The 110,000-nt window shown below is 63.0% G+C and overlaps 15 protein-coding genes and 1 long non-coding RNA gene across 32 annotated transcripts; 7 read left to right on the plus strand and 9 right to left on the minus strand.

Annotated features, from left to right (window-relative positions):
* Positions 1 to 513: 513 nt before the first annotated feature.
* Positions 514 to 6,252, minus strand: LOC141919022 (uncharacterized). Its single transcript, XM_074814016.1, has 10 exons — positions 6,216 to 6,252; positions 6,105 to 6,137; positions 5,853 to 5,964; positions 5,594 to 5,764; positions 4,562 to 4,839; positions 4,104 to 4,270; positions 3,224 to 3,447; positions 2,165 to 3,009; positions 1,582 to 1,730; positions 514 to 1,039 (listed from the first exon to the last, which is right to left on the minus strand). The coding sequence occupies exons 1-10, from the start codon at positions 6,250 to 6,252 to the stop codon at positions 1,019 to 1,021; spliced, it is 2,037 nt and encodes a 678-aa protein (XP_074670117.1). The 3' UTR covers positions 514 to 1,018.
* A 1,090-nt stretch (positions 6,253 to 7,342) lies between these two features.
* Positions 7,343 to 8,826, plus strand: LOC141919019 (vitamin K epoxide reductase complex subunit 1-like). Its single transcript, XM_074814015.1, is given in 4 exon segments — positions 7,343 to 7,538; positions 7,868 to 7,882; positions 7,885 to 7,980; positions 8,525 to 8,826. Coding segments are annotated over 4 exon segments (501 nt in total). The 5' UTR covers positions 7,343 to 7,354; the 3' UTR covers positions 8,731 to 8,826.
* Positions 8,827 to 8,853: 27 nt separating this feature from the next.
* Positions 8,854 to 9,582, minus strand: LOC141919021 (uncharacterized). Its single transcript, XR_012621865.1, has 3 exons — positions 9,283 to 9,582; positions 9,054 to 9,180; positions 8,854 to 8,972 (listed from the first exon to the last, which is right to left on the minus strand). It is a non-coding gene; the product is annotated as an uncharacterized LOC141919021 (long non-coding RNA).
* Positions 9,583 to 10,060: 478 nt separating this feature from the next.
* BCKDK (branched chain keto acid dehydrogenase kinase) lies at positions 10,061 to 14,337 on the plus strand. Its single transcript, XM_074814013.1, has 12 exons — positions 10,061 to 10,415; positions 10,512 to 10,580; positions 10,882 to 10,992; positions 11,090 to 11,137; positions 11,361 to 11,480; positions 11,592 to 11,690; positions 11,789 to 11,863; positions 12,609 to 12,737; positions 13,179 to 13,268; positions 13,475 to 13,636; positions 13,724 to 13,956; positions 14,008 to 14,337. Exons 1-12 carry the CDS (start codon positions 10,254 to 10,256, stop codon positions 14,045 to 14,047), a joined length of 1,338 nt encoding a protein of 445 aa, XP_074670114.1. The 5' UTR covers positions 10,061 to 10,253; the 3' UTR covers positions 14,048 to 14,337.
* On the minus strand, positions 14,332 to 16,304 carry LOC141919018 (uncharacterized). The gene is made up of 2 exons (XM_074814014.1): positions 15,223 to 16,304; positions 14,332 to 15,092 (listed from the first exon to the last, which is right to left on the minus strand). The coding sequence occupies exons 1-2, from the start codon at positions 15,636 to 15,638 to the stop codon at positions 14,771 to 14,773; spliced, it is 738 nt and encodes a 245-aa protein (XP_074670115.1). The 5' UTR covers positions 15,639 to 16,304; the 3' UTR covers positions 14,332 to 14,770.
* A 127-nt stretch (positions 16,305 to 16,431) lies between these two features.
* On the plus strand, positions 16,432 to 24,021 carry FUS (FUS RNA binding protein). Its single transcript, XM_074814012.1, is given in 16 exon segments — positions 16,432 to 16,562; positions 17,969 to 17,993; positions 18,114 to 18,268; positions 18,352 to 18,493; positions 18,568 to 18,737; positions 18,825 to 18,996; positions 20,259 to 20,293; positions 21,335 to 21,367; positions 21,597 to 21,703; positions 22,363 to 22,492; positions 22,576 to 22,646; positions 22,648 to 22,678; positions 22,777 to 22,897; positions 22,995 to 23,122; positions 23,209 to 23,368; positions 23,840 to 24,021. Coding segments are annotated over 16 exon segments (1,533 nt in total). The 5' UTR covers positions 16,432 to 16,549; the 3' UTR covers positions 23,880 to 24,021.
* A 575-nt stretch (positions 24,022 to 24,596) lies between these two features.
* On the plus strand, positions 24,597 to 28,180 carry LOC141919013 (serine protease 33-like). Of its 2 annotated transcripts, XM_074814005.1 has the most exons (6): positions 24,597 to 24,696; positions 25,273 to 25,305; positions 25,613 to 25,775; positions 26,140 to 26,432; positions 26,585 to 26,751; positions 27,459 to 28,180. In XM_074814005.1, the coding sequence occupies exons 1-6, from the start codon at positions 24,630 to 24,632 to the stop codon at positions 27,807 to 27,809; spliced, it is 1,074 nt and encodes a 357-aa protein (XP_074670106.1). In that variant the 5' UTR covers positions 24,597 to 24,629; the 3' UTR covers positions 27,810 to 28,180. The 2 variants fall into 2 exon arrangements, with proteins under 2 accessions (XP_074670106.1, XP_074670105.1); XM_074814004.1 differs by lacking the exon at positions 24,597 to 24,696 and having other exon boundaries at positions 24,820 to 25,305.
* KAT8 (lysine acetyltransferase 8) lies at positions 28,177 to 32,108 on the minus strand. Its single transcript, XM_074814017.1, has 11 exons — positions 31,868 to 32,108; positions 31,304 to 31,378; positions 31,051 to 31,226; positions 30,361 to 30,414; positions 30,079 to 30,243; positions 29,776 to 29,865; positions 29,554 to 29,694; positions 29,373 to 29,466; positions 29,121 to 29,271; positions 28,443 to 28,597; positions 28,177 to 28,362 (listed from the first exon to the last, which is right to left on the minus strand). Exons 1-11 carry the CDS (start codon positions 32,106 to 32,108, stop codon positions 28,298 to 28,300), a joined length of 1,407 nt encoding a protein of 468 aa, XP_074670118.1. The 3' UTR covers positions 28,177 to 28,297.
* Positions 32,109 to 32,789: 681 nt separating this feature from the next.
* Positions 32,790 to 40,183, minus strand: LOC141919014 (uncharacterized). Of its 4 annotated transcripts, XM_074814010.1 has the most exons (5): positions 39,943 to 40,183; positions 39,731 to 39,813; positions 39,380 to 39,429; positions 37,699 to 39,299; positions 32,790 to 34,360 (listed from the first exon to the last, which is right to left on the minus strand). In XM_074814010.1, exons 1-5 carry the CDS (start codon positions 39,946 to 39,948, stop codon positions 33,566 to 33,568), a joined length of 2,535 nt encoding a protein of 844 aa, XP_074670111.1. In that variant the 5' UTR covers positions 39,949 to 40,183; the 3' UTR covers positions 32,790 to 33,565. The 4 variants fall into 4 exon arrangements, with proteins under 4 accessions (XP_074670111.1, XP_074670108.1, XP_074670107.1 ...); XM_074814007.1 differs by lacking the exons at positions 37,699 to 39,299; positions 39,380 to 39,429 and adding an exon at positions 34,929 to 35,009 and having other exon boundaries at positions 32,790 to 34,428; positions 39,943 to 39,951; XM_074814006.1 differs by lacking the exons at positions 37,699 to 39,299; positions 39,380 to 39,429; positions 39,731 to 39,813; positions 39,943 to 40,183 and adding exons at positions 34,929 to 35,009; positions 35,823 to 35,936 and having other exon boundaries at positions 32,790 to 34,428.
* A 103-nt stretch (positions 40,184 to 40,286) lies between these two features.
* On the plus strand, positions 40,287 to 42,335 carry LOC141919011 (transforming growth factor beta regulator 1-like). Its single transcript, XM_074814001.1, has 2 exons — positions 40,287 to 40,305; positions 40,911 to 42,335. The coding sequence occupies exon 2, from the start codon at positions 40,916 to 40,918 to the stop codon at positions 42,296 to 42,298; it is 1,383 nt and encodes a 460-aa protein (XP_074670102.1). The 5' UTR covers positions 40,287 to 40,305; positions 40,911 to 40,915; the 3' UTR covers positions 42,299 to 42,335.
* Positions 42,336 to 42,517: 182 nt separating this feature from the next.
* Positions 42,518 to 46,817, minus strand: TACO1 (translational activator of cytochrome c oxidase I). 2 transcript variants are annotated; one of them, XM_074814002.1, is made up of 7 exons: positions 46,531 to 46,817; positions 45,509 to 45,705; positions 44,445 to 44,644; positions 43,776 to 43,882; positions 43,552 to 43,685; positions 43,290 to 43,473; positions 42,518 to 42,845 (listed from the first exon to the last, which is right to left on the minus strand). In XM_074814002.1, exons 1-7 carry the CDS (start codon positions 46,783 to 46,785, stop codon positions 42,645 to 42,647), a joined length of 1,278 nt encoding a protein of 425 aa, XP_074670103.1. In that variant the 5' UTR covers positions 46,786 to 46,817; the 3' UTR covers positions 42,518 to 42,644. The 2 variants fall into 2 exon arrangements, with proteins under 2 accessions (XP_074670103.1, XP_074670104.1); XM_074814003.1 differs by lacking the exon at positions 46,531 to 46,817 and having other exon boundaries at positions 45,529 to 45,570.
* LOC141919009 (integrin alpha-X-like) lies at positions 46,758 to 54,724 on the plus strand. 3 transcript variants are annotated; one of them, XM_074813991.1, is made up of 30 exons: positions 46,758 to 46,845; positions 46,972 to 47,089; positions 47,174 to 47,277; positions 47,366 to 47,430; positions 47,774 to 47,888; positions 47,974 to 48,104; positions 48,334 to 48,479; positions 48,571 to 48,724; positions 49,107 to 49,257; positions 49,339 to 49,412; positions 49,525 to 49,654; positions 49,959 to 50,107; positions 50,192 to 50,332; positions 50,409 to 50,615; positions 50,824 to 50,954; positions 51,041 to 51,198; positions 51,485 to 51,639; positions 51,735 to 51,866; positions 52,093 to 52,166; positions 52,255 to 52,396; positions 52,632 to 52,739; positions 52,846 to 52,925; positions 52,994 to 53,071; positions 53,279 to 53,360; positions 53,446 to 53,553; positions 53,691 to 53,774; positions 53,854 to 53,967; positions 54,048 to 54,140; positions 54,274 to 54,384; positions 54,490 to 54,724. In XM_074813991.1, the coding sequence occupies exons 1-30, from the start codon at positions 46,809 to 46,811 to the stop codon at positions 54,571 to 54,573; spliced, it is 3,456 nt and encodes a 1,151-aa protein (XP_074670092.1). In that variant the 5' UTR covers positions 46,758 to 46,808; the 3' UTR covers positions 54,574 to 54,724. The 3 variants fall into 3 exon arrangements, with proteins under 3 accessions (XP_074670092.1, XP_074670093.1, XP_074670094.1); XM_074813992.1 differs by having other exon boundaries at positions 53,694 to 53,774; XM_074813993.1 differs by lacking the exons at positions 53,279 to 53,360; positions 53,691 to 53,774; positions 53,854 to 53,967; ... (1 more) ...; positions 54,274 to 54,384; positions 54,490 to 54,724.
* A 194-nt stretch (positions 54,725 to 54,918) lies between these two features.
* Positions 54,919 to 56,275, plus strand: COX6A2 (cytochrome c oxidase subunit 6A2). The gene is made up of 3 exons (XM_074814011.1): positions 54,919 to 55,068; positions 55,870 to 56,012; positions 56,150 to 56,275. The coding sequence occupies exons 1-3, from the start codon at positions 54,996 to 54,998 to the stop codon at positions 56,228 to 56,230; spliced, it is 297 nt and encodes a 98-aa protein (XP_074670112.1). The 5' UTR covers positions 54,919 to 54,995; the 3' UTR covers positions 56,231 to 56,275.
* A 76-nt stretch (positions 56,276 to 56,351) lies between these two features.
* Positions 56,352 to 64,333, minus strand: LOC141919007 (integrin alpha-M-like). 5 transcript variants are annotated; one of them, XM_074813988.1, is made up of 30 exons: positions 64,289 to 64,333; positions 63,954 to 64,056; positions 63,760 to 63,863; positions 63,580 to 63,644; positions 63,067 to 63,169; positions 62,803 to 62,933; positions 62,557 to 62,708; positions 62,306 to 62,459; positions 61,792 to 61,942; positions 61,637 to 61,710; positions 61,395 to 61,524; positions 60,942 to 61,090; positions 60,717 to 60,857; positions 60,434 to 60,640; positions 60,095 to 60,225; positions 59,851 to 60,008; positions 59,410 to 59,564; positions 59,183 to 59,314; positions 58,883 to 58,956; positions 58,653 to 58,794; positions 58,310 to 58,417; positions 58,124 to 58,203; positions 57,978 to 58,055; positions 57,689 to 57,770; positions 57,496 to 57,603; positions 57,275 to 57,358; positions 57,082 to 57,195; positions 56,909 to 57,001; positions 56,664 to 56,774; positions 56,352 to 56,558 (listed from the first exon to the last, which is right to left on the minus strand). In XM_074813988.1, exons 1-30 carry the CDS (start codon positions 64,323 to 64,325, stop codon positions 56,475 to 56,477), a joined length of 3,435 nt encoding a protein of 1,144 aa, XP_074670089.1. In that variant the 5' UTR covers positions 64,326 to 64,333; the 3' UTR covers positions 56,352 to 56,474. The 5 variants fall into 5 exon arrangements, with proteins under 5 accessions (XP_074670089.1, XP_074670088.1, XP_074670087.1 ...); XM_074813987.1 differs by having other exon boundaries at positions 57,275 to 57,355; positions 63,067 to 63,205; XM_074813986.1 differs by having other exon boundaries at positions 63,067 to 63,205.
* A 1,579-nt stretch (positions 64,334 to 65,912) lies between these two features.
* On the minus strand, positions 65,913 to 71,211 carry TGFB1I1 (transforming growth factor beta 1 induced transcript 1). Of its 6 annotated transcripts, none has more exons than XM_074813998.1 (11): positions 71,190 to 71,211; positions 70,472 to 70,623; positions 69,650 to 69,681; positions 69,357 to 69,463; positions 69,005 to 69,101; positions 68,742 to 68,904; positions 68,516 to 68,656; positions 68,103 to 68,276; positions 67,529 to 67,610; positions 67,051 to 67,199; positions 65,913 to 66,935 (listed from the first exon to the last, which is right to left on the minus strand). In XM_074813998.1, the coding sequence occupies exons 1-11, from the start codon at positions 71,200 to 71,202 to the stop codon at positions 66,669 to 66,671; spliced, it is 1,377 nt and encodes a 458-aa protein (XP_074670099.1). In that variant the 5' UTR covers positions 71,203 to 71,211; the 3' UTR covers positions 65,913 to 66,668. The 6 variants fall into 6 exon arrangements, with proteins under 6 accessions (XP_074670099.1, XP_074670098.1, XP_074670096.1 ...); XM_074813997.1 differs by lacking the exon at positions 71,190 to 71,211 and adding an exon at positions 70,841 to 71,100 and having other exon boundaries at positions 70,472 to 70,760; XM_074813995.1 differs by lacking the exon at positions 71,190 to 71,211 and having other exon boundaries at positions 70,472 to 71,098.
* Positions 71,212 to 71,504: 293 nt separating this feature from the next.
* Positions 71,505 to 80,174, minus strand: ARMC5 (armadillo repeat containing 5). Its single transcript, XM_074813985.1, has 7 exons — positions 79,869 to 80,174; positions 79,234 to 79,341; positions 77,918 to 78,740; positions 77,063 to 77,544; positions 76,286 to 76,418; positions 74,855 to 75,089; positions 71,505 to 74,564 (listed from the first exon to the last, which is right to left on the minus strand). The coding sequence occupies exons 1-7, from the start codon at positions 80,143 to 80,145 to the stop codon at positions 72,654 to 72,656; spliced, it is 3,969 nt and encodes a 1,322-aa protein (XP_074670086.1). The 5' UTR covers positions 80,146 to 80,174; the 3' UTR covers positions 71,505 to 72,653.
* Between the last annotated feature and the right edge of the window lie 29,826 nt (positions 80,175 to 110,000).

Consider the following 110,000-nt stretch of genomic DNA (forward strand, 5'->3'; position numbering starts at 1 on the left):
TAAACGGGGTGTGAGTCCTCTTCAGCCTCCCCCCACGCTGGACACCCGGAGGTGACGGTGTTGGAGTCCTCCCCGGCGCCGCCGTCCCGCGCTCCCCCGAGCACCCGCCGGACGGTCCCCAAGTCCTCCCCGGCGCGGTGTCACCCCGCACAGGCAGTGGGGGGGCAGCGCCGGTGGTCCCAGTCCCCCCGGCACCGACCCGCCGCCCCCCGACACCGCTCCCCCGGGGGTGCTGAGGCCGATGGGTGACGGGGTTGTCCTGGGGGGGGGGGGGGGGGGGCGGGGGGAGTCTGGACCCTGTTTCCCTCCCCGTGATTAAATTTGGGTTGTTTTGGAGTGGTTTTGGGTGGATTTTGGTTTTCTGTGGGGCGTGACCCCAAAATGGGCTGGGGACCCCCCAAGTGTGCCACGAATGGGGGCGAGACCCCCAGAAAGAGACAGGGACACTGCAGACCACCACCACTTTATTGCTCTCCCCCCCACCCCCCCCGCCCCTCCCACCCCAAAGTGGGGCTCGGGCCTTGCCTGACCCCTCCCAGACATCTGGGTCCTCCCAGGATTTGGGGTGCCCCCAGGCATCGGGGTCCCCGGGGACCTGGCCTTGCCTTCAGAGCTCCCCGCTGACACCGGGGTCCTCCACGGGCTCGGGGTTGCCCCGGAACTCGGGGGTTTCGGTGGTTTCGGGGCGCTCCCGGGCACCGGGGTGCTCCGTGGCATTGGGGCGCCCCCGGATCTCGGGGTTCACGGTGGTTTCGGGGCGCTCCCGGGCACCGGGGTGCTCCGTGGCATTGGGGTGCCCCTGGATCTCGGGGTTCTCGGTGGTTTTGGGGTCCTCCGTGGACGACTCCTCCTCCTCGCGGGGGTCCGGGGGGGTCTCGGCGAAATAGGCCTCGCGGGTGATGCGGCGACCCAGCGTTCGTAGTGGGAGGTGGCGGGTGAAGAGGGGGGGCCCCCCCTGGGCGCAAGCCCCCCACGCTGGCCGTCCCCAACAGGAACCAGACCCCCCGCTCCTCGCAGGCTAGGGGGGACCCCCGTCCGGCTGTGGGGTGTCACCGTCAGCCCGGCACTGGGGGACACCCCAAAACCACCCCCCAGAAGGGACCCACCAAAACCCCACTGGAAGAAACCTCTGGGACCCAAAAAAAAACCTTCAAAACCCCAAAAGGGACCCCAGACACCCCCAAAAAGGATCCCCAAGCCCTTGAAAAGGACCCCAGACACCCAAAGGGACCTTGGATACGCCAAAAAGGACCTGAGATGCCCCAAAAAGGGGCCCACAGACCCCAGAGGGACATGGGGATGCCAAGGAACCCCCAAAAGTGACCCAGCAACCCCCATGGGACCCAAAAAGGGATGTGGGGACCCCAACAGGGACACAGGGACCCCCCAGGGGACCCCAGGAGGGACATGGGGACCCCAGGAGGGACTCAGGGACCCCAAGGGACCCCAAAGGGGACACAGAGGACCCCAGGAGGGATGTGGGGACCCCGAGGGACCCCAAAGGGAACCCAGAGGACCCAGAAGGGACGTGGGAACCCTGGGAGGGACGTGAGGACATGGGGTCCCCCCGTCCCCGCTGACCTGGCAGGGCGCTGGTGCCCTCAGGGATGGTGATGCAGAAGCTGTCGCGGGGGGGTGGGACCCCACGTCCCCCCTGATGTCCCCCCGTGTCCCGCAGGACTCAGAGGGTGTCACCTCGACGCTGAGCAGCTCCTCGGGGATGGATGAGCCTGGGGGGGGGGGGGGAGGACATGGGGAGCGGGGTTGGGGACAGTGCAGATGGGGACGTGGGGGAGGATGGGGACACTGGGATGGTGGGGACGTGGTGGGACAGCAGGGATGGGGACAGCAGGGACAATGGGGACACCAGGGATGGAGATAACAGGGATGGTGGGGACAGCAGGGATGATGGGGACACAAGGACAAGGGGGACACAGGGATGGGGACACCAGAGATGGGGACACTAAGGACAGCGGGGACACCAGGATGGGGCCAGCAGGGATGGGGACACTAAGGACAGTGGGGACACCAGGGACAATGGGGACACTAAGGACAAGGAGGACAGCAGGATGAGGACACCAGGGATGAGGACACCAGGGATGGGGACACTAAGGACAGTGGGGCCAGCAGTCTGGGGCCAGCAGGGCCGCCCTGCGGCGCTCACCGTTGGGGGCCAGCAGTGCCCAGCAGCGGGTGCCGGTGGGGCCGCTGGTGCTGGCCGTAGGGCAAGCAGAGGGGCCGCAGCCCCGGGCCCAGGGCCAGGGGGGGCTCCAGCTGCAGCAGCGCCAGGTCCCGGCCGCCCCCCGGCTCCACGTAGGCCCCGTGCAGGTGCAGGCGGGCGCCCCGACGCCGCGTGTCCCCCGATTGCCACCACCTCCCAGGCCGCGGGGGTCCTGCTGCCTGTGGCCGCACGCCTGGGTCCTGGGGCAGGCGGCCCCCAGGGACCCCCCCCCTGCACTCCCGGCTGGGATGGGGAACAGCCCCCCCCCCGGGATGGGTCTGGGGGTGCTGTGGGGCACGGGGGGGGGAGATGAGGGTCCCGGGGGGTGCTGTGTGGGCACGGGGGGGGAGATAGGGGGCACAGGGGGTGCTGTGGGGCTTGGGGGGGGGAAGATGGGGGTCCCAGGGGGTGCTGTGGGGCACAGGGGGGGTATTTGGGGGTCCCAGGGGGTGCTGTGGGGCACAGGGGGGGTATCTGGAGGTCCTGGGGGGTGCTGTGGGGCACAGGGGGAGGGAGATGGGGGTCCCGGGGGGGGTGCTGTGGGGCACAGGGGGGTATTTGGGGGTCCCGGGGGGGTATTTGGGGCAGGGGGAGGTGTTTGGGGGTCCACGGGGGCAGTTGGGGGTCCCCCGCTCACCCGATGAAGCAGTGCGCGGCCGTCAGCACCCAGCTCTCGGCCACCAGCGCCCCCCCGCAGCGGTGCTGCCCCCCCAGCCGCAGGCTGACGGCCCAGGGCCAGGAGGGGCCGGGGGGGGGCTCCAGGCGAGGCCCCCCCTGCATCCCGCAGCCTGGGGGGGGGAAAGGGGGGGGTCAGACTGGGTGTCGGGGTGCCCCGAGGGGTATCAGTGAGTTATGGGACCCCCCCACCCATATGTCGGTGTCCCCGGGGGTCATGGGGTGCCCCCAGGGGGTTATTGGGTGCCCCCACCCATATATTGGGGTCCCCAGGGATTATGAGGTGCCCCGGTGCCCCCCCCCCCCCCCCGGTCCCCCATGGCTCACCAGGCACTTGCCGTCCTCCAGGCCAGGGGGAGGGGGGGGGCCCCGGGGGGGCGAAGGCAGTGGGGGGCAGGCGTCGGCCCTAGCAGCCAGCCCGCGTGGGCCACCAGCCCCGTGGCCAGCACCGGCCCGTTGGGGCGGGCGCAGCCCACGGCGAAGCTCAGCACCCCCGCCTGCACCCACTGCCCCCCCGGGCCCCCGCAGGCCAGCGGGCCCCCCGAGTCCGCCTGGGGGGGTGGCAGGGGGTCAGTGCGGAGCCCAGGGGCCCTACGCACCCCTATAGGCTTCCCCAGCCCCCTATAGCCCCCTATATTCCCCTATAGCACCCCTGACCCTCCAACGGCCCCTATAGCCCCATAGATCGCCTATAGCCCCCCTACAGCCCCATATCTGCCCCCTATAGCCCCATAGATCACCTATAGCCCCCCTACAGCCCCATATCTGCCCCCTATAGCCCCATAGATCGCCTACAGATCCCCTACAGCCCCATATCTGCCCCCTCTAGCCCCATATCTGCCCCCTGTAAGCCCCACAGACCCTTAACAGGCCCCTACAGACACTTATAGGTCTCCCTATGGCCCCTCCACAGACTTCATAGGCCTCCACAGCCCCTTTATTGCCCCCTTACACCCCATATCTGCCCCCTATAGCCCCCAAGACCCCCTACAGCCCCATATCTGCCCACCTATAGCCCCCCAAGACCCCCTACAGCCCCATATCTGCCCCCTATAGCCCCACAGACCCTTAACAGGCCCCTACAGACACCTATAGGTCCCCCTATGGCCCCTCCACAGACTTCACAGGCCTCCACAGCCCCTCTATTGCCCCCTCACACCCTCTATAGCCCCTATAGCCCCTATAGGCGCCCCAGGGTGCCCCGTACCTGGCAGGCGCCGCGGCCGCCCTCCTGCCCGCCGGCGCAGACCATGGTGGGCCGTGCTGGCCGCGCCAACTCCCGGCGCCGCAGGTTGGAGTAGAGGCAGTTGCAGGTCTCGGGGCTCAGCAGGTCCAGGGCCACCTTCTGGAGAGGGGACCCCGCCGGCAGGGACACTGCCAGCCCGGGGGGACATCGTCACGGGGAGCCACCACCGTGGGGACACCGCACGTGACCACGGGGAGCACACAGCATAGGGACACGTGACCATGGGGAGCCACCACCATGGGGACCCCAGTGACCAAGAACCACCCCGTGAAGATCCACCAACATGGGGACCCCACCACCATGAAGACCCCAATGACCAAGAACCACCCCACAGAGACCCACCCCATGGGGACCCACCACCATGGGGACCCACCTCCACAGCCCCCCAGCCCCGGGGGACCCCGGCATCTGGGCCTCACCGTTCTCAGCCACGTGGCCCCACCCGGTGATCCAGCACGGGGTGCCGAAGGCAAAGGGGTGCTGAGCCTGGGGCAGGCAGATGGTCCCCACGCGGGGCCCGAGGGTGACAGGAGACTCCAGGCGGGCCAGTGCCAGGTCGTGGCCCCCCTCCACCCGCCGGTAGCCCTCGTGGACCACCACTTCCACCACCGTCCTCTCCTGGCCCCCCGTCTCCTGCAGCCGCAGCCGGCCCACCACTGCCCGCCAGGCCGTGGGCTTCCGCCCGGCTCCCGTTGGGCATGGGGGGTGCCACCGCTGTCACCCTGTCCCCTCTGGGTGCCCCGAGTCCGCCCTCGGGTGCCCCAACCCGGGTCGAGGTGGTCCAACCAGGTTCTAGGTGCCCCAAGCCCAGTCATGGGTGTCCCAGCTGTGATCTAGGTGCCCCAAGCAGGTTCTAGGTGCCCCAAGGGGTCATGGGTGCCCCCACCCCAGCCACGGGGGCTCCAGCCAGGTTCTGGTGCCCCAGAGAACATCTAGGTGGTACAGTGGAAATCTAGCTTGCCCAATGGGGATCTAGCTGGCCCAAAAGGCTTCTGGGAGGGCCAATGGGTTTCTAGGTGGCTCAGTGAGGATCAAGGCGGCCCAGTAGGGTTCCAGGTGGTCTAATGAGGAGTTAGGTGGCCCAAAAGGGTTCTGGGAGCCCCGGTGAGGATCTGGGTGGCCTAGTGGGGATCTAGGTGGCCCAACAGATTCAAGGGGTCCAAAGGGGATCTGGGGTGGCCCAGTGGGGGTCTAGGTGGCCCAAGGGAATTCAAGGGGTCCCACAGGGGATCTGGGTGGCCCAGTGGGGGTCTAGGTAGCCCAATGGGGGTCTAAGGGTCCCAAAGGAGCTCTGAGCAGCCCAGTGGATTTCCGGATGCCCCAAAGGGATTGCGGGGGGGTGTGTCCCCAAGGAAGGTCCACTCCAGAACCACCCTCCTCCTGGGGCTCAGCCCCCCCCCCCTGCCCCCTGGGACAACGCCCCCCCCCCCCCCCCCCTCCCCCAGGACTCACCCCTGGAAGCAGTGGGCGGCCGACAGCACCCATTGCGGGGTGACTGAGGGGTGCCCCCGCAGAAGTGCTCCCCCCGCAGCTGGAGGCTCACTTGCCAGGGCCACTCTCCGGGGCGGGCGGCCGTGCCCCCACCACGCGGCCCAGCTCCCGCTGACGCCCGCACTCGGGCTCTGCGCCCGGCACCCGTCAGTGTGTGTCCCCCCCCACCTCCGCTGCGGTCGCGGGGGACACCCGAGTGTCCTCTGTGCCTCCCCCCACCCCCACTCGGATTTCAGCCGCCCCAGGGGTGGTTGCGACAGCCTGCGGGAAGGGGTTGCGCCAGCGCTGGCGGGGGGAAGTGGGGACAGTGGGTGCCCGGCTCCCCTGGGTGCTGGGGGCGAGAGGGTGCCCCAAAGGCCTGGGTCCCCCCCGAAAGAAGTGTGTGGGGGCTCTTCCAGGTGGGGAGGGTAGAGCCAAGGGGGGTGGAGGGGTTTTCATGAATATTCAGAGCCTCATTTGCATATATCTTACCTGCAGCTGTCTCCCCAGCTGAAATTTCAGCATCTGTGGGAGAAAGGGGGGGGGGTCAGGGCTCGGGGTCCCCTCACCCCGAGGGATCCAGGTGGCCCCCCCCAGCCCCACCCCCCGCCTCCGGGGGGACCCAGGCGTCCGGGTTCATTTTCGGGGGTTGTGACCTCGGCCTTTCCGGTACGACCAGTCCAGTGGGTGCCCCGCCCGGACGCCTGGGTCCCCCCGGGGCAGGGGACGCCTGGGTCCCTTCCGCTGCCGGACACCTGGGTCCCCCTCCCCGGGTCCCCCCAATATGTCCCGTGTCCATTCTCCCCCCTGCCCCCCAACTCACGGGCCAGGAGCAGGAGCAGGAGGGCGGCGGCGTGTTGAGGTGTGTGTCGAGGCGTGTCAAGGCGTGTCGGGCCATGGCGGACACACCGGGGAGGCCCGGGGGGGGTCCCGGGGGGTCCGCGGAGGGTCTGTGGGGGATCCCTGGGGGTCCGTGGGTGTCTGGGGGTGGTTTCTGGTGGGTCTGTGGGGGTCAGTGGAGGGTTCCTGTGGGTCTATGGGTCTGTGGGGGTCAGTGGGGGGTTTCTGTGAATCTGTGGGGGGTCTGTGGGGGTCAGTGGGGGGTTCCTGTGGGCCTGGGGGGGTCAGTGGGGGGTTTCTGTGAGTCTGGGGGGGTCTGGGGGGGTCAGTGGGGGTTCCTGTGGGCTGGGGGGGTCTGGGGAGGGGTTCCTGTGAGTCTGGGGAGCTGTGGATCTGTGGGGGCCAGTGGGGGGTCCCTGTGGGGTCCGTGTGGGTGTCGGGGGGGGTCTGTGGGTCTCTGGGGGGGTCAGTGGGGGGTCCCTGTGGGGATCCGTGGAGGTACCTGTGGGTCCCTGGGGTTCTGTGGGGGGTCCCGTGGTGTGCTGTGTGTGTGGGTCCGTGTGTCCGCCGCCGCCCTCTGCCCCGCCCCGGCCCGCAGCCGGTTTTAACCCCCGCCCGCCCCGCCCGGGTCCCCTTTATTTTGGGGGGGGGGGGGGGGGGGGGAGGGGGCCCCCCGGGCAGTCCCCGCCCCCCGCGGACCACATCCCCCAGCAGCCCCCACGGCCGCTTCCGGGGAAGGGGCGGGAGCGGTGGTGGGCGGGGCGCTGCCGCCGCCGCCCAATCAGAGCGCGGGCTGCCTGAGGAGCGGCCGTCCAATGACGGCGGAGGCACCGGGGCGTGGCAGGCGCGCCGCCCAATCCGAGCGGTGGAGGGGGGGGTGGGACGAGGCGGAGCCTCGGCCAATGGAGTGTGGCGGGAGGCGGTGGAGGGGCGGGGCAGCGATGGCGGCGCGCGCGGCGCTGTGCCTGGCGGGCGCGGCGCTGTCGCTGTACGCACTGCACGTGGAGCACGCGATCGCCCGCGACCCCGCCTACCGCGCCGCCTGCGACCTGGGGCCCGCCGTGTCCTGCACACGCGTCTTCGCGATTCCCGGTACCGGAGGGGGGGGGGGGGTACCGGGAACCGGGGCGGGGGTTCGGTTGCGCCACGTTGGGTGACGTTGGGTTGCGTTGTGTCGGGTTAGGTTGCACCGCGGCGGCGTTGCACAACCCGCCGCGTGGGTAAACAGCGCCACGTGGCGGGGGCGGGGCTCGCGGCGGCCAATGGCGTGCCGGGGGTGGGGAGGGGCGGGGTTACGAGGGGAGCGTGGCTACGAGGGGGGCGTGGCTCAGAGGCCAAGCGGCGCCCTATATGGGCACGGTGGGCGTGTCTCCCCGCTGGAGGGGGCGTGTCCAAGCTTTGCCCCCTTCCCCTCGGCAGGTGGGGCCGGGGCCTGGGCTGGTGGAGGGGCTGCTGGGCCGCGACAGCGTCGCCAACGTCCCCAACGGGGCCATCGGTCTGCTCTTCTACCTGCTGCAGGGGCTGCTGGGTAGGCGGGGGGGACACTGGGACGTGGTGGGGGCATGTTGGGCACACTGGGGACACATTGGGGACACTGGGGATGCGGTGGGGACACACTGGGGACAATGGGAGTGCAATGGGGACATGGTGGGGACAGTGGGACGGGGTGGGGGCACACTGGGGACATTGGGAACACTTTGGGGACACTGGGGACACCGGGGACAGGGTAGAGGCACATTGGGAACACTTTGGGGACACCAGGGATGTGGTGGGGACACTGGGGATGTGGTGGGGACACATTGGGGACACTGGGGATGCACTGGGGATGGGGTAGGGGCACACTGGGGACACTTTGGGGACACTGGGGATGTGGTGGAGATGCTGGGGATGTGGTGGGGACACATTGGGGACACCGGGGATGCACTGGGGATGGGGTAGGGGCACATTGGGGACACTTTGGGGACACTGCAGATGTGGTGGGGACACGCTGGGGACACCGGGTGGATGTGGCGGAGGGACCCTGGGGACACATTAGGGACCCGCTGCCCCCCCCCCCTGACGGCCCCCCACAGGGGCAGTGCCGGGGCAGGGGGCGGCAGCGGCGCTGCTGGGGACGTCAGTGGCCTCGGCGGTGGCCTCGCTGTGGCTGGCGGGGGTGCTGGCCTTCGGCCTGCAGGACTTCTGCCTCGTCTGCGTCACCACCTACCTCCTCAATGCCGCCCTCCTCGCCCTCAACTGGCGCCACTGGCGGCGGCTCCGCCACCTCAAAACAGCCTGAAACGCACCCAAAAGTGTCAGGCGAGGGGAGGGGGACACCCCCACGGCTGGGGGTGACCCCTCCTCCCCCCCCAACATGGCAGCTGTGAGCGAGGGACCCCGGCGTCTGCGTGTGGTGTCGTTGTCGTGTCCTCCCCTTGCGTTCCCCCCAGGTTATGGGGGGACCCAGGACTCTGGGACCCCCCAGGAGGGACCCAGGCACTGGGGACCCCCTGACACCCCCCCAATAAGGGACCCAGGCACCTGGGGACCCCCTGACACCCCCCCCAACAAGGGACCAGGCACTGGGGACCCCCTGACACCCCCCAGGAGGGACCCAGGCACCTGGGGACCCCCTGACACCCCCCCAACAAGGGACCCAGGTACTGGGGACACCCTGACACCCCCCCAGGAGGGACCCAGGCCTCTTCCCTCAGGGATGCCTCCCACCCCCCTAACAAGGGACCCAGACCTCTGGGACCCCCCCCAAAAGAGACACAGATCTCTGGGACCCCCTCACGAGGGACCCAGGTACTGGGGGACCCCCTGACACCCCCCCAGGAGGGACCCAGACCTCTGGGACCCCCTCACGAGAGACCCAGCCCCCTGTGTCGGTCCCCCCCCGAACCCACCGTGGGAGCCGGGGCCGAGCGTCCCATCCCCTCCAGGGACTCCATTTCCCATCGCGCCTCCACAAAATGGCGCCGTTCCCGCCCCTCGCGCACGCACCGTTCCCGCCCCCGGCGCCGCGCATGCGCTGTGCACCGCCCCCCGCCCCGGGCCGAACCATTCTGAGGGAAGCGGGGGGGGAGCGGACGGGGCCACTCTGAGGGAAGCCCGGGGGGGGGCGTCTCGGCCGCCTGGGTCCGCTGGCTGGTGAGTGGGGGGGGCCCGGCCCCCTGGGTCCCCTCTGAGGGGGGGCCGTCCCGGATCTCGGTCCCTTGAGGGGGGGACACAGGGGACAAGCGGGTCCCGAACGCCTGGGTTCGCTCTGGGGGACGGGACAAGGCGGGGCCGGACAGCTGGGACCCGTGTGTAGGGGGGGGACTGAGGGGAAAAAGGGGGGCACCGAGCGCTTGGGTCGGCTCTTGGGGGGCGGGAAAGGGGTCCTGGGCTGCTGGGTGCCCTCTTTAGGGGGGACACTGAGGAGAAAGGGGAGTCCGGGACGCCTGGGGAGGGGTGTGGGGCCCGGACGCCCGGGTCCCCTCTGGGGGAGGTGGGAAAGGGGGTCCCGGGCTCCTGGGTCGCTCGGGGGGTGGGTCCATGGGGGGGGGGGCCCGGACGCCCGGGTCCCTCTGAGGGGGGGTCCCTGGGGGTTATGTGGGGCCCTGGCAGCCCTCTGGGGCCGTGAGGGGGTGTAGAGGGGTGTGTGGGGCCCGGACCCCTGAGTCCCTTGGGGGGGTTGTGCGGATTCTTGGAGGGGCTGTGGGTGTCCCTGGGAGGGCTGTGGGGGTCCCTGTGCCCCCCCTCTCCTCCCCCATACCCGGGGGGACACCCAGGCATCTGGGGCCCCCCGCCCTGGCTCCCCCCCCCCCTCCCCAGGAGATGCTGCGTCGGGTTTTGGGGGGCCGGCGAGGGGGGGCTCTGCCCCCCCGTCCCCCCGCCCGGGCAGCCGCCGACCAGACCCCGCCTGACCTGGCCCGGGAGCGCTCCAAGGCCGTCACCTCCTTCTACCACCAGCCCGCCATCGACGTCGCCGCCGAGAAGGTGGGACCCCGGCGTTCGGGTGGGGTGGGGGGACCCCCAGAGTCTGGGAGGGACCCCGGCGTCTGGGTGGCATCACCCTCCCTGTCCCCCCAACAGCCCTCGGTGCGCTTGACCCCCACCACCATGTTGTACTCGGGGCGCTCGCAGGACGGCAGCCACATCCTGGTGAGTGGGGGGGACCCCGGTGTCCTGGGGGGGGGCCCAGCGCTTGGGGGGGGCCCCAGCGCTTGGGGGGGGCCCCAGCGCTTAGGGGGGAACCCAGGCGTTCTGAGGGGGGACCCAGGCGTTCGGGGGAGACGCAGGCGTTCAGGGGGGACGCAGGTGTCCAGGTTGGGGGGGATCCGGGTGCCTTGGGGGGCTCATGTCTGGGTAGAGGGGACTCGGGTGGCTTTGGGGGTCCGTGTGGGAGGGGACCCAGGGATCCGGGGGGGACCCAGGCGTCCGGCTGCCCCTCTTCCCCCCGCAGAAGAGCGCCCGCTACCTCCAGCAAGAGCTGCCGGTGCGCATCGCCCACCGCATCAAGGGCTTCCGCAGCCTCCCCTTCATCATCGGCTGCAACCCCACCATCCTCCACGTGGTGCGTCCTTGGGGGGAACCCTGGCGTCCCTGGGGGGACACCCAGGTGTCCAGGGAGGGGACCCAGGTCTCCGGGCGCTGATGCTGTCCCCCCCCAGCACGAGCTGTACATCCGCGCCTTCCAGAAGCTCAGCGAGTTCCCGCCTGTGAGTGTTGTCACCCGCGTCCCCGCGTCACCCTGACCTGTGTCACCCACCTCTGCTCATCACCCTGACTCCGTGTCACCCGTGTCCCCGCCTCACCCTGTCCTCACGTCACCCCTGTCCTCGTGTCACCCGCTGGCATCACCCGTCCGCCTGTGTGCGGGTGACGGGGCGCACAACCGCTCCGTTGTGTCCCCCCCCCGTCACGGTGTCCCCGTGTCCCCAGATCCAGGCGCGGGGTGACGAGGCGCGGTACTGCGCGCTGTTGCGGCAGCTGCTGGAGGACCACAAGGACGTGGTGACGCTGTTGGCCGAGGGGCTGCGCGAGTGTCGGCGGCACATCCAGGTACCGGGTGCCTGGGTCGTTGGGGGGGGCGGGGAGCCCCCCACGGGTGTGTGGGTCCTTTTTGGGGGGCGGGGGGGTGCCTGGGCCCCCCCCGACACCCGGGTCCCTCAGGACGAGCGGCTGCTGCGGCCTTTCCTGGACAAGACGCTGACGTCGCGGCTGGGGATGCGGATGTTGGCCGCCCACCACCTGGCCCTACACGAGGACAAGGTGAGCTGGCGCCTATAGAGGGTGGCAGGGGGCACCTATAGGCCCCATAGGGGCCCCCTTTCGCCCTCTCCCAACACCTCCCCCCCCTCTCCCCATAGCCCGACTTCGTGGGCATCATCTGCACCCGTCTCTCTCCCCAAGAAGCTCATCGAGAAGTGGGTCGACTTTGCCCGGTGAGGCACCTATGGGGCTATAAGGGGCCGGGGGTCCCTATGGGGCCACGCAGTTTCTCCCCGGAGGCTATAGGGGCTCCTGGGGGTGTTTCTGGGGGCTGTAAGCTTTTTTGTGGGGGTCGCTACAGAGCTATAAAGGTGCCGTGAAGCCCTTATAAGGCTATAAAGGTCTCACAAGGGTCTTTATGAGATATAGGGGTTTATATAAGTTCCCCTATGGAGTTACACGAGCTCTATAGGGGTTCCTATGGGGCTATAGGGGCCCTGTGGTGTTCCAAAGGGGTTGTAGGGGGGGTTTATGGGGTTCCTGTAGGGTCTGTAGAGAGCTGTAGGGGTTCTTGTGAGGGTCTCTGTGGGGCTGTAGGAGCCCTGTGGGGTTTATAAGTGCCTATAGAAATTCTTACAGGGGTCTCTATGAGGCTATAGGGGTCCTGAGGGGTTCTTATGGGGTTGTAGGGAGTCCTGGGGGGTTCCTGCAGGGTCTGTATAGGGCTATAGAGGTTCCATAGCGCTTTTATGGGGGTCCCTATGGGGCTATAGAAGCCCTGCAGGGTCTATAGGTGGCTGCGGGGACTCTTATGAGGGTCTTATGGGGCTATAGGGGTTCCCAGGAAGGATTTATGGGTCGTGGGGAATTCCTGGGTGTTTCTCTGAGGGCTCGTACGGGGTTGAGGGGTGACGGGGGGTGACAGGGGCGTGGCAGCGGGTGACGGGGGGTGCTGTCCGGGTGACGCGGGGCCTGCAGGCGGCTGTGCGAGCACCAGTACGGGAACGCGCCGCGGGTGCGCATCAACGGGCACGTGGCGGCGCGGTTCCCCTTCATCCCCCTGCCCCTCGACTACGTCCTGCCCGAGCTGCTCAAGAACGCCATGAGGTACGGGGGCTATAGGGAGCAGGGGGGTATAGGGGGGGTATAGGGCCCAAAGAGGGGGGGATGTGGGGCTTTATGAGGGAGATACAGGGTTTCCTGAGGGGGTAGGGAAGGGTATGGGGCCTTAGGGGGGGCATGTAGGCTCTTATAGGGGTGCATGGGGTCTATAGGGGGTGTACACAGACTTAAAGTGAGCGTACAGGACCTATAGAAGATGTATGGGGGCGACGTGGGGCTTTTAAGGGAGATATGGGGTTTTCAACAGGGGGTAAAGGAGGTTACTGGGCCCTATAGGGGGTGTATATTATCGTATAGGGGTATAGGGAGCTTATAGAGGATGTATCGGGGCACGGGGGGGTGTACGGGGCCATAGGGGGGTATGTGGGGCTCTAGGGGGGTGTATGGGGCCATAAGGGGCTATAGGGACCTTCTGGGGCGGCACAGGGCGACGATGGAGTCCCACCTCGACACCCCCTACAACGTCCCCGACATCGTGGTGACCATCGCCAACAACGACATCGACCTCGTCATCCGGTACGGGGCGTTCCTGGGCTTGGGGGGGGTCTCCAGGGTGTCCCCACATCCGCGGATGTCCCCAAGATGTTCCCATCTACTGGGGGTTCTCCAGGGTGTCCTCATGCCCGTCCCCAGGATGTTTCTCTGGGTCCCCCACCCCCTCCCCTCTGGTGCCCCCCATCTTGGGGTCTCTCCTGAGGGGTCCCCCCGTGTCCCCCCACCAGGATCTCCGACCGGGGCGGTGGGATCCCCCACGACCTCCTGGACAAGGTGACCGAGTACCACTTCAGCACGGCCGAGGCCAGCGCCCAGGACCCCCGTTTGGGGGGTCCCTTCCGCAACCTCCTGGACCTCAGCAACAGCGGCCAGGCTGGCCCCATGCACGGGTACGTCGCGACGGAGGGACACCAAGGGGGTTCCCCCCAGAAAAAATCTCGGGGAACCCCCCTGGTGACCCCCAGCTGCCCCCCCAGGTTTGGTTTCGGGTTGCCCACCTCGCGGGCCTACGCCGAGTACCTGGGGGGGTCGCTCTGCCTGCAGTCGCTGCAGGGGGTGGGCACCGACGTCTACCTGCGCCTGCGCCACATCGACGGCAAAGGGGAGAGCTTCCGGATCTAGGGGGGACGGACGCCTGCGTCCCCCTGCCCCACCACCCCGGACGCTTGGGTCCCAGAGACCCCCATGTTGGGTGTTCGTCATCATGGAGGTCAAGGTGCTTCTGGAGAACCCCCAACATTGGATATTGATCATCATGGAGGTCAAGGTGCTCCTGGAGAACCCCCAACGTTGGACACTGATCATCATGGAGGTCAAGGTGCTCCTGGAGAACCCCCCAATGTTGGACTTTCATCATCATGGAGATCAAGGTGCTCCTGGAGAACCCCCCAACGTTGGATGTTCATCATCATGGAGATCAAGGTGCTCCCGGACACCGAGGTCCCTTGTTTGGACATTGGGGCGCCCACCCCACCCACCCCCCCAGGACATTGGGGTTCCTGACCTCTCCCCCACCCCCTCTGGCTTCGTTAGGGCCCCTCTCGTTACCGGAGCGAGGCGCCGCCCTCATTAAAGCTGCAGCTGGTGCTGAGGGGAGAGGGTTTATTGGGGACCCAGGGGTCCAGGGCAGGGGAGGGGGGGACAGGGAGGAGGAGGGGGGGGAGGAAGGCTGAGAGGGCATCTTGGGGCCCAGCTGTCCCATTCAGCCCGTTTCTTGCCCCAAATCCATCATCGTCATCTTTCTCCTCATCATGTTCCCTCTCAGGGTGTCCATCATCTTCCTCAGGGTGTCCATCACGCTCCTCAGGGTGTCCATCTTCATCACCATCCTCCTCCTCAGCGCCACCTTCTTCCTCAGCCTCTCCATCTACCTCCTCACCATCACCTTCCTTCTCAGGGCCCCCATCTCCACCACCATCTTCCTGCTCAGGGTCTTCATGCTCCTCCTTGGGGTCTCATCTTCCTCCTCACCACCCTTCTCCTCCTCAAGGTCTCCATCTTCCTCCCCCTCAGTGTCCCCTCTCCTACTCAGCGTCGCCTCCATCCTCCTCCTCACCATCTTCCTCCTCAGGGCCTCCATCACCATCTTCTTCCTCACAGCCTCCATCTACCTCCTCACCATCACCTTCCTCCTCCTCCTCGGGGCCTCCAGCTTCACCACCCTCCTCCTCCTCCTCCTCCTCCTCCTCCTCAGGGTCTTCATCCTCCTCTTCAGAGCCTCCATCCTCTTCCTCACCCTCCTCCTCCTCCTCCTGGGGTCTCTGCCCTCCCGGTGCTCCGGCGGGTGACAGCAGGGACAGTCGGAGCGGTGCGACGGCTCGGCGTCGCGCTGGGGGTTGTAGAAATCTGCAGGGGACAGACGGACGCGACACCCAAACCCCTCTAGGGCGTGGTGTCGCCTTAGGGTGTCACCTCTAGGGGCGTCGCCTCGAGGGTGTCGCCTGTAGGGCGCCGTCGGGGGGGACGGGGGACTCACCCAGCGGCCCCGGCTCCTCCAGGCGCGCCAGCAGGCGCAGCAGGACGCAGCAGGTCTCCTCGCCGCGGGCCAGCGCCAGCGCCCGCAGCCGCCGGGCCCAGCCGCGGCCCCCCCGGGGCCCCCAGCGCCGCCTCCTCCGCCGGCCCCAGCGCCCCGGCCCCGCGCAGCCCCTCCAGCAGCGCCCGCCCCGGCACCCGCCGCAGCCGCCGCTCCAGCGCCCGGCCCTGCGCCCGCACCTGTGCCCGCGCCCCCCAGCCATGGCCTGGAGGGAGGGGAGCGGTGGGCACCCGCCCGGGGGGCGCGGGAGCGTGCCCGTAGGTGAGTGCCCACCCTATGGGGGACGCTGGGGAGTGCCCAGCCCCATAGGGGACACTGGAGAGTCCCCAGCCCCGTGGGGGATGGCGGGGAGGCCCCATAGGCGAGTGCCCAGCCCTATACGAGACACTGGAGAGTCCCCAGCCCTATAGGGGACACGGGAGTGTCCCCAGCCCCATAGGGGACAGCGGGGAGGCCCCATAGGCGAGTGCCCAGCCCTATACGAGACACTGGAGAATCCCCGTAGGTGACTGCCTGCCCCTATAGGGGCTCCCCCCACGCATGGAGGCCCAGCCCTATAGGAGCCCCCCTGCTGCCCCACTGCCCCCCCCGCAGCCCATAGGGGCAGGGCCAGACCTATAGAGCCGACCCTACAGCTGCCCACCCCGCTGCCCCCCTACCTGCTGCCGGCCCCTGCGCGGCCCCTATACGGCCCCTATAGGGCCCCCGAGTATTCTTAGCGCTGACCTTTGGGGTGGCCACGCCTCCCTGGGGCCAGCAGGGCCAGCACGGGCCCCATAGGGGCTGCCCCCGGCTGCGGCCCTATAGCGTCCGTGCCGTATAGATCTAGGGAGGGCAGGGGTCTCTGTGGGTGCCCTATAGGTGTCTGTAGGGTCCCTATGGGGGAGCAGAGGCCGGTGGGTGCGCCTGTGGGGTTTCTATAGGGTCCACAACAGGGAGCAGAGGTGGTGGGGGTCGCTATAGGGTTTCTATAGGGTCCCTGTGCAGGGGCAGATGCGGTGGCGATCGCTATATAGTGCCCAGCGGCCGGCGGGCGCTGCTATAGGGGCTCCTATAGGGTCCCGCCGGGGCGCCCGGGAGCTCCGCCCCCCCGCCTGGCCCCGCCCCCACCTTGGCCCCGCCCCTCGCGGACTGTACCACGGGGAGGGGGAGGAGCCCGCCCCCCCGGCGGTGGCACGCGCCGGCGGAGGCTATAAAAGGCGGGCGGGCGGCCGGGGGCGCAGTGCGGGCGCCACGTGGAGGGGGAGCGCCGGAGCAAGGCGGCACCGCCATGGCCTCCAACGGTACCGGGGGGGGGGGGGGCCCGGGAGGGCCCTGCGGACCCCCGCACTCCGGGGGGGGCGGCCTGGGGCGCGGTATTGCAGCCCCCGCAGCACTAAGGGCTGGGGGGGGTCTCGGCACCCCCCCACTCCAACCCAGAGGGGTCCGTGGAGCCCCCCCAGCACCCAGGGGGAGGCTGGGGAGGGTGTGTGGAGCGAGTAGGGCGGGTCCGAGGGGGGTCCTGAGGCCCCCCGCAGCGGGGGGGGCGGCTGCAACCGCGGTGCTGCTTTTATAGTGCTCTTTTTTTAAAGATTTTTGTTTCAAGTAACCGTTTTTCCTGTTGATTTCCACGCTTTAGCGGTTGCAGAGCTCTCTGCGGCCGCTCTTCGGCCGAGCTGTGATTTGCTGCCCACCCATTTCCGCACTGCCTTAGGCTGTGTTTTTTCCTTTAAACTAATTTTCCTTTTTTTATTTGCGGGCCATAGAGGGTTTATCCCCTTTCAGGTTTATCCCCTTTCAACGTAACCCCCTTGTTTGGGGCTTGGGGGTTTTTTTTTAGGGGTAAAAAGTGATTGCGGACGGAGCGGGGGAAAGCGGGAGGGGGAGTGGGGGGGCGGACAAAGCCCCGCGCTGGGACGCGCCGCGGCGGCCGCGGGGAGGAAAGTTAAAATACAAGCCGACAATTTCAGGTAAAAGTGCGGTGGTTTGGATGGGGTCCGGGGGTGTTTGGGGCGTGGCGGCGCTCCCCGCGCGGTGTAACGGGGCCCGGTAACGGACCCCCCCCTCCCCGCGGCCGCCATTTTGTGCGCTGAGGGAGGGGCGCGGCTTTTCCAGCTGCGCCACTGCCGCCATTTTGTGCACGGCGCGGGGGGGCGCATGCGCACTGGCGCTGCCGCAGTCCCACATCCGGGTCTTCGCCTTTAAAATAACCCCCGGAGGAGTAAATACCCCTTGGGGGGCAAAAACGTCCTCGGGGGGGGGCTGCAGCGCTCGGGTAGGCCGAAAAACCTTGGTTTTGGTTGAAATTCTCTTAGTTTTTTTTAAGGCTGCGAGCAGCTTCCCCGCTCCACGGCGGGAGGAGGCTCGTCGCCGCCATCTTGCGGCAGGAGCTCGTGGGGGGGCCCGTCTCTCCTTTTGTTGTGCGCTGTCTGAGGGAAAACTTAAACGTTTGCGTTTGGTTTTACATCTGTACAGTTAAATCCGTTCGTGTGCTTTTGTGACGGGGGACAGTTGCTTTTAAAGTAGATGGATGTGGTTTTTGAGTCGAATGAATGCCGAGACTGCCTCATTTGTGATTTAGCTTAGTTCTTTTTACACTTTAATAAATGACGATGGATAATATTGAGGGTATGAAACACGTATATTTTTATGTGGCTGCGGGTATGTTTATCTGCACAGTTAACGGTCTTTCTGCCTTTTTTCCCCGCAGACTACAGCCAGACGGCGACGCAGAGGTACGGCTCCCTCCGCTTCCCCCATTTTACGTATCGATGCTTAGAAATACGTCGGAAAAAGGGTATTTTTGTGGGGATTTCACATGGCATTTGTTTTTTTTTTTCCACTTTTTGCGGCAGCTACGGGGCGTACCCCACCCCACCGGGGCAGGGCTACTCGCAGCAGAGCAGCCAGCCCTACGGCCAGCAGAGCTACAGCGGCTACAGCCAGTCGACCGACACCTCCGCCTACGGCCAGAACAGCTACAGCTCCTCCTACGGCCAGACCCAGAGCAGTAAGCCGGGCCCTTGACACCTCCCTGTGCTCCCGCTGGGTGGGTTTTTGGGGCGTTTCACCCCGTTTTCCATCTTAACCCAGGCTACAGCACCCAGTCGACCCCCCAAGCCTACGGCAGCACCAGCGGCTACGGCAGCGGGCAAAGCTCGCAGACGTCCTACGGGCAACCCTCCTCCTACCCCAGTTACTCTCAGCCGCCGGCAGCCAGCTCCTCCACTGGCAGGTAGGCAACAGCCGCAACGCCACGATTTGGGTGAAAAGACAGCATTTTGGTGAACGCCGTGTTCTGTTCCGCAGCTATGGGAGCGGCTCGCAGAGCTCCAGCTACGGCCAACCCCCCAGCGGCGGCTATAACCAGCAGTCGAGCTACAGCGGCCAGCAGCAGAGCTACAGCCAGCAGTCCTCCTACAACCCGCCCCAGAGCTACAGTCAGCAGAGCCAGTACAACAGCGGGAGCAGCAGCGGATGTGAGTGCGGTGGGGGGTGGCGGCAGCGCCGTTTCGGGCCTAAACCTTCTGTTTTTGGGGTTTTAACTGTTTGCTTTGCGGTTGTAGCCAACAGTTACGGGCAAGAACAGTCGTCCATGAGCGGCGGCGGCGGTTACCAGGAGCAGAGCAGCTACGGCGGCGGGCAACAGGAGCGGAGCCGTGGCCGCGGTGGCTACGGCAGAGGCGGCTACGACCGCGGGGGCCGTGGGAGCCGGGGCGGCCGCGGAGGCAACCTGGGGTAGGTGTCGGGGGACGGCGGTTTGGGGGGGGTGGGAGGTTGGGGCAGAAAACCCCCCGAAACCGGGGAGGGGAGAAGGGGGAGAGGGGAGGTGAGCGGCCCCCGCTCGAGCGGGTTTTAACCAAAATCGGCGCAAGCGCCCCTAAAAGAACCATAAAAACGAAAAAGGCAAGGGCGCCCAGCGGGGGCGCTTGGAGGCGCCTGAAGTGGTAAGACCCTCCCGGAACGTGGGGGGAAAAAAAGGTGTTTTTTGGGAAAAAAAGAGACAAAACCACTCAGCAAACCTGGTTGCCAAGGTCACTTGTAGCCTCCGGTGCCGGCTCTGGTCACGGTGGGGGCGTGAGCCCCAGGTTTTTAAAAAAAAAAAAAAAAAAAAAGTACGAGGAAAATGGTTCGTTTTGAGGTCACTGCAGAAAACAAAAATGTTGATTTTGGGGAAAAAAACCGCCGGTTTTGGATATTGGGAGATGTTTGACACTGATTGATGGGTGATAACCTGGAGTGGAGTGTCTTTGTGGTGTCCCGGTGCACGAAGGGAGGAGGAAATGCCCCAAAAAAAACGTGATAATGGTGGTTTTAAAGAAAAATATCTGAGGATTTGGGTTTGTGCGCGTGTCGCCCCCACCGCTTTTGGGCCAAAAAAGCCGCTTTTTGGGGCGGCGAGAGGTGAGTATCGGCGGGGGCGAGCCGCGGTTGCTTGTTTGTCTTGCCGCTGCTGTTGTGCCTGTTAACAAACTCTGCGTTTTGTGTGCTGCAGGTGTGAAAGGCAGCGAAACTTTCGCAATTCTCCGCTCTTTTTGGGTTAAAAAAAGGCAGAAAGGGTGAAAAAGGCAAAAAACCAAACCAAACCAAAACCAAAAATACACAGAAAGGGCTCCCTCCCCCTCTCAAAAAACCTACAGGAATGAGGGGGGAAAAGCGACGACGAGTGGTGGGGAGGGGGAGATGCTCCCGCTGGGGGGGCTCGGCTGAAAGCAAGGGGGGGTGCCCCCCCTTTTAAAAAAGGCAAAATTGGGGTTTTTAATGATTTTTGGATCCCCCCGGCGGGGCCGGAGAGCGCCCGGCTGCTGCGTCCGAGATGAAACGTCGCCAGCGGATGGAGACCCCCAGCCCCCCCCACGCACCCCCGGCCCCCCAATCCACAGGGGGGGGCTCAGGAAGGAGGAAACTGCTCAAAAGTGCTGGTTTTGCCCCGAAACTGCCCCCCTCTTTTTAGGCAGGGGATAAAAAAAACCTCATTATCTTCTAATTTATCTCCTCAGCGGTGGTGAGCGTGGTGGCTTCAATAAATTCGGTGGTAAGTCCCAAGAGTTCGGCATTTGAACCCAAAAAAAAAAAAAGTGTCTGTTTTTTAACCCCTTCTCTCCGCAACAGCCTGGTCAGGGGCGTTTTGGGGTGAGAAAGCCCCAAAAAAGAGCTGTGGTGGCTGGCTGGAGGCGACGTCATCGGGCTGCGTCTTGGGGTGTTTAAACAAAAAAAAGGTGGTTTTTTGGGGGCAAACTGGAGAAAAACCAACACGCACACGGTGACCGCGGGCGGAAAAAAGGCCGGAATGGGGAAATTATGACTCTTGGCAAAGTGGTGGTTTTTTTTGGGGGGGGGAGGGTGAAAATGCTGGTTTTTAGCAAAACGGTTGCATGTGGTTTTGAAAAAAAAAAAAAAAACACAACACAGAAAACCTGAGGTTTGGTGCAAAGTTTGGTTCCGGGGGAAAAATAAGAAAAAAAATTACAATTTTGGGGCTTGTGTAAAGTGCCGGTGACCTGAGGTTGGTGAAAAAAAAAAAAAAGCATAAAATGGTCAAATTGCCGTTTTTGCCCCCAAACGGGGAGCGGTGAGGTGGTGAGCGCTGCAGTGTACCGACCGAAAACGGAGTGTCTTGGTTTTACCTATCTTGAGAGTTCTCACACCGTTTTGGAGGGGTTTGCTGAACCGGGGCGTTGCTGGTGGTATTTTGAGGAGCAGAAAAAAAAAACCAGTGTGTTTTGAGACAAAAATACCAAAAACTGCCACCCCGGGGGCGACGAGCAGAGATGGATGGTCCTGGCGCTTCGGTTTTGGGGTGAAAACCCTGGAATTGGTCAATGGTGGCAGCCTCGGGGGGGCCCCCCCTTTTTAGGGGGTGAGCGATAAAACCCTCGAGCGTTCCTAGGTGCCGAAAATAGTGGTTTTTCACCCCAAAAAGGGGCGCAGGCTGAAATGGGTGGGGAAAAGGCGTTTTTTTCCCCCAATTTTTCCCTGTTGTGGTGGGTTTGGGGGGTGGGGGTGGGGTGTGTGCCCTCCCCCTCCCTGCGGGTTAATTAACGCATTGCCTTTTAATTTTTGCATGTGCCGAAAGGACCCCGGGACCAAGGGCCGCGGCACGATCCTGGTGAGGAGGGGAGAGGATAATTAAAAAAGTTAATTAATGGGTTAACGAGGGGAGGAAGGTTAATGGGGGAGAGGGTTAATTGGGGGGTTAATGGGGAAGGGGGTTAACGGTGGGGAAGGGGGTTAACGGTGGGGAAGGGGCTCACGGGGTGGGTTAATGGGGGTGTGCGTGGGAGGGAACTGGCTGATGAGCGCTAACGAGGGCCGGCGCTAACGAGCTCTCCCCGCAGGCGAGCAGGATAACTCGGACAACAACACCATCTTCGTGCAGGGGCTGGGCGAGAACGTCACCATCGAGTCGGTGGCCGACTACTTCAAGCAGATCGGCATCATTAAGGTGAGCCGTGTCGGTAGCGTGTCCTTGGCATGTTCTGGTGTGTCCTTAGCGTGTCAAGTGCGTCGCTGAGTTTGAACCTGGGGGCAAAGGGGATGGGGCAGCTGTGTCATTAATTTGTGCTTGGCGTGCCCTTTGCGTGTTGGAGCGTGCCCTTTGCATGTCCTCGGGTTTTACTTGAGGGTGGGAGCACTCTTGATCACAGCGTGTTCTTAGCATGTTCTGGTGTGTCCTTAGCATGTCAAGCATGTCCTTGAGTTTGAACCTGTGGTGAAAGGGGATGGGGCAGCTGTGTGTCATTAATTTGTGCTTGGCGTGTCCTTCATGTGTGTTTGCGTGTTGGAGTGTCCCCTTTGCATGTTGGAGCATGTTGGAGCATGTCCTTAGCACATCCTTAGGTTTTACTTAAGGGTGGGACCACTGTTGATCACAGCATGTTCTTAGCATGTCCTTAGCATGTCAAGCATGAGTTTGAACCTGTGGCCAAAGGCGTTGGGGCAGCTGTGTGTCATTAATTTGTCCTTGGTGTGTTTAGCGTGTCCTTCGTGTGTGCTTGCGTGTTGGAGCGTGCCCTTTGTACATCCTCAGGTTTCACCTGAGGGTGGGACCACCCTTGAGCACAGCGGGGTCTTAGCGTGTTCTCAGCGTGTTCTCTCCCCCAGACCAACAAGAAGACGGGGCAGCCCATGATCAACCTCTACACGGACCGGGAGACGGGCAAGCTGAAGGGGGAGGCCACAGTCTCCTTCGACGACCCCCCCTCCGCCAAAGCCGCCATCGACTGGTTCGACGGTGAGAGCTTCCCCTCAAATCCTCCCTGCCCCCCTCCCCCGCACCCCTCTGGCAACTTTTGGGCCTCATTCTCGTGTTTTTAGGCAAAGAGTTCTCCGGCAACCCCATCAAGGTGTCCTTCGCCACCCGTCGCGCCGACTTCAACCGCGGGGGCGGGGGGCGGCCGGGGCGGCCGCGGGCGGGGAGGTGAGAGCGAACCCAGCACTGGGGCGGCCCCAAAATCCCCCTTTTTCCCCCCAAAGTCGTCCCTTTTTCACCCCAAACCCCTCCTTTTCCCCGCCCAGGCCCCATGGGGCGCGGCGGCTTCGGCGGTGGCAACAGCGGCTCCGGCGGGGGCAACCGGGGCGGCTTCCCCAGCGGCGGCGGGGGCCAGCAGCGCGCCGGCGACTGGAAGTGCCCCAACCCGTGAGTGGTGGGGACTGGGATGGACTGGGAGGGGACTGGGCGGGGCCGTGACCTCATCAATATTTTCTTTTTTTTTACTTTATTTTTTCCCCTGCAGCGCCTGCGAGAACATGAACTTCTCGTGGCGCAACGAGTGCAACCAGTGCAAGGCCCCCAAGCCCGACGGGCCCGGCGCGCCCCACATGGGTAAATACCCGGGGGGCGGCCGCGGCGGGAACCACATGGGTAAATACCGGGGGCCGGGGTGGGGCGGGGGGGGCCACGCCCGCCCCACGACCTCACCGCCCGCCCCCCGTGTCCCCTCCCCGCAGGTGGTGGCGGCGGCGGCGGGTTCGGCGAGGAACGACGCGGAGGACGCGGAGGCTTCGACCGCGGCGGCTACAGGGGTGGCCGGGGAGGAGACCGGGGCGGCTTCCGCGGGGGGAGAGGCGGCGACCGAGGTGGCTTCGGGCCGGGGAAGATGGATTCCAGGTAAGGTGGCTCATGGGGGGCTGCCTGTGCTGTTTGGGGATCTGTTCACTCTGAAACCTATCGATAACAGCTGCGTGAACCTGTTGCAGCAGCTCTGAAGCCTGTGGGAGGGGAGCGTTAGTAGGTTGCAGAGTTCCCGCTGCACTCTGTGTCCCACGGCGGTTGGGTGGAGGTGCTGGAGGCTGTTAACTCTGGAGCTTACTGAGCACTGTTGACCTTGGGGCCTGTTGGGCATGGTTAACTCTGGTGCCTACTGTTGGGGAGGGGTGTTGAGAGGCTGGTGGTTCCCTCTGTGACCATTTGGTGGTGCTGGTGTGGCCGTTGCTCAGGACCAGAGTGAATTGTGCTTTAGTAGGTGGTTGGGTCAGTGTGTTAACTTGGGGACTTACTGATGGTCGTGGTGAAAAGCTGAGCTCTACTTGCCACAGTTAACTCTGGCCCCTACTGATGCCTCTTGCTTTCTCTCCGCAGGGGTGACCACCGGCAGGACCGCCGCGAGAGGCCCTACTGAGCACCCCCCGGCACCCCCTCTCCCCCCATCCCCTGTTTTTTATTTGGTGCCCTGCTCCTGGGGCTAGCTCTCCCTGCCCCCCGCGGGCTCTCCCGCTTTTAACCCCCCCCCACCCCCCATTAAAGTCTCGGGGGACAACGTGCTCCTGCCTGGTGATCTGGGGAGGGGAGGGAGGGGGTGACTGCTCCTTGCCCTCATTATGCTCCAGAGTGAACGCAGCCCTAATGAGGCGCTTCCGGCTGCCGGGGCTCCTGAAGGTGCTCGTTAACCCCCTCGTTAGGCCCTGACGTGGCCCAGGGCGGGGCCGGCCCCTTCCGGTGCTGCTGACTCAGGCGGGGCTGGGACGGGGGGGGGGGGGACCTATAGGGGAACATATTGGGGGGGGGGGGGTTCTGTAGGCTGGGGGGCCTATAGGGGAGTGTGGCGGGTTCCTATAGGGAGGGGAGGCTGGTGGCACAGCCTGCAGAGGGGAGAGTCCCTCTGAGCCGTGCGGAGCTGGTGTGGCCATAGGGGACGGGCTGGCTATAGGTGCGGGGGGCCTATAGCGCTGCCCGCGGGGTGACCCTGTGGGGAGGATGTTCAGGACCCGGGGTCGCCCACTTAGCGGTGGGCGGGGCCAAGGGTGGGGGCGTGGCGGAGGGCGGGGATTGGTCCGCGCAGGCGGGGGAGTGGCCGGACAGGTGGCGGGGGGCGGGGCCAGGGGCGGGAACGCGGGCGGCAGGTGCCGGCGGCCACAGCGGCCACAGCGCCATGGGGCGGCGGGGGCCGGGGCCGGGGCTGGTCCTGCCGCTGCTGCTGCTGCTGCTGCCGGGCCGGGGTGAGCGCGGGGAGGGGTGAGGGGATCGTGGGGGGACAGGGGGAAGTGTGAGGGGACGTGGGGGACTGGAAGGACCGTGGGGACATGGGAGTCTGAGGGGACCTGAGGTTGTGGGGGGACTTGAAGGAACATGAGGGGCCACGGGGGGACAAGGCGGTGTGAGGGGACAGGAGGGATCATGAGGGGACGTGGGGGTCTGAGGGGACAGGGGGGGACGTGAGGGTCTGAGGGGACAGATTGTGAGGGATCACGACACGAGGGTGTGAGGGGACACGGCGGGGGGGGACGCCGAGGTGTGAGTGGACACGGGGGGGCGTAGCGGGACACGAGGGGCACACGGGGGTGCGGAGGGACGTGAGGGGACACGGAGGGGTGACACGGTGGGGGGTCACACCCCCTGTCCCTGCGGGACACATTCCTCGGGGCAGGTTTTTCCGGCTCGGCCATCGCCCCGGAGCGGGGGGTGGCGGCCCCGGATGCCTGGGTCCCCTCCCGGATGCCTGGGTGTTGTGTGTCCCCCCCTGCCCTGCCAGGGATGTCCCCAACGTGGCTTTGACATTGTCACCTTCCCCACAGGTCACTGGGGGACGGTGGCAGCGGATGAATCAGGTGAAGAGGGGGGACACGAGGGGGAAGGGGGGGGCGGACACACACGTGCCTCACCCAGGTGCCACCCGGACATCCGGGGTGGGGAAGGGGACACCCGGACTCGGGGTCCCCACGGTGCATCCGGGGGTGTCACGTGGTTTGGGGGGGCCCCTGGGTGCTGTTACCCCACGGGGGGGTCCCGTGGTTGTGGAGATGGGGGCCCTTGTTTGGGGGCGGTGGGGGGTGTCCTGGATGTCGGGGTCCTGTGTTGGGGGTGTCTCAGAGACCGGGGTCCCTGATGCTCCCCCCTTTCTCCGTGCCCCCCCAGTGCCGTGCGGGACCCCCGTGCGCAGCCGGGTGGTGGGGGGCGCGGGGGCGCGGGCGGGGGAGTGGCCCTGGCAGGTCAGCATCGCCTTCCGGGGACGGCACGTCTGCGGGGGGTCCCTCATCGCACCCGCCTGGGTCCTCACGGCCGCGCACTGCTTCCCGCCGTGAGTATCCCCCCCCACCAAATCTTTGACAGCACCCCCAACACTTCCCTGCAGACCCCCCAAAAATCCTCTGGGACCCCCAGAACCTTCCCCTGCACCCCCAAACACCCCCCAGGACCCCTAAACATCAGTTTGCACCTCCAAATATTTCTTAGCCCCCCAAAGGATCCCTCCCAGCACCCCCAAACACTTCCCTGCATCCCCAAATACCTTCCACAGACCCAAAATGCCCCGAAAAACCCCTTCTGCACCCCCAAACACCCCCGGGACCCCAACACCCCCCCAAACACCCCCACGGCTGCCCCGGGGTCCCCACTCCCTCTCCTTTGGGGTTCCCGGTGTCTAAGCCCCCCCCGCCCTGCAGGGAGAACCCCGTCTCCGAGTACCTGGTGACACTGGGGGCCCTGCAGCTCCTGTCCCCCCCCGCCGATGCCCAGGTGAGGCGGGTGGCCGCCGTCACCCGTCATCCCGCTTACCACGACGGGGACGTCGTTGAGGGACACGGTGACGTCGCCGGGGACCTGGCGCTGGCTCGGCTGGACCCCCCCGCCACCCCCACCCGCCTGGTGCGACCCATCTGCCTGCCCGGCCCTGCCGTCCGCTTCCCCCCCGGCACCAACTGCACCGTCACCGGCTGGGGGGACATCCGCACCGCCGGTCAGTGTCACCCGGGGACGGGGGTGTCACCGGGTGCTGCCAGCACCCACGGGGGTCGGGGACGCTTGTCACCAGCTGTGGTGGCACGGGGGGCACCCATGGAGGTTGGGGACAGGCTGGGGGCCCCCTTGTCACCAGGGGTGTCCCCGCAGGTCCCCTGCCACCCCCCAAGACGCTGCAGCAGCTGGAGGTGCCGCTCCTCAGCCACCGGCGCTGCCGCTGCCTCTACGCAGGGACGGGGACCCCAGGGGCCCTGGGGACACCGGCCGGGGACACCCTCTGCGCTGGCTTCCCCCAGGGACAGCGCGACGCCTGCCAGGTGGGTGCTGCTGTCCCCTCCCCACGGTGACCAGGGACCCCGGCCCCCGCTACCCCCTCTTCATCCTCCCTGTCCCCAACGTCCCCTTCATCCCCCCCATGTCCTCCCTGTGCCTCTTCATCCTCCCCATGTCCCATCATATCCCCAAGGTCCCTTTGTCCCCCCCGTCTTCTTGTCCCTCCACCACTGTCACCCACACCCATGTCCCTCTCTGTCCCCAATAGCCCCCCACGTCCCTCTTCATCCTCCCTCACATCCTCCTATCATGTCCCCAAGGTCCCTCTTTGTCCCCCCACATCACCCCCATCCCCACCACCACCGTCCTTCCTCATCCTCCCCCCTGTCCCATTGTGTCCCCAAAGGCCCTCTGTGTCCCCTTGTCCCTCCATGTCACCCCCATCCACACCACCGCTGTCCTTCCTCATTCTCCCCCCCCCCATCATGTCCCCAGGGTCCCTCTTTATCCCCCCCATGTCCTTCTTCACCCTCTCCCCGTCCCATCGTGTCATTCTTCATCCTCCCCGTGTCCCATCGTGTCCCCAAGGTCCCTTTGTCCCCCCATGTCTCCTTGTCCCTCCATGCTACCCCCCCTCCACACCACCACTGTCCTTCCTCATCCTCCCCCGTGTCCCTCTTCATCCTCTCCCCATCCCATTGCGTCCCTCTTCCATCTCCCCCCCTCACCCCCTCCATGTCCCCCCCCGCAGGGTGACTCTGGGGGTCCCCTCTCGTGCCGGGTGGGGGACACGTGGCTGCTGGCGGGGGTGGTGAGCTGGGGGGAGGCCTGCGGGCTGCCCGGCCGCCCCGGGGTCTACACCCGCGCCTCCGCCCACGCCGCCTGGATCGCCGCCGCCGTCCCCGAGGCCCCCCTGCGCCACCCCCCCCTCGCGCCCTCCCCCGAGGACCAGGACGACGACGGCCCCTGCGAGGACGGGGACGCCCCGGCCTGGCCCCGGCCTCTGCCCCCCGAGGGTGGCACCGGTGCGGCCCCCCCAGCCGCTGGCCCCGGCCCCCTCCTGCTGCTGCTGGGGATGCTCCTGCCCCTCGGCCTCCGGTGAGCTGCTGGGGGCACCCCCTGTGACTCGGGGAACCCTGAGTGGGATGGCAGCACCCGAGAAGGACTGACGGGACCCCAACGTGGCACCCACGGACACTCGTGGCACCCAAGATGGCTCACGGGACCCCAACTTGGGACCCAAGATGGCTGACAGCACCCAAAATGGCTCACGGGACCCCAACTTGGAACCCAAGATGGCTGTCAGCACCCAAGATGGCTCATGGGACCCCCAACTTCGCACCCAAGATGGCTCACAGGACCCCAACTTGGCACCCAAGATGGCTCACGGGACCCCAACCTGGCACCTGTGATGACTGCAAACCCCCCCAACTCTGCACCCACGTCCCCCCAATAAACCACCCAAGCACTCCACCTCCTCCTTTATCGGTGCCGGGGGGGACACGGGGGGGCCCCCCTGCCCCCCGCCAAGTCCTGGCTGTGCGGGAGGCTGAGCCCGGCCACAACTCGCCGCAGTGATGACGCCCTCACTCACTTCTTGGCCACCTTCGCCTGCTTGTGCTTCGGGGGGGCCCAGCGCAGGCAGATGGAGTCGACTGGGGAGGGGACAGAGGAGAACGTTGTGGGGAGCCCCCCGTGGCGGGGTTCGTTAAGGGCTGGGGGGTTAATTACGCACCAGTGATGGGCGGCTTCTTGTACTGGGCGCTCTTGAGGTGCTCCTCCACCAGCTTGGGGGTGACGCAGATGACGTGCTGCCCCTTCCAGTACTTCACCATGTTGAGGGACTGGAGCGTGCTGATGATGTCGGTCTGGGTGATGCTGGTCATCTGGCTGGGGGGTGGGGGGGTTACTGGGAGCACTGGGAGCGGGGCGGGGGGTTACTGGGAGCACTGGGAAAGGATGGAGAAGGTGCCTGGGAAGTCACGCAGGACCTCTGCCAGCACTGGGATACTGGGGGGGGGGGGGCTTATGGGTGTCACTGGGAGGTTACTGGTCTTACAGGGAGGCTACCAGTGCCCTCCTGAGCTCCCTGAGGGCGAATCTGGCGCAGAAGTCGTGCAGGGTCTCCATCAACACCCCTGACCCCAGATCACTGGGCGGTGTTACTGGTGCTACTGGGCAGTTGGTTACTGGTCTTACTGGGAGGACCCCAGTTACAGGTCTTACTGGGAGGACCCCGGTGCCTCCTGAGGGAGAGGTTGGCCCAGAAGTCCCGTGGGGTCTCCATCAACACCCCGACCCCAAGTTACTGGCATCGCGGGGGCCGGGGCGGGGGTGGGGGGTGTGTTTCATGGTGTTCTTGGGAGTTTCTGGTCTTACTGGGAGGCTACTGGTCTTACTGGGAGGTGCCCACCTGAGGTCCTTGATGGAGAGGGTGCCCCGGAAGTCCCTGAGGATCTCCAGCAGCACCCAGGACCAGTAGCTGCGGTAGCTCAACTTCCCCAGGTCCGACAGCGGCTTCTCAGGGGACCCCACCGTGCTCTCCAGCTTGGACAGCTCGTAGCCTGCGGGGAGCGGGGACACCCGGGTGGACCCGGCTCCCTTTTGGGGACCCTCCACCCCCTTTTAGGGACCCCCCACCCCCTTTTGGGGACCCCCCGCTCACTGAAGGCGATGAGGAACTTGCCGTAGCCCCGGCGCTGGTAGGGCGGCAGCGTCAGGATACAGGCGACGTTGTTGCCGTCAGGCGACTCCTTCTCCTGCGGGGTGACGCGCGGGTGGTTTGGGGGGGGGGGACAGGCGGGTTTTCTGGGGGGAGACAAGTGGGTTTTTGGACATCGGGGTACCTTGGAGAAGTACCCGACGATGTGGGCACCCTGCCGGTCCACCTCGGTCAGCAGGTAGAAGACGAAGGGCTCCACGTCGAAGTAGAGGGTCTTGTGGTCCAGGAAGAGCTTGGCCAGCAGGCAGAGGTTCTGGCAGTAGATCTGGGGGGGTTGCATGACGTCACGTGACGTCACGTGATGTCACGTGACGTCACGTGATGTCACATGTCACCCCCATGTCACCTTGTGGTCTTTGCCGTCAACCTCGTAGACGGAGATGTTGCTCTTGCGGTAGATCTCCCGCCCCGGCGGCTGCCGCCACTGGCACTGGCCCTGGGGGACAGTCACACGCGTGTCACACGCATGTCACACACGTGTCACGTGTCACACGCATGTCCCTCCCACCCACAGAAGTGCTCGGATCTCGTGTCCTCGAGGCAGCACCGGGGCTGCCCCTGGGGCTCAAGGTCTCTGCGTGCCCCCCCGCATGTGTCACCGTCACACGTGTCACACGTGCGTCACGCGTGCGTCACGCGTGTCCCCTACCAGGTGGAGGCGGTAGGTGCGCTCGAACTTCATGTACTTGAGGCAGTACTCGCAGATCCAGAGCTTGGGCTGCTTCCCGTAGTCCTCGGGGAAGGGGGAGAAGTACCAGGCGTCGATCTCGAAGTGCCCGATGTGGATCTTGTCCACGTACTTCACCTTCGTGATCTGGGGGGGGGATGGGGGGGTCACCCCAGGTTTGGGGACCCTCTCGGACCCTTGGGGACACCCCTGGCTCCTCGGGGACCCCCCCGCACCCTTGGGGACCCCCCCATGGGGACTCACGGCCTCGTGCTCCTTCTCCAGCGCCGCCGTGGTGGGGTCCATCTCGGCGTAGGTCTGCGACAGGGCTCCCAGTCACTCCCAGTAATGCCCAGTGCAACTTCTCAGGGGCTCCAGTAAACTCCCCCCCCAGTAAACCCCTCCCAGGGCCCCCCAACATCTTCCCAGCTCCTCCAAACACCATCCCAGTGGCCCCAACAACCTCCCAGCACTCCCTGACACCATCCCAGTGCCTCCCAGTGTACACCAACATGCTCCCAGTGCCTCCCAGCAATCCCTAACACACTCCCAGTGCCCCCAACATGCTCCCAGTGTCCCCCAACATGCTCCCAGTGTCCCCCAACATGCTCCCAGTGTCCCCCAACATGCTCCCAGTGCCCCCAACATCCCCCAACATGCTCCCAGTGCCTCCCAGCATCCCCCAACACACTCCCAGTGCCCCCAACATGCTCCCAGTGTCCCCCAACATCCCCCAACATGCTCCCAGTGCCCCCAACACGCCCCCAGCACCTCCCAGTGCCCCCCAACACGCCCCCAGTGCCTCCCAGTGCCCCCCAACATGCTCCCAGTGCCTCCCAGCATCCCCCAACACACTCCCAGTGCCCCCAACACGCTCCCAGCAACCCCCAACATGCTTCCAGTGCCTCCCAGCGCCCCCCCAACACGCTCCCAGCGCCCCCCAGTGCCCCCCACCTTCTGGACGTGGTTGATCTCATCGTGCTTGCGTTTCTGGTTGCGGGTGATCTTGCGCTCGGGCTGCTCGGTCAGCTCGCTCAGGAACTGCTCCGAGCTCTTCTGCACGGCCTCCTTCAGCGTCTTGGTCAGCGCCAGCCGGTTCTTGTCCACCCACTCGTCCAGCCGACGGTTAACTGGGAGCACTGGGAGCTCAGCAGGGGGGTCCCACCGCCCCCCCCCCCCCCTTCTCCCAGTGCCTCCCAGTACTCACAGCCCACGTAGTGGACGTAATACTCCTCGCGCCCCTCCTGCTCGTTCAGGCGGGACTGGATCACCTCTGCCGAGTCTGCGGGGGGGAACTGGGACCAGTGGCCTGGCGGGACTGGGACTAGGTAGTGGCCCATCAATCCCTCTCCCAGTTTGACCCAGTGTGGAGGGACGGGGGCGCTGCACTGGCGCTGCCCAGGCCCGCTGTGATGGGATTTATACTGGTCCCAGTTCTTCCAGTGCCACTGTAATAGGATCCACACTGGTTCCAGTTCAGCCCAGTTCCCCTATGATAGGATCCATACCGGTCCCAGTTCTCCCACTCTTACTGTAATGGGATCCACTCTAGTCCCAGTTCTCCCACTCCCAGTTTAGCCCAGTCCTGCTGTGATGAGATTTATACTGGTCCCAGTTCAGCCAAGTCTCGCTACGATAGGATTCATCCCAGCCCCAGTTCACCCCAGTCCGGGTCACATACTGGTGCCAAGCCCGCCGTGAGCCCCCCCAGTCCCCAGTTCGCCCCAGTCGCGGCCCCGTACTGGTCCCAGTGCCCCCCGGCCCCGCTCACGCCAGGTGCTGTCGGCCCGGCGGCACAGGTACGTCTCTCCGATCTCCACCGTCACCTCCGCCTCCCGCGGCGGCGGCGGGGGCGGCGGCGAGACCGCGGAGGCCCGTCCGGCCGCCGTCGCCTCGTCGGGGCCTCCCCCGCGGGGCCGCCCGGCCTCGGGGCTGCCGCCCCCGCCCGCCCCCGCCTCCAGGCCCGCTCCGGAGCCGCCGGCCGGGACCGCCCCCGCCGCCGTCTCCGCCATGTTCGCCCGCCCCGGCAGTCGCGCCGGAAATGACGTCAGACGCGCGACGGCGAGCGCGTGACGCGTTGCTGGGAGACGGGGAGAGGCCCCAGGGGGGCGGGGCCGAGCGTTGCTAGGAGACGGCGGAGCGCCAGTGTCCCAGAGTGCCTCGCGGCCCCCCAGGGGCCCCCAGTGCCCTCCCAGTCCCCCCCAGTCCCCCTCCTTGCCCCCTCCAGTGCCTCCCAGGTCCCCTCAGTCCATCCAGTGTCCTCCAATTCCCTCCCAGTATCTCCCAGTGTCCCTCCCACTGCCCCCCAGTGCCTCCCAGGCCATCCAGTGACACCTTAGTGTCCCCCCAGTGCCCTCCAGTCCCTCCCAGTGCCCCCCAGTGTCTCCCAGTCCATCCAGAGTCCTCCCAGTGTCCCCCAGGCCCCTCTGCAGTGCATCCAGTGTCCCCCAGTGCCTTCCAGTCCCTTCAGTGTCTCCCCAGTCCTCCCAGTGCCGCCCAGTACCCTCCAGTCCCTTCCCGTGTCCCCCAGTGTCTCCCAGAGTCCTCCCAGTGTCCCCCAGCCCCCTCCGCAATGCATCCAGTGTCCCCCAGTGCCCCCCAGTGTCCCCCAGAGTCCCCCAGTCCGTTCAGTGTCCTCCCAGTCCTCCCAGTAACGCCCCCCAGCGCCCCTTCAAGGCTGCCCCACCCTGCGGTGACACCTCAGAGCCTTTATTGCCACCCCCGGCACTCACGAGGGTGCCACAGCGAGGGACCACGGCACGGGGAGGCCACCGCCCCCCCCCGACCTGGCAGGTCCCCGGGGTGTCCCCACGGCGGGGTGCAGCGTGGTGGCCGTGGTGCCAAGACATGGGTCACCGGGCGCCTTCGTTAAGCCCTAACAAGGCTGCCACCACGACGGAGGACGCCATGGAGGTGCCACCACCCTGCTCCGTTGAGTCCCCAAAGTGTCCCCAGTCCATCTCCAAGCAGCGCCAGGAGCCACGCGCCAGGTCCAGCCATGGTGGGCGCCGTGCCGCGATGGGCCACGCTTCTTCGTTAGGTGAAAGGAGGACACCCCGCCACGGACCATGCCCTGTCCTGGCCCAGCGAGTCCCCAGAGTGTCCCCAGCGTGGCTCCAAGGTCCACAGTTTGGGTTCAGATGGTGAACGTGGTGCTCACGGTGAGGCGGTGAGGCCATCAAGTGCCACACTCCTTCGTTAGGCCCCAACGAGGCTGCCGTCACGATGGGCCACGGCATGGAGGTGCTGGAGCCCTTCTCGTCCTGCCAAGACCCCAGAATGTCCCCAGCCCGTCCCCAGGCGGGACCAGGAGCCACACGCCAGGTTCAACCACAGCATGGCGGGCACCACGCCGTGCCACCCGCGCCTTCGTTAGGGCCTAACGGAGCCGCCACGGCAACGGGCCCCGCCACGGCGACGCTGGCGCCCATCCCGTCCTGGTGGGCGTCCCTGCCCGTCTCCAAGCGTCCTAGGGGCCACAGGCCGGGTCCCCCTCGGGGTGGGCCTTCAGGTGGCGGGTGAACTGGGGCTTGTAGCGGAAGCGCTTGCCGCAGCGCCCGCAGCCGTAGGGCTTCTCGCCGGTGTGGATGCGCTGGTGCTTGACCAGGTTGGAGCTGACGCAGAAGCTCTTGCCGCAGGCGCCGCAGCGGAAGGGTCGCTCGCCCGTGTGGGTCCTCTGGTGCTCGATGAGCGTGGAGCTCTGCCCGAAGGCCTTCCCGCACTCCCCGCACCGGTAGGGCCGCTCGCCGGTGTGGGTCCGTTGGTGGGACGCCAAGTGGGTCTTCTTCTTGAAGCGCTTCCCGCACTGCCCGCAGGAGAAGGGCTTCTCCCCGGTGTGGGTCCTCTCGTGCTTGACCAGGTTGGAGCTGAGGCTGAAGGTCTTCCCGCAGCGGCCGCAGCCGTAGGGCTTCTCCCCAGTGTGGGTCCGGAGATGTTTGACCAGGTTGGAGGTCCGGCCGAAGGTCTTGCCGCACTCGGGGCAGGCGTAGGGCGTCTCGCCGGTGTGGGTACGGCGGTGCTCGGTCAAGGTGGAGCTGCGGCTGAAGGCGCGGGCGCAGACCGGGCAGGCGTAGGGCTTCTCGCCCGTGTGGGTCCGGAGGTGCTCGGCCAAGGTGGAGCTGCGGCTGAAGCTCTTCTCGCACTGGCCGCAGGTGAAGGGACGCTCGCCCGTGTGGGTCCGCTGGTGCTCGATCAGGTTGGAGCTCTGCCCGAAGGTCTTCCCGCACTCGGTGCAGCGGTAGGGCTTCGGCGGTGTCCTGCCACCCTCCAGGAGACCCAGAAGGTTGATGAAGCCACGTGGGCGACCACCGCTGCAGGCCGGCACTGCGGCACCTGGGAGAGGGGAGAGGAACATCTGTTGGGTCGTTGTTCAACCACGAAGGGATGTTCCCCAAAGCAGAACATCTCCTGGTGGGACATTGTTCAACCACGAAGGGACGTTCCCCAAAGCAGAACATCTCCTGGTGGGACATTGTTCAACCACGGAGGGACATTCCCCAAAGCAGAACATCTCCTGGTGGGACATTGTTCAACCATGGAGGGACGTTCCCCAAAGCAGAACATCTCCTGGTGGGACATTGTTCAACCACGAAGGGACATTCCCCAAAGCAGAACATCTCCTGGTGGGTCACCGTGCGACCACAGAGGGTTATTCCACGCAGGAGAACTTCTCCCAGATGGCATTTGTCCACCGTGGAGGACTATTCCCAGCAGAAGACCACCTCCTGGCCCACATTTTCCTCATTTTCTTGGGTTTTTCCCCCAAAAGACCATCTCCCAGGTGCTCTTTGGGCCACCCACCAGGCTTGTCCCCGTGTCCCCCCCCCCCTCACCTGCACAGGGCTCCGTGGGGACGTCCCCGTCACCCTGGTCCTGGGGGGGACGCGGCTCCTCCCCCGGCTCCATCACGGCAGCTGTGGGCAGCAGGTGGAAATGGGGGGAAAAAGGCAATAAATGAAAAAAACTCATTATCCGCTCAATGCTTTTCACCAAAATGAGGCGGTTTCCCCCCAGAATGAACCCCCCTGCGGTTGGTTAATTTGACAGACCCCCACACCTGGGAGCAATCAGCCCAGTTTCCCTCTTTTTCACCCCAAAATACACCCCCCATTCGGTAATCCTGCGCCTCGATTCCTGGGATCACTCAGCCTGTTTTCACCCTTTTCCACTCCAAATCGTTATGCCCACAATGAGTTAATTTTGCACCCCCACGTCTGAGAACAAACAGCTCATTTTCCCCCTTTTTAACCCGAAAACACAATCCCCACAATGAGTTAATTTTGCACCCTCACAGCTGAGAACAAACAGCTCATTTTCCCCCTTTTTCCCCCCAAAGCACAATCCCCACAATGAGTTAATTTTGCACTCCCGCACCTCTGAGCAACCAGCCCATTTCCCCCCCTTTTCATCCCAAAACACAAGCCACACAATTAGTTAATCCTGCACCCGCGTGCCCGGGAGCAATCAGCCCATTTTCCCCGTTTTTGACCCCAAACCACGCCCCTCCCGGTAGTTAACCCTGCAGTCCAGTTTCCCCCCAAAACACAAGCCCCACAATGAGTTAATTTTGCAAACCTCCCCCCCCACCTGAGAGCAAGGTCCTATTTTTCCTCCTTTTCACCCCAAAGCGCCCCCTCCGCCGCTAGTTAACTCCCCTCCCAGCCCCAGCCTGCTCAATCGACCCGTTTTCCCCCCTTTTCACCCCAAAACCCGGGGGGGACCCTCACCCCAGCCCCGCAAGCGCTACAGCAGCTCCCCGGCGCTGACAGGCCCAATCCGGGTGTTTTTCCACCCAAAACGGCGGCGCTTTGCCCGTTCCGGACAATGGTGGCGGGAGAGCTGCACTTCCTGCCGCAAAGGCTCCCGGGGACACGCCGAGCACACGCGTGGCCCTGGGAACATGCCAAGCACACGCGTGGTCTCAGGAACATGTGAAGGGACATGCGTGGCCCCTGGGAACACATGAAGGGACATCTGTGGCCCTGGGAACATGTAAGGGACATGCGTGGTCTTGGGAACATGTTTGTATGTGTGAGGGGACACACATGGCGCCTGCACACATGCAAAGGCACACACATGTCCTCAGGGCACGTGTAAAGGGACACACATGGCCCCTGGGAACACGTGAAGGGACACATGTGTCCCCTGCACACATGTAAAGGGACACATGTGTCCTCAGGGCACATGTAAAGGGACACGTGTGGCCCCTGCACACATGTAAAGGGACACGTGTGTCCTCAGGGCACATGTAAAGGGACACATGTGGCCCCTGGGAACATGTGAAGGGACACATGTGTTCCCTGTACACATGTAAAGGGACACGTGTGTCCTCAGGGCACGTGTAAAGGGACACATATGGCCCCTGGGAACATGTGAAGGGACACGTGTTCCCTGTACACATGTAAAGGGACACGTGTGTCCTCAGGGCACGTGTAAAGGGACACATATGGCCCCTGGGAACATGTGAAGGGACACGTGTGTTCCCTGCACACATGTAAAGGGACACGTGTGTCCCCTGCACACATGTAAAGGGACACGTGTGTCCTCAGGGCACATGTAAAGGGACACATGTGGCCCCTGGGAACACGTGAAGGCTCCCAGTAACCTCCAAATCCCCTCCCAGTGCTCCCAGTGACACCCAGTGCCATCCCAAATACCCCTATTAACCCCTCAGTGGCCCTCACGGTCCCTTTAGTGGTCCCAGTACACCCAGTGCCCCCCCAATCCCTTCCCAGTGCTCCCAGTGCCCCTCCAAACGCCCCCATTAAACCTCCAGTGCCCCCTGAAATGCCTCCCAGCGCTCCCTGTATGCCCCCAAATCCCTCCCCACTGCTCTCAGTGCCCCCCCAAATCCCCCCCAGTGTTCCCAGTAACCCCAGTCAGGAACCACAACAGCAACGTTCACTACTATTTATTGACATACTGGGGGACGCCACCCCCGCAGCCCTTTCCCCGCCCAGAAGGGACCCGGCTGTCCGCGGCAGCTGGAAGTCACCTGGGTCCCCTCTGCGGGGAGAATTGGGGGGTCAAGGGGAGGTGGGGGGGGACACGGAAGTGGGGTGGGGACACGCCCTGGGCTCAGGCACCGTTTTGGGGCAGGATGAAGGAGCTGGGTGAGGACAAGAGGGTTCTCCAAGATGGAGCCGTGGAGCTGGGGCACAACGATGGATCTCGGGGTGGTCTTCAAGACGAAGCCATGGCCTTGGGGGGCCATGAGGGACCTGGGCGAGGACGAGGATCCCAGGGTGGTCCTCCAAGATGGAGATGTGGTCCTAGGCCACGATGAGGATCGTGGGCTGGTCCCCTGAGATGAAGTCACGGCCTCGGGGCACCATGAGGGACTTGAGTCAAGACAAGGGACCCCAGGATGGTTGTCCAAGACAAAGCCACAGCCTTGGGGCACCATGAGGGACCTGGGTCAAGACGAGGGACCCTGGTACAGTCCTGCAAGATGCAGCCATGGCCTCAGGGCACCATGAGGGACTTGAGTCAAGACAAGGGACCCCAGGATGGTTGTCCAAGACAAAGCCACGGCCTCGGGGCACGCTGACGGACCTGGCCCACGCTGAGGTGCCCCAGCCCGGGCCAGCGGCGGTCTCAGGCGAGGTGGGTGCGCTGGTGCTTGCTGAAGGCCGAGCTCCAGCCGAAGGTCTTGCCGCACTGGGCGCAGCGGTAGGGCCGCTCGCCGGTGTGGGTGTGCCGGTGCTCCAGGAGGTTGGCGCTCTGCCGGAAGCTCTTGCCGCAGTCCCCGCAGCGGTAGGGCCGCTCGCCGGTGTGGGTGCGCCGGTGCTTGGCCAGGTGGGAGTTCTGGCAGAAGCTCTTACCGCAGAGCCCGCAGGTGTAGGGTCGCTCGCCGGTGTGGGTGCGCTGGTGCTGGATGAGGTTGGAGCTCTGCCGGAACGCCTTCCCGCACTCGGTGCAGCGGTAGGGCCGCTCGCCGGTGTGCGTCAGCCGGTGCTTGGCCAGGTAGGAGCCGAGGGCGAAGCCCTTGCCGCAGAGCGGGCAGAAGTGCCGCTCGCCCGCCCCGTGGGTCCGCCGGTGCTCGGCCAGGTTGGAGCTCTGGCTGAAGATCTTGCCGCACTCGGGGCACTTGTAGGGCTTCTCGCCGGTGTGGGTCACCTGGTGCCGCAGCAGCTTGGAGCTCTGCCCGAAGGCTTTGCCGCACTCGGGGCACTTGTAGGGCTTGGCGGGCGGGCGGCAGGCCCGGAGGTGCCGGGCCAAGCGGCAGCTCCAGAGGAAGGCGGCTCCGCAGTGGGGACACCCCAGGGGCTGCTCCGGCTGGTGGTGCCGCAGCCCGGCCGGCTGGGCGTAGGCCTTGCCGCAGGCCTCGCAGCGGTAGGGCTTGGCCGCCGGGCTGTGCCGCCGCCGGCGGTGCCGGGCCAGCTGGGCGCTGCCCTCGAAGCGCTCGGGGCAGAGCGGGCAGGCGAAGGCGCCGGCGTGGGTCTGCCGGTGCAGGAGCAAGGTGCCGCCGTGCCGGAAGGCCTGGCCGCACTCCTCGCAGCGGTGCGGCCGCTCGTCGCCGCGCTCGTCGCGGTCCTCGGCGGCGGCGTCGCCCCGGTCCTTGCCGTCGCCGCCGTGATGCTTCTTCCGGTGCCCGGCCAAGGCCGCCGGCCGGGAGAACTGCTCCCCGCAGTCGCGGCACCGGTGCCCGCCGTGGGCCCCGCGCCGGTGCTTGGCCAGGTCGGAGCTGACGGCGAAGCGGCGGCCGCACTCGGGGCAGCCGTAGGGCCGTTCGCCGGTGTGGGTCCGGCGGTGGGTGGCCAGCGTGGACTTGCGGCCGAAGGCCCGCCCGCACTCGGGGCAGCCGTAGGGCCGCTCGCCGGTGTGGGTGCGGCGGTGGTGGACCAGCGTGGAGCTCTGGCTGAAGCGGGCGCCACACTGCCCGCAGCGGAAGGGCTTCTCGCCGGTGTGGGTGCGCTGGTGCTCCAGGAGGGTGGACCCGCGGCTGAAGGCTTTGCCGCACTCGCCGCAGGCGTGGGGCTTGGCGCCGGCGTGGCCCTTGCGGTGCTCCAGCAGCGACGAGCTCCAGCCGAAGGCCTTGCCGCAGTCCCCGCAGCGGTAGGGCCGCTCGCCCGTGTGCACCCGCCGGTGCTTCAGCAGGTTGGAGCTCTGCGCGAAGGCTTTGCCGCACTCGCCGCAGCGGTAGGGCCGCGGGGCGGCCTCCCCGCCGCCGTCTTCAGCCTCCTCCTCCTCCTCCTCCTCACCTGCAAGGGAGGGCGACACGGGGGTCACCCGCGTCCCGCTCTCCCCAGCCCGCGCCCCCGACGCGACGGCGAGGACTCACCCGGCGGCAGCGCGGCGGCGGCGGCGGGTCCCGGCGGCGGCCGTGGGGAGCTGCGGCGGAAAACGGGGTCGGCCAGTGGCAGCGCCCGCGGGGACGCGACCCCGGGGTGGGGGGAAGCGCCGCGGACGTCGGTGTTTGGGGTGAAGGATGGCGGTTTTGGGGCGAGGAGGGAGATGCTGGGAGGCGGAGGCGTCGCCTTGGGGACGCCGGTCTGGGGGTGAAGGGAGCCCTGGGGGGTGGGACATCACCCTGGGGACAACGGGGATGTCCCCCGTGGCCGGGGTCGCCCCAGGGCACGAGGCCCCGTGTCCCCGTCTCCCCCCGCCCGTGTCCCCACGTCCCCGTCCCCACCTGGCGGCCGCGGGGTCCTCCAGCGGGAAGGGGCCGTTGCTGTCACCGTCCTCCAGGAAGTCGGGGACCGAGGGGGGCTCGTCCTGGGGGGTTATTCGAGGTGAGGGGGGGACAGGGGGTGCGTGTGCCCCTGGGGGGGGGTAGGGGGGGCAGATCTCCCCCCCCAGCCCCCGCGGGGGGCAGGTCCGTCCCGTCCCCGTCCCTCTCCTCACCTCCATTGTCCTCGGCCGCGGCGTGGGGACCCCCCCCTCGGGGTCAGAGGTCAGAGGTCAGGGGTCGGGGGGGGAAGGGGGTGGGATCGGGGGGGCCCGGGAGAGCGGTGGGGGTGGGGCCCCTCGGCGGCGCCGGCCCCGGGGCTGCTGGGCGGCCGCCCCCCCCCCTCCCCCGGGTCATCGGCCGCGTCACCGCACGCGTCACACGGGGGGGGTCTGGGTCCCCCCCGGACACCGGGGTCCACACTGTCCCCCTCCCCCCAGCCCTCCCCCCAAATTCCGGCGGGGTTTCCTCCCTCCCCCCTCCTCTTCCTCTTCCTGTCCTGCCCCTCCACTTCCTCTTCCTCCTTCCCGGACGCCTGGGTGAGTCCCTGCACCGGCGCCCCTCAAATTGCCGGATTTCACCCCAATTCGACCGGCTGGGGGGTGGGGGAGGCGGGCAGCGAAGCAGCCGGGCAATTAGCGTCGCAATTAATGGCTGCGGCTGGTGCCGTCGCAGGGGTTCGCGATTAAAACCAGCGGCGATCAGCTTAATAATAACCGCGGTTGTGTTAATGGCAATGGCGGCGCTAATTGCAGTCCGGCTCGTTAATTGCCGTTTATCGCAAGAATGACAATTCCTGGCGTTAATTGCAGCCCACCGCGATAATTGCAGTTCATTGCAATCGGTGCTGCGTCCACCCATCTCATTAATTGCAACCCGTCGCATTAATCGGCGTCCGTCGCGAGTCTGAAGCTGCAGTAACTGGAATTTGCTGCATCGATCCGTTGCGTTAATTGCAACCCGTTGAATTAATTGCAATTAATTCAAGGCATCCGTTGCAATTCTTAAACCCGTCGCAATAATTGCAATCAGCGCGGCAGCGGAGGAGGGCAGCGGTTAATTACTCGCCGGCCGAACCCGCTGCGAGACCCGAGTGTGGCTGACTAATTAATGAATTAATTAATCGTTGGGGTTAATTGGGCAGGCAGGATGCCGAAGGGGCCGCGGCAGCGCCCGGCAGAGCGGTACCGCCTGAAGTACAGCCGGCTGCGGCGGGCGGCGCGGGCGCTGGTCTTCGAGAACGGGGCCCTCTGCGACGAGGTGGCCCGGCTGGAGGCCAAGTGCCTACAGGCACGAGACGAGCGCCGCTTCCTCCTCACCCGGCTCCTCCAACTCCGGGCCATGGCCGGCCCCGAGGAGGTCCCCGGTGAGGTCGCTGGCCGCCGGCCTCGCCGCGGTGGGTCCCGGGCTGACGGGTCAAGAGATGGAGGGAAAGATGGCGTGCGGTCAGCTGGAGCAAGAGATGGGTCGAGGCCAACTGGGTCAAGAGATGGACTAAGGGATGGAGCGCGGTCAACTGGAGCGAGAGATGGGCCAAGAGATGAGTCGAGGCCAGCTGGGCCAAGAGATGGACCAAGAGACGAGTCAAGACCAACTGGCTCAAGGGATGGGTCAAGGCCAGTTGGGTCAAGAGACGAGTCAAGGCCAGCTGGCTCAAGGCCGGTTGGGTCAAGAGATGGGGTGAGGCCAACTGGCTCAAGAGATGGACCAAGAGACGGTCCAGGAGACGGGTCAAGGTCCAACGGGCCGAGAGATGGGCCAAGAGACAGTTCAAGGACAGCGGGGCCAAGAGACGGCCCAAGGGATGAGTCAAGAGATGGGTTGAGGCCAGCGGGGCTGCGGGATGGCTCAAGAGATGATTTGAGGCCCAATGGGCCAAGAGGTGGCTCCAAGCTGGACATGCTGCCGGCGGCCATCTTGAGACCACCTGAGGACACCTCCAGCCCAGCTGGGCCACCGGCAGCCATCTTGAGGCCACCCCCCCGCCGGCGCAGTGGGGCGTTGACCCTGCCCTTGGCTTTGGGGCCTCTGACAGTGCACAGCCTGGGTGTCGGCAGCATGGGGCCGGGGGCCATCTTGCCCCTGGGCTTCCATAGCACCCGCCTCTTCGCCAGCACCCGCCGGCCGGCCCGCCGCTGCCTGTACACTTGCCGGATCGTGGCCGGTCCCCGCTGCGAGATCGTGTGCGAGGACGATCCCGGGAGGGTGCTGGTGGGCCCCACGCCCGACGTCTGCCATGGCCGGCTCCTCCAGGCCCTGGGGGAGGCGGGGGGGCGGCCCCGGGCGATGCCACCGGCCCCTGGTGCCGGCGCTGACTTCTTTGGCCTCACCCACCCCACTGTCCGCCGGCTGCTCCAGGGCGAGGCCGGGGCCTTCCTCCACCCTGAGGAGGAGGAGGAAGACGAGGAGGAGGAGGAAGATGATGACGACGATGATGAGGATGATGAAGAGGAGGAGGAGGAGGAAGGGGCCACCCCAGCCTTCACCTACGCTGACATCTTCCTCGGCAGCCCGGCCGGCTCCGATGAGTGACCCCCCACCCCGTACCCCAATAAACGACCCCACCTTCTGCTGCTGCCATGTTTGTTGGGGGGGGGCGCACCACCTGGATATGGGGCTGGGACCTCCCCCCAGTCACCTGGGCTCTCCCAGCCCTCCCCTTGGCCACGCCCCTCTGCCTGGAGGGGGTGGGGCCAGAGAAGGGGTGGGCAGGGCCATGCTAATGAAGCTCATGGGGGTGGTGGTCACCTGTGGAGGTGGGACCATGGTCAACACATGGTCAAAGCACGTTTTATTGTCATCACGGGGATGGGGACAAGATACGGGGAGGGGGACGCGACCCCCAATTGTTGGGGTCACGCTCCCCTCCCCCCGTCTCCTATTGGATGTTGTGGTAGAGGTGGATGACGTCAGGGCAGTCGCTGAGGGCCTGGAGGAGCCGTTCCACTTGCTCCCGTGTCCCCTCCGGCAGCGCCACCCGGTCCCGGGGCAAGTACTCGATGGCGGCTGAGAGCGGGCGCAGCCCCGAAGCCTCCAGACGCTCCTGCACGGTCCGCAGGGCGGAGGTCTCGCAGATGAACTGTGGGGAGTGGTCAACAGCGGTTGGGGATGGTCAAGGAACGGCCAAGGGCGGTCGGGGACAGTCCGTGGCCAGCCAGTGGCGGTTTGGGATGGTCAAGGAACAGCCACGGGAGGTGGGGGACGGTCAAGGAATGGCCATGGGCGGTCAACAGCATCCAAGGGCAGTCAGGGATGGCCAAGGGGCGGTTGGGGACAGTCAAAAGTGCTGGGGACAACCAGTGGTGGTCAGGGATGGTCCTCAGTGGGGAAGGAATGGCCAGGAGCTGTCAGGAAGCAACCGAGAGCGGTTGGGGACAACCAGCGGTGATCCAGGATGGTCCTGGATGGTCAGAAATGGCCAACAGTGGCCAGGGAACGGCCAAGGGCAGTCAGGGCACCAAGAGGACCACCCCGTCTGCTCTGACAACAGCCAAACCCCGCACGCGCTGCCCTCCTCACCCACCTTCAGTGTCGGCTCCTCTTCCTCCTCCTCGTCCTCATCCAGACAGACGTCCTGGGCCCCGGCCTCCAGCGCTGCCTCCAGCGCCGCCTCCAGAGAGACGGGGTGGCCCTGAAGGTCCCGTGGCCCCACGCGCACCACCCCCTTCTGCTCGAAGCTGTGTCGTGCCCCCTCGGCCATCGTTCCCCTGCGGGCACCCGCAGCCGGCTCAGCCCCGGACGCCTGAGTCGCCGGCCCCAGGCGCCTGGGTCCCGCTCAGACTGACCCGTGGCGGGTGAGGATGAGCCGGACATCGTGCTGGCTCCGCCGGGGGTTGTCGGTGAGGACCTCCAGGAGAAGAGCTGAGCCACCGGGGCCACGGGCTTCGTAGAGCAGCCGGGACGCTGCTGCTGATCTCTCCTGGGGCAGGGGAGGGCTCAGGGATCCCCCTCAACTTGGAGGGCTCGATCCTCACGTGTCACCCACCCCCCAGAATCTCCCGGGACCTACCGCGCCGTGGATGGCCGCCTCGATGGAGGCCTTGGGCATGTTCTTTGCCCGGCACTGCTCCACCACGTTGGCCAACTGGGCATTGAGCGCTGGGTCCGGGCCCCCCTCTGTGGGGAGAGGGGGTGGGCTGGTATTGGCGGGGGGGTGGCTGGGGAGACCCTCCCCAAATCCCCCAGGATCTGAGGGGGGGGTGTCTGTGGGACAGGGAGATCCTGGGGGAGCTGGGAGGGTGTGTGGGGTGGAAGGACATTTAGGATCCTGGAGGACCCCAAGAGAACCTGGGGGGATCTGTGGGGTAGAGAGATCCTGGGGGAGATCTGTGGGGGCTGAGGGACCTCTAGGATCCTGGGGGAGGGGATCTGCAGGAGCATCAGGGATGAGACACCCCCCCCAAGGATCCAGAGTGGGGGAGATCTGAGAAGACCTGCTGGGATCCCAGCAGACGCGGAGGACCTGATGGGGTCCCACCAGCCCCAGAGGACGCTACGGGGTCCCCCCAGCCCTAGAGGATCTGATGGGGTCCCCCCAGCCCCAGAGGACCCGACGGGACCCCCCAGCCCCAGAGACCCGACGGGACCCCCCAGCCCCAGAGAGGACCCGACGGGGTCCCCCCACCCTCGGGCCCGCCGAGGGGGATCTGGGTGGGGAGGGGCGCCGGGGGGTCCCTACCGCGGGCAGCGGTTCGCAGCATCATGCCGAGGCGCTGGAAGAGGCGGCTGCGGGCGGCGTCGCGCGGGCCCTTGACGTTCTTCACCTTGGACCAGCGGTTGTGGCCGGCCCAGGACCGCGGCCCAACGTGCAGGGGGCGGCCGGCGGCCACCAACCGGGGCCAGCGGGCCAGCGCCAGGGCCCCCAGCGCTGCCATGGTGCTGGGGGGGGGCGGGGGGAGGTGGGACCCAGGCGGCCGGGGACACCCGTGCCCTCCCCGTCCGCCGCAAGAGCCGCTGGGTAACAGCGACACCCCCCCGCGGGGGGACGGGGTGACGTCGGGCTTTGGTTTGCATAATCCCAGCCCCTTCCCTCGGGGCGGGGCGGGGAGGGAGGCGTGACCGGTGGGAGGGTACTGGGAGGCACTGGAGGGGACTGGGCGTGGCCAGAGGGCCCTATAGCGCTTGTAGGGCGGCCCTATAGACCCTCTGGGGGCGTGGAGGGGCTGCACAGACCCTATAGCGCTTGTAGGGCGGCCCTATAGACCCTCTGGGGGCGTGGAGGGGCTGCACAGACCCTATAGCGCTTGTAGGGCGGCCCTATAGACCCTCTGGGGGCGTGGAGGGGCTGCACAGACCCTATAGCGCTTGTAGGGCGGCCCTATAGACCCTCTGGGGGCGTGGAGGGGCTGCACAGACCCTATAGCGCTTGTAGGGCGGCCCTATAGACCCTCTGGGGGCGTGGAGGGGCTGCACAGACCCTATAGCGCTTGTAGGGCGGCCCTATAGACCCTCTGGGGGCGTGGAGGGGCTGCACAGACCCTATAGCGCTTGTAGGGCGGCCCTATAGACCATATAACCATCATCATGGTGGCACCCTCGGACACGGTGATGTCCCCGTGGTGCTGAACGGTTGGTGGCCACCGTTGTGGTGTCACCCTGGGATGTGGCCACGTCCCTGTGGTGCCAGATGGCTCATGGCCACCATCCCACACTGACCCTTGCAGATGTGGCCATGTCCTGCCCCCCTTCCCCTCTCCAGTGCTTGACCCAACCCCATCACGCAAATGCTGTCCCCAAACTCACCCCATGACACCCCGTGTCACCTCAAGGGATTCATCTTGCCACGGTCCCCAGCACCTCCATGTCTTCTTCAGGAAGCCTCCTCTCCACCACGTGTGGGTCACCCATGAAGGACCCAGATGGGGCCAACGGAGGAAGACCCAGAAAAGCCCCAAAAGGTGGGGCAGCCATGGCACAGCTGATTGGTTACTCAGCGCTGACTGAAGGGTGGGGAGGGATGTTGGCCACCGGCTATGGGTCACCAGGGGGTTTTGGGTGGGTGTCAAGGCAGAGGGTTGAGAAACGCCTGTGGGAAGACGGAGTGAGCGGTTGTCTGGTGGCTGTGAGTCACCAAGCGGTGGTTCCTCCAAAGCAGCATCTGGTGACAGCCTGCCCTGTGCCTTGTCCCCACCCACCGGTGACCCTTGGTGGACCAGAGGGCTGGAGGTGCCCCATGGGGGGGACTGCTGGCTGCGGTCTGTGAGGAGGGGGAGAAAGGGATGGATGAAGGGAGGGAGATGTGGAGATGTTTTGGGGTGAGTGGATGGGCATATAGATGGAGATGGTGTGGGTGGGTGGATGGAGACGTTTGGTGATGGATGGATGGATGGATGGATGGATGGATGGATGGACGGATGGATGGACGGATGGACGGATGGATGGATGGATGGAGATGTTTGAGCACCAACAGATGCACAGGCAGAGAAGTTTGGAGGTGGACGGATGGACAGACGGACATCCCTGCCTGACTCATCCCACCCTGCCCCCCTGCCCACCCCCACAGTCCAGGGAAGCGCTGTCACCACAGGAAGGTGGTTGTGGGGCCCAGATGGCGTCTCCTTCCGGGGTGGGGGACAGACTGGTGTCCCTGTCGGGGACAGGGATGGGAAGTTGACGTCACGTTGTAGCCACCACCATTGTGCAAGGGGCCAGTGGCAGCTGGTAGGGTTGTGAAAGCAGGTGGGGGCGGGAACAACATGCCAAAATGGGGGTGACCCTCAGCCAGCCCACCCCAGCACCAGGTGACCCCCACCCTGTGGCTGTACCCTGTCCAGCTGTGCACCGTCCGGCTGTACCCCGTCCAGCTGTGCGCTGTGCGGCTGTGCCCCACCTATCTTTCCTCTCCCATCCTTTCTCCTCCTTTGCCCTTTCCTCTCCCATTTCACGATCTCTCCCTTTCTCCTCCCATTTTTTATCTTTTTCCTCCCAAATTCCTGTCGCGCTCCCCCACTCCCCCCACCCGCTTCCTTCCCCTCCCGCCCCACACCCCCAACTTCTGCTTTGGCCCCCGCTCCCGTCATCCCCTCCCGGCTCCTGACGCGACATGGAGACCTGGGCTCTGCTCGTCTGCCTGGGGGCAGGTGGGTACCCGGACACCTGGGCCCCCCCCGGGGGGGTGTGGGGTGGCACCCAGATGCCCGGGTCCCCCCCCCGGGGGGGTGTGGGGTGGCACCCGGCTGCCTGGGTCCACTCTGCCCCTCCCGCAGCGCTGACCTCCACCTGCGCGTCTCGGGTGGACGTAGAGACCGTGATGGTCTTTCACGGTGACGCCAGGGGGGCTTTCGGGCAGACCGTGGCCCAATTCGGCACCATCGACGACGGCGGGTAAGGTGGGGAGGGGCACACCCCAGGGTTGGGGAGGGGGACCCCCCAAAACCTCCCCCCACTCCCTTTCCCCCACGCGGACAGGGTCCTTGTGGGTGCCCCTTTGCAACACGGCGCCGTCAACAAGATGGGGATGATTTACCTGTGCCGGCACCGCTCGGGGAAGTGCCAGGAGGTCCCCGTCACCGGTAAGCTCCCCCCCTGCCCCGCCCCCGCCCAAACCAACCCCCTGGGTCCCTGAGGAGGAGGAGGATGGTCTCGCCTATCTCTCCCTAGAACCCCCGGGGGCCGTCAACACATCCCTGGGGTTAGCGCTGGCTGTTGGGGGCACCAGGGCCCTGGTGAGTATGGTGGGGGGCTTGGGTGAGGGTTGGGGGGGTGGTGGGGTTTGCCCTGAAATTGGGCTGATCTAGGCAATGGGGGGGATTGCACCTTGAAATCGGCTGGTCCGGGGTGAAATCATGGAGATTGTGCCCAAATTTGAGCATTCTGGGGGGACGTCAAGGAGGTTGCTCCCCAAAATTGGCTCGTCTGGGTGATATCAAGGAAATGGCACCCAAAATTGGTCTTTCTGGGGTGAGATCAAGGGGATTGCCCCCCCAAAATGTGGCCACCCCTGGTGGTTTCCTGGGTATGGCCTTCCATCCTGGGCTCTGCTGATTTTGGGGTCCACCCCCAACCCAGGCGTGTGGCCCCACGGTGCCCCAAACCTGCGGGGAGAACGTCCACCTCAAAGGCTTCTGCGTCCTCCTCGACACCGACCTCCAGCAGCTCCAGCGCCTCCCAGTTGTCCAACAAGGTATGGGGGTCACCAGCGGAGGGGTGTGCTGGGGACATCCTGGCCCAGTCGACCGTGAGGACATCTCCGCGCCCCCGCCCCCCAGAGTGTCCCAAGAGGTCCTCGGATGTGCTGCTCCTCATCGACGGCTCAGGCAGCATCGAGCGCCAGGACTTCTTGACGATGAAGACCTTCATCGCGGAGGTGATGAAGCGCTTCAAGGGCACTGACACGCAGGTACCACCAGCCCAGGCACCAGCAGTGACCCCCCCAATGGCTGTTGGCGGAGGGGTGTCGTTTCAGGGGGTTGTCTCTGTTGACTTTGCATGTGGCTTCTTGCAATGGGTGATGTTTTGGGCTGCTCTTCCCTCTTGGCAGCAGGGTGGCATTTTGGGTGGCTGCTGCTGCAGCAGTTGTGTCCCCACATTGTCCCACCCCTGCCACCACCCCCCCCCCCCCCCCCCAGTTTGCTCTCACCCAGTTCTCCGATGTCGTCTTGAACCACTTTGACTTCAACACCTTCCGGAGGTCCCGTAACCCCATCGCGCTGCTGAATCAGGTGCAGCAGATCCGGCGCTCCACCCACACTGCCACCGCCATCTGGAAAGTCTTGTGAGTCCCATCTCCAGCCACCTCAACCACCTGTGACCCCCCTCCAGCCTGCCACGGGGTTAAGAGCGACCCTCATGCTTCCCCGACGCAGGACGGAGATGTTCGTCCCCAGCAAAGGGGCTCGAGAAGATGTCAACAAGATCCTCATTGTGATCACGGATGGGAGGAAGTACGACGACAAACTGGAGTACTCACAAGTCATCCCTTTGGCCATCAAAATGGGGGTCACCCGCTACGCCATTGGGGTGAGGGACCTGCATGTCCAGAGCCATCCACCCCCAAGCAACTATCCATCCCAAACTCATCTGTCCATCCGGCCGGCCGTCTGCAAATGCCTCCATCCATTCAACTATTCCTTTTTAAACGTGGCCGTCCATCTCCTAACATCCCCAGACATCCATCCATCTACAAGCACCTCTGTCCATCTCCAGACATCTCCAGATGTGGCCACCCATCCACCCATGCCCAGACATCTCCATCCATCCACCCATGCATCCAGCTCCAACCATCTCCATCCATTCTATTCATCTCCGTTCACCCCTCCCTCTCCAAACACCCATCCTCCATCCTTCCTTCCCTCCCCAAACCTCTCTGTCCCTCCATCTGTCCCTCCTGCTCCAACCACAGGTGGGCAGCGCCTTTGTGGACCCAGATGCTGAAGAAGAGCTCCGCACCATCGCCTCCAAACCCAGCAAGGACCACGTCTTCCAGGTGGACAACTTTGACGCCTTGCAGGGCATCCAGAACCAGCTGCAGGAGAAGATCTTTGCCATCGAGGGTACCGAGGACCTGGGGAGCGGCTGGAGGGCGGCCAAGGGGGGGCAGTTGATGGCCCCCGCTCACCCCTGCCTTCCCCCAGGCACCCAGTCTGCCCACAGCAGCTCCTTCCAGCTGGAGATGGCCCAGGAGGGCTTCAGTGCCCTGCTCACCCCGGTAAGTGTCCCCTGGCCACCCCAGACCATCCCCATGCCCATGGGGTGTCCCTGTGGCAGGACTGACTCCTCCCCCCCCACCACTGTTCCCCTCCCTGGCTTTACTGGCGCAGGAGGGGCCCGTACTGGGAGCAGTGGGTGCCTATGACTGGTCTGGAGGGGTCTTTGTCTACGACAGAGATGGGGAGACCACCTTCGTCAACGTGTCCCGAGACGCCGGGGACATGAATGACGCCTACTTGGGTAAGGGCTGCCCGGGACGGGGATGGACGGGTCCCCGCCAGGGTCCCGGGGATGGTGGTGTCCCCCGTGAGGGACCTGGGGATGGTGGTGTCCTCTGGAGAGGGACACGTCAGCACCCTCAGAGGGGTCGTGGGGAGGTCCTGGGGACATCAGCGTCCCCACAAGCTTCCTGGGGACGTTGGTGCTGGACGAGGTCCTGGAGATGCTGGTGCCCCCAAGAGGTCCTGGGGACATCAACATCCCCGCACGGCTCTGGGGCTGCTGGCACCCCCGGGAGGGTCCCCGCTGATCCCGCTGTGACCAGGCTACGCCGCCGAGTCCCTGTCCCTGTCGGGCAGCCGAGCGTTGGCGCTGGGGGCCCCCCGCTACCGCCACGTTGGCCGCCTCCTCCTCTTCCGCCTCCGTGGCCCCCAGGATGCCTGGCAGCTCGTGGCCGATGCCACGGGGCCGCAGGTAAGGGTGGGGCCGTGGGGAGGGACCGAGGGGTGCCAGGGACGGGGATCCCCCAGCCAGCCCCATGGCCGCTTCTCCCCACAGGTGGGCTCCTACTTCGGGGCGTCCCTGTGCGCCCTGGACCTCAACGGGGACGGCTCAGCGGACTTGGTGCTGGTGGGGGCCCCCATGTTCTACGGGGCCGGCAGCGGGGGCCGTGTGGCCGTTTGCACCCTGAGGCCAAAGGTAAGGGCCCCCCAACCCCACCCGTCCTCGGCCCGCGGCAGGCAGAGGGGGGCACCCAGAGCCTCGTCCCCCCCAGGGCGGACAGCTGCCGTGCCAGCAGACACTGCAGGGACAGCCCGGCCACCCCTTGGGGCGCTTTGGGGCCAGCCTGGCGCGCCTGGGGGACATCGACGGGGACCGGTGGCCCGAAGTGGCCGTGGGGGCCCCGCTGGAGGACGAGGAGCGGGGGGCCGTCTACATCTTCCGTGGGAAGCGGGGTGGCATCACCTCCCAGTACAGCCAGGTGAGACCCCCGCCCACCCCTGGTCCTGGGGGCGAGGGTGTCCCGGGTCACGGCTGCTGCTGGGTGACAGGGAGGTCCCTGGTGCTGGGGACACCCTGGCTGCTGGAGATGTCCGGGCTGCTCCAGCCCCTGAAGGCGTCCCAGGTGCTGGGAACATCTTGGGCGCCAGGGATGTCTCACCTGCCCTCGGCGCTCCTGTCTCCCCCAGCGCATCTCGGGTGCCCGGTTCTCCAGCGGGCCACGCTATTTTGGCCAGGCCATCAGCAGTGGCCGGGACCTGACAGGGGACAGGCTGCCGGACGTGGCCGTGGGTGCCCAGGGACAGGTCCTGCTGCTCAGGTGCGCCTTGGGGACCCACCTGGGACCTGCCATGGCTTGGAGGATGCCGTGGCCACTACCAAGCCCTCTCCGGTTGTCACCGCCAGGTCCCAGCCGCTGCTCAAGGTTCGTGTGACGGTGGCTTTCCAGCCCCAGGAGATCCCCGCGGCCGCCTTTGACTGTCAGGAGGAGGAAGTGCCCAAGGGGGAAGTGGCCAGGGCTCAGATCTGCTTCCTCAGCACCAAGAAAACCTCTGATAACTTCGGTGAGACCTCCCGGAAGTCTGTCTGGTCACCCAAAGCCCCTCCAGATGTCTCCCCAGCCCCCCAAATCTCCATCTGGCTTCCCAGACCCGCTCCAGATGTCCCCAAGATCCCCAACCCCCTCCGGATGTCCCCGAATCCCCCAGAAATTGACGTGGCCTCCTAAACCACCTCCCGATGACCTCAAGGCCCTCCCAAGTCCATCTGGCTCTCCATCTCTTCCTTTCCCGCCATCCTGGGGGCTGCTGGAGACCCTGAGCACCCACCTTCCCCTCCCTTTCCTCACAGGCACCCAACTCTCCACCACCCTCCGGTACCAGGCGGCCCTGGACCCCGGGCGGACAGTGGTCCGGGCTGTCTTTGGCGGCAGCGCCGCCGTCCGCAACGGGACCCTCCAACTGGGTGTTGGAAAGAGGTGCGAGGACTTCGCCATCACCTTCACGGTGGGTGTTGGGAAAGGCCCCGGCGGGGTGGTCTGGGGGTGGCCCACCCCACAGCACCAGCCTGGGGCACACGGTCGTCTCTCTGTGCTGGGCAGGAGTGCCCGCAGGACACGCTGACCCCCCTGTTGCTGCGCCTCACCTACGACGCCACGGGGAACCCCATCCAGGTGGCCGGGGGCCTGCGGCCAGCCCTGAGTGAGGACTCGGAGATGGTGGCCGTGGGCACGGTAGGGGCTGAGGAGTGGTGGAGGGCTGGAGGGAGGGGTGGGATGGACGGAAGGAGGGATGGGAGGGAGCGAGGAGAGAGGGATGGAGAGATGGAAGGACAGACACATGGACAGAAGGGAGGAAGGACAGAAGGACGGAGGGACAAGTGGATAGAGGGGTGCGAGGCAGGAAGGACACAAGGACGGATGAAGGACAGACGGTTGGACAGACAAAGTGTCTCCTCAGCTACCTTTTGAGAAGGACTGTGGCACGGACAACATCTGCATCGATGACCTCCAGATGTCCTTCAACTTCTCGGGGTAGGTCCTCCCATTCCTCATGTCACGGGGACCCACACGGATGCCGGGGTCACCCCCACCTCCCTCCACCCCACTCTGTGCCCCCCAGGCTGGAAACCATCGTGGTAGGGATGACCAGCGTGGTGGATGTCACCGTCACCCTCCACAACCGCGGGGAGGACTCGTACGGGACCACCGTCCAGCTGCAGCATCCCGAGGCCCTCTCCTACCGCAAAGCCGTCGTGCTCCAGGTACCCCGACCCCCACCACCCCCCGCCAAAATCCTTCAGAGTCTCCAAGACCCCCCAGAAGTCCCAAAGACCATCCAGAAGTCCCAAAGCCTCCTAGACCCCCTCCGAGACGTCCTCAAGCCCACCCAGGGGCATTTCTGGCCTCCGGCCCTCCCCCAGACATCCCCTGACCCCCCCTCCCCGGTTGTCTTGCCCACGCCCATCCCCACCCCTGATGCCCCCGGGCCATTCTCAGTCCTCCAGGAGGTCCATGTCCCTGCGCTGCAACTCGGAGCCGGCGGAGGGAGCGTGGCGCAGGACCCTCTGCCTCGTCAACCACCCCATCTTCCGCCCCGGCACCGAGGTAGGGGGGTCCCTGGTGTCCCTGTGTCCCCCGAGCCCCCTCGGGCTCTTGGGGACGTCGCCATAAGGTGGGCTGGGGGGTGACGCCTGGGCGTCCCGTCCCGCAGGTCGTGTTCACCGTCACCCTGGACGTGCCCCATGACGCGGAGCTGGGGAGCGTGTTGGAGGTGGTGGCCAATGCCAGCAGGTGAGGGGCAGGGGCACGGGGGGGTGCGGGGGGGGGGAGGTGACCCGCGTGACACCCCTCTGCCGCAGTGCCAACGGGGCGCCGGGCAGCCAGGCGCAGCGCGCCGAGATCCCGGTGAAGTACGACGTCTTCCTCGTCCTCACCAGGTAGGGGATGCTGCTCCCCCGGGCCACCCGCCACCCCACCTGCCCCCGTCCCCATGTTCCCAAGGTGCCACCAGCCCCCATCCCTCGTCCCCAGGGTGCCCTCCCGTGCCCACAGTCCCCAAGCTCCCTGGTCCCCGATGTGCCCCTCCACGGGTCCCCAGTGTGTCCCCCCCGCACCCCCACCCCGTCCCCTCTTGTCCCCACCAGCGCTCCGGACTCCACCACCTACGTCAACGTCTCGACCCGCGCGGGGGCCCCCACCAGCGCCCCCGTCACCCACCACTACGAGGTGAGGGGGGTGGGCGCGATCCCAGACGCCTGGGTCCCCCGTCCCGCCGGGGGTCCCGTCCCCACCGTGCCCCTCCCCGTGGCAGGTGAAGAACTTGGGCCAGCGCGGCCTCCCCATCAACGTCACCTTCCTGGTCCCCACGGCCCTGGGGGGGACCCCGCTGTGGGACAAGGTGGAGGTGACCCCCGACCAGGTAGTGCCTCCCCCGCCCCGCTGCCCCCAACGGGGGTAACCCCCGTCACCTGCTCCCCCCCAAGCGGGGGGTGACCCCAGGGCGGGGGCAGCCCGGAAAGGGGCTCCCACAGCCGGGGTCCCCCCGCCTGCCCCCAGCAGGAGCTGGCGCGGTGCCGCGTCGTGGCCGAGCACCCGGGGGTCCCCCACGACCCCCAGCGGCTGCGGGAGCGCCCGCTGCTGGTGAGTGCCGCCCCCCGGGTGTGGGGCAGGGGGTGCCCCCAGCCCCCCGTCACCCCCCGACCCTCTCCCCCCACCCCAGGACTGCGCCGCGGCCGCCTGCCGGGAGCTGCAGTGCCGGGTCCAGGAGCTGGAGCCCCGCCGGGCCCTGGGCTTCAGCCTCGCGGGGAGCCTGGCCCTGGGCTGGCTGGCGCCGGTAAGGGGGCGGCCGGGGAGGGGGGGCCCGCGGCGACCCGCTGTGCCCCACGGCTGCCCCCCATCTCTCCCCCGCCCCAGACCCGGCAGCCCAAGGTGGTGGTGGTGAGCTCGGCCCGGCTCCTCTACGACGGGGGGCGCTACTGGAACACCCGGGGGGTGACCCAGCTCCAGGTGCGCCCGGGCACGGGGGCCGGGGGGGCACTGGGGGGGGGGGGGGGGGCCCGGCACGGAGTGCATTGGGGGGGCGCTGGGGGGGGCCCGGACGCCCGGGTGTCTCCGCCAGCTCCCTCCGCCCCCCCCGCAGGTGCAGACGGAGGTGGAGCGCCTGGAGACCCCCAACCCGCTGCCCCTCATCCTGGGGGGCACCGTGGGGGGGCTCGTCCTGCTGGGCTTGGTGGCTCTGGTGCTCTACAAGGTGAGGGGGGGGCCTGGGGCAGCCCCGCCCACAGGGGTGGGGATGGGCTCTCCTCACCCCCCTCCCCAGGCTCACGCACCCCCCCTTTTGCATCCCCCCCCCCAGGTTGGCTTCTTCAAGCGCCACTACAAGGAGCTCATGGAGAGCGACGGGACCCCCACGGCCCCCCTGGGCGAGCCCCAGGGGTGAGGCGGCCCCCGGACACCTGGGTCCCCCCTGGGGGGAGGTGGGGCTGTGAGGGTGGGAAAACGGGGTGCCCAGACACCTGGGTCCTCACACATTTCAGTGCCAGGTCACTCCGCCATTTTACAGCTCCCAATAAAGCCGCTTGGATGCTGGACCCCCTCCGTCTCGGCCTGAAGTTGGGGGTCCCCCGCTGGATTCCTGGGTCCCCTGGGGAGCTCTGTGACCCTCTCGTCCTTCCCAAGGACCCAGACGTCCAGGGCCCCCCCTTTTTCGTCAACTCGCCCTTCGCCTGGGTCTATATTTAACCCTGGTCTATATTTAACACGTGCACCGAGCTGGGGCCGGGCCTCAGCCCATTGGCCAGGCTGGGGGGGTGCTGTGGGGTCGGGGTGACCACGGAGGGTCAGTCGCCCTTCGCCACCAACATGCTCACTTGGGGGGCTGCCCCACGGCGGGCCCTGGCCTCCTCCGCAGGGACCCACACCGGTGCAGCTGGAGGTCCGGGGGGACGTTTGTACGGGGGGATCACGTGTGGGGCAGTTTTGGGGTGTATCAGGATGGTTTTGGGGTGGCTTTGGCTCTGTGGCAGGTGGGTTTTGGGGTGGTTTTGCACAATATTAGGGTGTATCTGGTGGATTTGGGGTGATTTTGGGTGAAATTGAGGTGTATTGTGTGGTTTTGTGGTGTTTGGGGCAATACCGGGGTGTATCTGGTGGTACTGGGGTTCTTTTGGGTGTTTTTTGAGCTCTATCTGGTGGTTTTGGGTGATATTGGGGTGTACTGAGTGGTTTTGGGGTGTTTCAGGTGGTGTTGGGACTGTGTCAGGTGGTTTTGGGTGTCTGGAAGTTTTAGGGGTATGGGGGGGATGTATTGGCTGATTTTGGGGTGCATGGGGGGACTTTTGGTGTTTTGGGGCCACGTTAAGGTGGAACTGGGCTATACTGGGTGGATATGGGGAGTTTTGGGGCTGTTTTGGACTGTGTCGTGGAGGTTTAGGGTGTATCGGCTATTTTAGGGTGCTGCAGGATGTGTTCAGGGGTTGCAGGCTGTTTTAGGGCTCTACCGGGTGTTTTGGGATCGTTTTGGGGTGATATCGGTGTATTTGGGGGTGTTTGGAGGGGGTGATGGTGCATCGGGGGGTTTTGGGGTGGTTTGGGGTGTTATCAGGTGATGCGGACGCAGGCGTGTCCGGGGTGTTTTGGGGTGCGCTGGGTGACACCTCGGGGTCTACCGGGACCTTTGGGAGGGGGGTGTGGAGAGGGTTTGGGGTGCCCCAGCCCCACGGCACCTGTGGGGCAGGTCGAACGTGGCGGGCGCTGTCGTTCCTGGTGGCGCTGCCGGCGGTGGGGGTCTGCATGCTCAACGTCTGGCTGGAGAAGCGCTGGCACCCCCACGCGCCCCCCGAGTTCGTGCCCTACCACCACCTCCGCATCCGCACCAAGGTACGGGGCGGGTGGCCTGACGCCGAGGTAGATGGGCCCTGGGGGAGGGGGGGGGACGGGACAGGCCTGACGCCGGGGTAGATGGGCCCATGGGCTGATGGCGCTTGACCCCTGTCTCTCTCTCTCTCTCCTCACAGCCGTTCCCATGGGGTGACGGGAACCACACGCTCTTCCACAACCCTCACACCAACCCCCTGCCCACAGGCTACGAGAAATAGGGCCCCCCCCCGGGCCCCCCAACAGCAATAAATGCCCTGAACTGACCCCGTCTGCTTCCTCCAGCCCAGCCCCACGGCAGACCCAGGCGACGGCCCCATAGCAGACACCGAGACACGGGGGTTCCACCACTTGGGGTTTAATTTGGGGGAGCCCCAGAGTGAACCGAGGCGTCCGGGCACCCCGTTTTCCCACCCTCACAGCCCCACCTCCCCCCAGGGGGGACCCAGGTGTCCGGGGGCCGCCTCACCCCTGGGGCTCGCCCAGGGGGGCCGTGGGGGTCCCGTCGCTCTCCATGAGCTCCTTGTAGTGGCGCTTGAAGAAGCCAACCTGGGGGGGGGGATGCAAAAGGGGGGGTGCGTGAGCCTGGGGAGGGGGGTGAGGAGAGCCCATCCCCACCCCTGTGGGCGGGGCTGCCCCAGGCCCCCCCCTCACCTTGTAGAGCACCAGAGCCACCAAGCCCAGCAGGACGAGCCCCCCCACGGTGCCCCCCAGGATGAGGGGCAGCGGGTTGGGGGTCTCCAGGCGCTCCACCTCCGTCTGCACCTGCGGGGGGGGCGGAGGGAGCTGGCGGAGACACCCGGGCGTCCGGGCCCCCCCCAGCGCCCCCCCAATGCACTCCGTGCCGGGCCCCCCCCCCCCCCCCCCAGTGCCCCCCCGGCCCCCGTGCCCGGGCGCACCTGGAGCTGGGTCACCCCCCGGGTGTTCCAGTAGCGCCCCCCGTCGTAGAGGAGCCGGGCCGAGCTCACCACCACCACCTTGGGCTGCCGGGTCTGGGGCGGGGGAGAGATGGGGGGCAGCCGTGGGGCACAGCGGGTCGCCGCGGGCCCCCCCTCCCCGGCCGCCCCCTTACCGGCGCCAGCCAGCCCAGGGCCAGGCTCCCCGCGAGGCTGAAGCCCAGGGCCCGGCGGGGCTCCAGCTCCTGGACCCGGCACTGCAGCTCCCGGCAGGCGGCCGCGGCGCAGTCCTGGGGTGGGGGGAGAGGGTCGGGGGGTGACGGGGGGCTGGGGGCACCCCCTGCCCCACACCCGGGGGGCGGCACTCACCAGCAGCGGGCGCTCCCGCAGCCGCTGGGGGTCGTGGGGGACCCCCGGGTGCTCGGCCACGACGCGGCACCGCGCCAGCTCCTGCTGGGGGCAGGCGGGGGGACCCCGGCTGTGGGAGCCCCTTTCCGGGCTGCCCCCGCCCTGGGGTCACCCCCCGCTTGGGGGGGAGCAGGTGACGGGGGTTACCCCCGTTGGGGGCAGCGGGGCGGGGGAGGCACTACCTGGTCGGGGGTCACCTCCACCTTGTCCCACAGCGGGGTCCCCCCCAGGGCCGTGGGGACCAGGAAGGTGACGTTGATGGGGAGGCCGCGCTGGCCCAAGTTCTTCACCTGCCACGGGGAGGGGCACGGTGGGGACGGGACCCCCGGCGGGACGGGGGACCCAGGCGTCTGGGATCGCGCCCACCCCCCTCACCTCGTAGTGGTGGGTGACGGGGGCGCTGGTGGGGGCCCCCGCGCGGGTCGAGACGTTGACGTAGGTGGTGGAGTCCGGAGCGCTGGTGGGGACAAGAGGGGACGGGGTGGGGGTGCGGGGGGGACACACTGGGGACCCGTGGAGGGGCACATCGGGGACCAGGGAGCTTGGGGACTGTGGGCACGGGAGGGCACCCTGGGGACGAGGGATGGGGGCTGGTGGCACCTTGGGAACATGGGGACGGGGGCAGGTGGGGTGGCGGGTGGCCCGGGGGAGCAGCATCCCCTACCTGGTGAGGACGAGGAAGACGTCGTACTTCACCGGGATCTCGGCGCGCTGCGCCTGGCTGCCCGGCGCCCCGTTGGCACTGCGGCAGAGGGGTGTCACGCGGGTCACCTCCCCCCCCCCGCACCCCCCCGTGCCCCTGCCCCTCACCTGCTGGCATTGGCCACCACCTCCAACACGCTCCCCAGCTCCGCGTCATGGGGCACGTCCAGGGTGACGGTGAACACGACCTGCGGGACGGGACGCCCAGGCGTCACCCCCCAGCCCACCTTATGGCGACGTCCCCAAGAGCCCGAGGGGGCTCGGGGGACACAGGGACACCAGGGACCCCCCTACCTCGGTGCCGGGGCGGAAGATGGGGTGGTTGACGAGGCAGAGGGTCCTGCGCCACGCTCCCTCCGCCGGCTCCGAGTTGCAGCGCAGGGACATGGACCTCCTGGAGGACTGAGAATGGCCCGGGGGCATCAGGGGTGGGGATGGGCGTGGGCAAGACAACCGGGGAGGGGGGGTCAGGGGATGTCTGGGGGAGGGCCGGAGGCCAGAAATGCCTCTGGGTGGGCTTGAGGACGTCTCGGAGGGGGTCTAGGAGGCTTTGGGACTTCTGGATGGTCTTTGGGACTTCTGGGGGGTCTTGGAGACTCTGAAGGATTTTGGCGGGGGGTGGTGGGGGTCGGGGTACCTGGAGCACGACGGCTTTGCGGTAGGAGAGGGCCTCGGGATGCTGCAGCTGGACGGTGGTCCCGTACGAGTCCTCCCCGCGGTTGTGGAGGGTGACGGTGACATCCACCACGCTGGTCATCCCTACCACGATGGTTTCCAGCCTGGGGGGCACAGAGTGGGGTGGAGGGAGGTGGGGGTGACCCCGGCATCCGTGTGGGTCCCCGTGACATGAGGAATGGGAGGACCTACCCCGAGAAGTTGAAGGACATCTGGAGGTCATCGATGCAGATGTTGTCCGTGCCACAGTCCTTCTCAAAAGGTAGCTGAGGAGACACTTTGTCTGTCCAACCGTCTGTCCTTCATCCGTCCTTGTGTCCTTCCTGCCTCGCACCCCTCTATCCACTTGTCCCTCCGTCCTTCTGTCCTTCCTCCCTTCTGTCCATGTGTCTGTCCTTCCATCTCTCCATCCCTCTCTCCTCGCTCCCTCCCATCCCTCCTTCCGTCCATCCCACCCCTCCCTCCAGCCCTCCACCACTCCTCAGCCCCTACCGTGCCCACGGCCACCATCTCCGAGTCCTCACTCAGGGCTGGCCGCAGGCCCCCGGCCACCTGGATGGGGTTCCCCGTGGCGTCGTAGGTGAGGCGCAGCAACAGGGGGGTCAGCGTGTCCTGCGGGCACTCCTGCCCAGCACAGAGAGACGACCGTGTGCCCCAGGCTGGTGCTGTGGGGTGGGCCACCCCCAGACCACCCCGCCGGGGCCTTTCCCAACACCCACCGTGAAGGTGATGGCGAAGTCCTCGCACCTCTTTCCAACACCCAGTTGGAGGGTCCCGTTGCGGACGGCGGCGCTGCCGCCAAAGACAGCCCGGACCACTGTCCGCCCGGGGTCCAGGGCCGCCTGGTACCGGAGGGTGGTGGAGAGTTGGGTGCCTGTGAGGAAAGGGAGGGGAAGGTGGGTGCTCAGGGTCTCCAGCAGCCCCCAGGATGGCGGGAAAGGAAGAGATGGAGAGCCAGATGGACTTGGGAGGGCCTTGAGGTCATCGGGAGGTGGTTTAGGAGGCCACGTCAATTTCTGGGGGATTCGGGGACATCCGGAGGGGGTTGGGGATCTTGGGGACATCTGGAGCGGGTCTGGGAAGCCAGATGGAGATTTGGGGGGCTGGGGAGACATCTGGAGGGGCTTTGGGTGACCAGACAGACTTCCGGGAGGTCTCACCGAAGTTATCAGAGGTTTTCTTGGTGCTGAGGAAGCAGATCTGAGCCCTGGCCACTTCCCCCTTGGGCACTTCCTCCTCCTGACAGTCAAAGGCGGCCGCGGGGATCTCCTGGGGCTGGAAAGCCACCGTCACACGAACCTTGAGCAGCGGCTGGGACCTGGCGGTGACAACCGGAGAGGGCTTGGTAGTGGCCACGGCATCCTCCAAGCCATGGCAGGTCCCAGGTGGGTCCCCAAGGCGCACCTGAGCAGCAGGACCTGTCCCTGGGCACCCACGGCCACGTCCGGCAGCCTGTCCCCTGTCAGGTCCCGGCCACTGCTGATGGCCTGGCCAAAATAGCGTGGCCCGCTGGAGAACCGGGCACCCGAGATGCGCTGGGGGAGACAGGAGCGCCGAGGGCAGGTGAGACATCCCTGGCGCCCAAGATGTTCCCAGCACCTGGGACGCCTTCAGGGGCTGGAGCAGCCCGGACATCTCCAGCAGCCAGGGTGTCCCCAGCACCAGGGACCTCCCTGTCACCCAGCAGCAGCCGTGACCCGGGACACCCTCGCCCCCAGGACCAGGGGTGGGCGGGGGTCTCACCTGGCTGTACTGGGAGGTGATGCCACCCCGCTTCCCACGGAAGATGTAGACGGCCCCCCGCTCCTCGTCCTCCAGCGGGGCCCCCACGGCCACTTCGGGCCACCGGTCCCCGTCGATGTCCCCCAGGCGCGCCAGGCTGGCCCCAAAGCGCCCCAAGGGGTGGCCGGGCTGTCCCTGCAGTGTCTGCTGGCACGGCAGCTGTCCGCCCTGGGGGGGACGAGGCTCTGGGTGCCCCCCTCTGCCTGCCGCGGGCCGAGGACGGGTGGGGTTGGGGGGCCCTTACCTTTGGCCTCAGGGTGCAAACGGCCACACGGCCCCCGCTGCCGGCCCCGTAGAACATGGGGGCCCCCACCAGCACCAAGTCCGCTGAGCCGTCCCCGTTGAGGTCCAGGGCGCACAGGGACGCCCCGAAGTAGGAGCCCACCTGTGGGGAGAAGCGGCCATGGGGCTGGCTGGGGGATCCCCGTCCCTGGCACCCCTCGGTCCCTCCCCACGGCCCCACCCTTACCTGCGGCCCCGTGGCATCGGCCACGAGCTGCCAGGCATCCTGGGGGCCACGGAGGCGGAAGAGGAGGAGGCGGCCAACGTGGCGGTAGCGGGGGGCCCCCAGCGCCAACGCTCGGCTGCCCGACAGGGACAGGGACTCGGCGGCGTAGCCTGGTCACAGCGGGATCAGCGGGGACCCTCCCGGGGGTGCCAGCAGCCCCAGAGCCGTGCGGGGATGTTGATGTCCCCAGGACCTCTTGGGGGCACCAGCATCTCCAGGACCTCGTCCAGCACCAACGTCCCCAGGAAGCTTGTGGGGACGCTGATGTCCCCAGGACCTCCCCACGACCCCTCTGAGGGTGCTGACGTGTCCCTCTCCAGAGGACACCACCATCCCCAGGTCCCTCACGGGGGACACCACCATCCCCGGGACCCTGGCGGGGACCCGTCCATCCCCGTCCCGGGCAGCCCTTACCCAAGTAGGCGTCATTCATGTCCCCGGCGTCTCGGGACACGTTGACGAAGGTGGTCTCCCCATCTCTGTCGTAGACAAAGACCCCTCCAGACCAGTCATAGGCACCCACTGCTCCCAGTACGGGCCCCTCCTGCGCCAGTAAAGCCAGGGAGGGGAACAGTGGTGGGGGGGGAGGAGTCAGTCCTGCCACAGGGACACCCCATGGGCATGGGGATGGTCTGGGGTGGCCAGGGGACACTTACCGGGGTGAGCAGGGCACTGAAGCCCTCCTGGGCCATCTCCAGCTGGAAGGAGCTGCTGTGGGCAGACTGGGTGCCTGGGGGAAGGCAGGGGTGAGCGGGGGCCATCAACTGCCCCCCCTTGGCCGCCCTCCAGCCGCTCCCCAGGTCCTCGGTACCCTCGATGGCAAAGATCTTCTCCTGCAGCTGGTTCTGGATGCCCTGCAAGGCGTCAAAGTTGTCCACCTGGAAGACGTGGTCCTTGCTGGGTTTAGAGGCGATGGTGCGGAGCTCTTCTTCAGCAGCTGGATACTTGAAGGCGCTGCCCACCTGTGGTTGGAGCAGGAGGGACAGATGGAGGGACAGAGAGGTTTGGGGAGGGAAGAAAGGATGGAGGATGGGTGTTTGGAGAGGGAGGGGTGAACGGAGATGAATAGAATGGATGGAGATGGTTGGAGCTGGATGCATGGGTGAATGAATGGATGGGTGGATGGATGGAGATGTTTGGGCATGGATGGATGAAGGGAAGTTTGGACATGTCTCGACATGAACATTTAGTAGATGGCCAGATGTGTTTGAAGATGGACAGATGGATGGAGATGTATGGAGATATGTGGAGGCACGGATGGATGGATGGACGGATGGAGATCTTGGGGATGGATAGATGGATACATTTGGACAGCGCTCACTCACCCCAATGGCATAGCGGATGATCCCCGCGTGCACAGCTTCAGGGATGACATCTTCATAATTCAGCGTGTCCCCAAATTTCTGCCCATCCGTCACCACAATGAGGATCCTGTGGGCACCTTCCCGGGCTCCTTTCCTCAGGGTGAACAGGTCCCTCCTGCCCCAGGGGGTTGGAAGGGATGGCCATCTTGGGATGATGGGGTGGCCCTGAGGTGGGGAGAGGGGGCAGGATGGTTCGGGGCGATGGGACCTACACCACGGTCCGGATAGCACTGGCCGTGCAGGTGGTCTGTCTGCTCTGCGTGATGTGCTGGACCTCCTTCACCCTCTCCGCCGGGGACAATCGGGCAAAGGTGGCAAAGTCAAAATGAAGGGTGGACGTACTGGAGAACTGCATGAGGGCAAACTGGCCGGGGGGCGAAGGGGAGCACATGTGATGGGGCAGGATCAGGCCACCCATGGGTGCCCGGGACCCAGCCCTGGTGGGGGGTGGCACCTACATGGGTGTCAGTGCTCTCAAACCGGCTCATGACCTGGGTGATGAAGGTCTTCATCCTCTCGAAGTCAGAGGCTGCGATGCTGCCTGAACCATCCACGAGGAAGACGATGTCAGAGGCCCCCCTGGGGCAAGCTGGGGAGGAGGGCATAAATGGGGCTTGGCAGAGGGAAAGATGCACAGCTTGACCCTGTGGGCCCCTCTACCCCAGTGTCAGGCTTTCCTTACCCCATAGGGCCCCTCACCCCAGTGTTGGGGCCCCCCATACCTGGCAGGGTGACAGGCAGGTTCTTGCCTGAAGGCAGATGGAAGCAGAGCCCCCGCAGCTCCATGTTCACCCCACAGGCCCTCCATGCTGCAGGGCTGCATGCCTGTGGCCCGAGACAGGGTGACGCCATATTCCCCTCCTCGATAGACCCCAGTATTCTTAAATAGGTCCCAGTAGACCTCAGCAAATCCCAGTAGACCCCAAGAGTCCCCAGGAGCCCCCAGCAGACCCCAGTAGATTTCAGTAGAGCCTAGTAGACCCCAAGAGACCACAGGAGCCCCCAGCAGACCCCAAAAGCCCCCAAGAACCCCCAGGAGAACCCAGTAGATCCCAATAGACCCTAGCAGACACCAGCAGACACCATGAGACCCCAGAAGAGCCCAGGAGACCCCACTGGGCCCCCTCACTGGGGGTGGTGGACCCATGTCCCCAGAGCCCCCCGGTCCCACTGTTGCGTCCCCCACCTGCAACCCTTGCCACCCCACCGACCATCACGACGGGGACGGGACCCACCAGGAACTGGGATCCATGTGCCACCAGGGACAGGCCCAGAGACATGGAGGTCACATCTGGCGGGGCTTTGCGGGGGGAGAGGAACATGATGGGAGACCCAGGCATCTGGTCTTCCCCCTCTCCACCCCAAACCTCTCTGGGGGAACCCAAGCATCTGGAGTGGACACCCCAGCATCCTACCGGTGATGAGGACATCCTGGCAGATCCCAGTCCTGAACCAGCACCGATAGACCCGTCCCGTCTCACCGGCCCCTCCCTGCTCCAGGGGGGCCCCCACCAGCACCCTAGCATGGGGGTACAGGGTGGGGGGTGGTCAGAGGGTGTCCATTGGGGATGAGGGGGCACCGAAGGGTGATTGGGGGGAAGGCACCTACCCGCCATCGACCTGGGCCACACTGTGCCCGAAGGAGCCCCCCGCGCCCCAAAAAACTGTCACTGTCGCCTCATCCAGACTGGAGCTGAGGGTGAGGGGCAGCCCTGCGGGAGGGAGGGGGAGTGGAGGAGGGCACCCAGGCATTGGGGTTCCCCATCATCCCCCCAATCCCCCAACATTTCCTCCCCACAGGGGACCCAGGCATCCGGGGACCCACATCCCCCGTGGGGGCCCCAGGTGTCCGGGGATTCCCATCCCTCCACCCCCAGTCCCCCAGGGAACCCAGGTGTCTGGGGACCCCCCAGGGGACCCAGGCATCCCCCCCCCCACCCTCACCTGTGCAGAGCACCACAAGCAGCATCCATGGGTGCATGGCGGCCGCCTGGGGTGCTGGGAAGGAGAAGTGAGAGAGGCGGGGCTGCGGGGAGGAGGAGGGGGGGGTGGGGATGGATTATAGGGGGGCTGGGGGAGGAAGCACACCTACTATGTGCTGCAGCCAGAAATGGGGATTCTCCCAGCTCAGCTGCTCCCCTAAATGGGGGTTAACCCCAACCAGCTGCACCCTGAAATGGGGGTCACCCCCACTGAAATGCAACCTAAAATGGGGCTATCCCCAACCACCTGCACCCCCAAATGTGGGTGACCCCCAACTCAGCCACCCCCCCTGCCCCAGCAGAGGTCCCTCAGCCCCCCCGCGCTGCACCCGAGCGGCAGGAAGCGGTCGGGGTTATTTACAGCCGGCGCCAAACCCACACGTATGGGGCCCGGACGCCGGGTCCCTGCAGCAGCCCCCCCGGATGTCTGGGTCCGCAGAAGTGCCGGGGCCCTCATGTGAGGTGGGGGCGGCTAGGGGGGGTGTCACACGGGTCAGTCCCGGGGGTTAGGGGTGTCCCATGTGATTGACCCCAAACTGGGGGAAGATTAGCAGAAATTGGGTGAAATTGAACCAAAAGGGAGGAAATTGGCTGAAAAGGAATGAAATTGATCCAAAAAGGGAGGGGAAACAGACCCAAGCCTGCATGAAATATCCCCAAAGTGGGTGAAATTGGCCCCAAAGTGGGTGAACTAGGCCCAAAATTTGGTGATATGACCTCCAGAGTGGGGGGAAAGTAGTCTGTATTTGGTGAAATTGCCCAAAAACTAGGAGAAATTGACATAAAAGGGGGGGAAATTGACCAAAAACTGGGAGAACTGACACCAAAGTGAGTGAAAATAGCCCCAAATTGTATGAAATTGGCCCAAAGTGGGTGAAACTGACCCCAAAAAGAGGCAAAATTGAACCCACATGATTGAAACTGACACAAAAGGGGGTGACATTGGCATGAAAAATGGGAAAAATGGCCCCAGAAGTGTGAAAGTGGCCCAAAACTGTGTGAAATTGACCTAGAGTGGGGGCAAGTGGTGACGCCAAAGGGAGTGAAATTGATGAAGGGGTAAAACTGAGCTGGAAAGGGATGAAACGGACCCAAAAGGGGTGCCTGGAGGCCGGCGTCCCCGGGGAGGTTGGGTTCACCCCACACATTGCGGTTGTGCTGTGGGTGTTTATTGTCCACGTTCAGCCGCGTGCGCCCGGTGCTGCACCCCCCCGAAGTGCCCCATAGATCCTCTCAAACAGCCCCACAGATCATCCCCTACTGCCCCATGGACCCTCCCGACTGCTCCCCAAACAGCCCCACAGCTGCCCCCTGACTTGCCCCAGAGACCTATTTCCGTCCCAACCTGTCCCATAGATCCCTCCGGACCCAAAACCTACCCCACAGACCCAAAATTGCCTCTCAACTGGTCCTACAGACCCTCCCAACCTTCCCCAGAGACACCTCAGTCCCATAAACAGTTGCACTGACCCTCCAACCGCCCCCCAACCTTCCTCAGGGAAGCCCCCCAGACCAATAACCTACCCCAGAGACCCCAATCTGCCCCACTGATCCCCCAACTGCCCCTCATTTCTCCCCCCCCCCAAATACAAAGGCTTTGGCACGTGCAAGCAAAGAGTGCGTGCGACCCACGGGGGCCCCCAGTGCCCCCCAGTTACCCCCAGCATTCCCCCTGGACCATCAGTGCCCCGCCAGTGCTTCCAGTCCTGCACCATGCACAGAGACCACCCCATGCTGTGGAGCAAGTCCTGGGCCAGATCCATGGTCACCCCACGGCATGGAGCAAGTCCATGGCCAGACCTGTGGGTCACACCACGCCATGGAGCACCCATGCGGGGTATTTATGAGGCACCCCGCCCCACGGGGCAGTTCAGGGGTGACAGACCCCCACATGAGGCTCCCAGGCGCCATGGGGGCACCTCCATGGATCACCCCATCTGATGGGGCACCCGTGGGATGGTCATGGGGTGTCCATCCGATCTCTGTGGGGCACGCTACACTATTGCACACCTCAAGGGTCCCATGCCTGAGGCCTCCAAGCACCCCAAGACACCCCCATGACCGCCCCAGCGGTGCACCCCATCCAATGGTGGTGGTCGTGGGGTGTCCATTGGACCTCTACAGGACACCCTGCACCATGGGGCACCTCAAGGGTGCCAGATCCCCATGCAGGAGGCCTCCAAGCACCATGGGCACCTTGGAGACCACTTCAATGGTGCACCCCATCCAATGGTTCATCCATAGAATGTTCTTGCGGTGGTTGCGGGGTGTCCACTGGACCTCTACGGGGTACCCCGCACCATGGGGCACCATCGGTGGGGCTGGGGGGGGCCGTGGTTGCCTCACCCGAAGAGGCGGAGGAAGCATGGCTGGCAGTAGGGCTTGCCCTCCTGCTCCTGGAAGGTACCCTTGGAGAGGGGCCGGAGGCAGAAGGCACAGACGAAGTGCTCGGGGTGGAAGCGTTGGGCCATGGCGGTGACGCACCGGCCAGCGATGGGTTCCCCGCAGCCCCGGCACAGCGAGCCCCGCCTGGCGTGGAAGTGCCGCTCGCAGTAGGGGTGGCCGCCGTCCTCGAAGAAGCTGCCCCCCACGAAGGGCGCGAAGCACTCCTGGGGACAGGGACGTGGGGATGGGAACATCAGGGACCAGGGGAGGTGGGGACGTGGGATGTGGGGACATCAGAGACCAGGGGAGGTGGGGACATGGGAATGGCGGGGGCCTCACCCGGCAGACGAAGCACTCGGGATGCCAGAGCCCCTCGAGGGCGGCGATGTAGCCCTCCAGGATGGGCCGCCCGCAGCCCCGGCACCGGCTGGAGAAGAGCTCGGCAAAGTCCTGGCGGCAGTACTGCTGGCCATCCTTCTCCAGAAAGCCTGGGGGACACCACAGGGATGGGGGGGGCAGTGCAGGGACGGGGAGGTGTGGGGACACGGGAGACATGGACGTAGGGATGGTGAGGACACGAGGGATGCGGCCGTGGTGGTGAGGCCAGGATGGAGAAGGAGAGATCTGGGGACGTGGAGATGGTGGTGGGACCAGCATGGGGACACAGGGACACGTGAGCACAGAATGAGGCCACAGGGACATGGTGGGACAGCGGGACAGGGCAGGGACACAGCGGGCCATGAGGGGACACGAGGTGATCTGGGAGGACAGGAAAGGACACGGGACAGGACACAGAGGGGACACGGAGGCCACCCACCTTCCTCGCCGAAGGGCTGCCCGCACTTGACGCAGCAGAAGTGCTCCGGGTGCCAGTTCTTGTCCAGGGCCGTCACCATTTTCTGCGTCGGGGGGGATGGGGACGTCATTGCCTGCCCACCCCCGGGGATCCCACTGCACCCCAGGGAGTCCCACCGCCCCCAGTACACCCCGCCGCACCCCATGGGATTCCACAGCACCCTACAATGATCCCCCCCTCCACGAGCCTACCACAGCCCCCCAGAAGGTCCCACCACCCCCAGGCGCCCCACAAGGTCCCACTGCACCCACGGGGGTCCCACTGCACCCCACATCACCCCACAATGCCCACCTTCACCCCACAAGCCTTCCATGGCCCCCCACAAGGTCCCACTGCACCCCACAGGGTCCCATGGATCCCCAGAAGGTCCCATGGCCTCCCAGAAAGTCCCACTAACCCCAGAGCTACCCAGAAGGTCCACCACCACCACGGACCCCCAAAATGTCCCACTGCACCCCAGGGGATCCCACTGCTCCACCAAAGGTCCCCTTGCCCCCAGGATCCCCTCTGCCCCTCCGGGGGTCCCCAAACCCACGTCAAGGATGGGCTGGGCACAGCGGGCGCAGCGGGGGGAGAAGAGCCGCCCGTAGTCCCGCGGGCAGTAGGGCACCCCATCCTTCTCGAAGAAGCTGCCGCCTCCCAGCTCCCCCCCGCAGCGAGCGCAGACGAAGTGCTCGGGGTGCCAGGCGCACCCCAAAGCCCTCACCACCTGCAGGGGAGGGGGAGGAAAAAGGAAAAAGGGGGGGTTCCCAACAGATGACACCCCACTTTGGGGTACACCAGAGGACCCCTCCCCCCCATTTTGGGGCAGAGCCACAGGCAGCCCCATTTTGAGATGCCCACAAAGAAGCCCCCACTTTGGGTTGCAACACCAGGCACAACCCTCTTTCTTCCTCCCCCACCAACCTGCCCCCTCCCCTTCACCCCCAGGGGCACCCCAAAACCCACCTTCCCAGCAATGGGCTTCTGGCAGGACCCACAAACGCCCTTTGCCCCCGTGGGGACCCCTTGACGGCTCAGGTCCGACTGCAGCAGCACCAGCATCGAGTCCAAGTTCCCCCCCTCAGGAACCCCCTTTTTGGGGGGGGGCTGGAGGTGGAAAGGGGCAAAAAGAGAGTTATGGGGGTGCAGGGTAAAATGGGGGGGCACACACCCTGAAACCCCCCAGACTCACAGTGCGGTGGAGGTGGAAGTCGGAGAGTGAGGCCATCAGCTTGTCCAGCTCCTGGGTGGCTGAGGTGGCTGAGGCCGGGGGCACCGGGGGGGTCTCCGAACTGCTTCGGGCAGGCAGGGAGAAGGTTAGGGGAGGCTCTGGGCGTGAGGTGCTGATAGGGGGGCTGGTAATTGGAGATGGCCCCATTTTGGGGTGCTGCTGATGGGGGTGACCCCATTTTGGGGTGGTGCTGCCCCCCTCCGGGGAGACAGACACACACTCACCGAGTCGGCGACATCCCGACTTCACCCCCATCTGCCGCATCCTTCCTCTTCACCCCCTCGGGGCTCTTCAGGGGGGGAAACTGGGCCAGGATCTCATCTGGGGTGGGGGTCACAGCCAGTCTTGAGGTCCCCAGGAAGGTTTTGGGGGTTCCCAGGGTGATTTTAGAGGTCCCCAGAATGACTTTGGGTGTCCCCAGGGTGATTTGGGAGAGGGGGCTGAGAGCATTTGTGGTGCCTGAGGTGATTTTTGGGGTGCTTTGGGGGCTTTTGGAGTGCCCGGGGGGGTGTTTGGGGCAGCCAGAGATGATTTTAGGGTCCCTGCTTGGATTTGGGGGTGACAGGGGCGGGGTACCTGCAATGGAGCTGTGGGTGGCGTTGAGGTCGCGGAGGAGCCGGTCAAGCTCCCCCAGGCCTGGGGGGCCTGGGGTGGGCCGGGGAGGGCGGGCCTTCTGCACCGTGCTAGGGGACAGGAACACCGGGGAGTGGCATGTCCCCTCCGTGCCCCCAAGGTCCTCTCTGTGCCCCGCCCTCGGCCCTCCACCTTCCCCTCCCAAATCCTCCTCGCCCCCCCAAGGCCCCTCCCATATCCCCAGTATCCCCCCCGTTGTTCCCCACGCCCCCTCCAGGTCCCCAAGGTCCTCGTACCTGTAGAGCTGCTCGGTGTCCCCCCCTGGCGCCTGGGGACCGGCACATTGGGGGTTAATGAGGACCTGGGATGTCATCACCCCCAGTGTCCCCATCCCTGGGGTTCTCGAGCTCTCCGTGTCCCTCATGTCCCTCCCCGAGTCCCTGTCCTAATCCCCGATGTCCCCATCATCCCCATCCCAGGGGTCCCCAACCCCACTGTCCCCCATTTCCAGGCACCATGTCCCCAAGATCCTCCATGTCCCCAGAGCCCCCAGGGCTCCCCGGTGCTCCCAAGGTCCCCAAGTCCTCCAAAGCCCCCCCATGTCCCCAAGGCCCTCAACATCCCCAAAGCCCCCCCCGACCCCAAGATCCCCAGCACCCCCCGTCGTCCCCAGGGCCCCTCATGGCCACAGTGTCACAAAACCACTCAATCTCCCCAAGGTCCCCAACACGCCCAAGGTCTCCAAAGTATCCAACATCTCCAAGGACCCCCAGTGTCCTCCAATATCCCAAAACCCCTCCTTATGCCCATGACCCCTCAGGTCCCCTGTGTCCCCAAAGCCCCCCATGTCCCCAAGGCGCCCAGCATCCCCCGGTGTCCCCAGTGTCCCAAAGCCACTCAATGTCCCCAAGGTCCCCAACATCTCCAACATCCCTAAAGCCCCCTGTGCCCCCCAGGACCCCCGTGTCCCCAAGGTCCTCCAATATCCCCAATCCCCCCCCTTATGCCCATGGCCCCTAAGGTCCTCTGTGTCCCCAAAGCCTCCCATGTCCCCAAGGTCCCCAGCATCCCTCAATGTCCCCCAGGGCCCCCTGTGTTCCCAAGGTCCCCAAGCTCACTGGGCCATAGGGGGGTGGGGGTGGCCGGGGGGGGTCCTCCCTGGGGGCGGAGGGTGGCTGTGTGGGGGGTGCCCCCCCCGGCGGGTCCGTCAGCAGCACTGGCCGCCGGGCGAGGTGCGACGTCGTCGTCTCCAGGTCGGCCAATAGGGCGTCTTGGGGGTGGGGTGAGGGACCCGGGTGTTCGGGGGATGACCCAGGCACCCATGGACCCAGGTGCCTGGGCACCCATCCATCCCAGCACCCACGGACCTGGGCACCCAAGCACCCATCCATCCCAGCACCCACGGACCTGGGCACCCAGGCACCCATCCATCCCAGCACCCACGGACCTGGGCACCCAGGCACCCATCCATCCCAGCACCCACGGACCTGGGCACCCAGGCACCCATCCATCCCAGCACCCATGGATCCGGGCACCCATCCATCCCAGCACCCATGGATCCGGGCACCCATCCATCCCAGCACCCACGGACCTGGGCACCCATCCCTCCCCTGTTCCAGGGATCCAGGCGCCCGGACACCCATCCATCCCAGCACCCACGGACCTGGACACCCAGGCACCCATCCATCCCAGCACCCACGGACCCCGGCCCCCATCCATCCCCTGCTCCAGGGACCCAGGCGCCCGGGCCGCCAGCACCCGCCCCAGCGGCAGGGATGGCCGGAGGGGCGGCTGGCACCGGGGGCGGACGGACAGAGGGACGCGCGCGGCTCTTACCCAGGTCGTCCATGGCCGGGACTGGGTGCGGCCCCCCGTGACGTCGCCCCGCGCGGGCCCCTCGGTGCCCTTGTATGGAAGCGCCCGGACGCCTGGGCCCGGGCCAGGGAAAGGGCGGGAAGTGGCCGGACGCCTGGGCCCGCGGGATACGGGGGGGGCGGCCCGGCCGCCTGTGTCCGTGGGAGGGAGGAGGAGGAGGAGGGGACTTGGGAGTTGGGAACGGCCCCGGTCCGCGGGATGGGGGCGGCAACTGCCTGGGCCCGCGGGATACGGGCTTGTGGGGGTCCCAGACGCCTGGATCCTCACGCTGCTGGAGCAGTTTCACCTCCTTTATTGTGCGTTGCCTTCGCTACAGTCACGACCCCAAAACCCCGTGAAATCAACCGAACCCGGGTGCCCCTCCCATAGCAGCCCTGCCCTGACACTGGGGGGATGCCCCATAACCTGGGGGGACAGCGTGTGTGCCCTGAAACGGTGACTGCCTCCCCAAATCTGGGCCTCCTCTCACTCTGTGTGCCACCTTTGGGGTCCCCCACCTCATGATCATAAAAAAAAAGCCTCAACATCTAGATGAGGTCCCCAGGGTCCTCAAGCAGGTCCCCAAGGGGCTCCTCCATCTCCCTTGCCTCATCTTCATCATCAAAAAAGGCCATAACATAAAGAGGAGGACCCCAAAGGTCCTCAAGGGGGTTCCTGAGGTCCCCACAGGGGTCCCTCAACCTCCCTGTCCTCATCTTCATCTGAGGGGTCTCCAAAGTCACTATGGTCCTTCAGCACATCCCCAAAATTAACAGGTGTTCTCCAAGTCTTAGAGAGGTCGCTTGACCTCCATGTCCTCCTCATTCCCATCTAAGGGGTCCCCAACACCCACTGAGGGATCCCCAAGACTTAAAAGTCCACAAAGCCCTCCCTAAGGTCCCCATGGAGGTCTCTGAAGGGGTCCTCCATCTCCGCAAGGTCCCTAAAGGTGTCCCCCAGGTCTCAAGAAACCTCTCCTGACCTCTTTGTCCCCCTCATCTCTGTCTAAGGGGTCCCTAGCAGCCATAAAGGGATCCTCCAGGGTGTCCCCAAGGTCTTAGAAAGGTCCCCTGCCTGACCTCCATGTCCTCCTGATTTTAATGTAAGGGGTCCCCAAGACCTGTAAAAAGGGCCCCCAAGGTCTTAGAGAAGTTCTCTGACCTGCATGTCCACACCATCTTCATCTAAGGGGTCCCTAACATCCAGAGGGATCCCTGAAGGTGTCCCCAAGGTCTTAGAGGTCCCTGACCTCCATGTCTTCACCTAAGGGGTCCCCAACATCCATGCAGTGGTCCCCAAGGTCTTGCTGGGGGTCCCCAAGGTCCTAGAGAGGTCCCTGACCTCCATGTCCTCCTTGTCTTCATCTAAGGAGTCCCCAACACCCATGCAGTGGTCCCCAAGATCCCCAAAGGAGTCCCCAAGGTCCTGCTGGGGGTCCCCAAGGTCTTAGAGAGGCCCCTTGACCTCCATGTCCACATCATCTTCACCTAAGGAGTCCCCAAGATCCCTAGAGGGGTCCCTAAAGGAGTCCACCATGTCGCTGAGGTCTCCATGGGTGTCCCCAAGGTCCTCATAAGGGACCCCAAAGTCATCCTCCAGGTCCTCAAGGTCCTCCTGGACATCTCCGAGGCCCCCATCAGTGTCTCTAGGGGGTCGCAGCAGGGGGTCACCTCCACCCCATGGCTCCCCCATATCAAGGTGGGGCTGGGCCCCCCGGGGCGCCACAGCAGCCATCAAGGCCTGGGCCAGGCGAGGGGGACATCGGGCCAGCCGGGCTACCCGAACCAAGCGGGGGGCCACGTTGTGGGGTGGCCCCCCCAGAATAGCCTGGGCAGCCCGGGTGGCCAACGGGGTGCAACCCCACCGCTCGGCCAAGGCCCAGAGGGCACCGGGGGATGCAGTGATGGCAGCGGCCATCACACCCTCAAAGCCGTCCACCAGGTAACGGCGGGCCAAGGTGATGGCAGCACCGGCAGCGCCGGGGGATACGGGGGGGGACAGGAGGGGACACCCGTCCCTGGGGCTGCCCCGGCAGCCATGGACAAAATGGAGGAGGAGGAGGAGGGGGTGGCGGGGGGCACAGCCTAAGGCCACCGCTGCCTGGTGGGCCTCGGCAAAGGCCCCCCCCAACATGGCTCCCAAGACAGGGGACCCCTGGGTCAGGGCTGCCCGGGCCACTGGCACCCCTGGGTGGGCACCGTTGGGGAGGAGGAGGAGGTCGTGGGGGGTCTGGGCATAGGGACACGTTGGGGACACAGGGGGATGGGTGGCTGGGGGGGGTGGTGATGCTCGGGGGGCTGGAGATTGTGGTGGAGATGGGTTTGAGGAACTCGGGGATGCTTGGGGACAGGGGTTGGAGGAACTTGGGGAGGCTTGGGGACGGGGAGATGGTTGGGGACACGGGTTAGAGGACCCTGGGGATGTCCGGAGGCATAAGGATGGTGGTGGAGGTGGGTCGGAGGAGCCTGGGGACACTCGGGGACATGGGGTGGGGGACCTTGGGGGTGTCCGGGGGCACGGGGATAGCGGTGGAGATGGGTTGGAGGAGTTTGGGGAGGCTCGGGGACAGGGGTTGGAGCTTGGGGAGGCTTGGGGACAGGGAGATGGTTGGGGAGATGGGTTGGAGGACACTGGGGACACCCAGGGACACAGGGATGGTTGAGGATGGGGGTTGCAGGGGTTTGGGGGCAACGGGGGACACGGGGACAGTTGAGGACATGGGTTGGAGGACCTCAGAGACACCTGGGGACAGGGGCTGGGGACGTCCGGGGACAGTGGAGGAGGGGATAGTAGGGGACATTTGGGGGGTCTTGGGGCCACTTGGGAATGAAGGTTGGGAGGGTCTGGGGACAGCTGGGGACAAGAGGATGCTCGGGGACGTTTAGCAGCTCTCGGGGACACTTCGGGACAGGAGGGCCCTGGGGAAAGCGGGTCTGGAGATACCGGGGAACGTGGGGATACAGGGGACAGCATGGGTGGGGGGTAAAGGATCACAGGGGACAGGGGCCACGGGGACTCTCCGGATCCCCACGAGTCCTCAGGATCCCCGAGTCCGTCTGCGTGTCCCCACGGGTTCCCGCGTCCATCGGTGCACCCCGGTGCGTCCCCAGTATCACCGTGTCCATCCGCAGGAGAGGTTGCGTGGCCATCCGTGTGTCCCCAGGTGTCTTCAGCGTCCCCAAAGGTGTCTGTGTGTCCCCACGGGTCCTTGAGGTCCTTGTGTCGGTCCAGAGGTCTCTGCAGGTCACCGTTCTCCCCAGGGGCATCGCCACTGTCCCCATGTCTGTCCCTCTGTCCCCACAGGTCCTCGGCACCCCCATGTTCCCACGGGTCCTTCGGGTCCCTGTCTCCATGCACCTGCAGGTCCCCCGTGTCCCCAAGAGCACCTGTGAGTCCGTGGGCATTCCCAGTGTCCCCCCATGGGTCCCCATCTGGGTGTCCCCAAGGGACGCCCGACAGCCCCACGCGTCACTAACAGTTCCAATGTCCCCAGCCAGGTCATCGGTGTCCCCACAGGTTCTCAATGATCCCTCCCGTGCCCAACAACCCCCCCAGCGGCCTCGACGTCCCCACCCACACCTCCCCGATACCCCATCGCATGTCCCCACCGCCCCGTCGTGCGTCCCCAGCGTGCCGCGGGGCCGAACCTGCAGGTCCTCGGCGCTGGCGTGTCCCGGCACGTCCTCGCCATCCACCGGCGTGTCCCCGACGTCCCCCAGCGTGTCCCCGGCATGTCCCCGCAGGAGGGCGATAGCATCAGCAGCGTAGAGGGCGAAGGCTGGGGGGGGCTCGTAGGGGGACGCGGGGCCCCGGGCCACCGCTGAGAGCAGCAGGGCCACCGCCCCCCCTCCCCACAGCAGCCCCCGTGCCGGGGACGCCGGCCTGCACATGCCAAGGACACGTATCATGCCAGCATCGTGGCAAAGGGATGCCAAGGGTCACGCTGACGCCACACCAGTGCCAAGGGTCGTACCAACAACATGGGTCATGCCAACGTGACAATAACGACTCGAGTCACGGCAACGATGTGGGTCACGCCAACGTGACGCCGCCAACGTGGGTCACGCCAATGACACGGGTCACGCCAACGTGACATCAACACAGTGGGTCGCACCAGCAGGACACCACCACCACGGGTCCCGGCAATGATGTGGGTCACGGCAGTGTGACGCCAAGGCAGTAGGTGATGCCGTCATGGGTCACGCCAACGCTGTGGGTCACGCCATCGTGATGCCAACGATGTCACACCAACGCGTGGGTGTCGTTATAGGGTCTGGGGCCACCCCCCACCCCGGGGGACATTGGGCTGCACATGCCTATGACACATCGAGGACGTGCCGATGACACGGCAGGGCACGCAGAGGGAATATATAGGACATCTATAGGGGAACTATAAGGCTACAAGTAGGAAATCTACATGAGACCTATGGGGGTGCCTATGAGGCATCCATAGGGGACTAACGGGGCTGCTTATGGGGCAGCTATAGGGAACCTACAGGGCTGCTGGTGGGAGTTCTGCAGGGGTCCTACAGGGGATCTACAGACTTGGGCACTGGGGATCTAGAGAGGATTTAGAGGGACTCTACAGGGCCAGCAGCGGGAGACGTACGGAAAATTATTGCGCTCGCTCTGCGGCACTTGGCGGCAACCTACAGACTATCTATAGGAAACACCGAGGAGATTGGCTATGGCGGATCTACGGGGCCCCCTATAGACGATATATCATGGATGCACCGCCTGAAAAAACCTACTCCGAGCACCTATGTGGGAGCTACAGACTGTTTCTAGGACCCCACAGGGATCCTATGGGGCTCTATAAGCACTGGAGACAAGTGAACGAGCAGGAATCCGTGAGGGAACCCCCCCAGGTGAGTTACAGGGCTGGTTCTGGGGGGCACGGGGGACTACAGGGACACCGTAGGGTCTGTATAGGTAACACACAGAGCTCTACAGGGGACATACGGGCTCAGCAGGAGAATGCGTAAGGGACCCCCCCAGGGGAGTTACGGGCCAGTTCCGGGGGGGCCTGCGGGGGTGCCGCAGAAAAGGGCTCTACAGGGGTGCTACAGGGTCGGTACCTGGTGAGCAGGGGCAGGGCGGTGGCACAGGCCAGGCGGGCCGGGGGGGCCCCGCAGCGCAGCATGTGGGTCAGCAGCCCCACGCCGAAGGGGGCCGCCGCCGCCGCCCCCAGGTTCCGCAGGAGTCCTTCACCTGGGGGCGATATGGGGGTCGGGTCCATAGGGACATAAGGTGGGGGGGGTGTCAGGTCCATAGGATCCCACTGTGGATCCTATCTCCTCCCCCTGCCCCCCAGGGTCACCCTGGGAGACCCAGAACAGCACTCAGGACCCCCAGCAGCCCCCCAGCAGTCCTCCAGAGACTCCAAGGACCCCCAAAGCCCCTCCCAGGGATCCCCAAAGCCCCCCCGGGACAAAGGGGGACTCCCAAAAGCCACCAGAATCCCCCTAAAGACCACTCAGGACTCCCCCAAAACCCCCAAAAAGGCCAATCAGGACACCCCGGGGACCTCCAATAGCCCCCCAGGGACACACAGACTACCCGGGATCTCCAGGAATCCCCAAAGTCCCCCAGGAACCCCCAGAGATGCCCAATAATCCCCCAGGGACTCCTCAGGGACCCTCAATAGCCCTCTGGGGACACCTCAGAGACCTCCAAAGGCCAACCAGGCCCCCCGTGGGACTCCCAGCAACACCCCCAGAGACCCCCAAAGGTCAACCAGGAGCCCCTGAGGACCCCCAAAGGTCCCCCCCCAAACCCCCAAAGGCCAGCCATGGCTCCCAGGGATCCCAGTTAGCCCCCTGAAGGCCCCCCAAAGGCCCCCCCCTCCAACTCACCCAGCTCCTTGAGGCGTGCCTGGCGGGGGTGCGGGGGGGCAGCCGTACGCCTGGGTCCCCCGGGCCGTGACAGCTCCTCGGCCTGGGACGGTGCTAGGCCGAGGACCAGCCAGGAGCGGAGCAGGGAGGGGATGTAAGCCCGGACCAGCGCCCCCAAAAAAGCAGGGTGCCCTGTCAGGCGCTGCAACACCCGGGCAGCCCGGGGGGCCGGGGCAGGGACCCCCGTCAGGTAGCGGAGGAGCCCCGAAACGACAGGGGCAGTGGCCAGGGCTCGGCTGGGCTCGTCGGCAGCTGCCAGGCGCCCCAAAAGTAGGAGAGCGGGGGCTTCGGGGAGCCAGGGGTCCCCCTCGCCCACCCCCCGGGGCAGGGCCAGTGCCCCCATGGGGGGCAGGCGGCGGCGAGGGGGCGAGGGGCAGCGGGGGGGGGCAGTGGAGGATGGGGGGGAGGGCGGTGGGGAGGCAGCTTCAGAGAGGAGCCAGGACCTAGGGGGAGAAATGCGGGGGGCACTGAGCAGTTTGGGCAGGGGGATAGCAACAGCCCCGGACCCCCAGACTGTCGCTAAGGGACAGCCTGGACCTCCCTGCCCCCGACACCGGCACTAGGGGCTGGGACCCCCCTCGCACCCCTGTTCTATTGCCACGGATGCCAGGGTGATCCCAGGGCTGCCCACCCGGCCCCGAGGTGACAGGGACCTCAAAAGTGACTGCAAGGAGCCCCCCACAAGGTCCCAAAGACCCCCAAGGGTCCCCCTCAAGGTCTCAGCAACCTCAAGGGACCCCCAGGGACACCCCAGGAGGTGCCAAAGCCCCACAGCCCCCACCAAAAGCCCGTCTGTCTGTCTGTCCCCCCACTCACTTGAGTCCCCGCAAGCTCCCAGCAGCCGCCCCAGCCCCAGGCGGGCCAGGGAGCTCCCGGGGGAGATCGCACGATGCCGCGGCTTCATCCTCCTCCTCTTCGTCTTCCTCCTCGTCCTCTTCTTCCTCCTCCTCCTCCTCCTCATCAGCCCGGGCCCGCAGGACGTCGGCGAGCAGCGGGACGAGGCCCCGGGCCTCCAGGGCCACCAGCGCCTCCTGATCGTAGGCGAAGGCAGCCAAAGCCAGGAGGACGCGGGGACGCCACGGCCGGGCGCGGGGCTCGGCCAGGAGGCGCAGGAGAAGCCCCAACCCGCCGGCCGCCCGTACCCGCACCCGGTTGACGGCCTCCCGGCACAGCAGGCAGAGCGCCCGGACAGCTACAGTGGCGCCGGTGACGTTGGGGGACGCCAACGCCCTCCTCACCTCCTCCGCCACCGCCTCCACCGCCCCGGCGGCCCCCAGGGCGGGTCGGAGTGGGGCGCGGGCGCAGGCGTTGGCGATGGCTCCCAGGGCGGGTTGGCGGTGGTCCCGCTTGGCGTGGGCGGCCAAGGCGGCCAAAGCGGGCAAAGCAGGGGCCACGTCGTCAGCCGAGGGGCCGGGGCTGTCGGTGAGACCCCGCAAAGCTCTGGCGACAGCCGGGCAGGCGGGGTGGGCCGGGGAGAGGGAGGCCAGGCGGGAGGCCAAGGCTCGGACTGCCCCGGCTCGGCCCAGGGCCCGGCGGGGGGCCGGGGCGGCCCCCAGGATGCGGAGGGCACGGGCGGCACTGTGGAGGCACTCGGGGGTGCCGCAGGAGGCAGCCAGGGACACCAGGAGGGGGCCGGCACCTGTGAGGAGGGAGGGCCAAGTTAAGGGGATGTGGAGCCGTGGGGTGAGCCTTGGGGACATGGGGATCGTCAGGGGGCATCCCAAGGCATCCTGGTGCTCCCAGGGATGAGAAGGCCATTAAAGAGGGCACTGGGGACACCCTTTGGGGAAGAAAGGGCATGTCAGGGGACAGGCTGGGGACATCCCACCACATGCAGTGATGAGAAATGCATAGAGCGACACGTTGGGGACACCCCTTGGGAACATGGCACCCGTCAGGGGACATCCCAGCAGCCACAGCAATGACAAAGCTATAAAGGGAGCAATTTGGGATACGGGGACCCATGAGAGGACGGGTTGGGTACAGAATACCCAAAGGACCCCTAAGAACACCTAGGAAACCTTATAGACAGACAAGGGACCCCCAAAACACTTAAGGGGATCCCTGGGAGTATGCACGTGTCCCCCGCAGACCTCAGGGACCCCCACGGCCCCCTCGGGGACCCTGCTCACCGGCATCAAGGACGTCCCGGGCACCGTCAGGCTCCAGCGCCAGGTTGGCGAGGGTGCGGGCCACCCGGTTCTGCACGCTCTCTGGCCCCGGCGAGGACAGAAGGGCCACTGTGGGAACAGAGGGCAGAGGTCATGGCTGGGGACAGGTCAGGGGTCACCCGGGGGGTGGACGTGTGTTGGGATTCTCCAGCTGACCTCAATGGGGCTTGGACCGAACCATTCCTGGAGGGGGGGGTGGTGGTGGTGTGTGTGTGTGTCTGTCTGTGTGTGTGTCTGTCTGTGTGTGTCGGGGCCAGATCCAACACCGGGACGGGGCGGGGTGGAGGCGCATCTGGACTCCCTCAGTCCCTCGGGGGCGTGTGTGTGTGTCCCCAGACCCATTCCCAGTACGAGGGGGGCCTCTGGGCTCCCCCATTTCCTCTATGGGGGGTCCAGACCACACCCCAGTACGGCGGGGGGGCTCAGAGATGTCCCACTCCCTCTCTGGGGGGGTCCAGACCCATTCCCTGTACCGGGGGCTCTGGGCTGTCCCATTCCCCCTCTCGGGGGGTCCAGGCCCATTCCCAGTCCCACGCCCTCCGGGGGAGCCTCCGTCCCGTTCCCTTCCCAGAGAGGCTCCCGGCGCCGGCACTCACCGAGGCGGGGAACGCCGCCGAGGCGCCGGGCCTGACGGCGGCAGCCGGGTTCGGTGCAACAGTTCCCGAGGACGCTGAGGGCCAGGTCGAGGGTGCGGCGGGGCCGCTCAGGCCCCAGCAGCTCCAGCAGCGGCCCCAGGCCTCCCCGCTCCCGGAACCGAGCGGCGCCTCCCGGCCGCCGGGTGTGGCGGGTCCGCAGCGCCAGAAGCGCCCGGGCCAGCCCCGGCTCCGCCGCCGCCCGCACGGCCTCCACGCACCAGCCCAAAGGCTCCGACATGGCGGCGGCAGCGCCGCCCGGCCCGGGCCCGGCGGGCGGGGGACGGTGGCCGGGAGGGCCGCGCGCGCCGCGGGGCACGACGGGAAACAAAGCCCGCCCCCGGGCGGGGAGGGGGCGGGGCACGGCGGGAAACGGAGTTCGCCCCTCCGGGATGGGGAGGGGAGGCGGGGGGCGCTGCCCCGTACCGGGAGCACCGCTGACGCCCGCACCGCGAGCAGCGGGTGCACGGGTGACCCCCATACTGGGAGCAGTGGGTGCTCCAGCAACCCCCATACTGGGAGCACTAATGACCCCCATACTGGGAGCAGTGGGTGCACCAGCAACCCCCATACTGGGAGCAGTGGGTGCTCCAGCAACCCCCATGCTGGGAGCAGTGAGTGCTCCAGAAACCCCCATACTGGGAGCAGTGAGTGCACCAGCAACCCCCATGCTGGGAGCACTAATGACCCCCATACTGGGAGCAGTGGGTGCACCAGCAACCCCCATGCTAGGAGCACTAATGACCCCCATACTGGGAGCAGTGGGTGCACCAGCAACCCCCATGCTGGGAGCGCTAATGACCCCCATACCGGGAGCAGTGGGTGCCCCAACAACCCCCATGCTGGGAGCAGTGGGTGCACTGGTGACCACCATACTGGGAGCAATGGTGACCCCCCGCACTGGGAGCGCTGGTTCCCCAGCCCTATCCCATCCCTCGAGGAGGGCTCCCTGGGGGATGTCCCCCAGCTTTGCTGCTCACACCCCCCAGCGCGGTTTTGGGCAGGGTTGGTAAATACACTCGGTCCAGCCCAAAAGGAGCCGTGGGCTCAGCGCGTGAGTTCCTTCCAGGGGATCTGCTCTCCAGCCACTCCTCTCCCAGCTCAGACTTGTGCCGGCCATCGCTCCATCCCCGGTGCAGAACCTGGCACTCGGACTGGTTCGATTTCGGGCCGCTGACGATCGCCCAGCGCTCCCACCTATGCAGATCCCTCTGCAAGGCCTCTCGTCCCTCGGCGTCACCACCACCTCCCAGGTCAGCGGCAGCAGCAAGCGGGCTGACGTCACGGGGCATTCGACTCCCGCATCCAGGTCGTGGATCAATATACAGACCGGCACCGGCCCTCGCTTCGCAGTTTCTGGTGTCACCTCTTTTTGGTGCAGGCACGGATGGCGAGGCTGCGCTGCAACGCACGGAGCTCGCTTGTTTTCCACCTGGGAATCCCGCGGCAGCGGCGCCGGCACCGTGAAGAGAGTCGCGAAGACGCGAAGGACGGCTGCCTGTCTCGCGCAGAGTAAGATTGTGCTGCGCGTGTGCGACCTGGCGCAGCGTTTCAGCGTCACGCGTCGTACCCGCCGCGATGCGTCAGTCCTCGCCGCAGCGCGCCTTGGCCACGTCCCTGCCGTCTCGGCGCTGTCGTGGCTTTCGTCGGACGCGCCCTCGGCCGAGGGGGTGGCAGTTACGCTCCTGTCGGCGCAGCGGCGACGGTCGGGTGCGGCTGGCGCTGTGGCACAGACGGCGGTTTGATGCTGCGATGTATCTGCCGTATGCTCATTCGTTTGTTCTGCCGGGAGTTTGGGGCTCTCGGGAAAAAAAAGAGCTGGCAGAGCTGACGTGCAAAATCCTGGAGTGACTGAGCTGGGCCGAAGCACTTGTTCGACCTCTGGTCACACCACAGTGCTCCTGTTATTTTTGCTGGGCTCTCCAACATCCCTGGTTTCTGCTATTTTCATTTTTACTACTTATTATTTACTTTAAAGGATCTAGAATAAACACTTAAGTAACAGTAACTAGAACAGCCGTTACGTTACAAGTAAACAATGCCTACGCTCCAGCTCTTATGCGAAACTTTACAGCCAGTAGTTACTTCCAATTTGTAGTACAAAATTACAAGCAGCAAAATACAAATAATAGAGCACTAATTGGGATTACTATCTGCAGAGAAACAACTCTAGTTAGTATTAAAAAAAATTAAAAAAAAGAAAAAGTCACAGGCGCTAGTTAATCCCACTTACTAGTAAAGTGACAATTAAAACATTAGAATACAAATAAATAAAGGAAATATTTAGGGATAAGTCATGACTAAATTTAATCATAGTTATTACTTAATGCAGCAGCCAGTAATTATTCTCAATCTGTATTGTAATAAAAAAATAAATGTAGCAATCCATCATTATGCAATAAAAGATAGAAAACTAGTTGAGAGTCATTAATAGCTAAACTTAAATATAGCCATTATTAAATAAATTTCAGGCATTAGTGATTCCCAATCGGAAACAAAATAAGAAAGTATTAGAATTTAAGAGGAAAATAGAATTGGAAAGCAATCGGGAGCATTTAATACTTAAATTATAACACAGCTGTAAGTAAGTTCAGAGGCAACGATGACTCCTGCTTAGAAAACAGTAATCGAAGCTTTAGATTTTTCAATAAAGACAAATAAAAATGGGTCGTTAAACAATGGCTGTGTTCAAATGTAGGCATTAAGAAAATTCACAGGTGGCAATGATTCTGAATCAGAACTAACAACATCAAAAAATTTAGATTTAAAATAAAATTAGAAAACTAACACAGTGTTTATGACTGCCCAAATTTAAACACAGCCATTTTTAGGGACACCCCCCCCCCCCCCCGTGTATGAACTACTTCCAAGTAGGGCTAAAACAAAACCAGCGCAAATTAAATTTGATTAGTGCACAATTGAACTGAATTTTAAAAACATTTAATAACTGCAATGTTAAACTTATGCATTAATGGTGCCAAAGCTGCATCATCGTAATAAAAATTTTCAGATGTGAAGCAGAAATAGAAGACTAATTGGGAGCAGTTTACTATAATTATATCTTCTTGTTATTACAGTAATTACAGTACTCCTAATTCGGTTTCTAATTCATAACACGAAATCACGATTTAGAAGATAATTAACCTTTCCTCTGCCTCAGTCTCCGCTTTCAGCACTTCGTCTCCTTTTCTTTGCGGCCGCGGAGACGGAATCCTCCCCGGGCACGACTCGTTTGCTCGCTGCATTGGATAACAGCAAATTATTTAACCAGGCCGTTCAAATAACACACTACTACCCAGCGAAAGAACTCGACGGGCTACACCGGCGGACGCTCCTCCTCGCCGCCGTGCACCTGCCCCGGCCGGGAGCCGGTACTGCTCGGAACCGCCACCGGCACAGCCCGGCCGGACCCGCCGGCGGCGAATCGCTTCCAGGGCAATTAACGCTGCCACGGGCAAGTGACCCCGCGATGCCAATCAGAGACTCCTAATTAAAAGCTCCTCCCACCCGCACACCGTACAGAAACGGCCCGGAGGCAGAACCAGACGCGGCGAGAGGGACCCGCCCGCGGCAGCAGCGACCGCCGGTCCCCGCGCGGGAAGCCCCAAGCGCGGAGGAACGACCCCGCGGAGGCCGGGCCGGCGCCGGCACTAGAGAGCCGCGGCCGGAGCGCGAACCGGCACCGCCAGGCCCCGGCAGGCTCCCCGCCACCCGCAGCAGCTTCTCGGCGACGGACGGACACCCCCGCCCTGCGGCCCCCCCGCGCAGCGCCGGGACCGGCCATCAGCGCTCCGGTACGGGCCCTTACCGCGCTCCCGGGCCGCCCGGAAGTGCCCGCCAGTCCTCCGGAAGTGCCCGTCAGTCCTCCGAACTCGTACTCTATGGGCCGCCAGTCCTCCGGAAGTGCCCGTCAGTCCTCCGAACTCGTACTCTATGGGCCGCCAGTCCTCCAGGATGCCAGAAGTGCCTCAGTCCTCTGAACTGGCACTCCATGTTTAGGGTTAGGGGTAGGGTTAGGGGTTTTGTGGGGTCTGCGCTTGCTTTGGCCGTAAACAAGCAGCCTTGACAGACCCAGCCACTGTGGCAGGTGCATCCGCCCAGTGAAAACAGAGCTTCCTGGTTGTTGAAAAGTGGAAGCTTTTGGCTGTCTTTGTTTTCGGGGTCTCGCGGTAGTTGAGACCTTTGACCAATGGGAGCCGCTATTGACTACGGGTCAGATTCGGTCTGGGTATAAACGGAGTCCCTTGGGGGAGCCATTTTGAGCTCGTCCCCTGGAGCTGTATGCTGCGGTCAGGACTCTCCCCTTGGGTCAGGACGCTGCCCAAGGAAACTCCTCGAGGTACTTTGGGTCGGGACGCTGCCCTGAGCAGGTCCTCGAGGTTGAGAGCCCTCACTTTCTAGGTGAGTGATGGAGCGTTTTGGGTTGTCGTTAAACCCTAGGTAGTGAAGTTTTGTTTTCGTTTGGGGTTGTCGTTAAACCCCTAGGCTGTGAAGCTTTGTTTTACGTTTTGGGTTCTCGTTAAACCCACGAAGTGAAGTTTTCGTTTGGGGTTGTCGTTAAACCCCTGGGGAGTGGGGCTTTGTAAAGTATTTCAGGTTATTGTTAAATCCCAGAAAGTTATTCTGTTCTCCTCTTGTGGACATCCGGATCTGTAATCTACGGAGAGCTGACTGGTGGTTTTATGAAAAAAATAAATTTATTTATTTTTTTAAATTGGTGGTGGGTTGCTTATTCGGAAGCCTCCGTAACAGCCACACCATCCAAACACACCACCTGCACAGTGTAGTGCTAGGGCCTGAATAATAGGCCCCGAAACAAAGTTGACCTCTAGATGAACCTCACAACTCTTTCCATTATTAGTATCTGTTAATTGGTAAAATCCCTATTACCATCACTGTTAATTATTAGTATCTGATCATTAATGAAATATGTATGCTCACTTGAAACAAAGAGCTTCACTCCACAGTCAGAATTGAGTAAAACTGTTCAGCAGGGATTCTTTATTCGCAGCGCTGGGCAGCACTGGGGATCGCTCCACCGCAAGTGCCGCACTTACAAACAAAGCGCTCTGACTAATATACACAAAAGGCATACATATTCATCAGCTTTCTTAGAAAAGGCAGCCTTATGCTAATGGGTTCTCAGAATCCATTTACATAGTCTGAACATGCGTAGTAAAAATAGAGTGAGGGTCTTCTCCTCTCATTAGTCGTTCACCTAGCCTTTCTCACGCTGTCTGTTGGTTGAACTTTAGGTTTCTCGTGTCCATATACAGCCATAGAGTTACCTCATCCGTCCTTCGGCTCCTGTTTATTCCCAGGAGGTCAGTTTAGACCAGCTTTCGGTCGCTTATCTCGACACTGGCGTCTTCTTAGACACTTGGTTTTTTAGGTCCCTGCTGTTAGGGATGTACTCGGGGAGTTTTTCAGACTGTCCGAGGTCTGTCTTATCTTCACTAGGCAAGGAGTTACAGGTTTCAAAACATCTTACAAGTGGGTAATGAATTTATACAAAAGTATAAATTAAGTTACATACATTGCAGTAAAATACGGGAAAAATAAAAGCTAGTAAAACACAAGTGATGGTTAACGTTAAAACTAAATGTGCTACTTTACAGGTCCCTGTACATTAGCAAGTTCAAGTGTACTTGTAGCAGCTTCCTTCACACTAGTGAAAGATGCAGCTTAGACAAAATGTAATTAGTAGCGAGGATGAAACGCTGTGAGAATGTTTATCCAACTTCCCTTGTTCAGCCTTGCTCAAGGCTGAGAACCCAAGTGTTCGGCCTTGTTAGAAACTCCCTTGGTTCTCCTCCCCAAGCCCTGGCCAGGCTCTGGGTGGAATCCAACAGGAGGACGAAACCAGATGTTTCTGCTCAAAACAAAGGTGCCAGTTATTCTGATTATCTGATTTTTGATATATAAGGCTGGACCCGCTTGCTGCGACTCTGGATGCCTCACCTCTGGATGGATGCATCGTGGAGGACTTCCCACTTGCAGGGAAAGGTACTACAAAACCTCGCTGCGACCGGGGCTCCGCGGCGACTGCGGGTCTGGATGTTGGTGACGTACGCAAGTGGTGATGGATCTTTCTTAATCACTGTTCTCCCCACTGTGTAGTAATGATTAGGTGCAATACCTTGCTTGTTCTTATTTTCTATAATTAACTGTATGTAGTAATAAAGTGTACTATTCTGTACTTACTGTTTATTTTCTGCATTACTTGGTTATATCCTTAATTATTAACAGTAAAATAAGCGTACATTTTTCACTCTGGTGTCTGAGTTTAATTGGCATCCTCGATCAGCAAAACACCAGAAGGTGCAAGCAGGGAATTCTAATAGGGTCCGGGTAAGGGTTAGGGTTAGGTCCTCTCTCGGACCCTTTGTGCTGCTCCCTGTCTCGACTATTGATCGCTTGATCGCTCTGTCTTGTTCTCTGTTCCTGTCTTTTCTCACGCTCCACCTGTCTGTCCTTCTCTCTGTTGCTCTTGTTGGTTCTAGGTCAGCACCCTGCTCTGTGTCCCTCTCCCTTCCGCAGTTGTCTCCTGCTCTCCGGCTCCCTGTCCCTCACCTCTCTTCTAGATCCCTCCATCCTGCCTCCTCTCTTTCCTGATCCCTCTGGCCTTTTCCCATCGCCGGCTTGGCGTTCTTTCTCCCCCTCTCTGCCTCGCTCCCATCCCTCTCCTCATCTCTCGGTGGCTATTGTTTCTTTCTCCATCACTGCCTCTCTCCCTGTCCCTTTCCTCTTCTTCTCTCCGTCCTCCATCCTCTCCTGAACATTTTGCCTGTAGAGCTCCATACCGCTCTCTGTGGCGCTGTTTCCCGGTATAACCCCGTGCCCAGCTCCCTGTGCCATTCTGTTCTGCTTCGTGGCCTTTTCCACTTCATCTTGTAGCCTATCCCGCTCTTTCCTTTCTCCCTCTCTTTGTCCCGATCGTGCTCCCTTTCTCCCTCTCTCGCTCTCTCATCCCCTCAAGCCCTCTGCCTTCTTGACCATCTCTTGCTCTCCCTCCTTCCCACCTTCTCTTCCCCCCACATTTGATTTCTCTCTCTCTCTGTTCGTTCTACTCTCCACTCATCATTATCTCTCTTTGTCCGTCTTGCTCCCTGACCCTGTTTTTCTTTCACCATGTGCCTGCAGGACTCCTCATTCCTTTACTAGTGATTTCTCCATCTCTACTTCCACCACATCCTCCCACCCTTTCGTGGCTTCCCAGCCCTTTTCAAACTCTAATGCCTCTCAGACCTCAGACCCCTATTCGGCATCTACTTTTTTCTGGCCTGTATTTGCCCTCCAGCCTCTACTTCCCTCCAGCCTCCCACCCCGTTTTGGCCTCCCATCCCATGTCGGCCTCCACTTTTTTCCTGGCCTCTACTTCCCTCAGGCCTCCCACCCTGTTTCGGCCTCCCACCCCGTTTTGGCCTCCACTTTTTTCTGGCCTCTACTTCCCTCAGGCCTCCCACCTCTTTTTGGCCTCCCACCCCTTTTTTGACTTCCGCATTTTTCTGGCCTCTATTTCCCTTCCAGCCTCCCACTTTGACATCCTGCACCTTTTTGGCCCCCTCCTTTATTCAGGCCTTTATGTGCTCTTTGAACTTCCAACCCTTTGTTGCCCACGCATCCCTTTTCTGTCTTCCACCCCTTTTGGCACTCCACAAGTTTCTGCCCTTTACCTGCCCTCTGGCTTCACACCACTTTTCGGTCTCCACTTTTTTCTGGCCTATATTTGCCCTCCAACCTCGACTTCCCTCTGGCCTCCCACCCTTTTTGGCGTTACTTTTTCCTAATCCCTACTTGCCTCTAAGCCTCCCACCTCATTTTGGCCTCCCACCCCATTTCAGCCTCCACTTTTTTCTAACCTCTACTTCCCTCCGGCCTCCCACCCCGTTTCGGTCTCTACTTTTTTCTATCCTCTACTTCTCTCCAGCCTCCCACCTGACTTCGGCCTCCCACCCCGTTTCAGAATCCACTGTTTTCTGGCCTCTATTTCCCTTAAGCCTCCCACCCCATTTTGGCCTGCAATTTCTTTTGGCCTCTACTTCCCTCTGGCCTCCCATCAAGTTTCGGCCTCCTACCGCATTTTGGCGTCCTCTAATTTCTGGCCTCTATTTCCCTTTGTCCTCCCACCCCATTTCAGCCTCCAATTTTTTCTGGCCTCTACTTCCCTCCGGCCTCCTACCCTGTTTCAGCCTCCCACCCAATTTTGACCTCCACTTTTTCTGGCCTCTACTTTCCCCTGGCCTCCCACCACGTTTCGGCCTCCCAAGCCATTTTGGCATCCACTCTTTTCTGGCCTCTACGTCCCTCAAGCCTCCCACCCCATTTTGGCCTCTCACCATGATTTGGCCTCCAATTTTTCTGGCCTCTACTTCTTTCTGGCCTCCCACCCGATTTCAGCCTCCCACCCCATTTTGGCCTCCACTTTTTCTGGCCTCTACTTCCCCCTGGCCTCCCACCACATTTCGGACTCCCACCCCATTTTGGCCTCAACTTTTCTCTGGCCTCTTCTTCCCTCGGCCTCCCACCCTGTTTTGGCCTCCCACCAGGATTCAGCCTGCACTTTTTCTGGCCTCTACTTCCCTCCGGCCTCCCATCCCCATTGGGCCTCCCCTTTGTACTAAACTCTATAGCTCTGCGGCCTCCCACCGTGATTTGTCCTCTACTTTTTTCTGGCCTCTAACTCCCTCCATTCTCCCACCCATTTCAGCCTCCCACCATGATTCAACCTCCAATTTTTCTTGGTGTCTACTTCAGTCCGGTCTCCCACCCTGTTTCAGCCTCCCACTCCATTTTGGCCTCCAGTCTTTCTGGCCTCTACTTTCTCTGGCCTCCCACCATGTTTCAGTCTCCCACCCACTTCTGGCTTACACTCTTTTCTGGCCTCTACTTCCCACCCGCTCCACCTCAGCCTCAAATGTTTTCTGGCCTCTATTTCCCTCTTGCCTCCCACCCTTCTTGGCCTCCCACCATGATTTGGCCTCCCCTTCTTCTGGCCTCTACTTCCCTCAAGCCTCCCACCCTCTTTGGGCCTCCACTTTTTAATAAATTCTATTTCCCTGTGGCCTCCAACCACAATTTGGCCTCCACTTTTATCTGGCTTCAGATGTGCTCTGGCCTCCCACCCCATTTCGGCCTCAAATTTTGTCTGGCCTCTACTTCCCTCCATCCTCCCACCCTGTTTTGGCCTCCCACCCCATTTTAGCCTCCACTTTTTTCTGGCCTCTACTTCTCTTTGGCCTCCCACCCCATTTTGCCGTGCCACCCCAATTGAGCCACCACATTTTCTGGCCTCTACTCTCTCTGGCCTTCCACGCCGTATCGGTCTCCCAACATGATTGAGCCTCCAATTTTTTCTGGCCTCTACTTTCCTCTCACCTCCCACCATGTTTTGGCCTCCCACCCCCTAAAACATGGTGGAAGGCCGGAGGGAATTAGAGGCCAGAAAAAGTGTAGGCCAAAATCGTGTGGGAGGCCAAAAAAGGGTGGGAGGCTGGAGAGAAGTAGAGGCCAGAAAAACTTGGAGGCCGAAAAGGGGTGGGAGGCCAAAAAAGGGGTGGGAGGCTGGAGAGAAGTAGAGGCTAGAAAAAAATGGAGGCCGAAAAGTAGTGGGAGGCCAAAAAGGGGTGGGAGGCTGGAGAGAAGTAGAGGCTAGAAAAAATTGGAGGCCGAAAAGGAGTGGGAGGCCGAAAATTGGTGGGAGACTGGTGAATAGTAGAGGCCAGAAAAAATTAGAAGCCGAAAAGGGGTGGGAGGCCCAAAAGGGGTGGGAGGCCACAAAAGTGTGGGAGGCTGGAGAGAAGTAGAGGCCATCAAAAATTAGAGGCTGAAATCGTGTGGGAGGCCAAAAAGGGGTGGGAGGCTGGAGAGAAGTAGAGGTCAGAAAAAATTGGAAGCCAAAACTGAGTGGAAGGCCAAAAAGGGGTGGGAGGCCAAAAAAGTGTGGGAGGCCAAAAAAGTGTGGGAGGCTGAAGAGAACTAGAGGCCAGAAGAAATTAGAGGCCGAAAAGGGGTGGGAGGCCAAAAAAGGGGTGGGAGGCTGGAGAGAAATAGCGGTCAGAAAAAAATTGGAGGCCAAAAATGAATGGGAGGCAAAAAGAGGTGGGAGGACAGAAAGATGGGGGAGAAGAGTGAATAGTGGAGGCCAGAAAAAATTGGCGGCTGAAACGGCGTGGGAGGCCAAAAAGGGGTGGGAATCTGGAGAGAAGAAGAGTCTAGAAAAAAATTGGAGGCTGAAAAGAGTGGGAGAGCAGTAGAGGCCGCCGCTCACTGTTTCCACCCGGACCCTATTCGCGGTTGCACCTGCCGCGGGTCACTGTTTCCACCCGGACACTATTCGCGGTTGCACCTGCCGCGGGTCACTGTTCCCACCCGGACCCTATTCGCGGTTGCACCTGCCGCGGCTCACTGTTTCCACCCGGACCCTATTCGGAATTGCACATGCCGCGGGTCACTGTTTCCACCCGGACCCTGTTCGCGGTTGCACCTGCCGCGGGTCACTGTTTCCACCCGGACCCTGTTCGCGGTTGCACCTGCCGCGGGTCACTGTTTCCACCCGGACCCTATTCGCGGTTACACCTGATGCGGGTCACTGTTTCCACCCGGACCCTATTCGGAGTTGCACCTGCCGCGGGTCACTGTTCCCACCCGGACCCTATTCGGAATTGCACATGCCGCGGGTCACTGTTTCCACCCGGACCCTATTCGCGGTTGCACCTGCCGCGGCTCACTGTTTCCACCCGGACCCTATTCGGAATTGCACATGCCGCGGGTCACTGTTTCCACCCGGACCCTATTCGCGGTTGCACATGCCGCGGGTCACTGTTTCCACCCGGACCCTATTCGCGGTTGCACATGCCGCGGGTCACTGTTTCCACCCGGACCCTATTCGCGGTTGCACCTGCCGCGGGTCACTGTTTCCACCCGGACCCTATTCGGAGTTGCACCTGCCGCGGCTCACTGTTTCCACCCGGACCCTATTCGCGGTTGCACCTGCCGCGGGTCACTGTTTCCACCCGGACCCTATTCGGAGTTGCACCTGCCGCGGCTCACTGTTGCCACCCGGACCCTATTCGCGGTTGCACCTGCCGCGGGTCACTGTTTCCACCCGGACCCTGTTCGCGGTTGCACCTGCCGCGGGTCACTGTTTCCACCCGGACCCTATTCGCGGTTGCACCTGCCGCGGGTCACTGTTTCCACACAGAGTGCACTCCCGGTTGCACCTCCTCCTGCACAATATTTCCACACCGATTCTATTCCAGTTTAAAATCCACATTACACGTTACAGCTTAGTAACACCTTCCAATTACAACTGTAGGTTACATTTTACACTCACAGATTAGGGTTTACAGTTACACTGTACACTTTAGGGTTACAGGTTAGAGTTACGGGGTGGAGTCTGGGGTGGGTGTAGTGTTAGGGAGTGGACTCGGGGGTGGGCTTAGTGTTAGGGGGTGGACTCGGGGGTGGGCTTAGGGTTAGGGGGTGGAGTCGGGGATGGGCTTAGTGTTAGGAGGTGGACTCGGGGGTGGGCTTAGAGTTAGGGGGTGGACTCGTGGGTGGGCTTACAGGTAGGGGGTGGACTCAGGGGTGGGCTTAGAGTTAGGAGGTGGAGTCGGGGGTGGGCTTAGAGTTAGGAGGTGGACTCGGGGGTGGGCTTAGGGTTAGGGGGTGGAGTCAGGGGTGGGTTTAGAGGTGGGGGTGGACTCAAGGGTGGGCTTAGATTTAGGGGGTGGACTCGGGGGTGGGCTTAGAGTTAGGGGGTGGAGTCAGGGGCAGGCTCTAGGGTTAAGGGACAGAATTGGGGGTGGGCTCTAGGGTTAGGGGTTAGGGTTAGGGATTAGGGTCAGGGGTTAGGATTAGGGGTTGGGGGTGAGGGTTTAGGGTGATGGTGAGGGGTTAGGGGCTAGGGTGAGGGTGAAGGTGAGGGGTTAGGGTTTAAAAAAATAAAATTGGAGGCCAAAATGGGGTGGGAGGCCCAAAAGGGGTGGGAGGTCAGAGGGAAGTAGAGGCCAGAAAAAATTGGAGGCCGAAATGGGGCGGGAGGCCAAAAACGTGTGGGAGTCCCGAGGGAAGGAGAGGCCAGAAAGAATTGGAGGCCGAAACGTGGTGGGAGGCCAAAACATGGTGGTAGGCTGGATGGAAGTAGAGGCCAGAAACAGTGGAGGTTGAAAAGGGGTGGGAGGCCAAAACAGGGTGGGAGGATGGAGGGATGTAGAGGCCTCCCACCCCGTATCGGTCTCCCGCCATGATTCAGTTTGAAATTTCTTCTGGCCTCTACTTCTCTCCAGCTTCCCACCCCTTTTCACCCTCCCACCCCATTTCCACCTCCACTTTTTCTGGCCTCTAGTTCCCTCTGGCCTCCACCCCGTTTTGGCCTCCCACCATGATTTTGCATCCACCTTTCATGGCCTCTACTTCCTTCTGGCCTCCCACTATGTTTTGGCTTTCCACCCACTTTCAGCATCCACTATTTTCTGGCCCTCTACTTTGCTCTAGCTCCCACCCTGTTTGGGCCTCCCACCATGGTTTTGCCTCTAATTTTTTCTGCCCTCTACTTCTGTCTGGCAACCCACCCCATTTCGGCCTCCCACCCCGTTTCGGCCTCCACCTTTCCCGGCGTCTACTTCCCTCCATCCTCCCACCCCGTTTCGGTCTCCCGCTCCTTTTTTGGCTTCCACATTTTTCTGGCCTCTGTTTCCCTTCCGGCCTTCCATTTTGGCCTCCCGCAGATTTTCCACCCCCTCCTTTATTCAGGCTTTTATGTGCTCTGTGAACTTCCGACACTTTGTCGCCCACCGAGCCCTTTTTGTTTCTCTCACCCCTTTTGGCACTCCACAGTTTTCTGCCCCGTACTTGCCCTTCGGCCTCTCACCTATTTTCGGTCTCCACTCTTTTCTGCCCTCCGTGTCCCCTCGGGACTCCTGGCATCAAAGGCCAAGGGTTCAACGGTAACCGGCCTCAAACGTCCGGAGAGGCCCCGCCACGGCCGAATCCAGAGAGGGCCCAAAAAGGGAAAGAAGACGAAAATCACGGCCATTTCGGCAGCACCCGCCTCCCACCGCAGGAAGAGAGAGCCCGCTCTCCGGACGAGGAAGGAGACCTTTTCGCGGTCCGCAGCGGGCCAGAGCGCCGACGAGCGCCGCGGGGTCCGCGCGCGTCACCCAGAGCGCGGCACGGCCGCGCGGCGCACGAGGGAGCGCGGCCACGCGTACGGGAAGCCGCGTCTTCCCTTCGGGGCCCCGTCGCAGCTCTCCCGCGTTTCGGGCTCTCCCCCGGCCCCCTCTCTCTCCCGCACCGCCGTGATTTTTTTGCTTCCCTTTACCTCCGCTCTCCTTCTCTCCCGCTCCCTCTCCTTCTTATTCTGTCTTCTGCTAGCTCTCCCTTTTTCTTTTTCTCTAGACGCCTTTGTCCCGCTTCCTCTCCTTCCCTTTCGTCATCCTCCGTCTCTCTCCCGTACCCCAGCACCGTTTTTTCCCTTTTCCGGTTCTTCGTCCCAGTCGGCATCGGCGTCTTTTCGCCCGCGGCGTCTATTCGTTCGGCATCTTATCGTACGTCTCTTTTCGGTATCCGGTATCCCAAAGACGTGCGTCGCAAGCTTAGATCTCTTGTCGAGTTTTTCAGAGAAGAGGATCGCCTTCGTCTATCGTCTAGGCATCTCCTATGGTTTTTTCTGTTAAGTTTGCATTTTTTTTTTTTCGTTCTAGCAATTTAGGCGTCAGGCCGCTTCGTACGCTTTCCGATACATTTCAGGGAATTCCACGTTTTTTTGGTGTTTGCCGTCCTTCGGGACTCTTAAGGGAGTCCGTCGGAGAGACGGTCAAGGTCACTCCGAATCGTCGGCGACGAACAGTAAATAATTTATATCGGAACCGGTGATATTTCCGAGAAGGAATTCTTATAGGATCTAGTTCCGCTTCGTTCTTTAGCGCTCTCCGGGACACGGTTCCATTATCACAGAATCACAGAATCACAGAATCAACTAGGTCGGAAAGGACCTCGGAGATCATCCGGTCCAACCATTCACCTAACACCGCCAGTTCCCACGTACGCCGTATCTCTCGGCGCTATGTCGACCCTACTCTTAAACACCTCCAGGGATGGGGACTCTACCGCCTCCCCGGGCAATCCATTCCGCTGCCTAATAACCCGTTCTGTAAAGAAATACTTCCCGACGTCTAGTCTAAACCTTCCGTGGCACAGCTGGAGGCCATTCCCTCTCGTCCTTTCGCTTGTTATTTCATTAAAGAGACTCATCCCCAGCTCTCTGCAACCTCCTTTCAGGTAGCTATAGAGGGCCACGAGGTCTCCCCTCAGCCTCCTCTTCTCCAGACTAAACAACCCCGGTTCCCTCGGCCGCTCCCCGTACGACACGCGCTCCGGACCCTTCGCCGGCTTCGTCGCCCTTCTCTGGACACGCTCGAGTAATTCAATGTCCTTTTTGTAGCGAGGGGCCCAAAACCGAACACAGTCATCGAGGTACGGCCTTACCAGCGCCGAGTACAGGGGCAAGATCGCTTCCCCGTCCCTGCCGGCCACGCTATTTCCGATACGGGCCAGGACGCCACGGGCCTTCTCGGCCACCCGGGCACACCGCCGGTTCACGTTCAGCCGGCTGTCAATCGACACCCCCGGGTCCCTCTCCGACCGGCAGCTCTCCAGCCACTCCTCCCCGAGCCCGTAGCGCCGCCGGGGGGGCTTAGGCGGCACGCGCGGTCTCGCCGGAAAAGACGAGTCACCCCGCAGCATTTCGGTTTTCACGTAGGAAACTACGGCGCCTCGTTTCGGATAACGATATTATTATCGCCTTTAGCCGACTACTTCCCCACGTAGCTTAGCACGATATCTGTCTTTTTCTATCTATACCCCAGAAAAACTAGGTTTCATTCCCCTCCCGGTCACGTCGCCGACACAATAGACTTTGCGAAAGAGCGGACGTCGTCGTATCCGGTAAGGGTCGCTTTCTTCCTACGGCATTTTTCAGGTCACAAACTTAAGGCAGAGGAGAAAACTCCCAGCTGCTCCCCCAGGTGCCTTTATGCCTTCCGGCGGTTCAGCCCTCCCCTTTCCCAGGTGATCGTGGTCAGGGTGGTGGGTGGGGCCTGGGGTATATGAGGCACAGCCTCTCCTCAAGGAGCTCATTCTGCTCTGGGGCCTCTCTGAGGTCAGAGCTCTGGTGTTCTTCAGAGTCAGCGGCAGATTTTGAGCCGAGGAAGCTCTTCATTGTGCTCTCGGGCCTCTCTGAGGTCAGCGCTCTGGTGTTCTTCAGAGTCAGCGGCAGATTTTGAGCCGAGGAAGCTCTTCATTGTGCTCTCGGGCCTCTCTGAGGTCAGAGCTCTGGTGTTCTTCAGAGTCAGCGGCAGATTTTGAGCCGAGGAAGCTCTTCATTCTGCTCTGGGGCCTCTCTGAGGTCAGAGCTCTGGTGTTCTTCAGAGTCAGCGGCAGATTTTGAGCCGAGGAAGCTCTTTGGGCAGGTGTGTTTTAATAATCACAGAAATAGAGGTACCTGAGACAAGAGTTTCAGCATCAGTCAAGGTTCAGCAGTGTGTATAGTAGGAAGTAAACAGGTACGTGGTGGGTTTTTTTCAGGTAAGTAATTTTGTATCCGTGGGGCAGGGCGGGTAAAACAGTTTAATAGCGTACACTTACATTTTTTCTTTTCATTCTAGATACGTAGCATTTTCCTGACTTCATCGAAGACGGGACCTCGTTTTTTTCCCTAGCGTCGGCGTCTACATCGTAAGGCGTCGATATCATCCACATAAACGGGACCAAAGGGGAGAGGACGGAGCGAGGGTCAGAGCGAGCGTCTCGTAAGCATGCGTATACGGAGTTTTAGCCTTTCTCAGAAAAACGGCGGGGACGTTTTAGCATTCGTCAGGAAAGAGGCAGGGACGTAAGGCACGGAGTCTTTCGGGATCCGGGACGGCTCATCGCGTTTCCCGATCGCCCGCGGAGCGCCGTATCGTCTCGCGGGCGCAGCGTAGGCAGCCTTTGGAATAGGATGAGCATTCGAGGCGAACCGGGGCAGCGGAGAGGAGGAGCACGGGCCCGGCGTTTTCCCCCGAGCACAAATATAATATTCCGTCTTTTGAAATCACAGGCGCCGCAAGCGACGACGGCCACGGCGTCCGACACCGAAACCGGCACGGAGCGGGCTAGCCGAAAGGGCCACGCTTTCGAGGAGGAGGGCGTCGCGGAAGAGGGCCGCGTCGGCCGACGCGACGCCGACCGGTCGCTCGGTTCGCGGACGTTCGGCGGACGACGCGGAGGAACCCGGCGACTCGGGAGCGTCCCGGTCGGCCGACGCGGTCGTCGCGGAAGACGGTCCGGCCTCCGGCCCTCTCGAAGCTAAGTCGAGGGTCCAGGGCGGGAAGGGTCCGGGAGGAAGGGACAAGGTCGGGAATCGCAGGGAGGGCTTTTCGAGGTACCGTAGGGGAGAGGACCGTCCGGGAGCGGCGCCCCACGCGCCCGTAAAGGGAGCGAGTCGCTTTTCGGCACCGGAGTACCGTGGTCGGGGCAGTTCCGGCCCGCGTCCGTGTCGTCGCGTACTTTGCGTGTTCTGCGTTCCGTATCTTATACCGTGCCATCCTCGGGTCTAGACGTCTCCGTAGGTCTTTGCGATCGTCGGGCATCTCGATAGCCCTCCCGAGAGTCTCGAGTACGTCCCCTCGTCGGCACGGCGCCCGTCGAGCCCTTCTCGTCTCGCAATTATAACCGGACGCGCGGATCCGTCCCGCGCGCGTCGCGTCGAGGACGTTCTCGAGCGGTCGTCTCTCGCGGGGGCGAGCTAGGCGGCGCCCCGGGCCGCGCTTTCGAGCGTCATTTTGGCGCCCGGTAGTCTTCCGGGGTTTCGTCCCCACATCTTATGACTTAAAACCCGGCTTCTCACGTATCCGTCGTTCCGGTTTCGGCGGTAACTTCGTCTCACGGGCCGCAGCGGTCGCCTCTCGTTTCGGGGCCGCCGTCGCGGCGCCGTAGGCCTTCTCCGCCGGCGGCGTCTTCCCCACGGCCGTCGTTCTCGTCGCTCGCCGTCTTCTCGCGTCGCTCGTGGCGTCCGCGTTCGGCGTCCGTCCGCGTCCGGGTCGGACCCGTCCCGCCCAGGGGTTTAGCCATAGTAAAGACGAGGGGAGCGCGTAGTAACGCATCCGTCCGCCCGGACGCTTTTGGCGAAGACCACGCGGTCCGTCTCCGGGCGAGTAGCCGTAGAGAGCTTCCACGGTTATTTTGCTCGCGTTCGGCAGGCGTCGGAGGGCGGACTCCGGGCCGCGGGGAGCGGGCGATCGAGCGGGTCGAAAGAGCCTTAGCTTGCGCGTGAGGCTCGGTACTTAGGATTTTGGGTATTTTAGCAGTAGTCAGAAGGGAGATGGAAAGGAAAGACAAACCTTTGGTCTTGTAAATATCTAGGTTAACACCGAGATGCCTTTCCTTACAGGGTTCGGGTCGTTTAAGAGCAAAGCGAGAAGCCGCTTCACGACGGGCGACGGAAGAGGTCAGAGGATCCGCGGGACCGGCGGCTCCGAGGGGCTCACGCCATTCCGGTTTTATTTTCTAGGCGCGAATCGACGCGTGAAGCGGGATACCCGCGCCCTCGGACTTCGGCGAGGCGAGCGACGACCGGCGTGCCCGAGCGGCAGTTCTTCGGGTGTCATAATAATATCGTAGCTAAAATCATACCCCGTTTGAACCGCACAGGCGGCGACCGGGCCTCGGCACAGCAGATGGAAGAATCCGTCTCCGAGCGGCCGAGGTAAGCGAGCAGGGGAGAGGAAGCGCCGCGAGCGAGCCGAGGATCGGGGCGGCATCTCGCCGCGCGCTTTTACCTCTTTCTTTTGCAGGTGCCACGCTCCTTCCCGGAGCGTCGACGCCGCAGAATCACGAGCGGTTTGAGAAAAGGCGAGGGAGTCGTTAAGCGGTCCGCCGGGACTCGAATCGCCGAGGATCGCGCGGCCGTACGAACGACCGTTCGCCTTCGCTTTCGCGGGCGTTGCGAGGTCTCCGCTCGAACGGCGGAGGCTTCGAGGCGAGTCGTCGGAAGAGAGGACCGGGAGGCCGGGCGCCGCCGAGCGGGCGATCGCTTACGAGTAGGACGGCGGCCGCGTTTCTCCAGTTTTTAGGCTTCCACGGGAGACGGGGGGGCACGACGTACGGTTATCGGGAGCGGCGCGGCCATTCCGAGGAGGGCAGCGCCGCGGTAGAGGTCGATGCGTGTCGGCGACCGGAGACGTTCTGCGTTACAGGCGATGAAGAGCAATGCGGTGACCGCAGGGAAACCCCGGTTGGATGACGTGCTCCCGATGAGGATGAGTTCTGGACCGTGCTCTCTGAAAGATAAGTCAAGGGGCCAAAGCGGCGGGTGGGGCGGGGCTAGAAGAGGGGGTAGGACATCGAGGTCGGCGGGAAGGCTCTTTAGGTTTTGTGAATTCTGGAGGCAGATAGCGGGCCTCGGGCCCGTGCGGGGCGGCGGCGCGTCTCTGGGCGGCGGCGCGTCTCTGGGCGTCTCTGGGCGGCGTCGGGCAGCAGCGCGTCTCTGGGCGTCTCTGGGCGGCGTCGGGCAGCAGCGCGTCTCTCGGCGTCTCTGGGCGGCGTCGGGCCGCAGCGCGTCTCTGGGCGGCGTCGGGCAGCAGCGCGTCTCTCGGCGTCTCTGGGCGGCGTCGGGCAGCAGCGCGTCTCTCGGCGTCTCTGGGCGGCGTCGGGCAGCAGCGCGTCTCTCGGCGTCTCTGGGCGGCGTCGGGCAGCAGCGCGTCTCTCGGCGTCTCTGGGCGGCGTCGGGCAGCAGCGCGTCTCTCGGCGTCTCTGGGCGGCGTCGGGCAGCAGCGCGTCTGTGGGCGTTGTGTTTGGTTGTGTCTGATCTGAGTGTTACTCTGTCTGGCATTAAAGCAGCAAGAGCGGCATATAGCTCTATATCTGTATTTCGTGACCTTGCGAAGCCAGCGTTCACGTGAGCGGGAGTCGAGCGGATCTCAAGCGAATCGAGAGGTAACACGAGGGAAGCCTGTAAGTCAGCTTTTGCATTGTTCTTGCAGGCAACTTGCAACAAGACCGTAGAAATGGCGAGCGATACTTCTCGTGAGATACGTGCCCCGGCAAAGCAGCTCCGGGCCGAGCGGGCAGAGCCGTGCGGTACGTCTAGCGGGCGTTCCTTAGTTACGTGACGTGTCGATGTTTGTCTCGGCCTTCACCGTCGAGGAGTCTCGGGCATACTCGCGTCCCGCTCCGCGTGCAGCAGCCGTCCGTCTCATTCTGTACCGCTAAGAAGCGTGACGTAGAAGGTCAACGTTCCCGATCTAGTCTAGTCTCGTAGGTGGAATCGGTAGGTCTTTCACGCAGCTCTCGCTCAGGCTTAACCGGCATGCGTAGTCTCTGCGATGCTCTGTCTCGTGAGGTCTTCTGAGGGATTCTTCCCTGCGTCATGACAGTCTTTAGTCTTTCTTAGCATTTTGTCTCTGTCGGTCACCGGGATGTTATCGCCCATCTTTCATCCGGAGTTCCGGCCGTCTCGCACGGCAGGCCACGCCGGGGCGTACGCGTCACATCGTCTCGGCGTCGTCGCGCGCGCCGTCGGGCCGCGTCTTTCGGCGCGGCGTTAACTCTACCCCGTGCGGCGCTCTCGCGTCCTCGGGTCACGTTCGCGGAGCACGTAGACGTCCGCGTTAGCGGCGGAGCCGCTTTGCGCGTTCGTAGCCATTCCGTACGGGGCGGAACGGTCCCGGGAGGGGACGCTAAGTGCCGGCGAGCGCGGCGAGCGGGCTCTAGAGTTCCTTCTTTTGTCTTTTGCAGGTACCACGGGGCTACCGGCATTCCAGAAGCGAATCCTTCCGTGAAGTTTGCCAGAGCGTACGACGGGAAGAAAAGAAGGACAGGGAGCGACGCACAGAGGGAAACGTATTCCTCTTCTTCCGAGGACGAGGGCCCACGGCACGGATCGAGCGGAGCGGCGGCGACGGCTCAGAGCGCACGATCTCCGATTCTGGGCACGGTTACGGAATCGGGGCCATCCGCCACTCTGGCGGGTGACGGTCGGATAGAGTAGATGTGGAACGAGCGTTAGTTTTGGAAAGTGTTTATCATTGTACGTGAGGATGTTTTTCACTTCAGGGTATATTGATGTAGAAAGAGTTAAAGTGTCTTTTAAAAATAGTAAAGAAGCTGTTGAGCAGGGGGATTTCTTAATCTCTTTGACCAGGTTTAAGTCACTTAGTCCCACCCGCTCCATCCGGCGACGTTCACAGCCGGCGTTCAGGGGGAGGTCGGGCTCGGGCCACGGCGTTAGCGGGCGGGGTGAATTTCGAGGCCTTTGGGAACCACGTTCCAAGGAGCCACGGGGCGAGGGCCGGCGGCGGCGATCGGGTAGCGGGACGGGTTTGCCGGGAGCAGGGGGCGGTTAGCACGGTAGCCGAGCGAGCGGGGCGCTTAGAATGCGTCTGCCTGCGCGTGACTGTTTAAATTAATGTTGTTTTTGTTGCAGGTGGAGTTGAGTTTTTTGAGTAGTTAGGCAAAAACAAAAAAATAGCCACGGGGCAAGGGCCGGTAGTAGCAGTTGGGTAGGGGGATGGGTTTGCTGAGAGCGGGGGGGCGGTTAAAGGGGTAGCTGAATGAGCGGTGTGTTTGGAACGTGTGTGTGTGTGTGTGCATGGCTGTGTAATGTAATTTTTTTTCTTCTTGCAGGTGGAGTATAGTTAGGCAAAAACCCAATATAGAATAAAAAAACCCCAGCCGGGGGATTTTTTTTTTTTTCCCCCGGCTGGGTTTTTTTTTCCCCGGTCCCGGCCGGTCCGCGAGGCGACGATCGTCGCCAAAGTTGGGGCGCGGAGCGGCGCAGGGACGGGGTTTTCGCAGGCGGGGCCATCCGGGAGGCTCCCGGGAACGGCGTTCCCGAGGAGCCACGGGGCGAGGGCCGGTAGTAGCGGTTGGGTAGGGGGATGGGTTTGTTGAGAGCGGGGCGGGGGGTGGTTCGCAGAGTAGCTGAATGGGGAGGTGTGTTTGGAATGTGTGTGTGTGCATGGCTGTTCAATGTAATTTTTTTTTCTTCTTGCAGGTGGAGTATAGTTAGGGAAAAACCAATATAGAATAAAAAAACCCCAGCCGGGGGATTTTTTTTTTTTCCCCCGGCTGGGTTTTTTTTTCCCCGGTCCCGGCCGGTCCGCGAGGCGACGATCGTCGCCAAAGTTGGGGCGCGGAGCGGCGCAGGGACGGGGTTTTCGCAGGCGGGGCCATCCGGGAGGCTCCCGGGAACGGCGTTCCCGAGGAGCCACGGGGCGAGGGCCGGTAGTAGCGGTTGGGTAGGGGGATGGGTTTGTTGAGAGCGGGGCGGGGGGTGGTTCGCAGAGTAGCTGAATGGGGAGGTGTGTTTGGAATGTGTGTGTGTGCATGGCTGTTCAATGTAATTTTTTTTTCTTCTTGCAGGTGGAGTATAGTTAGGGAAAAACCAATATAGAATAAAAAAACCCCAGCCGGGGGATTTTTTTTTTTTCCCCCGGCTGGGTTTTTTTTTCCCCGGTCCCGGCCGGTCCGCGAGGCGACGATCGTCGCCAAAGTTGGGGCGCGGAGCGGCGCAGGGACGGGGTTTTCGCAGGCGGGGCCATCCGGGAGGCTCCCGGGAACGGCGTTCCCGAGGAGCCACGGGGCGAGGGCCGGTAGTAGCGGTTGGGTAGGGGGATGGGTTTGTTGAGAGCGGGGCGGGGGGTGGTTCGCAGAGTAGCTGAATGGGGAGGTGTGTTTGGAATGTGTGTGTGTGCATGGCTGTTCAATGTAATTTTTTTTTCTTCTTGCAGGTGGAGTATAGTTAGGGAAAAACCAATATAGAATAAAAAAACCCCAGCCGGGGGATTTTTTTTTTTTTCCCCCGGCTGGGTTTTTTTTTCCCCGGTCCCGGCCGGTCCGCGAGGCGACGATCGTCGCCAAAGTTGGGGCGCGGAGCGGCGCAGGGACGGGGTTTTCGCAGGCGGGGCCATCCGGGAGGCTCCCGGGAACGGCGTTCCCGAGGAGCCACGGGGCGAGGGCCGGTAGTAGCGGTTGGGTAGGGGGATGGGTTTGTTGAGAGCGGGGCGGGGGGTGGTTCGCAGAGTAGCTGAATGGGGAGGTGTGTTTGGAATGTGTGTGTGTGCATGGCTGTTCAATGTAATTTTTTTTTCTTCTTGCAGGTGGAGTATAGTTAGGGAAAAACCAATATAGAATAAAAAAACCCCAGCCGGGGGATTTTTTTTTTTTTCCCCCGGCTGGGTTTTTTTTTCCCCGGTCCCGGCCGGTCCGCGAGGCGACGATCGTCGCCAAAGTTGGGGCGCGGAGCGGCGCAGGGACGGGGTTTTCGCAGGCGGGGCCATCCGGGAGGCCTCTGGGAACGGCGTTCCCGGGGAGCCACGGCGAGAGGGCCGGATGTGGCGGTGGGATAGAGGGATGGGTTTTCTGAGAGTAGGGGGTGGTCGGCGTGGTAGCTGAATGAGTGGGATGCTTAGAATGTGTCTGTGTGAGAATGGCTGTGTAATGTAATGCGGGGTTTTTTGTTGCAGGTGGGGTAGAGATTTTGGAGTAGTAAGGCAAGAAAACAATATGGAATAAAAAAATCCCAGCTGGGTTCCCCCCCCCCCGTTGCTCCTTGCAGTGATGCTTGTTGCCAAGGTTCAGGTATGGAGCGGTCCAGGGATTGGGTTTTCACAGGCGGGGCGATTTGGGAGGCTGACGGGAGCGGTGTTCTTGGCATCATGTATATCATAGTAGTCTCTGAACAGTTATGAATATCTTTAGTAAAGATCTGATGGTAATATAGATGTGTGGAATGACCCTAAATGTCAGCAGGTGAAGCACCCCTTAGGGTTTATGAAGTCCATAAGTGTGTTTGTGTAATGTTGGTTCAATGAAGGTGTATTTGTTGGTTTTTTCAAGGTTTAAATAGTAAGTAAAAGCTGGTTTGTAATGCGGCCGTAGCAAGGGCATATTTGCCACGCTTGTAAGGTTTACTAAGGAAAGAAAGGTTTGGTGTGGCGTAGGCTCCTCGAAGGGGTATTTGCTGTTGGTTGTTATGTTATTAAGTAAGTAAAAGCTATTCTGTAATGTAGCATTAATAAAGGTGTGTATGTTGGTGTTGGCTCCCGTGTGGTTTTTTGGGGGGGGGGGGGGGTAATAAAGAAGTGTATGTTGGGGTTGGCTCCCATGTGGTTTTTTTGGACGTCTGAACTTGTCTCTCTCCCTGCCTGACTTTGCCCCCTTTGCATTAGCTGTCGTCTGACTTTGCCCCTCTGTCTCTGGCTTCATGTCTGTCTTTGTCTCTTTGCCTTTGACCGTGCGTGTCGGACTTGGACCGTGAGAGTCGGGGTCGGACGTTGCCTTTGACTGTGTGCATTTGACTTAGACTTTGTGTTGGACTTAGGCTTTGACTTAGAGTGTGCGCATTGGACTTTGTGTGACTGTGTTGGCCTTTGTCTTGGACTTTGAGTGACTGCCTTGGACTTTGTCTTGGACTTTGAGTGACTGTCTTGGACTGTGTGTGACTGTGTTGGCCTTTGTCTTGGACTGTGTGTGACTGTCTTGGCCTTTTGTCTTGGACTGTGTGTGACTGTCTTGGACTTTGAGTGATTGTCTTGGACTTTGTGTGACTGTCTTGGCCTTTGTCTTGGAATTTGAGTGACTGTCTTGGCCTTTGTCTTGGCCTGTGTGTGTCTGCCTTGGCCTGTGTGTGTCTGCCTTGGCCTGTGTGTGTCTGCCTTGGCCTGTGTGTGTCTGCCTTGGCCTGTGTGTGTCTGCCTTGGCCTGTGTGTGTCTGCCTTGGCCTGTGTGTGTCTGCCTTGGCCTGTGTGTGTCTGCCTTGGCCTGTGTGTGTCTGCCTTGGCCTGTGTGTGTCTGCCTTGGCCTGTGTGTGTCTGCCTTGGCCTGTGTGTGTCTGCCTTGGCCTGTGTGTGTCTGCCTTGGCCTGTGTGTGTCTGCCTTGGACTTTGAGTGACTGTCTTGGCCTTTTGTCTTGGACTGTGTGTGACTGTCTTGGACTTTGAGTGATTGTCTTGGACTTTGTGTGACTGTCTTGGCCTTTGTCTTGGAATTTGAGTGACTGTCTTGGCCTTTGTCTTGGCCTGTGTGTGTCTGCCTTGGCCTGTGTGTGTCTGCCTTGGCCTGTGTGTGTCTGCCTTGGCCTGTGTGTGTCTGCCTTGGCCTGTGTGTGTCTGCCTTGGCCTGTGTGTGTCTGCCTTGGCCTGTGTGTGTCTGCCTTGGCCTGTGTGTGTCTGCCTTGGCCTGTGTGTGTCTGCCTTGGCCTGTGTGTGTCTGCCTTGGACTTTGAGTGTCTGCCTTGGACTTTGAGTGACTGTCTTGGCCTTTGTCTTGGACTTTGAGTGACTGCCTTGGCCTTTGTCTTGGACTTTGAGTGACTGTCTTGGACTTTGAGTGACTGTCTTGGACTTTGAGTGACTGTCTTGGACTTTGAGTGACTGTCTTGGACTTTGTCTTGGACTTTGAGTGACTGCCTTGGCCTTTGTCTTGGACTTTGAGTGACTGCCTTGGACTTTGAGTGACTGTCTTGGCCTTTGTCTTGGACTGTGTGTGACTGTCTTGGACTTTGAGTGACTGCCTTGGCCTTTGTCTTGGACTTTGAGTGACTGCCTTGGCCTTTGTCTTGGACTGTGTGTGACTGTCTTGGACTTTGAGTGACTGCCTTGGCCTTTGTCTTGGACTTTGAGTGACTGTCTTGGCCTTTGTCTTGGACTTTCAGTGACTGCCTTGGCCTTTGTCTTGGACTTTGAGTGACTGCCTTGGACTTTGAGTGACTGTCTTGGCCTTTGTCTTGGACTCTGTGTGACTGTCTTGGACTTTGAGTGACTGCCTTGGACTTTGTCTTGGCCTGTGTGTGACTGTCTTGGCCTTTGAGTGACTGCCTTGGCCTTTGTCTTGGACTTTGAGTGACTGTCTTGGACTGTGTGTGACTGTCTTGGACTTTGAGTGATTGTCTTGGACTTTGTGTGACTGTCTTGGCCTTTGTCTTGGACTTTGTGTGACTGTCTTGGCCTTTGTCTTGGACTTTGAGTGACTGCCTTGGACTTTGTCTTGGCCTGTGTGTGACTGTCTTGGCCTTTGAGTGACTGCCTTGGCCTTTGTCTTGGACTTTGAGTGACTGTCTTGGACTGTGTGTGACTGTCTTGGACTTTGAGTGATTGTCTTGGACTTTGTGTGACTGTCTTGGCCTTTGTCTTGGACTTTGTGTGACTGTCTTGGCCTTTGTCTTGGACTTTGTGTGACTGTCTTGGCCTTTGTCTTGGACTTTGAGTGACTGCCTTGGACTTTGTCTTGGACTTTGAGTGACTGTCTTGGACTGTGTGTGACTGTCTTGGACTTTGAGTGATTGTCTTGGACTTTGTCTTGGACTTTGAGTGACTGTCTTGGACTTTGTCTTGGCCTGTGTGTGACTGTGTTGGACTTTGAGTGACTGTCTTGGCCTTTGTCTTGGACTTTGAGTGACTGTCTTGGACTGTGTGTGACTGTCTTGGCCTTTGAGTGACTGCCTTGGCCTTTGTCTTGGACTTTGAGTGACTGTCTTGGACTGTGTGTGACTGTCTTGGACTTTGAGTGATTGTCTTGGACTTTGTGTGACTGTCTTGGCCTTTGTCTTGGACTTTGTGTGACTGTCTTGGCCTTTGTCTTGGACTTTGAGTGACTGCCTTGGCCTTTGTCTTGGACTTTGAGTGATTGTCTTGGACTTTGTGTGACTGTCTTGGCCTTTGTCTTGGACTTTGAGTGACTGCCTTGGACTTTGTCTTGGCCTGTGTGTGACTGTCTTGGCCTTTGAGTGACTGCCTTGGCCTTTGTCTTGGACTTTGAGTGACTGTCTTGGACTGTGTGTGACTGTCTTGGACTTTGAGTGATTGTCTTGGACTTTGTGTGACTGTCTTGGCCTTTGTCTTGGACTTTGTGTGACTGTCTTGGCCTTTGTCTTGGACTTTGAGTGACTGCCTTGGACTTTGTCTTGGACTTTGAGTGACTGTCTTGGACTGTGTGTGACTGTCTTGGACTTTGAGTGATTGTCTTGGACTTTGAGTGACTGCCTTGGACTTTGTCTTGGACTTTGTGTGACTGTCTTGGACTGTGTGTGACTGTGTTGGACTTTGAGTGACTGTCTTGGCCTTTGTCTTGGACTTTGAGTGACTGTCTTGGACTGTGTGTGACTGTCTTGGCCTTTGAGTGACTGCCTTGGCCTTTGTCTTGGACTTTGAGTGACTGTCTTGGACTGTGTGTGACTGTCTTGGACTTTGAGTGATTGTCTTGGACTTTGTGTGACTGTCTTGGCCTTTGTCTTGGACTTTGTGTGACTGTCTTGGCCTTTGTCTTGGACTTTGAGTGACTGCCTTGGCCTTTGTCTTGGACTTTGTCTGTGAGTGTTGGAGTGTGTGTGTCTGTGAGTTTGTGGCTTTCTGTCTGTGTTGGGCTTTGTCATTTTGTCAGTGTGTTTGACTTTGTCTCTTGGTTGCATTGTGTGTCTGTCTGACTTGGTCTTTCTCTCTGTATTGCTCTCTGTCTCTTTACTTGGATGGTAATTAGCACCACTGGAACACACCTGTTGCCTGGGAGTAATAAAAAGAAAACAATAAAATAAATTAATAATAAATTACTCCCAGGCAATGAGGCAATGTTCCAGTGCTGCACCACACTTTATTACTTTTACTCTTTTCATATATACTGCTACATCACACCTGATACCCATCAACAAATGATTACCCACTCCCACCTGCACACAATTAAACTCAACAACACAGGATTTAGGGGAGGGGCCATGGGCAGGCCTTAGGGTTAGGGGGCAGGGGTTATGGGAGGGGCCACGGGCAGGGCTTAGGGTTAGGGGGCAGGGCTTAGGGGAGGGGCCACGGGCAGGGCTTAGGGTTAGGGGGCAGGGCTTAGGGGAGGGGCCACGGGCAGGGCTTAGGGTTAGGGGGCAGGGCTTAGGGGAGGGGCCACGGGCAGGGCTTAGGGTTAGGGGGCAGGGCTTAGGGGAGGGGCCACGGGCAGGGCTTAGGGTTAGGGGGCAGGGCTTAGGGGAGGGGCCACGGGCAGGGCTTAGGGTTAGGGGGCAGGGCTTAGGGGAGGGGCCACGGGCAGGGCTTAGGGTTAGGGGGCAGGGCTTAGGGGAGGGGCCACGGGCAGGGCTTAGGGGAGGGGCCACGGGCAGGGCTTAGGGTTAGGGGGCAGGGCTTAGGGGAGGGGCCACGGGCAGGGCTTAGGGGAGGGGCCACGGGCAGGGCTTAGGGTTAGGGGGCAGGGCTTAGGGGAGGGGCCACGGGCAGGGCTTAGGGTTAGGGGGCAGGGCTTAGGGGAGGGGCCACGGGCAGGGGTTAGGGGAGGGGCCATGGGCAGGGCTTAGGGTTAGGGGGCAGGGCTTAGGGGAGGGGCCACGGGCAGGGCTTAGGGTTAGTGGGCAGGCCTTAGGGTTAGGGGAGGGGCCATAGGCGGGGCCTAGTGTTAGGGGGTGGGCCTTAGGGTTAGGGGAGGGGCCAGGGGCAGGCCTTAGGGTTACGGGAGGAGCCAAGGGCAGGGCCTAGGGTTAGGGGAGGAGCCATGGGCGGGGCGTAGGGTTAGGGGGCGTGCCTTAGGGTTAGGGGGCGTGCCATGGGCGGGGCCTGGGGTTAGGGGTTAGGGGTTAGGGGTTAGGGGTTAGGGTTAGGGTTAGGGTTAGGGGGTTAGGGTTAGGGGGTTAGGGTTAGGGGGTTAGGGTTAGGGGGTTAGGGTTAGGGGTTAGGGGTTAGGGTTAGGGGTTAGGGTTAGGGTTAGGGTTAGGGTTAGGGTTAGGGTTAGGGGTTAGGGTTAGGGTTAGGGTTAGGGTTAGGGTTAGGGTTAGGGTTAGGGTTAGGGTTAGGGTTAGGGTTAGGGTTAGGGTTAGGGTTAGGGTTAGGGTTAGGGTTAGGGTTAGGGTTAGGGTTAGGGTTAGGGTTAGGGTTAGGGTTAGGGTTAGGGTTAGGGTTAGGGTTAGGGTTAGGGTTAGGGTTAGGGTTAGGGTTAGGGTTAGGGTTAGGGTTAGGGTTAGGGTTAGGGTTAGGGTTAGGGTTAGGGTTAGGGTTAGGGTTAGGGTTAGGGTTAGGGTTAGGGTTAGGGTTAGGGTTAGGGTTAGGGTTAGGGTTAGGGTTAGGGTTAGGGTTAGGGTTAGGGTTAGGGTTAGGGTTAGGGTTAGGGTTAGGGTTAGGGTTAGGGTTAGGGTTAGGGTTAGGGTTAGGGTTAGGGTTAGGGTTAGGGTTAGGGTTAGGGTTAGGGTTAGGGTTAGGGTTAGGGTTAGGGTTAGGGTTAGGGTTAGGGTTAGGGTTAGGGTTAGGGTTAGGGTTAGGGTTAGGGTTAGGGTTAGGGTTAGGGTTAGGGTTAGGGTTAGGGTTAGGGTTAGGGTTAGGGTTAGGGTTAGGGTTAGGGTTAGGGTTAGGGTTAGGGTTAGGGTTAGGGTTAGGGTTAGGGTTAGGGTTAGGGTTAGGGTTAGGGTTAGGGTTAGGGTTAGGGTTAGGGTTAGGGTTAGGGTTAGGGTTAGGGTTAGGGTTAGGGTTAGGGTTAGGGTTAGGGTTAGGGTTAGGGTTAGGGTTAGGGTTAGGGTTAGGGTTAGGGTTAGGGTTAGGGTTAGGGTTAGGGTTAGGGTTAGGGTTAGGGTTAGGGTTAGGGTTAGGGTTAGGGTTAGGGTTAGGGTTAGGGTTAGGGTTAGGGTTAGGGTTAGGGTTAGGGTTAGGGTTAGGGTTAGGGTTAGGGTTAGGGTTAGGGTTAGGGTTAGGGTTAGGGTTAGGGTTAGGGTTAGGGTTAGGGTTAGGGTTAGGGTTAGGGTTAGGGTTAGGGTTAGGGTTAGGGTTAGGGTTAGGGTTAGGGTTAGGGTTAGGGTTAGGGTTAGGGTTAGGGTTAGGGTTAGGGTTAGGGTTAGGGTTAGGGTTAGGGTTAGGGTTAGGGTTAGGGTTAGGGTTAGGGTTAGGGTTAGGGTTAGGGTTAGGGTTAGGGTTAGGGTTAGGGTTAGGGTTAGGGTTAGGGTTAGGGTTAGGGTTAGGGTTAGGGTTAGGGTTAGGGTTAGGGTTAGGGTTAGGGTTAGGGTTAGGGTTAGGGTTAGGGTTAGGGTTAGGGTTAGGGTTAGGGTTAGGGTTAGGGTTAGGGTTAGGGTTAGGGTTAGGGTTAGGGTTAGGGTTAGGGTTAGGGTTAGGGTTAGGGTTAGGGTTAGGGTTAGGGTTAGGGTTAGGGTTAGGGTTAGGGTTAGGGTTAGGGTTAGGGTTAGGGTTAGGGTTAGGGTTAGGGTTAGGGTTAGGGTTAGGGTTAGGGTTAGGGTTAGGGTTAGGGTTAGGGTTAGGGTTAGGGTTAGGGTTAGGGTTAGGGTTAGGGTTAGGGTTAGGGTTAGGGTTAGGGTTAGGGTTAGGGTTAGGGTTAGGGTTAGGGTTAGGGTTAGGGTTAGGGTTAGGGTTAGGGTTAGGGTTAGGGTTAGGGTTAGGGTTAGGGTTAGGGTTAGGGTTAGGGTTAGGGTTAGGGTTAGGGTTAGGGTTAGGGTTAGGGTTAGGGTTAGGGTTAGGGTTAGGGTTAGGGTTAGGGTTAGGGTTAGGGTTAGGGTTAGGGTTAGGGTTAGGGTTAGGGTTAGGGTTAGGGTTAGGGTTAGGGTTAGGGTTAGGGTTAGGGTTAGGGTTAGGGTTAGGGTTAGGGTTAGGGTTAGGGTTAGGGTTAGGGTTAGGGTTAGGGTTAGGGTTAGGGTTAGGGTTAGGGTTAGGGTTAGGGTTAGGGTTAGGGTTAGGGTTAGGGTTAGGGTTAGGGTTAGGGTTAGGGTTAGGGTTAGGGTTAGGGTTAGGGTTAGGGTTAGGGTTAGGGTTAGGGTTAGGGTTAGGGTTAGGGTTAGGGTTAGGGTTAGGGTTAGGGTTAGGGTTAGGGTTAGGGTTAGGGTTAGGGTTAGGGTTAGGGTTAGGGTTAGGGTTAGGGTTAGGGTTAGGGTTAGGGTTAGGGTTAGGGTTAGGGTTAGGGTTAGGGTTAGGGTTAGGGTTAGGGTTAGGGTTAGGGTTAGGGTTAGGGTTAGGGTTAGGGTTAGGGTTAGGGTTAGGGTTAGGGTTAGGGTTAGGGTTAGGGTTAGGGTTAGGGTTAGGGTTAGGGTTAGGGTTAGGGTTAGGGTTAGGGTTAGGGTTAGGGTTAGGG

This window comes from Strix aluco, unplaced genomic scaffold, assembly GCF_031877795.1.
Source record: "Strix aluco isolate bStrAlu1 unplaced genomic scaffold, bStrAlu1.hap1 HAP1_SCAFFOLD_113, whole genome shotgun sequence".
NCBI lineage: Eukaryota > Metazoa > Chordata > Aves > Strigiformes > Strigidae > Strix > Strix aluco.

Coding starts and splice junctions, on each gene's coding strand:
- LOC141919022 (XM_074814016.1), bottom strand. CDS start 6,252: ATGAACCCGGACGCCTGGGTCCCCCCGGAGGCGGGGG. Junction 5,765..5,852: donor CGGCTGAAATCCGAGTGGGG/GTGGGGGGAGGC, acceptor TGCCGGGCGCAG/AGCCCGAGTGCGGGCGTCAG. Junction 4,840..5,593: donor CCGCCCACTGCTTCCAGGGG/TGAGTCCTGGGG, acceptor GCACCCCCCATG/CCCAACGGGAGCCGGGCGGA.
- BCKDK (XM_074814013.1), top strand. CDS start 10,254: ATGCTGCGTCGGGTTTTGGGGGGCCGGCGAGGGGGGGCTCTGCCCCCC. Junction 11,691..11,788: donor TGGCCCTACACGAGGACAAG/GTGAGCTGGCGC, acceptor CTCTCCCCATAG/CCCGACTTCGTGGGCATCAT. Junction 13,637..13,723: donor CAGGCTGGCCCCATGCACGG/GTACGTCGCGAC, acceptor CTGCCCCCCCAG/GTTTGGTTTCGGGTTGCCCA.
- LOC141919018 (XM_074814014.1), bottom strand. CDS start 15,638: ATGGGGCCTCCCCGCCATCCCCCACGGGGCTGGGGACTCTCCAGTGTC. Junction 15,093..15,222: donor GGAGGAGCCGGGGCCGCTGG/GTGAGTCCCCCG, acceptor TGTCCCCTGCAG/ATTTCTACAACCCCCAGCGC.
- LOC141919013 (XM_074814004.1), top strand. CDS start 25,173: ATGCCTGGGTCCCCTCCCGGATGCCTGGGTGTTGTGTGTCCCCCCCTG. Junction 26,433..26,584: donor GGGGGACATCCGCACCGCCG/GTCAGTGTCACC, acceptor GTGTCCCCGCAG/GTCCCCTGCCACCCCCCAAG. Junction 26,752..27,458: donor GACAGCGCGACGCCTGCCAG/GTGGGTGCTGCT, acceptor CCCCCCCCGCAG/GGTGACTCTGGGGGTCCCCT.
- KAT8 (XM_074814017.1), bottom strand. CDS start 32,108: ATGGCGGAGACGGCGGCGGGGGCGGTCCCGGCCGGCGGCTCCGGAGCG. Junction 31,379..31,867: donor CCGGGCCGACAGCACCTGGC/GTGAGCGGGGCC, acceptor TCCCCCCCGCAG/ACTCGGCAGAGGTGATCCAG. Junction 31,227..31,303: donor TTACGTCCACTACGTGGGCT/GTGAGTACTGGG, acceptor CAGTGCTCCCAG/TTAACCGTCGGCTGGACGAG.
- LOC141919014 (XM_074814010.1), bottom strand. Junction 39,300..39,379: donor CGCCGCCGCGCTGCCGCCGG/GTGAGTCCTCGC, acceptor CCTCCCTTGCAG/GTGAGGAGGAGGAGGAGGAG. Junction 34,361..37,698: donor AGCACCAGCGCACCCACCTC/GCCTGAGACCGC, acceptor GGTCTCCTGGAG/GGTGGCAGGACACCGCCGAA.
- LOC141919011 (XM_074814001.1), top strand. CDS start 40,916: ATGCCGAAGGGGCCGCGGCAGCGCCCGGCAGAGCGGTACCGCCTGAAG.
- TACO1 (XM_074814002.1), bottom strand. CDS start 46,785: ATGACGGGAGCGGGGGCCAAAGCAGAAGTTGGGGGTGTGGGGCGGGAG. Junction 43,883..44,444: donor GCTGCGAACCGCTGCCCGCG/GTAGGGACCCCC, acceptor CTCTCCCCACAG/AGGGGGGCCCGGACCCAGCG. Junction 42,846..43,289: donor AAGAGGAGCCGACACTGAAG/GTGGGTGAGGAG, acceptor CACTCCCCACAG/TTCATCTGCGAGACCTCCGC.
- LOC141919009 (XM_074813991.1), top strand. CDS start 46,809: ATGGAGACCTGGGCTCTGCTCGTCTGCCTGGGGGCAG. Junction 52,740..52,845: donor TCTTCCGCCCCGGCACCGAG/GTAGGGGGGTCC, acceptor CCCGTCCCGCAG/GTCGTGTTCACCGTCACCCT. Junction 53,554..53,690: donor TGGAGGTGACCCCCGACCAG/GTAGTGCCTCCC, acceptor GCCTGCCCCCAG/CAGGAGCTGGCGCGGTGCCG.
- COX6A2 (XM_074814011.1), top strand. CDS start 54,996: ATGCTCACTTGGGGGGCTGCCCCACGGCGGGCCCTGGCCTCCTCCGCA. Junction 55,069..55,869: donor CCACACCGGTGCAGCTGGAG/GTCCGGGGGGAC, acceptor CCTGTGGGGCAG/GTCGAACGTGGCGGGCGCTG. Junction 56,013..56,149: donor ACCTCCGCATCCGCACCAAG/GTACGGGGCGGG, acceptor CTCTCCTCACAG/CCGTTCCCATGGGGTGACGG.
- LOC141919007 (XM_074813986.1), bottom strand. CDS start 64,325: ATGCACCCATGGATGCTGCTTGTGGTGCTCTGCACAG. Junction 62,934..63,066: donor CCTGCCTGTCACCCTGCCAG/GTATGGGGGGCC, acceptor CCTCCTCCCCAG/CTTGCCCCAGGGGGGCCTCT. Junction 57,359..57,495: donor TGGAGGTGACCCCCGACCAG/GTAGTGCCTCCC, acceptor GCCTGCCCCCAG/CAGGAGCTGGCGCGGTGCCG.
- TGFB1I1 (XM_074813995.1), bottom strand. CDS start 71,068: ATGGGGGCCGGGGTCCGTGGGTGCTGGGATGGATGGGTGCCTGGGTGT. Junction 68,657..68,741: donor ACTTCCACCTCCACCGCACT/GTGAGTCTGGGG, acceptor TTCCACCTCCAG/CCCCCCCCCAAAAAGGGGGT. Junction 67,200..67,528: donor GCAGCCCTTCGGCGAGGAAG/GTGGGTGGCCTC, acceptor GGTGTCCCCCAG/GCTTTCTGGAGAAGGATGGC.
- ARMC5 (XM_074813985.1), bottom strand. CDS start 80,145: ATGTCGGAGCCTTTGGGCTGGTGCGTGGAGGCCGTGCGGGCGGCGGCG. Junction 77,545..77,917: donor GGGAGCTTGCGGGGACTCAA/GTGAGTGGGGGG, acceptor TTCTCCCCCTAG/GTCCTGGCTCCTCTCTGAAG. Junction 76,419..77,062: donor GGCACGCCTCAAGGAGCTGG/GTGAGTTGGAGG, acceptor TATCGCCCCCAG/GTGAAGGACTCCTGCGGAAC.